At 29.7% G+C, this 126,158-nt stretch overlaps 1 protein-coding gene across 1 annotated transcript; it reads left to right on the forward strand.

Moving 5' to 3' along the window:
• The first annotated feature begins 23,890 nt into the window (after positions 1-23,890).
• LOC129958164 (WASH complex subunit 4-like) lies at positions 23,891-113,211 on the forward strand. Its single transcript, XM_056070404.1, has 29 exons — positions 23,891-24,189; positions 28,241-28,380; positions 30,406-30,571; positions 32,538-32,611; positions 37,157-37,285; positions 38,046-38,270; positions 45,987-46,104; positions 46,187-46,317; positions 49,768-49,928; positions 50,041-50,158; positions 52,380-52,505; positions 53,226-53,333; positions 56,242-56,332; positions 57,481-57,536; positions 59,702-59,781; positions 65,098-65,203; positions 69,641-69,757; positions 76,064-76,232; positions 81,203-81,357; positions 89,182-89,256; positions 90,561-90,665; positions 90,745-90,879; positions 94,227-94,335; positions 94,839-95,056; positions 95,143-95,226; positions 98,331-98,427; positions 99,902-99,996; positions 100,835-100,936; positions 110,881-113,211. The coding sequence occupies exons 1-29, from the start codon at positions 24,135-24,137 to the stop codon at positions 110,980-110,982; spliced, it is 3,447 nt and encodes a 1,148-aa protein (XP_055926379.1). The 5' UTR covers positions 23,891-24,134; the 3' UTR covers positions 110,983-113,211.
• The last annotated feature ends 12,947 nt before the right edge of the window (positions 113,212-126,158 follow it).

Consider the following 126,158-nt stretch of genomic DNA (forward strand, 5'->3'; position numbering starts at 1 on the left):
ATTTGGCAGTTACTGTCAAAAGAAACAGACGGAACACAGCATCAGACTTATCTCGTCAGCTCTCTTCAGCAACTGGTACGGCAGTTTCAAGGCAGACCGTGTACAGACGCTTAGGGCAGATTGGTCTATACGCTCGTAGGCCTATCAGATGTGTTCCACTTACTGCAACTCATTGTCGTCTGCGGTTAGCCTGCAGTAGAGAGCATGAATTGTGGACACCGCAACAGTGGGCTTGTGTGATGTTTTCCGACGAGTCCAGGTTTAGCTTGCAGCTTGATTCTCACCGGACTTTCATATGGAGAGCATCAGGTACCCGTTACCACCAAGAGAATATCATTGAACTGACCTGCATGTTCAAGTTGGAGCCATGACAGGTCAAATCTATCAGGATGTCATTCTAGAACAACATGTACGTTTGTTTCGGGGCGCTATGGACGCAGAATTCGTGTTTATGGATGACAACGCCCGTCCTCACCATGGAAAAATCGTAAATGAATGCCTTCGATCGGAGGATATCACCCATATGGACTGGCCAACATTCTCACCAGACTTGAATCCAGTAGAGCATGTGTGGGACATGCTTGGCCAATGAGTTGCAGCCCGTCAACCATCTCCTACATGTCTGCCGGAGAGCATTGCTTGATGAGTGGTGTAATATTCCCCAAGATCAGATCGATAATTTGATACTCAGCATGCCTAGGCGTTGTACGGACTGTATTGCATCGTCTGGGAGACATACTATGTATTAACCATCATACCAATCATATAATATTGATTTTTTAAATAGGTTTTTTTTTTATAATTTGCTCCAGGAAGCAAAAAATTGCAATTTTTATTAATGATATCAAACACATGGCATCTTTTTTGCTCTTTACTTTTTGTTTAATAAATAGACTTAACAAATAAGTCACATTTGTTTTGCTTCTGACTCTTTCTTTTCCTGAACTTGCAGTATCCTTAATTTATGGACATGAGTATATTAAATAAATACGACTTTGTGCTTATGGATCGTATAAACGAATAAAAAAAATTCCAAAAACATAATTGTGCATGATTTAGCACATACATCGCAAGAACAAACTATTCTTGTGTTAGGAAATAAAGTTCTTGATAAAATTAAAGACGATACAAAAGTAGCCACAGTATCTAAATGGATTCTACTTCTGATATTTCCCATAAGAAACACTATTAGGACTGTAAATTTTAAAGAGAAAAGATTAAGTATAAATGAGTCATTTATAGGTTGAACTCCTTTGACAGTAGGTTCATTTCTGCTTTACGGGCGCAGCAATATTTGCAGACCACTGTCTTCATGCAAGAGAGAGTAATTTTCATGCAAGATGGAGCAATTCTCCACATTGGGAGCCAAATCAAAGAACTGCTTCGTGCTAACTTTGATGAGAATCATGTAGTATCCAGAGCTTTTCTGAGTGCCTGATCTCTTCGTTCGCTCGACTTAAATTCCTGTGATTTCTGGTTGTGAAGATTCTTAAAAGACAGTGTCTATGGAAGAGGAATTTGGACTTTACCTGAGTTGAAAGCCAGCATTACACGTCATGCTGCTTAAATCCTTTGAGAGTTTCTTCGCGCTATTATTGATTATGCTATAATATGCTTTCTACAGCTAATTGATGTCAGTGGAACACATGTTGAGCGCATTCTTTAATATAATAAATTTTAATGATTCTGACAGACTCTTTGCCCTTTCTTTTATGGCGCCACAGTTTTCTCTGGTGGTAAAAATTTCAGCTATTTTTTATTGCAAAAATATTTTCCCCATGGTTATATAACATGTATACCAAGTTTCATCAAAATCTGATTAATAGAACAGGTTCTAGAGGGGTCTGAATAAAGTTACTTTAATTATAACCATCCTGTATTTAAAAAATGGGTGAGATATTTTAAATATTGCTTATAATTTATGATATTTAATACTTTTATTAACAACTAAATTATATTTTTCATAGGCAAACAATTTTTGTATTTATTATAACGTTTAACTAATTTTTAAACAGAAGTAATGACTAAAAATAACCCAAAATTGACTAGTGCGTTTACGACAAAATATTATATACAAAAAATTATTTAAACACTAATTAATATATTGAATTATATTATGAAAATAAATTTTATTTCCTTTCTTTTTAGTTCTTATTTATATATTAAATTTCGCTTCTAAGAGTATATAAGAAATAAGTACAAAAATATATGAATTTTTTGGACAATAGTGAAGATTTTTTTTTATATATATATTTCAGAAATTTGGACTAAAAAATAATCAACAAAAGAGATATGGAGATGTTAGAGGATATGAGAGCAGCAATAACTCAGAAATTCTTAAAACAACTGTAATGGAGCTTAATTCACGCTCATGTCTCTAAACAACCTGTGCACAAGATTTCTGCGTAGCTCTCGATTATCTGTAAGAGATAAATAATGAATTCAGTTTTGCTGAAATGTTAGAGATAGTATCTTGCATTAAATGTCTTGTGCTTCCAGATTTTTTCAAAGCAAAGATTTTGTATATAAATTCTTAGTGGACATATATTTCTTGATTGCAAAATTATAAAATATTTTTTAAAGCAATTAAATTTTTATTTTTGACATTTTAACACAATTCTATTTTTAAAAAATTGTATTCAATGACCACTTTCCCATTCACGTTAGAAAATATTAATTGATTAATATTTAAAAAACGTCTTTAAAATTTGAAACGAATGATATCATAATTAATTTTGTGTAAGTTACCATGAACATATCTTCTGTTCTTCTGTTTCATAAGGTTTTAGAACTAGTGCTCATTTCTAGGTATAATATTCCTTTAGGTAGATAAAAGATAATTCACCATAATGTGTTTAAATAACTATCCCAGTTTGTGTTGACACTCACTTTGTGAGTACTCGTGGTGTGAAAAATGTAATAAAATAAAAATTCGACATCTGAAAGTTTTTTAAAGTAATGGTGTTTTTGAGTGGAAAGTTATTCATGTTTAGTTTGGTCAAATTAACGTCCCGTTTTAAAGCCCCGCTAGGGCTATTTTAGGACGCTCCTCGTAAATTTGAGCCACTGACAGATGGCGAGGACAACGCCTGAGCTGGCACTCTTTATCCAAGTTTCCAAGCCACATCAGACTGGGGGCGTTTAGCCCCACCAAATTTGGTGGGCACCAGTCTACCGCACACGACGCTTTTTCGTAGGAATCGGGTCTCGAACCTGAAGCCCTCCAGTTCCAAAGCCGAGACCTTACCACCAAGCCACCTCAGCCCGGAAACAAGTTCAAAAATACAAACATATAGAGAAAAATGTATTTTTCAGTTCAATTAAGAGTAAAATTATGCAGAGAGTGAGATAGCTTATATTCGGGAAAAAAAGCAGCATTTGTTCCTTTTTCTTTTATTATGATTTATTATCCTTTCTGTTGATCATGAAAATTTTATTCTGCTATGCTTTGCTATGCTATGTCATGATTTTTTGGAATGAATTTATAACATTTGAGATAATACTGAATTTTACTCATGATTTTTTTTTTTTTGAAAATCTTAATTTTTTTTCCAATGATTCTTTCGGAATTTTTGAAAATTTCCTTTTCTTTTAATGATATATTTTTTTGAATACTGGTTATTATTAGAAATTGAATTTTCTCATCAAGTATTGTTGGAAGTATATTGGAGTAAATTTAATTTACCTGTGAGTTCTTCTAATTGTTAAATGATTGATAATATAATTATTTAACAGGTATTAGATTAATTAACCAATTACATTGTTAATTTTGTTTCTTCATAAACTAAACATAAATTACATCACTTGCATTTGCTTCATATGAAATAATTGCCTTTTATCAATCTTCAAAAATTTTTGTTTTTTTTTTAATTTTCTTAATTAATATTTTTTTTTTTATTTTAATACTAGTAAAATCTGTTTTTGTGGGTTGCAAATTAAACTTTTACACTTTTAACAGTTTTCTCTTATGATGTTGAAAAATTTCTTGTTTTTATGTTCCGATTACAGGCTAAATGTTATTCATATTGCGATGTAAGCAAGGATTAGAAGCCTTTTTTTACCACATTCTTTAGTGACTTAGTATCTGGTTATTTTTGGTCGTAGAAATGTAAGAGAAATGCTTTCAATTTTTTTCTCTTTTCTTTATTGCATTTTAATGCCTCATTGCTAAATAATGATAATCTTTGAAGGTTTTATTAACCTGAAATACCATATACACAGTACTCTACATGCATAAAAATTTGTTTCATCCACTGTGCTTAGAAGTGTTAAAATGTCCTTTATTTATGAGCCAGTAAAATTGCTCTTTGTATTTCTTATTATTTTCTTTGACGTTGATGGAGTTAAATATATGATCAAATATTTCTTTTTTAGGTTTTGATTTTATTGGAGAATTTTCAGACATATTTTGAATGTGTTATTACTTTATGGGAAATTATATATGTTATCACTATAGATTTATATAATTTAGATTATTTCATCTTAGTTTTGTTTCATATAAATCTTTTAAACGTGATAAATTTTTTTTACAAATTTATTTTTGTATCCTTCTTTTAAATTTTTTTTAATTATTTATTTTAAGTTTTGTTTGTTTGTAATTACTCTGTAAATTCTTTGAGTTGTTTTGTTCTTTTTACGATGGAATTTGAATTTTTACTGTATATCTGACTTTCATGACAGTTTCTATTTTAGAAAAATACTTCTGATGCCCTTCTGCTGAATATATGTATATAATTTATGAGTCTAATATGTTTTAGGTAAAAGTGTTTGTGTCTCATCTACTTTTTTTTTCTTTCTATAGGCTGTAATCTGAAGAGGAAAAAATTTTAGAAACCAAAGAATACCCTTCTCAAATTTTGTGGAGGCAATTATTTTTTCTCTTCAACTGTAGTGTTCTAAAACGCCTTTAATTTAAATAAAAAGTGTTTCTACCATACTTGACCACTTCCATTTAAATTGTGAAAAAATGTATGCATTTTGAAATTTGCTTTCTTTTAATATTCAATGGTTAAAAAGCAGACATATTAATTTATATATTATTTTTATACAAATATTTAATTTGCAGAATTTCTATTGCAGTCAGTGGTGGATTTACGACTGGGCAACTGCTTGTTAAATTGAAGAAGAGTTGTAGGCAAGAAAATAAGAAAAAATGATTATGTTTGTGGACAAATAATTTATAAAAAATACAAATACTGTTAGGGATTGCAATATCGGACCAAAAGTTCAATACCGGTAATTTTAGATCGGTATTTTTTAGATCTTAATACCGGGATACCGGTTTTAATACCGGTAGTAGAAATTTTAGAAAAAGGAAGAAAACACAGGTGTTCCTTTGTTTTATTTGCCAGTTTTATTAAAGAGTGTAAATATCACAAAAAATAATTTGTAACTTATAAATTATAACAGTATATAAAGAATCACAAAAAAGTAAAGGAACATCTTATTTATTTAAATCACAAAAAAGTTGTAAATATCACTATTCAGTGTGTGGTACTATTACAAATTTTTGAAATGTGATCTTAAAAAACATAATGCATCCATTGTACTGTCATTAAGCCTGGAACGTAATTTTGTGCAAAAATTACCAGCCATCGAAAACGCTCTTTCGGCATCTATGCTAGTTGGTGGTACTGTTAGCAATGCGCGATATACTTTTTCCAAGTATTTGCCTCTAAATCCCTCATCTTCAAATAAATCAATTTTTTGTCGGATGGTTTTGGATATAGCTGATTTCTGTATTGTATTTTGGGTTATTGGAATTTTTTTTATTTATCTCTAATTCTAATTTTTGTTCAAGAGACAATTCCTTTTCACTATCAACATTCATGGCATCATAATCTTCGATAACTGTACCGAATTGTTCTGAATGTGGATAGGTTTGTGGGTAAAAATTTTACGAAAATTTACTTTAAACTTGATTAGATTTGAATTGATTAGTCTCTTTTCTTCTTTTTCATTTTCATTTTTGAAATTATTCTAATTATGTCAATACCGTAAGACATTTTCTATTTCGGCAAGCCTTCTTCTGTACGATTTCTCAATGTAACATATAATTCTTCAGATTGTGATGTGTGCTGTTCTTTCAGTGACTGCAAAATGAAATTTATTGTTGCATTAGCTGTTAATAAATTAGAATCTCTCCGACATAATGCCTCAAGAGCCAGTTTTATTGGAAGTAGAGCTGATACAGTTCTGGATATTAAGTCGAATTCACTATCTGAAAAATTAATTTGCATTTTTAAACCGATTATTGCTTTTTGGATTGGATTTCTCAGTTTCAAAAATCGTTCCATCATTAGGCGTAAAAAAAATTCTAGTAAATACCGAAAAAAACGGTATTTAAACTTGTGAATACCGGTATTACAAAATTGTACAAATGGCTCAAAATACCGGTATTGCAATCCCTAATCATGAGTTTATTTAAAACCCCGCCTTCTACTCCTATAGAGATTTACCATAAATGAATATTAAATGTATCACGTTTCAATTTTTCTAATGTAGATAAGGAACTTCAGAGGGTAGGTACCATCAAAAATCAGAGGAGACGGCAAAGATTTACCGACGGTTGGGCAAGACAAGCACACTATCTCTAATAAGGCTTCAAATAACTCATAATAATTCATTTTGCATTTAATTAAAGAAAATCAAGTATTATTTAGCTTATTTTCTATTCAAATGCTGACCCTTTCTTTCATTGTTAAAACTTTACAAAGGTATTTGTAAAAAATTGTTCTCGGTTTCTTTTACTGACCATCAAAAGATTTATCTCTTTATAAGACTCTTGAGATTTAATTTCTTTGAAATCTAATTTTAGAAAAAATATGGTTATTTTGCATTCTAGATTGTAGTATACATATAGAAACACAGATTGCGCTAGAATGGCGTGTCATGCTAAATGAACAAATGCATGCTCTTACCATTTTAAATCAGAAGCTATATAAAATAAATGCTGAAACAAAAAGTTTTATAAAAGAAACTTTTTTAGAAATTTAGGATAATATAAAAGAATTCGATATTTTGTTTGTCGCATGAATCCGCGATCTTCGACGAAGCGAGTAACAACTCAACTCCCTATTGAAAGAACAACAACTTGGAATCAAAAAACTTGAAAAACGGCACAGAGTTGTTATCAGCAGCTGAAAAGATTCTGAACTATTTACTTTCGGAAATGCAGTCATTTAAATTTAATATGTATATAGAATAATTTGTCTTGTCGTAGAAATAAATGTTATAGTTTATTTTTTCAAGGAGAGTAGTTTTTTCTCAATCACAGTAAAAGAACCAGAGTACCGTAGCGAGTACACGACATCGCTAAAAACTGATTTGTCAGCCTAGTCCCCTGCCTAAAATATTTGTTAAGTAAAGATTGCAACAACGAGCAGGAATTCAAATGTGCTACGAATCAGATGAGAATAAGTGCACGTGCTCTACAAAAATTTATTATAATTCGGATGCGAACAATATAGAAGACGGAAAAGATACAATGTTGTTGTTTCTTAAGAAGGCTGGAGAAAATATTTTGTAAATATATGTACAAATTTACTATTTTATGTAAGATATGAAAAATGGACTGCTTAAACATTAGACCCCATGCATTTAATTTTCAAAATATATTTAGGCTTTAAAACCAGTGCATTTTATTAAGAAACAAATAATTAGATCTTGAATATGAATTCCTCTATCTTCATTTTTAGGCATGCGTTCTTATGGTTAAGTACTTTTTTAATTCGAAGTTATTGCAAGCTAATATTTCTCCCAAAAAGTGAGTTTTATCAACTCAGTTGCATGCATTGGTTTTTCTTAACCCCTTCGTAAACAAAGAAGAGACTGACTCGCGTATCGAGTAATTAAATTTTTCATTTTAGTTCTGTAATTAAATGAAAGTGTTAAGTAATTTAAAATGAAAAAATTACTTGAAAACACATCATTACCCCATATGCCCTTATATTATTTTAGGAATTAAAATAATAATAATTGTCCCAAATAAGATCTGCCATCAAATAAGGAAGTTAAGCAAATTTGTATGTCAAGGGATTAATGTGTATATATATGAATATTCTATGAATAAATTTTTAACACATCCCTTTATCAAGACATCTTTATTAAAAGTCTATTAAAAATTTAGAAGCATCTGAAATTATATAGTTTTTTTTCGGCGAATAATAATTGAAAGAACAAATATAAAAGATACCTTCCCCGATTACATAGTCACAATATTGAATGCAGAGTCAGAAGAATTTAGGTAGTAATTTATTTAACAAATTTATTGCTTACTTGGTTAAACTCTCTTAGTGTAGCTAAAAAGCTAACATATAAATATTTATTTATTTTTTATCGTCAATTGTAGTAATATTTCTTTAGTGTAATAATCGTAGCCTGATAAATTGGATTGCACTAAAAAACCGATATTTTACTGTTAAATAAACTTAATTTAAACCATACAATTTACTTACTCCAGTGATTTATAATGGATTCACATAATTTGGCTACAGCAAAGTAACTCTTCTTAGCATGCATATGCAAAGGAATGTCAAAACAAAAGAGTGTTTTATTAAATTTTTTATTTAACTATTAATTAGATTTTAGTCAGACAGTTCTCAAAGTGAAATGTATAAAATAAATTTACCAATTCGTTACGGAGGAAGTAACAATTAAATGAATAAGATGACGATTAATTTTAGGACTTGAATTTAAATGATGGATTATGGAAAACAATTCTATCGCCCTATTCATGAATAATATAAAAATATCAGTTCTGCAATAATTCCACTTGCAGGTAATCGAAGTGCTCGATGCAAACATTTTTTTTTCTCTACAACCTATAATAAAATCTTAACCAACGGACAAATATTAGTTGGGGAAAATGTGACATCTTATTCACTTGCCAGCTTATTGATTATTCTGTTAAATTGTAGAATAAATCATATGCTGAATGAACATTAAAACATTTAAATCAGATGACTGAGAATTTGGACTTAACGTCGTCAACATCGATCGCATTGAATTCTCAGTCGACCCATTAATTTTTTTTTTTTGGGGGGGGGGGCGACATGTGAATAAGACATCTCCCAACATGCGAGATGTCTTATTCACATGTCGCCTTGTTGGTTATATTGCCAAAAGTAATACACATTATAAGCTGGATGAACGGCATGTGAATCAGATGTCTGAAAATCTGAAATTAACGTCTTCGACATTCATTGCATTCAGTTCTTTGTCGGTCTATCAAAAATTTTCCGCAAAATGTGACATTTTATTGTCCTACCACCCTATCATTATTTTGCCAAATGTAGTCAAAACGCTTGGCTATTTCGACTGTTTACAATATATTCACTTTAAGGCGGTTTTTAAACAATCATATTCGACAATGTGCAGCTCTCTGCAACCATCCTGTAGCGGTGAACGCTTTTGCCGACGAAACATTCAATCTCTCTCCGACGGGGGGTGGGGCAAATGTCCCCCTGGTACCACCGCCTCTCCGTTTACTACTCAAAATTCCCATTCAGTTAAACATGACTAATCAACATGCTAATAGTTTAAAAGATAATAGCCGCCTTCGGTGGTAGCGGTTTACGCACAATACAAATAATAATAATGTAACTATAAGAACTGTATTTTACCATAAAAAATTAAAAATATTTTATGGCATTCCTGCACAATAAACAGACATAATCGGTGGGTGCGTTATAGTTTTATTTTTCGATAACATCGATGATTTATCTATCATGTGAAACTGACGAAATCGAACCAGTAGTTGAGGCTTGGTGACTGGTTAATTTTTTTCCCTTATTATTTTAAATCGATTGTTGATTTAATAATATAGTTTATTTGTCACATTTTATCTTAGAAACATCTTGAATGCGGCTTTCGAAATTATTTATGATCTGATTTTTATTACTTCCATCAGTATTTCCCTCACCCCAACATTTCATTTAATTGTTTTTAAATCACTCATTTCCTTTCTTGCGTACAAGAAAAAGTAAAAGGACAAAATTCTGCTATTCGGATCGAATGAGATACTGTGAACAGTTAAATTTGCCATCGGCTCAGCATTATGATATTCATCGAAATAGATTTTGAGGATCCTATAGATTTTAAGGCACGAGGCGACCGCCTTCACCGTTTGTGCAGAAACTCGTCATGGGTACACATCTGTAGTCATTAAAAAAAAAAAAATGCTTAATTTCAGCCCCTTCTCCCAAATCATATTTATTGAAGTTTTATCCCTTCCATTTCAAATTGAAATGGAAGCTGACAGCAAATTGCAGAGATATATAGTATAATATATCTCTGCAATTTAGTATAATGAACAAATATATCGTATAATATATAGTAATATATTATACGATATTACTATATATCGTTAATATATAGTATAATGAACAAAATATTGACAGCTTCTATAATAATATGTTATGTGACTACTGAAATCTGAAATATTTTGCTGAAGAGACCAAATTACATAAATATTTATTTAAAAATTTTCGAGAGCATTACTTCTGGCGAATCAGCTAGTCGCCAAAAGTGACTAGTGAGAAATAAAAGCAACCCGAAACGAGCAGACGCTGGCGAAACCAAACTAAAAGTGGAAGGAAAACGGCAGGAGTTGGGAAAGGAAATGAGAGAAGCAAACTTTTGAGCTTTAACGATATAGATATGCACAATACCTAGTTAAAATGCAGAAAACTCTTGATTCATTAAATTAAAAATTTCTATAAGATATCCATTAACTATCATTGAGCTATCACCAAGTTCTCAATTCTTAAAAGCTGAAGTTCTACAGATTCACTAGATTATTTAGTATAATTATAATGCATGAACCAAAATATAGTTTGTAACATTTAACCAAATAATGCAGAGTTGTAAGTCATCTGTAGTATTTATGTAAATATCTTTGTTTGTATTATCTAACCCATAAAAAGAACTATAAAAAAAACTCATTTATTATATTACTTTCATAATTTTTTTTTTTTTTTGTAATTTCTATATTTAACTGAAGCCCAAATTAAAATAAATATGTATTAATTTGAAAAGAAAAATTCTTTTGCACAATAAAATTATCATTTCAGTAATTGCAATTAAATTATACTCAATTTTTTTATATAATTGCTAGTACACTAATGCACAAATGTCTTTAAACAATTTGTTAATTTTTCTTGAATAATCATGCAAGAAATTTTTTTAGTCGAACATAATTAAAAACTGAATAATATTCATTAAATCATTATCTATTATTGATGCCTTAATTCTTATATTTACACTATTGTTAAATATCAATTATACAATGCGTTAAATCTTCTGTAATTAATCATGCAAGAATATATTGTTGAAATCAAGAAATTTATTTTATTAATGTGTGAATGAACACATTAAATATCAATGATATTTATGACAGATTTCTCTGATAAATTTCAGCAAGATATAAATTCATTCTATTACAATTAGTTTGGTTTTGTGCTTTTCTTTTTTATAGTGATTTATTTAGTGATATTTTTGTTTACTGGTGATTTGAATGTTTCAGGCAATGCAGTTCGTAAATATGCAGCTCCATAACTAATTGAATAAAATCTGTTCTCTTGATAAGGAATATATATATATATATTTCTCCTATTTATTTTCATGACACTTACAATGAAACCAACCAAGATTTTTCAAACAAATTAATAAATATTGCAATTATTCACAAGAGGAAGAAGACAGCCTTACTTTATTATCAAACACTGCAAATACGATTCTGTGAAACTAAACAACAATCTGAAAGAAATTACCATGAACACATTTATTTACATTTTATAGCTGTATAAAGCTCCCATCTGATGCATTTTATTTTTCATCACTCTAAGCTACCTACTTACGATGTGAATTTTTTAAAATTTAGTCTAAAAATTGTGAAATAATACAGTACTATGCATTTTTTTATTTTATTTGTTGATTCACTTGTTCACCATTTTATTATTTATATTACATTGTTGAACCAATAAGAATTGACACAATATTTGGTTACATTTCTATTTTACCCAAGTGTTATTGCTCCATTCAAAATTCAGCACTAGCTAGTTACTTAACTAAAGATTATCAGGATATCATATTCATATTCCTTAACATGAAAAAAATGACAGCTGCATAATTTAGCTAGTAACATTAATTCTTTCCTAACAATTATTTATTTGCTCCAATTTTTATTTTTCTTGAATTCTTAGAATTCCATTTCACATTTCAAAAAATTGTACAATGAAACTAAAGAATGACCATAAAATAACTTTGCCTATTTGGAGGAATCTACAACTAAAACTAATAAATAGAATGAAACCAAATTCCATTAACACTCTTTGAAGGCAAATAAATAAAAAAATCACACGGATACATATTGGTGGTACTGGAACCAAAACATCAGAATCCCTAGGCTCAGGTGAAACATTTTCAATGTGGCACTCTTTCCTTTATACAAAAATTGAACTGTCAACTTTTTTTTTTTTTTTTTTTTGTGAAATTTAGTTTCCTGTGCCTTTTACAGTCTATGTATACAATTTGATTTCATTCTGTTCATTAGTTCACAGTTGTGTCCAAACAAGGAAATTTACTTTATTTCAATTAATTATCGATAAACTGATATCTCCACAATCTAATAAAGCTTTATTGATCGATTCATGTGAATATGTTCAACAGCCATATTAGGCTATGTTACAAGAAGTATATTATTTAGTTGAAAAATGGCAGTTCTTATGTATATATTGAAACTACGACATGTTGGACAGTCAAACTTTCTATATTGTATAATATATTAGTTCAACATCTGTCACTTCTGTTTAAATTATTAATTGGAAAATGTAGTAATTACATTTTTCTAAAGAAGAGGTTTATTCCTTTCATGTATTCAGAGTGTCGATAACAGGCTTCAATATTATGAATATTCTTAACACTTTTAAATCAACAAGACCATCATTATTAATCTGTTAAGAATTTTTTATATTTTGAAATACACTGAGGAAACTTCAAGTATGGACATAAAATTCTTCATAGTATGACTTAACAGCTAGAAAATCAAACCCTGAATTAAAGAGAAACACTATTAAAAAAACTTATATCCTCTGTTACGCTAGCACGATATTACATTTTAATAATTTTATGTAACTGGATATAACCTTGTATAAGCTGTCATAAGAAAATTGGATTTAAATAATTCTATGTTTAAAAAAAATCACTATAAAATACAATTCTTTGCAACTTTAACTCATTAACAGCTGCAGCTTATTTTCACATAACACTAATTATAATTACAATTATATCATAATTTATGTATGATTAATTTGTTACAAAGAACTTAAATTACAAATAAAACATAAATTGAAATATGGTTTTATTTCATGCATTAAAAAAGTTAACCTTATTTTATAACTCATTTACCAAGAATTATGAGTTAAGTAATAAAACTCTGTTTTATTTGTCTAGATGTGGGAGGAGAACTTATGGTAACAAAAATTTTATTTTATAACTTTAGAAATTTATAATATATTCTATTCCACTATATTGGAATAAATATATTCCACTATATTGGAATATAGTAAAGTAAACTATATGGAATATAGTAATATAATGTTTGATTAAGATTTCTCAAACAAACATTAATTCTGAATTAATTAAAAATAATAAATCTCAAAATACTCTCTATAAAATCAGGATACATACAAGAAAATCGATTCTTGAATACAGGCTTGACTTGATACACAATGAATATTACAACAAGTACTTACTTACTCAGTATGCCATGTCTATTAGACTACTATCATATGATTGATATTGCTTATCTTTTGCGTTTTGTTCAGGCAGCTTCATTTAAGTTAGAAATAAATTGAAGAGTGAATAATTGAAAAAGAAGAAAGAAAAAAAAAAGATGTAAATGTTTTACCTGAGTAGTTAATTGTGATATCATGTTTTTATAGTTAGCATTTAAAAAATTATTTTTCTAAATTTATGTTAATACTGCTTCAAATATTTTTAAAAAATAAAGATGACTTAAATCATTAATTTTTGATTATATATCTTCTACTCATAAAATGTGTTATTTAAATTAAATAAGTTATTTAATTATTACAGATATGATTTCCTGCTAGTTTATCACCTTAAGTTATTTAAAAATTATAAGTTAGTAATTTACAAGAATTTAACATGCATTTGCTTAAAACTACAAAGCACATGAGTAATATATAATGACCAAATAAAAATCAACATGTACGAAATGGATAATGATTTGTTTTATTTTCATATTATATATTATGGAACTGTAGGAACAGGTTGTGAGTAACGCAACTCATCATCGCAAGTTATTGTGGTTCACACGTAACTAAATATTATAAATAATTATTAATGTTTGTATTGTTTAATTGTTATAATTGTTCATGTTTGTTTTTGAAGTAATTGCATCAAAAATATTTTATATATTATTTTTGTGTTAAATGAAACTATTTTTCTGCTGTTGCATCTGGCAACGAGATTCATATTGTAAAAATAAATAGAACGAGTGAGATGCTCGCCGTTGCTTGGATTTGTCGTAGTTTGTGTTTTTATTTTAATTTCTTTAAAATACTTTAAATCGTTGGTCGTAATATCCTAAAATAAGAAATGTTTATTTTATGTATCGAGCGTTTACAATCTGCACATTAAAACGCAGAGTCATACGCCGATAAAGTGGTGACCCGGAAACAGAACTGCAATGGCGACCAGCGAAAAACACGAACCGAAACTAAGTGCAACGGAAACTGCAGCTAATGGTGAAGTAGCCAAGGTTAGTATAAAAATACCTCCATTTTGGACAGAAAAGCCAGAAATTTGGTTTTACCAAGTGGAGGCGCAATTTTCCATTAGTGGTATTAAATCGGAGGAAACAAAATTTCATTATTTAATTGCGCAGATGGAACCAAGATTTGTTGAAAATTTATGGGATATAGTCACTGATGCTAATGAAAATAAATATACCGCTGCGAAGGAGAGATTGCTGAATACCTTTAAAGAAAGCGAAAATAGACGTATTCAGCGTCTCGTGTCAGAAATGGAGTTAGGCGATTTACGGCCAACTCAACTACTTCAAAAAATGCGTAGTTTGGCGACAGATGGGATTTCGGATAATGTGTTGAAAACTCTATTTCTTCAAAAAATGCCGGATTCCATCCGAAATATCCTAATTGTCAGCAATGAAGATATCCGGAAACTTGCCGAAATGGCTGACCGTATTGTAGAAATGCATCCGAATCGGGAAACATATGCTACATCTAGAGGTGATATACAGCAGGATAGTGAAATAAATAGTTTACGTTCACAAATTGTTTCTTTAGAGCGTAAAATCAACCGCTTACAACTTGAACGCAGTCGTTCAAGGAGCAGAGCTGCTAATCAAAACAATCGGGGGCGCAGCGCGTCTCGTAAACGATTTAATCCTGCTGGTAAGTACTGTTTTTATCATTATAAATTTGGAGCAAAGTGTCATCCCGATAAATGCAAGAAACCTTGCGAGTGGAAAAATGCAAATTCGGAAAACTAGCATCAGCAGCAGACTTAACGGCGAGTTCTGCTGCGGAAGTAAATCAAGATTGCCGTAAATATCGTCTATTTGTCTTTGACAAAACAACGGGTTTGCGTTTTCTTGTGGACAGTGGAGCTGATGTTAGCATTTTTCCCAATACCGCAAAACAAATTTCAACTAGTGATTATAAATTATATGCTGCAAATGGAACTGAAATTGAAACATATGGAACGAAAGTATTAACCCTTGATTTGGGATTACGTCGTGAATTCCAATGGCCTTTTGTCATAGCAAATATCAAACAGCCAATTTTAGGAGCAGATTTCCTAAATCGTTTCCATTTGTTAGTTGACGTTAAGAATAAAACATTAATTGATGGAATAACTAACCTCTCTACTGAAGGTAAAGTTGCACCTGCCTTAAACGTCAGTGTAAATACAATGTACAGTGCCTGTAAATATTCAGATTTATTGTATTTGTACCCATCTATTACAAAACCTAATTTTTTTATTTCTGATGTAAAGCATACTATAAAACACCACATAGAAACTAGGGGACCACCAGTGTACTCTAAGGCAAGACGATTAGATCCGAAGAAATTAGAAACTGCCAAACAGGAATTTAAGTTTATGCTGGACAATAATATTATTCGTCCATCTAAATCAGAGTGGGCCAGTCCACTGCATATGGTCTCGAAGAAAGATGGATCTTTCCGACCATGCGGGGACTACAGAAGGTTGAATGACCAAACACTCCCAGATAGATATCCAATTCCTAGACTCGAAGATTTTCAGCACATTTTGCCAAACAAAGTCATATTTTCTAAAATTGATCTTTTTAAGGCCTATTTTCATATTCCTGTTGCAGAGGAGGACAAGAAAAAAACAGCTATTATTACTCCGTTTGGACTTTACGAATTTAACAGAATGAGTTTTGGTTTGCGGAATGCTCCGGCAACATTCCAAAGATTTATTCACGAAGTATTTCGAAATTTAGACTTTGTGTTTCCTTATTTAGATGATGTATTGATTGCCTCTTCTAGTGCAGAAGAACATCGTTCACATCTCAAAATTGTTTTTCAACGCTTACATGATTACGGGCTTCGCATAAATGTCAGCAAATCAGTTTTCGGAGTTGATTCACTAGAATTTTTGGGCTATAAAATTTCGGCTAAAGGATCAAGGCCTCTGCCTGAAAAAGTAAAGGCCATATTAGAGTATCCATTGCCAAATACCCTCCAAAAATTGCGTACATTTTTGGGTATGCTAAACTTCTATCGTCCATACATAAAAAATGCTGCAGAAACTCAAGCCCCTCTTCATGAATTTTTAAAAGGTGCCAAAAAGAAAGATCAGAGAAAAGTGCCTTGGAGTGAGGCCACTGTAAAATTATTTGAAAAATGCAAAATGGATATAGCAGAAGTTGCAATGTTGACATATCCAAATTCCGATTATCCTCTGTCTCTTCACACAGACGCATCGGATTTGGCTATAGGAGCAGTTTTGCAACAACACGAACCTGATGGGTTGAAACCTATCGCATTTTTTTCAAAAAAGTTAAATGAGGCACAAACCAATTATTCGACGTACGATCGTGAACTTTTGGCTATTTATTTGTCCGTAAAACATTTTAAGCATTATTTGGAAGGTAGAGATTTCCAAATCTTCACTGATCATAAACCTTTAGTTTTTGCTTTTAAGCAAAAGAACGACAAAGCGTCGCCAAGACAGTTGAGACATTTACAGTATATTTCTCAATTTACCACAAATATATGTCATGTAAAGGGTCAGGAAAATATTGTCGCAGATACATTATCGAGAATTGCTAATGTTAACCTGCCAACTATAGACTATGATCAAATTGCTGAAGCCCAAACTGATGATGACGAACTGAAACAACTGCGACTTTACAGTAAATCCTTGAAATTTAAGCAGTGTCAACTTCCATCCGGAAAATCTTTATGGTGCGACACATCTACATCAAAGGTTAGACCTTTTATTCCAAAGCCTTTCCGTATGCGGATGTTTCAACAAATCCATTGTTTATCTCACCCTGGAATTCGTACAACAGTTAAAGAAATGTCATCACGATTCATTTGGTCTTCACTGAAACAGGAAGTTCGTAACTGGACACGAGCATGTCTCCATTGCCAAAAAAATAAAATTTCGCGGCATACAAAATCCGAATTTGGAACTTTTAAACCGCCAGATGATCGTTTTAGTGTAATTCATATTGATTTGATTGGGCCGTATTCTCCATCGGATGGATACATCTATTGTTTGACATGCATCGATAGACACACATCTTGGATGGAAGTGGTTCCTTTACGGCAGATCACTGCTGAAGTTGTTGCTCAAGCATTTTACGAATGCTGGATAACACGATTTGGAGTACCTTCTCTCGTGGTTACGGATCGAGGAACTCAGTTTACTTCAGAATTATTCAGAAAATTAGCAATCATTTGTGGTGTAAAATTACGGCATACGACGTCTTATCATCCCCAAAGCAATGGAAAGATAGAACGCCTACATCGCACGCTAAAAGCAGCCATTAGATGCCACAACTGTATTCGATGGACTGAGTCGTTGCCTACGGTTCTCATGGGTTTACGAGCTTCTCTTCGAGACGATTGTAGTTTTACAATAGCCGAAATGGTATTTGGTAAATCTATCAAATTACCTGGTGAGTTTTTTGAAGATTCGAAAACTGTGTCCATTACAGATTCTTTTGTTGATAATCTGCGAAAACAGATGCAGTTAGTAAAACCAAGAATACCCAAGCAAAAATGTAAACAACGCATTTTTGTTCCACAAGATTTAAATACAGCTACTCACGTATTTCTTAGGATTGATCGCGTAAAAAAACCCTTAGAACCGCCATATGAAGGACCATTTTTAGTATTACAACGAACGCAAAAATTTTTCACGTTATTAATCAAAGGTGAACATGTAAATATTTCTATTGATCGAATTAAACCAGCCTATAAGTTAACACATTTTGACACTTCTGATGCTCCATTGCCATCAACTGTTAACAGTCCTGCATCTTGTGAACCCAAAAGAAGTGGCTCAACTGAAAGGATGCAACATAAGAATGCATTAAGTGATTCAATAAAGGACGAGAAACTGCCTGCTTTAACCACACAAACACGTTGTGGAAGGAAAATAAAACGACCTGTGCGTTTTACAGACGATGCATAAAATGTTGTTCTAGTGCATTCTATTCATATTAAATTTAAATGTCATTTTCAATTTTTTTTCTAATTAACGTAACTTCGTTACTGGCAAGGGAGTGATGTAGGAACAGGTTGTGAGTAACGCAACTCATCATCGCAAGTTATTGTGGTTCACACGTAACTAAATATTATAAATAATTATTAATGTTTGTATTGTTTAATTGTTATAATTGTTCATGTTTGTTTTTGAAGTAATTGCATCAAAAATATTTTATATATTATTTTTGTGTTAAATGAAACTATTTTTCTGCTGTTGCATCTGGCAACGAGATTCATATTGTAAAAATAAATAGAACGAGTGAGATGCTCGCCGTTGCTTGGATTTGTCGTAGTTTGTGTTTTTATTTTAATTTCTTTAAAATACTTTAAATCGTTGGTCGTAATATCCTAAAATAAGAAATGTTTATTTTATGTATCGAGCGTTTACAATCTGCACATTAAAACGCAGAGTCATACGCCGATAGAACTTAAATATCAATTTCACATTACGTCTTCATTCAAAATGTAATTTATGCATATTTAAAAATTTTATATGATCTGTTTATGAAATGCATCACAAGAACAAATTTGTAAACTGCAAAAACAACATTTACAAAGATAAGAAATAACGATTTAAAAATAGACATTAATATAAGGAAATTTATTATTACTTTTTCTCACTAGAAAACAAAACTGTTTTTAAAAAAAGACACGAAATCCTACATTCACATACAAAAGCAACTACATTTTACCTCGTGCTCAGCGAAAAACAATTCAACTGAGCAGGGAAAAGTGTTTAGCTACAACTCAACATTTAAACTTACCCCTGGTGTCCCTCCGAAGCGCCTATATCAGAAGCTCGGAATTACAGCATCCTAGCGCTGATTGGACGCTTCAAATGACGTCACTAAATGCTCAGCAACCATAGAAGGTTGGCAAGCTATCCGTACTGGCTTTAAAAAAGCGTAGCCATTAACCATGCCTCTCCTTGTATCAAATGTAAGATGCATTACGCGTGCAACTTATGTGGCGCTGAATTCTATAAAAAAAAATATTTAAATGCCCATTTGTTCCGCGTCCATAAGCAATCTGCCGAAGAACAATCTAAAAACTTTTCGTGTATTTATTGCGAGAATAAATTTTCTTTAAAAACCACCATTGTCCAAACATCTAGTTACTATACTCTGTTTCACCCTAACTTGGCAGTATTGTAAAAGGTAGAAAATGTGACGCTCCGCGTTGGGAAAGAATTTCCCATCAATTCCGACTTTAAAATAGTTAAAATACGCCGAAATTTATCAAATAATATCATAAATTACAGAAATCCTTTTTTTATCAGTATGCATTTAAAATTATTCTCAAGTTAGAAGTGCTTATCTGTTAAGTATTTTGTAAATAAAGCGAACGAATAAAACTTAAAGATTGACATAATGAACTCCACTTTGGCTGGAACCGGTCTTCAAGGTCAAATATTTGGCGCGCTTTTCTTTTACTTCTCCGCCAACGCAGCTTCATTCAGTTCGCAACCGTTATTATCTTTCGCACTTTTTTATTCTCGCTTTTTTACCAGCTGATATTTTTGATACTATTAATCACATTAGTAGTTATTAGTTTTGATTGTTGAATATTTATTCGATTCGTCATTTTTATTCACTTCTAAAATGTCTAAAAAAATAGAAAGTTTTATTACCGACTACGCTGTTCACACCTTCAAGACGAGTGAAACCAACAAAAAGTGCAGCATACAGAAACATATTAAATGTTTATTCTCGACTCCGAGAAAACCCTCAAGATTCTATCAATCATATCGTCGATAAAGTTTCGCACCTTACAGATGTTTCGCAATGAACAGTTTTCCTTTTGAAAAAAGAAATAAAGGCATCCAGTCTTTTAAGTACCCCTGGAAAGAAGCGACCTGGCTCAGTAGGTAAACATTCAGGTCTTGTAAAATATGATGATTTTACATTATCCTATATTTGACAAAAAATCAATGCATTTTTTCGTAGAAATGAAATCCCAACATTAGATAAAGTTTTAAAACATGTGAACGATGATACAGATATCTTTTCGAAGAACATTAGCCGAACTACGCTTTACAGAATATTGAAAAATTTAGGATTTTCTTTTGAGAAACGATGAAACGAAATGAAATAACATTAATGATTTATTAAAATAATGTATCAATAATATTGAAAAAATAATGAAAATAAGGAAACAATTAATTCTCCGAAAAAGTGATAATATAATAAAGTAAGTAAATATTTACTATTTGGCGAAAAATTTGCGAGATAAAGTTTCGCCAGCGATCTGCATTTCTAATAACTTTGTACTTTAAAGTAACCCAGTTCCCCTGACAACGACTGCGATTCGGCTTGCCTAGAATATACTCTACTGCCAAGTTAGGGTGAAACAGAGTATAGTTATAACATTCATAATGACAGGAACTTGCCAGTTCAGTGTCAAAAACAAAATTGCATTGAAAGATATTTCCCACTTAAGACTACATTTGTGGTACCCACCTCTGCGGAAACCGTGTAAAAAAAAAAAAAAATATTCTTTTAAAAGAGAGAGCTTTGTACAAATAAAGGAAATTTTGACTACTCATATTTTTATACTTGTATGCATCTTTAAGGGAATAAATTTAAATGATAATTTTTTAAATGTATAAAAATGAATTGCTTATTATATAAATGAATTTTACGTATTATATTCTCGTTATTTTTTTAAATTTGATATTTTGTAACATTTGCCTTCACAATTTGGTTTTTAAATAAAGAAAACACATCTGTATCCTTTGACTTATTTCCTTTCCATTTTTAAAAGTAAATGTTAAATATTTTTCTTATGCTTGTTCAGTGGAAAACTGAACAAACATAACTACCCTAAACTTGTTGATTGCAAATTTATGAAATTATAAGAGTTAAAATTGTATAGTTAAGAATTCATCTTTTATGTTTTACACTTTCCAGTATTTAAAAAAAAAAAAAAAAAAAAAAAAAAAAAAAAATTGGAACTATATGGGAACACAATTACTCAAAGGATGACTGCGTTATAGAGTTAAGATTTGGTATGTGGTTTCAATACAAAAATTCTAGATTTCTAAGAAAAAAACTTTATTTATTATTTTAGTTTTTATTTAAAGTAATATTTTCAAGGAATCAAATTCTTTAGCTTTAAAAACGACCATAAGAATTGTGGTGAATTGCATATAAGCCAGTAACAGCTCTTCTGTCCGAACAGATGTTTTGGTAAAATCGATCGTTACTGGACTGCTAACCAAAAGGTCCCAGGTTCTATCCTCCCGCGTCTCATACCTCTAAAGAATCTTAACTGGTCTTAAAAAATGTTATTCGTAATGTTTAATCATTAGTGTTTAGAAACTAATTGAAATTTTGTCGTAGTAATGCATTTTGTAAAAAAAAAAAAAAAAAATGCAAAAATAATGAAATTAGCTTAATGTAAAGCTTGTAAAACTAACAGATTTTAACTCATACTTTGTTACAGGAAAAAAATTGTGGATTACAGTAATTTTATCATTAAATAATGCTGCCGCCTTGTGTTAAAAATATTTTTTTTAAATCTTGTATTGGGGAATTTTTGACGAAATACCCACTTTGATCATAATAATAAAACAGGTAGGAGGCACCTAACCAGTCATGTGGGATGGGAAAATACTCAGGGGTATATACCGAAAGCCTAGATATTTTACAAAATAAAATTTAAAAAATTAAAAAGCAGATAGACAATGAAACATCTACACAGTTTTATAAATATCCTTCAAAAAGTATTTTACGGACATAGTGTGTTTATGAATGGTCATTCGAATTTAAATTTTAAGTTATATTTTAATTTAAAATTTAAGATGTAAAAATATAATTAAAGATTTTCCCCTTAAAATTGTAAATGAGTTTTCTTTTATTTAGATTTCAACCATGACATTTACATTAAATTTAAGAGAAAAAAAGTATATTAAAGTTCATCATACATTTCAATCTCGTCTATCAAAGAAACCGCAAGAAAAGGGAGTATGTGTCTACTATAGAGTCAATTACATGCAATAAATTGAGCTACAAAGTAATTTACAATCCTTGCTGTTGAAATCTGTTACAAAAATACTTTTGTTGAAAGTAATATGAATGAATATACTTTCAGAATAATTCACATTTAAAAACTTAGAACTTAACTTATCAGCAATTTTGGTAAAGTGAAGCGAAGTTTTTCTGAAGTTTATGCTCCTGAAACAAAGTTCATAGCTTGTGGTGGGTTAAAAAATTTTTATACTCGATTATTCAAAAATTTCTATTTGAATTTATAAAAACTATCTGGTAATTTGATTTATTAATCCAAAAAGAATTATAAACAATTATATCTCAAATTTTAGTTTCTATTCTCGGCTCTTTGTAATTTTAAACATACACATTTTCTTTTTTAATTTCGTTTCAAAAAGGGTTAATATTTTTAAACTACATATTTTAATGGATCCATGCAATCAAATTGCATTTTTGCTCTTTCTGATTCCTGTTTTTGATTGTTAGAGAATTTTAAAAATTCTCATATTGCTAGCTTTCTTAACTTATTGTAATTCTAAATATGTATTCTTTGCCTATTTATATTATATAGAAATATCATAAATCATCTGCCTGCATTTTAAATGTGCTAAAAATAGATACTAAGGTATTTTACACACACACACATATATATAATCATATTCTATTTAGTGAACAAATAAAGCCTTTGCAGATATAAAAATCGATATAATTTTTTTTCAATTATGAAAATTTTGTTTCAATGATGAATTTCAATGAAGTAGTTTATACATGATACAATTTGTATCAAGTAAAAATATATTAAACCTGAACGTTTGTTACATTATTAATTCACTATGCGTTACGATCATTTAAAAAAAACAAAAACAAAATTCCTGCTACCCACTTATTGTGCTATAATAATAGTATTTTTAAAAAATATATAATAAAGCGAAAAAATTGAGTTCTTCCCTTTTTTTTTTTTCTAAATACATAGCGAGTTTTCTTTGCCAAAAAAGCAGTAATTTGCCAAGATAAGTAAAACCTAGCATTTAGCACACGTGATTTTGGCAGTCAATGAACGTTAAGATGCTTAGATCCGTGCTTGTGGTACACTCGAAAGTTCCTACCTGTGAAAAATACTGTTTGCGATTGCGATGGATTCGTCCATCCCATACGGATAACTGTTGCGATTGAGACGATAGTAAATTTTTCATGCTTGCTCCCGAAAGCAGAGAAATTAGAAGTTGACAGTTGCATCATCAGTTTATGAGGATCGGGTTGATATTAAATTAACAATGATGGTATGCTAGTTAATAGTAAAAATCAAAAATTTTAAGTGTTATACTCCTGCAGAAACATTAATGTTGTTAGAATGATTGTTGATGTGAAAGATTGGGATGTGGATAAAGTGGACGACGGCGTAATTAGTAAGTGTTTTAGGTTGAAATTATTTACTATAATAATTTTTTTATTATAAATATATGCTGCTGTATTGCAGGAATTTAACAGCTTTGAGAGAATTCGGTTTCTATTATTCTATTTATATATATGTTGTTTCCTAGGGGCGTTTCACTAACTTGTTTAAATCACTGAAAAGTTTGATCCTTTTAGACTGCTAATTCTTTGCCTTATCTGAGCATTTTAAAACTCCGAAAAAATATAGTTTGATATAATGCTTTAGAGATCGAGTTTAAATTACACAATTCAAACCGCACGCAATGTACCGTAGGTTTACATTTTTCTAAACGAACATAATTTGGAGAAAATATTTGTTCTTGTTTGATAACGTTTTTGGTTCTGAGACCTGAATTCATTTTTTTTTTTTTTTTTTTTAAATTTCTACTTTCGATATTAGAAAATTTTGCAAGCTTATGAAAAGCAGGTTATGTAACTATAAAATAGTCAGGTTATGTAAATAATTCTTTTCATTATAGTAATAATCAAACGTATATAATAATACTTTTGATTTTCTTCTATAGTAGAAATTAAGAAAAGGTTAATAGTGTAATAAAAATTATAAATATTTTCATTATTTGAAGCATTGTACTTATTTTTGAATTGTCTGTAGATTTGCCATTAATTCTTTAGATGATTTAAAAGTTTTTTAGAGGATTGAAAATTATTTATTTCCTGTACTCTCTCTGTTATGTGAAAATGATATATGTAAATATACATAATCATTCAAATTACTGTTTTTATTTCCTTGGAGAAATCTATTGCAATTTAAGTGAACTGAGAGTAAAATAAGAGTATGCGGAAACTATACAAATTTAATATGCCTTGAATGTGTATGATTTTTTTTATTGAAAATGTATTTATCATTTTCATTGTAAATTGTTATTCTTTTAAACATATCCATTTCGTATCTTTTATGAACTTTTGTTGTTTTATGAAATATTTTGAGCAAATATGTTACTGTTGCAAAACTAGAGATATTAGTTCTTGCAAATGAATTTCATGAAGATAATATATTTTCATCTTTCATGCTTTAAATATACTATATAAAAATAATAATAAAAATATTAAATCTGTATAATTAATAATTCTAGCTAAGTTATATCTTGGAATAATTAACCTGAATAATTTTATAACTTATTCATCTGCTTAGAATAAATTATTTAAAATCTAACTGTAGTAAGATAATTTTATTCCAAGCTTATTGATATGTGGTATTTTGAATATTGGTTAAAAGACAGTTTTTTCAAGGTGACTTTTCCAAAGTAGAATTACTTTTTTTATATTGCTTATAAAATGGCAATATTTTTTATTTTTAGTTATTTTGTTGGCTATATTGTTTTTCACTTGTGACAAATTAAGAGTTATGTTTTTTTCTTCTGGCTGTTATCGAGATGACATATGGCAATAGAGTGAGCATACAGTTTTAAGGCTAATTTACGTATTCTATGATAGAATTATTGTAAAAGGTACCTAAATAAATAAGATTAGAGAAATTTAATATACTCTTTTTATCTTTTATCGCATGTGTATATGTATGCTGTTCTTTCTCTAAGTTGTGACTTATTGTGAAAAGGCTCCTGTGATTATTTCAATACTATGAAGCATAATATGAAACAAATAGAACTTCTATTTTTTGCTTCCAATAAAATTAGTCCAGTTTATTAAATTTTAGTGCATTGCATGCTGTCTCCCCTCTGAGCACTGATGAGTCATGTGATGATTTTTTTTTTTTTTTTTTTTTTTTTTGATATTCAAGTAATACTTTGTTCTATTTTTCATGTAGTGACCTCTTCAGATCCTTTTTGTATGAAATTTTATATATATTTTTTCTCTTTTAAATAGATCCCTGAACTTTTTATAATATTTATTATCTGTTAATTTGTAACAGTTGCCTTTTTGTACTTTTGAAATAAATTTGCATTTCTATTAAAAATTCAAGACTTTTTACAGCTTGCATAAATTAAGACTCTGTATACTTAGTCCATGCTAGCATTTGAATTGCATGCTCTACTGTATCATTTTCTATAATCCAAACACATTGCATTTGTTTCTATATGCAAAAATTATGCAATTCCAGAAGTTATACTCTTTATATTTGTGCTGACAGAAACTCAAAATATTTTTTATTCATTCATGCAGAGTTTCTTTCTGATCTTTAATGATAGTTATATTTCCTTAGAAAATGGATTATAATTTCTACTCAAACACTTATTTCAAAGTGTTTTAAACTCTTAAGAAATATTTATTCATATTTTTTTAAAATAATTATTGAAAAAATATTTCTTTTTTTAAAATCTCACAATTCTCTAATGAGCTGTTAAAAGAAAGTATGTCTCCATAATTAGATTTTCACTTGAAATGCTTAGGGAAAAACCTATATGGAACATATTATTATGTGTAATATATTAAATTAACAAATTCGCAAAAAGGACCTTATTAGGATGTGGCTAGGTTAGATAAACATAATTGGAAAAGCTCTGGACAAAGTTTGTAGCATGCTATACAAAGAAAAATATTTGAGACTGCAAGATTAGTTCTGAATGGCTTCTGGTTAATTTCTTAATCATGAAGCTAAGTAGGAAGATCATAGAAGTAGGATTTACGCATGTACTAACTGTAATTCATTAAAAATTTTACAATCCAAATATATATAAAATTGAATTTATCTTGGTCAAAAGAATATCGTAAAGCTGCCTTCTCAATAATGAGAAACTGAAAAGCAATTAAGCAACATATAAAAGCAGATTAAATTAAGCCAAATAAGTTAAGCAACAGGCATTTAGATAGTGTTCACTTTTAATCTTTCTTCTAAAGAATTCAGTTAATACATCTGTTAATTTTGTTTGCATCTCAATATTTTGAGATCTAATTATTCCCTTTTATTTATGAACTGTCATATTTAATCTATGTGTCTTCCTTATAATTTATATTTTCACTGATATTATGTTGAAAATTTCTAACATTCTACTTATAACTCATAAGCCCAATTTTTTTTCTTTGGGTGTAATTTTTGATATTGAGAGATATTTTTCATTTTATTTTAAATATGAACAATAGTTTGTATAATGAAAGGGGCTAATGGACCGTTTTATTTATGAAAGTAATAGAGCATTTGTGTTTCCAAACTATGCTATATTCTCAAATGTCACTGATAAAAGATACTGGATAAAGTATTAATTATGTGACAACTCATGATCTGCTTACATTGTTGTTCTTATTAAACAATAAAATGCTTGAATGTTTAAACTATTTGGTAAAAAAAAAAAAAAAAAAATCTGAAGCAGATTTTATCATTTTATAAAAATTATATTTTTCAAGAAATTGAAATTTTAAATGTTGCCAAAATATTTACAGTTTTGGAGGGAAATATCATAAAGTTTTTTGGAGATATGAATAGCCTTTCTTAACTTGAATTTTGTTGGCAGTCCAATATGGTCTTGTGTCAGAGTCTTAGTTTTCATGATCAAAATGGGGCAGATTCAAGATTCAATTCCACAGAGGAGGCTCCATGCTTTTGGGCCTAGTGCATGTTAAGTCTGTCAAAGGACAAATGTTCTCCTGCTAGTGTGGAATGTATGTTTGGAGAAATAGTGATGTCTCAGATGTCATTCTGTCATCTCACTCTAGTTCAAAATTATGAGGTGTGTTTTAAAGTAATCCTGGTATAGCTTCAGAATGTTATGCTGATGTATCTAAAATAAAACTTGAAAGACAAGCTTCAGTTATGAATGCCTACATTTAAACATGCTTAAGTAAACAAAATCATACATTAGAACTAAGAGGAAAAAATTTAATATCCTACTGTAAATATCGGTTTATATTTTTAATGCATAAAACTTGAGGGAGGGGGGTAATATTCTGCTTGCTTCTTACTCCAGCATTAATTGATATTACTGATTTGAAATTTGTGTACCAATACTTTAATGAACTTTTTATCACGATGAACTGTGTATTGTATAAAGTGAATATATACACATGGATTTTATTTCTTTTCTTATTTGGACTTTTGAATATTTTTAGAAATAGTTGAAGAGGTCCAGCTTCGAAAATATGGAAAATTTTTAGAAGGATATTGCAATCAACTCAGAGGAATAGAACATGCTTTGGATGAAAATTTGGATGATGTTTGGAAATACCAGCTTGATCCAGTTTCATTAATGGTAAGTTTTATATTAGTTACTTTTTTTTTGTAATTTTTTAAAGGTTTATTTAAAGTTGGATTAATGTAAATTCAAAATGTTTAATACTTAAAATCCTGTATCGGATTTTATAAGCATTACTGCGTATTAATTTATTTGTCAAAACACAACAAAGAAATATTAATTTCAGGAGATATACGAGATGCATGTCTTTAATATTGTTACTTGATAGGAATTATTTCTGTAATTCTGATATTAATTACCATAAGTATTCATAGCCTTCTATCATCTTTAAGAGAACTTCTCTCAGCCTCAGATATTATCCCTGTTTGAAGAGTAAGTTAAAAATTTCTTTTCTTGTTGGTATAGTTACCTAAAATGAAATCTTTTAAATATATGTGGCAAATAAAGGAATTTTATAAAAAAAAAAAAAATAGTAAGCTAAGTAGGCATAATAAAAAAAGAGAAATTAGTGGATGAGAGAAGATGCCTGTTCGCATCTTTACAGATCCTTGGCTATATCGTGTCTCTTGAAGATCTGTTACCTAGTAACAGGAGATAAAGAATTTCAGTTCTTGATTAAAAGGCGGTGCCTTCTGGTGGTGATGGATGTTGGATGCTACGTATATTATAAAATATAATTTTAGCTAAATATTGATTGATCTAAAGATTTTTATAAGATGTGAAAGATCCTAAAAATAGAAAATCACCATAATGATCCCATCTTGGTAATTACAAAGAGAAAATATTTGCTTTTTAATTATTATAATATTTTGTTATTTCCATCTAATGATTTAGTGTTATTGAAAATATATTTCTTTAAACAAGAATTGAACGCCAGTACATCTTTTAAAATTTTATGTTTAAACATAAAAAAAAAAGTTTTATTTTTATTAAAATAAGACATTTTTTGAAATTAATTGTTCATTGTATCATCAAATTTGCACATATAAGTTAAAATCAATTACAGCTTTTTAGAAAAAAAGAGAAAGTTCAAAATCCAACTATTCTATCTAACTTGAAAACTGTTTTGCAAATTGTGTAATGTTTGATGATTACATAACTAGAAACGCTATGAATTAAATGAAATAACATCATGTGATTGTTCAGCATATATTTAAGTATTTCTGAGCTTTTCATTTTCTATTTTTGCAGTAATATTTGCTCAGTGAAATTTTTTGTTATATTAAAAAGTCTAGAAGATTTTTCATTATGTTTTTAATGAAACAGTTGTGGTTTAGTGTTTTTGAGCAATGACATGTTTAACTTGCATACTATTCATAATGAATTGCTAACATACTATTCAGAAGTTATATCTTCTTTAACTATGAATATGTGTGTTAATTTATTTCTGAGTATTGGATATGTCTTCTGGCTCACTACTAATAATTTTGAAATTCTTTACTTTAACTCAAGCAGATTTATTTTTCTTTGAAAAATGCAAAAATATAAATAATGCAAAATATAAATATAAAATTTAAATAATTAAAAAAAATATTACTTAACAAATCATTCAATTCCAGAATTATATCTAAATAATATCATTTATTAAAAACAACATATTTTAACAAAAATAATTATCCTACCTTTATTTAAACCTTTTTATAAGGTTGTATGAAAGAATATTGGATTCCGCTGTTTCATTGTTAGTAAATATTAAGAACTTCCTTATTTACTACTAAATGTGTCTATTTTTTACAGTTGATTTTCATTAGTGATTATGTATAACTTGTAAAGTTAATTAACCTTTACAACATTATTACTCTCATTTAATTTATTTAATAATTTTCATTTCTGGGTTTTAGATGTTTCAATTTTATTGTTGGAACATAATTTAAGAAAACTACGAAAAAACGAAATTTTCTTGTAAAATCTATTCCACTTTTCATTTTTATCAAACAAATAAAATCTGTCATGTTTTCTTTCCTCATAAAATTTATATTGTGAAACTTTTGTGTCTCTAAATCTGTTACTTTTCTTTAATAATTTTTTGACAATATTAGATAATTTAAGAAAATTTACATTAAAAGAAATTTTATTTTGCAGTTGCTTCCGAAAGAAAAGACCACTATTCTTGACTTAATTTCAACAGACAATCGAGTTTTAAATAAAATAATTTCTGTTCTTGCCGTACTATGTTGCGAAATTGAAGATTTATGTTGTGAAGCCAAAAGAAAATATTTCCCGGCCCTGTTATTTTATGGAGAAGGAGGTAAAAGGCTATTTTTATTTTGCTGTATTCCTTCTTTACTGAAAGTGAACCGTTTAAGTATGTTATTTAGTCCATAAAATAGGTTATAATTAAATTTTTAATTTAGTTTTACATAATGTAGCAGGATATTTGTGAATTTTCTATTAACTTGCTTTCATAGGCATAAGAAGTTAAATAGGCCGGGATAGCCTGGTTGGTAGGGCATTGAATTCGCATCCCTTGGGTTGTGAGTTCGAAAGTCGCCGGCCGAAGACTCTCCGTGTATATGGTGGTTGGTGCCCGTATAAATCTGCCGTAACCACAAAGTCCTCCAAGTTGAGAAATACCATTGGGGGTATTTCAGAGGTGATCGTTCTCTGATTCTGGTCTAAATTACGATCTATGGATGAGTAAATGAAATGTATGAATGAAGTGAAAGGGGCTGTGACGCATAAGTACAGGTAGTTATCAAAATAATGGAAAGACTTTAGATTTATAACGAATCCTTTATTAATATGGTGTAGGACCGCCTTTGACATGTAATACAGCTTGGATTCTCTTGGGAGTCGATTCATACAAGTGTTGAATGGTATTTAGAGGAATATTGTACCATTCTTCCTGGAGATATTGTGAAAGTTCTAGGAGAGATGCCGTTGGAGGATATCGATTCCGTATTGAGCGCTGTAAAATACGCCCTAATGGTTCAATTATATTGAGGTTAGGTGACTGTGCGAACCAAGGCAGTTGTTTGACTTCATCCTCATGTTTATCAAACCATTATTGGACAAGTCTCGCTATATGGACAGGTGCATTAACATGCTGGAAAATTTCATCTCTTGCTGGAAACAAAGTTTGCTTCATAGGATGGATCTGATCAGACAAAATTTCTCCATACTTCTCCCCAGTGATCCTTCTTTTCAGGGATACGATTAGTCCAACAGAAAACTACGACATGGCTGCGAATATCATGACAGATCCACCTCCACGGTCGATAGTTGGAAGGAGACAATCTCGATCTTACGCTTGTGCAGATGTCCTCCAAACGTGCACCCGTCCTGTTGTAAGGAAAAGTGTGAAATACTATTCGTTATACCATATTAATATCTTCCACTTACAATCGCCCATGTTTTGGGAGTGTCACAACACTGTAGATGACGTTTAGCATTATGTGACAGTTGGCTTGGGAATTGCTTCTCTGCCATAAATGTTTTGTTTATGAAGTTGCCTTTTAAATGTAATCATTGACACTGGAGAATCCAGATGGGGATTTAGCTCTACGGTCACCTTTGCTGCAGTTGTTCGCTTTTTAAACATTACAATCCTCTTCAATACCCGTCGGTCTCATTCACTGAGCTTCTCTTTCCGTCCACTATTTTGTTTTGCCGAGCTGGTCTTCCCGCGCTGTTTGTATGCTGTCATGACTTTAAACACCGTACCTGTAGAGACGTCTAAAAGTTGGGATGTTTCAATCACGCTTGCCCCAGTTATTTTGATAACCACCTTTAGCTAAGAAATTAATCAAAATTGCAATCATTATGAAATTCAATTATAAGTAAAGATTTTCTGAACCAAAACTAACAAAAGATGCATTGTATTTAGAGAGCACTAATGCTGCTACCACTGAAACACCGATGGACTTAACTAGATTAGAAATTGGTGACCCTTGAGAAAGTCTTCAGGCTGAATTCATCATTTCTTTCTTTGATTCTTTTTGCATTGAGCTGTAGATAAGAGTTACTCTTGACACTTAGATGGCGCTACTGAAAGAAGAGACGCTAAAACTCGGCTTAATATCGTTGAATTGTTCAGCGGGCTTGTCTGTGACAAGTGCCATAAGCAACAACAACAACAGAAGTTAAATAAATTTACTATTCTTATTTCAATTAACCTCTTTAAAGTTAATTTTTTTGTTTGTCATAAGTATTGCAAAATTTTACAATGAATTTATTAATATTGAATGAAATTTAAAATTGTATATTTTTTGTAGAATCTTCTGAAAAAGATGCACTTCAGGATGGTGAAGCTCATATATGTATTGGTCGAATGATACCATTTATGCAGGTTGTATGAATTTATAAAATATTATTTTTATACTATAATCTTAATAGCAAACATGACACATTTCCTCCAAAACAAGGATTTCAACTGTTTCGGAGTCGGATTTTTTCATTCATGAGATTCATTTTCTTTATGTAATAACTTTGCAAGATTTTTAATAACTCGAGCATTTTTTTGTATAATTTTATTCATTTTATTGTTCAGTTAATCATAGTTTACTACTCGGTGCTTAGGTTTCACACAATTCATTATTCTATTAGTTAACCTTTTTTTGTTCCAACCTGTGTCATGTCTGTTCACATTTTTTAAATAAAATTCTGAGAAAAAGACGATTTGTTTTAAATATATGCCCTCGGTTCTGATTTTAACTAATGCATCTGTGTGGATAAAACAGAATGATTGTCCCTAACAATTTAGTACCGATTTTTCTGATTATTTATTTAAACCAAAGTTTTTAAAAACTTTTCCTACTCTTTTCCTTACATGAATCCACTATTCAGAAATCATAATTTAACTCTTAATTTATTTTCTTTATTTTAATTAAGAAATTTATATAGTATAATATGTTTTTAATGTGCAAAAAAAAAAAAAAAAAAATTCCTACATATTTTTTTTATTTAAAAATTATTTTTTTAGAATAATTTTCAGCTTAGTTCCCCCACCTACACAGATGCCTTATTATTTATATCATTTGTTAAAAGTCGAATATGTAAAAAATCCTCAACATTCCTATGTTAAAGAAAAAGAAAAAACAAAAAAGAAACAAAACAAAAAACGTTTTTCTTTTGAAAGACAATGCATACAATCAAAATTGTTTAAATAAAGATTTTAAGCAGTAATATTTACTTTTATATGCATGTATACGTTGCTTCTTAAATATCAGAATGCTAGTGGTGTGGAAAGCTCGAAAGGTAATCTTAAAAAGATTGTGTCCTATTTAATTGACCATGATTCAAAATTATGATGTTCTATACCAAGTCTGCAACTATTTTCGCAAATTTACAACTGTTTTTCGCTTTGAATTAAATAGAAAAGGAGAAATTGTGGCACCTGAAGCTTTACACTTACTAGATATTGTGGTTGAATACTAAGCATTTACAAAATAAATCAGTATTGATAAGAGAAAAATATAAGAAAAATAAGTGCATGTTATTATTCTCCGACTATTCAAATGCAAAGTAAAAATTGGTAATAAAGAAATTCTTCTAATTATAATATATATATATATTTTTTTATTTAAGATAGAGATTATTTTTAATGGGTAAATTTTACTTCTTGTTTATTTCATTTTATGTGATTGGGTTATATGTCGCGCTTTTTTTCAAATTTCCACGCAGTTTAAAAGAGTTTTCTTTTTCCTTTCCTTTTTTTAAATTCATGTTTATTTTCAATTACACAGTAATTTGAATTTATTCAAAAATTCCTGCATCCAATTGAATTAAAAAAAAATTTGAAATTATTTTTCTGCTTTTAATGTAAAGATATTTTTGTGGTGATTTTTCAATCTTTTAACTGTTTTTAATATCCTTTTTTCATTTCCCGCCCTAGTGGAACACCAAGATCAGATGACGTTGAAAAAGGGGCATTACCACTTGAGGCTTCATGATTGTATTGTTAATAATTAACTTTGTGTTTCTTATTTTCCAAGTTTGTTTTATTTTACTCTTATTTTCCTAATATTTCCTTACTTATTTGGCGCATATTTAATATATAATTATAATACCTAAAAAGAGATTCTCCTGAGAAGAATTTCAAGATTCATTGACATTTCTTCATTACTCATTTTCACTTGGATTTGAATAGTTGGAGTGACACCATCTGATTGTTTTCTTATATTTCTCTTATCTATTTTGACTTATTTTGTATGTGTTTAACCATTAATGCTCGTTTACTATTCAAAAGCTAATAAAATGCTTATAATGTTTTATTGATCATATTCATCAACTAAATTCCTTAAAAGACGATGCAGGTAATTTCGTAAGCAACTAAAATTACTAACTGTGATCTCAGTAAAAATTAGTCTATATTTTTTTTTCATTAAAAAAATGAATTATACATTTAAACTAAAGAATGGATGCAACATAATGTTATCTAGTGGCGCCAGTGGAGTGTAAAGTGTTAATATCCAGTTATAATACTTATGGAATGTGAAGTTTTATTTTCTGCAAATTCATATCTTTCCCTTTCTTTTTTTCAAATTAAAGGTTAGATTAACGTTCCATTTAGAAGGTTCATGGAAGCTGTTTATTATGAACTACATCATTTTGACCTATGGTCAATTAAATAGAATACAGTCTTAACTGCAACACCTCTCCAGACTTCCATCATGTAAACAGTTTTTTAGGATTGAATATGTCGTCTTCCAATAATCAAAGAAAAACTAAAAGAATACCTAATTCCACTTTGCTTTTTCTACCTCATAGCTAAAACTCACCTTGCTGGAGAGGGGAATTGGAGTTCTCATACTGGACTCTTATTAAAGTGATAAAACCTTAGCTGTAATTTTTTCCCTATTTAGACTCTCTTCTCACCAGTCTATATCCAGATTACTAAGATGCAGTTTTAACTCTTAACGAAGACACTTACTTTATCAACCTTTAATATATTGACGATTTTTATATTTGTATTTTAAGTTGCATATCCGTCATCCAATTTTCTGTGGATTCAGCTGAAACTACTAATGATTAAAATTTTTGTTACCATGCAAATGAAAAGGCAGTCTCATTCATGTTCGAAACCAAAGTGATTTCTTAAACGTTTTTAATTAATAAATGGACATTGACATTGATTAAAAAGCTACCATAAAATATTCTCAGCTGTGGAAATATTTATCCTTCACTTTCCTTTAGTGTAGAGGTGTAGTTGAAATTTCGCCGATCTTTTTTTTCTCTTTGGTAGAATTATTTTAGTCTTGTTGCTGATATATCAGATTTCTTGACAATTTTGATCCTGTTTTATATTATTCTGATGTTAAATATATTTTTGTCACATTAAATCATCACTTTATCTCCTTATAGCTGCTTATTTTATGTAAAGACATTTTACTAATGAGAATGAAAAGCAAATTACAGATAAGCAATAAACATCTGATTTAATTTTCACGTCTTGGTAATTTAAAGAACTTCATCCTCTGGCGATTTCACCAATAAAGAGGAAAGATTTTATTTTGTCTTGAGTAGTGGTCACTGTGTTTTGTTTGTCCTTGATTATAACTACTCGTCATCTATGAGGCTGTTAAATCTTAAGCACTGCTGGCTGCATAAGTTAGCAGGATTTTCTGAATGAATAAAATACTGATTTTATTCTGTATTTTAATTTTTCTCTGACTGATAGATAGAAAATTATATGTAAAAAACCCGTCTATCGATAGTAATAATTCTATATAAGACTGAAAAGATACCGAATGATCTTATTTAAGGAATTATCCTCATTCTATTTTGAGGGGGAGGGGCAATTTTTATTATGTGCCTGGGAAAAAATATCGATATATTTTAAATTCAGAGTAGGTAATGCACAGTTGAATACCTGTGACACTATAAAGAGTTTTTAAGTATTAGAATGAATAGTAATAAATTAAAACAAAGCAAAAGTATTCACTTATAAATAATAAGTTACAGAGGTTACACTGCATTTTTGTTGCAACTGTTTAAAAAAATCGTTCAATGATTTCAATAGTAATTCTCTTGTTAAACTATGTATGCAGTAAATTTTATTTTAATTTTTTCCCTTGGAATATAATTTATTAATTTGTTTAGTAATGAGAATATTACAGCAAGGATTATGACTTCATTTATGTTAACATCTTGCTATTTATTGTTTAAATGTATCATGTTGTTGCAAAAGTATTTATCTCCAGTTTTCTTCAAAATTCCATTCCAAAAAGTCCATTTGCCTCTCTTTCTACTTTGCTAAAATAAATGACATATTGAAACACATTATCAGAGCGCTTTGAATGCCAAGCAATTTGTTTTATTTTTCTTTCTCGAATCTCATTGTGACTAGATCAGACTGAAAATCCACTTTACCAAAATTTTCCCTTTCAGATAGCTACTTTTGCAGTTACATGGCACAAATTAAATTAATCCTTTTGTATTTTAGTAGAATTAAGCTAATGTAATGATACTAAACTAAGGGGTGATAGGAACAATGGAAACAACTCGTGTATTTTTATTATTTACAAATTTAAAGTCATTACACGAAATCATTTCCATGTAGTGAAAAACATATATAAAAAAGGATTGAAACATGGAAATAAACCTTGGCTCCATTCCGTTAAAGTAGTTTTAAAGGATCTTTTTAGATTTTAAACTAAGAAGATATTTTTGGTGTCTATTATTTTTTCAGTTCAGTTTTAAAATTTATTATTTTTTGTACACATATTAGTCTTCCATTGTCTGTTAATTGTGTAAAGAAGAAATTTGCTTTCTCGGCGTATTAAAATATGCTTTAATCCTATTTACTATAAACAGTTTTAACCTGGTTTGAATTATTTACATTTATTAAACTTTCATTGGGTAAAGTTTTTATAATTCTGTTTGTATTTTTCAGGAACTTTCTTGTTTTGTTAATCACATTTACAATGTTGTTAAAAACGTTGTGCATCAACTTAATGCTTTGTATACCAGTGGCAAAAATGGTGTTCCAGCCATTATTGATGTGACTGATGTGCATTTCAAAGTAAGATTTTTAAGTCTGTTTTTATTCTTCATAAAAGAATAATCTGAAAATAAAAAGATTATTTAAAAGGTAATGGGGATATTTAATGAATATTTTTCTTTAAATGAATAAAATGATTCACTTGCTCTGTTTTTTCGAAACATCAATAAATTTTGAAAAGCTAAGTGTTAGGGATTAAACTGAACATACTCTAAAATCAAGTGAGGGTAATAAATATGATTAGTGTTTGCTGACTATACCAAACTGCTTTGAATTATTTCTTTGTAAGTCATTAATTGGCTTAGTTGCGTCTATTATACAATAACATTTATGTGTGCCATTCGTTGTTTTCTGTTTATTATTAATCGATAAAAATGAGATTTTTAGACATTTAAAAAATTTTTTTGTTATTGAAACATTGAGAATCTAATCTAGATTTTATTGGAACAGCTATTTACCCTTTAGCAACTTCTACCTTGTACACATCTATTGAATGGCTTATTATACTCGAATTTTTTATGATTTGAGTTATATATATTTATTTAATTCGTAATAATTAAAAATAATTCTTGATATGTTTATGTTTATTTCTTGATATGTTTATAAGTAATCAATTGATGAAATATTCTTGTTTATTACATTTAATACGATTAAAAAGTAAAAACAATAGACCTCAGTTTAATAATGAAATTATACTAATTGGTTTCTTAAAATAGTTTAGTTTCCAAAGAATAAGCTTTTTACAAAGATTTTAATAGTACATTTTTTATTTTTATTTTAGACAGTTTACAAGCATTTAGGATCGTTGTTATCGATTTTGGTGACTTTGGATGAGATTATTGATGGTCAGGAGACCTTACGAGAACACTGGACTCAATATAAACGAATGTTAGTTTCTATACATCACAATTCATCAAAATTAGGTTTTGTTCCTGAAAAATTGAGACCATTTGAAAAGTTAATTGGCAAACTTGAAAAACAATTATTAGGAGGAGGGATATTTCAAGTAAGTTCTGTGTTAGCTTTATACAGTGTAAATGTTTATAAAGACTTTTCTGATGCACCTTTAATGTATTTTGATTTTATAAAAATGTATTCACATTTTATATAAATGTACAAATGTAACAGCAGTAAATAATATGGATGGATGAACAATTAAAATAACTGACAAATTCTTCAGCAGAAAAGTCTCAAAAAGAATAGTTGAAAATGGTATATCTGTTCCCATTTCAGTCATTAGTTAAAAAAACATAGACTGTCTCATAACATTTTTTAACGCGCGAAAAACAGAAATAGAATGAAATTAATACTAAAAAAAAAAAATTCATGAATCTTAAAGTAAAATAACATAAAAGGCAATATACAGAAGATATGCATTCAAGACATATATAAGTAGCATAACTGTTAAAAGTCCTATTACCAATATGTGTCTGTTCAATCTCGCAGTGTATCACTGAGCCTAAATGATTCATCAGATATTGCCATAAGCGCAGAAAATATCTTACAATTTCTATAATGTTAAGAAAAGGTATGTACTTATTATTATATCTTATGATAGTAAGAAAAAAGTAGTTTAAAATGCAGCAAATTTCTTATAAAATAACGATTATGAGTAATTCTAAATGTTACAAAATTTCGCTGTATAAAAGTATTTTAAAATGTACCAAATTGTATAAAAGAGTGTGCTTGAAGGTTAGAAAAAACTTTAAAGATTAATCAAGGCTAGAAAAAATTTGTTTGAACCATTGTAAAAGGGCAGTAAAATTGATGGAGATAGATCAGTTTGGTTTGGACCACCCTTCTGTGGTTCGAACATAGCCCTCATCACGAATATCCTACGCAAATTTCAAAGGTAGGAAATAATGGAATGTAAAATGAATAAGGAATTTTGAGCAGAAGTTAAATTCTTCCAGTTGCAGTAGCACCAAATTTTTACCTCTACAAAAGCTTTTAATTCTTATTATTGTATTAATTATTGTTTTCGTAAATTTTATTTGAAATCTCAGAAATTAAATCTATTTACTTTATAATCAAAATCTTTGCTTTTATCATGTTTATCAATGTTAGTTATGCCAAAGGATGCAATATTTAAATCACAACAATTAGACTAAGATTTTTGCAAGCTGATTTGCATATATATATATATATATATATATATATATAGACAGAGAGAGAGAGAGAGAGAGATCAGTATATCTTTATTGTTTATCAGTACACTTTATTATGACCACCTGACAGTTTTATGAAAGTAAGCTATTGCATCACAGTGTTGCCGCTAGAGGACGAGATAGCCATAAAAAGGGAATGCAGGACAGGTGGACCATCAATTGCATTATGTTGCTTGCGAAGGTATGGACGAAACACGTATTTTCACTGAGTTTGAACGCGGGATGATTGTAGACGCTCGGAGCGTCGGAACTAGTAGCAGAAAATGGTGGCACTTGTGAATGTTCGAGAGTAGCAGTTATTAATTTTTAAAAAAGTGGACTACCTAGCATAAAATAGGCTATCAACGTCAGGCTTCTGATCTTCACAGGCCAACGTCTGAATGTCCAAGGGTATTTAATTGCTGCCGCAGATCAAGTACATCCTTTTATGTTAACAGTGTACCTTGCCGGGGGTGGATACTTTCAGCACGGCAGTGCTCCTTGTCATAAAGCTAGCATTGTCGATAGATGGTTTGAAGAGCATGCGGAGCATTTACCTTGCTTTATTGGCCCGCATAATCACCAGATTCCAAAGCAGTTGAGAATTTGTGGGGTGAGATCGAAAGGGACATCGGGCAGCTAGCTCCAGTACAATCGAATCTTATGGAACATGAAAGTGCAGTTCATCGGATATGGTCTCAATTTCTTCCTACTGCCTAACAACATACCATAAAATCTATGCCAAGAAGTATTCTTGCAGTATTAAGGACAAAAGGTGGTCCAACATTGTATTGAGGAGGTGATAATAATTTGGCTGCTCAGTGTATGTTGGTTTAGATTTATGTATTGTATTCTTTTCACAAAAGTGAAGAAATAAATTAGCAATTTGACTTAATGCCTGTGGAATGCTTTTTATTTTCAAAGTATGTTTTCTCCATTAAGTGTAAAATTACTGAAAATGCAAGGTTGTAATAAACGTCGTATAGTATATTATCGATATACAGGTGGTTATCAAAATTATGTAAACACCTGATACTAAAAGTGACATTTTTGAATACGCTTCTTAAGCATTAAAATATAATAATAGCCACCAGTTTTTTATAAATACCAATGTATATATTCTGGTAGTATGTGTTAGCGTTATTGAAGTTCTGTAATTCTTGATTTTTTTTTTCAAAAGCATAAAATGTCGAACTTCTCAGATTTTCAAAGAGGCCAAATTGTAGGAGCCTGTCTAGCTGGAGCAAGTATGACTAAAACATACCAACTTTTAGGCATTTCTAGAGGTACGGTATCTAAAGTTATGACATCATACACACAGCGCGGCAAGACAAGCTCGGCAGAGCAAAATATTGGTTGAACGATAAGGTGAGTGAAAGAAACCGACGGGTATTGAAGAGGATTGTAATGTCTAAAAAGCGAACAACTGCAGCAAAAGTGACCACAAAGCTTAATCCCCATCTGGATTCTCCAGTGTCAGTGATAACAGTTAGAAGGCATCTTCATAAATAGGACATTTATGGCCGAGCAGCAGTTCCCTGTGCACTTGTCACAGATGTTAATGGTAAGCGTCATCTACAGTGTTGTCACACTCACAAAACATGGTGGATTGATAAGCGGAAGAAAGTAATATGGTCTGACGAATAGTGTTTCACAGTTTTCCCTACAACAGGACGGGTGCACTTTTGGAGGACATTTGCACAAGCGTAAGATCGTGATTGTTTCCTTCCAACTGTCAACCGTGGAGGAGGATCTGCCATGATATTCGCAGCCATGTCGTAGTTTTCTGTTGGACTAATCGTATCCCTGAAAAGAAGGATCACTGGGGAGAAGTATGGAGAAATTTTGTCTGATCAGATCCATCCTATGAGGCAAACTTCGTTTCCTGCAAGAGATGGAATTTTCCAGAATGATAATGCACCTGTCCATATAGTCAGATTTGTCCAATAATGGTTTGATAAACACGAGGATGAAGTCAAACATCTGCCTTGGTCCGCACAGTCACCTAACCTCAATATAATTGAACCATTAGGGTGTATTTTACAGCGTTCAATACGGAATCGATATCCTCCAACGGCATCTCTCCCAGAACTTTCACAATATCTCCATGAAGAATGGTACAATATTCCTCTAAATACTATTCAACACTTGTATGAATCGACTCTTAAGCGAATCCAAGCTGTATTACTTGCCAAAGGCGGTCCTACACCATATTAATAAAGGATTCTTTATAAATCTAAGGTGTTTCCATTATTTTGATATCCATCTGTATACCATATGAAAATAGTTGACAAGTTGCAATGCTAAATCAGTGATCCATTATCGATGTATATGGCACTGGCAACAGGTTGAAGATAGTATAGTCAGTAAAGTAAATACGACGACATTGGAAAATGACAGTGGGGGAAAAAAATGTTTTATCCTTCTGATGGCAAATTAAGTTATTTGCTACGATTTATAACACTTCACTGGTGTCTATGCAAACTATTTTTAGAGAAAAAGAAAGTTGATTCAGGATATTATTCACCAAGAACACGTACGTGACTAAAGATTATTTTCGCATTTGCTTTCATCTTTGGAATAGTTCTTTAAAATGTATCGTATGTTTTGCGTATTCCCTTCGAATTGTAGGATTTATATGCACAATGTCAGAAGCTGGTGCAGTGAAAATATCTGTTTGTAATAAATCGAATCTTGCCATTTGGCTTAATATGTGTGAAAGTGCATCTAAATTGACATCTCCACAATCCATTACAGAATCTGTGACTAAATACAGTTTTTTAAATGTGACTAATTAATCCGATGCTATAGATCTTTATAATAATTTGAAAACGAAACTAATGAATAGGTTAGATGAATCTTCGCAGTAGGAAATTCTATCATGAAAAGTTATATAATTGGAAGCTTTCTGAGTTGTTATGATGTGCAGAACCGAAGAAAGTCTCAGAAAAATTAGTTATAATTTTTTTACGGCATTTGCCAACATTAAAGCAGACTATTTTAGTAGTTGTTTTAAACTTAACTTCAGATAAACCAGTTGGTGTTGTTAACAGGGTCTTAAGTTATACCTATTCAATTCTTGCTCTAATTAAAATAAAATGGAATTACTTAAAGGAAGAAATACTTCTCGAGCTAAACAAATATATTGAATGCACGAATTTTCTCTTACCAGCTACTTTTTTTCAAAGAAAAAGAGATAATCTAAAGTTGAGGAAAAATCTTTAAATTCGGAATTTGTCTGTTTGCTAGTATCGTCGTTATTTTCAAACTTTTCGCCGTTCAATTTTCAGAGAAACGAAAATGACGAAGAATAGATTCAGTATGTTATTAGTCGCAAACATCAAGTCGCCTATTCATTCATGATTGCATAACAAATTTGTCATTTCTGTTCACTACTGGTTCTGATATGTTGATAATTCCGGTAGAGAATATCCGAAAAAGAATTTCTTCATATAAAACAATTTTTACTGTTAATTCGCTATTAATTAACGTTTACGGACAAAAAAAAATTACTATGTGTACTAAAATTACTATGTGTGTATGTACTAATTACTTCTATGTGTTTTGGGATTGTTAAACTTTGCCAACAACAAAAAGCAGATTTTTTTTAAAATTAAGCTGCCCAAATCGTAATTGTGACGCCACAGTTTTGAAGCAAAATGAGAAAGTTTTCTGGTGGATTTAAAGACCATTTTTGCAATTAAGTACATAATCTACATATAAAAGCGAAATACTGATTCGATTTAAATAGAAATATGACATTTAAAATTGCACACGGTTGATAATTTTGAGCCAAAACTGATATTCCAATTGATTATTTCAACCATTTTTTCATATTGGTATTTTGACAAAAAGGATACATGAAATAGCTCAATAATTGAAAACAAAATATAAGTTAAAAATTAAACATTTACCTTCTGTCATTATGAAAATTAATCTATGTATATTTATAATTGAATTAAATTTCAATAATTCTTGAATTGTAGCGTAAATTATTTTTTAAATTATTTATAAAGTGAGCATTTTTCCCATTCTCCTAATATGCAATTGTAAAACATTTTTGAGGCTAATATGGTATATTAAATATTTTACATTTATATTATCAGCAAAATTAAATCATGGAAATCAGAGAATATTTTGGTAGATATTCAGTTCCCCAAATGAAATCCAACGTAGAACTTTGACGAGTCCAGATGCGGATTTAGGTAATCTGCAGCCTTAGGCAGTGCACATTATGAAGTCTTTCTTCTAATAAACTAGTCAATTTTATTTTACATTTCAAATCATTTTTTTATGTTTCATTTTAGGTTAATTATTTTTATTAACTTCGTAAAAGTGAATTTTTTTTTATTAACCTACATCTGTACTCAGTATTATTGAAACAAATTTTCGATGTTTAAAAATATTCTAGTAACAAAGTGAACGTAATGAAACTTATAATAACCTGACCAATTATATTTTATTAAATATTAATATTATCCAAATATTTTATAATCCATAAAAATTAATTTTTTACCAACTTATTTATTTGGCAGCTGGGAAAATAAAGTTCATTAATTGACCAGTTATTGTCCCCTCTCAACCAGCTACCTTAGGTATCTGCCTAGTCGGATATTTGCCCCTGAACGAGTCAGTGATGCAATAATAACTCTACTGCGAGATTTCATGTGCATAATAATATCTAAATATATTGAACTCGTTCATAGGAACTACGTGTGTTCCTGCGTACATAATAAAAGTATATATATCTCTAATTGCATAGCTGAATCTTCACAATGTTTCCCACTTTACCTACGTACGCTACATGAAGAGTCGCATCACTCACCAAAGTTTCTTGCCTTCTACTTCTTCCTTACCGTTAGCATTGCATATAAATAAATAAAAATATGTATCAATAGGTTAAAAAATTATAAACTATAACTTTTTTTTTTCATATAATGACTTATTTAAATATATAAAGGTGAACAACTTCTGATAGTTCCATTGAACTTGATAATAATCAAATTAAGGCAATGAGTAATGCTGATAGTCATATTACAACATGTGACCTAATATAGAAGTATTTCCCGTACATACATTAAAAAAATTGATTTATGATTTTTTCCCCGTGAATTGTAAGAGGTTTTATTGAAAAAACGCTTCGGAATCTGTAGTTGCTCAGGAAACCTATTTGAAATTGTCTATTTTTGAAATTCTTAATTATTGGAGATGAAAAGTGTTTACGACAATGTCATTGTGGACTTAAGCAAACCAATGCAATCAAAATTTAACATTGATTTTCATTAAACAATTGGTTATGTTATAACTTGTATAAAATTATAAAAAATTTATTTTTGAAATTTTATCTCGCACCTAAACGGTCATTTCAGATGTATACATCCAACAATTAAACAAATAGAAAAATGCGATTAATGAAAAGCTGGTAGAGATGGTGAACTGAATATTACCAATGTGAGCTCACACACATATTTAGCAAATATTATAGGGGGTTGGTTGAGATATGTTACCATATTCAACATAATTAACTCGGTGAGATTGCCATTCGGTTGTTCTTCGCAAAATTTCTTGAATAGTGAAAATTTCAATGTCAAATCGACCTTTGATAAAACTATTTCGTGTAAAAGTCAATAATTTTATATATATATAATATGTGTGTGTGTAATGATATTTTAATATCTAATTTAATCTAAATTAATTTCCTGAATTTTTTTCCTAATTCGGCCCATGTTGGGGTCATTCTAAAGTGTTCTCTTGTTTCCTGATCCCATTTCACATATCAAGCTGTGTAAAAATTACTGCGCAATCAGTTCTACGTATCAAGTGAAAATGATCCCACCGTTGCCCTTGTCAAAGGTCAACTCGCGTATTCAATCGCCACGTGGCCGGAAATCCCATGTTATATAAGAGTAGTGATCATTTGTTTCGTCCCTTTTCTTACTTCTGCATTTGTTTCGCGCTGTTGTGGACGTGCTTTGTCCGCGCCTGCTCGTAAATAAATTGCTTTCCCGGAATGGATATTAAAATTTTAAAATGTAAATTATTTCTGCAGTGTCTTTGAACTTGCATTCTGCTCCAACCAAAATAAGCTTATATATATATACACACACACATACACATATTCAAGCGAAAAAATCCGCAGTTTCTTGGTAGTGATTTCAATTATTATCTATTGTTATTTAATTTTATTGTTATAATGAATTTTTAGTTTGTAAACGCCAATTTAGAATACTATTTCCCCAAGATTTCTGAAAACTGAATGCAATACTTTTAATACTAATATATGTGGAATAAACTGATACAAATGGTATAAGCATCTTTTTTGAAGATTCTTTGGTTATTTAATGTTTTTTTATTGACCTTTTACTTCATATGGAATGCAATTTCTTTTATAACGTGCATAATGATTTTGTATATTTTCTAATTCGCATTACTTGTGGTACTGAAAACATCTGCATAAAACTTTATAATACTATTGTTTTTATCATTAATGAAAAGTTATTATCAATATATCTTTAAATTCTCATAACGGTATTCATTAAAGCTCAATTATATGTATTAGATGTTTCTTTTTATAGGAATGTGTAGAGCAAAATTTTGATGATGCCAAAAATTTTGTGTCAAAAAACAGTGCTTTTGCTGAAGAATTCGCTCTTAACATCAAGAATCAATTTTTGGTTATTGAATCCAAACTAGGTTTGTATAGCGATATGTTTAAAATACATGTGATGAAAGTTTTCAACTTTTATCTGCATGAAAAATTCTTAAATTTTTTAAGGAGAAGCAAATGAGGAATTTGATGCTCGTTTGAAACTGCCGGATATCTGTTGCTTGTTTGTGCTCCACTTCCATTTATTTCGTACTGCAGATAAGAAATTTTTCAAATCTTTGTGGGATACGCATAAAAAGGTAAGTTTTATGTTTTAATCTTTATTGAATTACAATCCTATTTTATTATTATTATTATTAGCTTATGAATTAAAATATTTCATTAAAAGAATATTATCGATTTTTTTAAAAAGTAGCTATTTAGTCTTGCATATACAAGGTTTATTTAGTCTTGCATATACAAGGTTTATACAAGGTCTTCTTGTGACCCAATAGCTAATTTCTAAACAGCTAGAGATAGACATATAGTTCCAGTTGTAAAAAAGACTTTAATTGACGGCAAGATTTATATGTTGTTTGAGTCAGTAAATATATTTTCAAAAAGTTACGAAATCTTACCTTTTTATACGATTCCCCAATCCTATATCATATTTAGTAAAAAATTGTGGACATTTTGAGATATGCGATAAAAAATCCCATCGTTTTATGATTAAAATTGACCGAATTATAATTGTTTAACTTAAATGGGTGTCATACATAAACAAATTTTAAATAATTTGAGAAAATAAGACAACGATAAATAATTTTAATTGGCAAAAGATCGCTTAAATTCTCTTTCGAGGCCCCAGATTATGTGTAAAATTCATCTAAAATAGCGATTTTCAACTTTTCATAAGTCGTTCAGTTTTAGACGCAGAAGAGCGGATTTTTTAAAAAAAATGTTACTGTGTCAAATATATTTTACTAAATATATTTGATAGGAACTATATGAGCCGTTTATTTTGAAAGTAAGGCAAGTCGATTTTTGAAAAAAAAAAAAAAAAAATGGAGATAATGGCAGTTATAGATAAAACTTGTTATGATCTTTTTATGAGTAAAAAATTTATAGTAAAAAAATATTTAGATTCTAGTATTTTGGAGATGGAAGTTTTAGCTCTTACGAGTATTGAAAATCTGTTTATTTTGAAAGTGGCGCAAGTCCATCTTAGATTGAAATTATATTTGACCGAATATATTACGACAAAATTTAGCTCCGGTTGCTCTGTGGTGAAGGAAATGTGGCCGTTTGACATCATATCTGAAATCTAGGGTGTTTCTATTTATCTATTTTTGATATTGAAAATCGGTGGTTGTACAGTATTTTATAAATAATAAAAAGTATACCTTAATTTTGTGTGTCGATAATAATGTTTACTTCCATCTCCGATTATTCAGTCCAGTGACAACGAAATAAATATCATTGATCACAAATTTAGAGATTGTCTGACAAAATATCTTTAAAATCCTAATTTGCATTTTTCATTTTATTCTCTGCAAAATAATCTTAGTTTCCTACAGTCTTAATATTACCCTACTTGCGATCTTATGCAAATTTTTTTTTAAAGAATGATTATGATTACCAAAAAAGAAATATAAGAAGTCTAAAAAACATTTTTCAGAGATTAAACACATGTTTGTAATTTTCTTTAAACAGGTTTTAAAATTCGAAAATTAAAAAGTGTAATATTAAGGTTAAATAATTTGAAGTAAAATCACAAGTCTATAGTATTGTGTAATCTGAATGTTATGAAATATAGTGTAGAAGTTTCTAAGAAAATATCCCAGGTATTATCATAAGTTACCTTAAGCTCTACTGATTTTCAGAAGTATGAAAGAAACAGCGTTTTTATATTCTTTATATTATAAGCCAATTTCAAAGTGAATTTAACTTATAAATCTTATTTATAACATATAGTTTTTGTTTTGAGATTATAGTATTGACCAGTGGTGACCGATTCTTTTAACCCTGTGCTCAAGGCATTCAGGGATGTGAATCTTCTGCTTATCCGTGGTTTTCCGCTTTTTAATTTTCTCATTTAAAAAAAAAATGTTTTTTCTGCAACTTATCATACACACACAGATCTTCTCACAAAATCTTTGTTTATGGGGGAGGGCTGTCCCCCCCCAATGCGTTGAAAGCATATGCTAAATGTTCTCGAACATTGCAGAAAGTGATGCCTTTGGATAATGTGCTGTTACAATCTGCACTGCATCGGCAATTAATCCTGTTTGTCAGGCGAATTCTCTCTCTTTCTTTGACATTAATGTAAGCTTTTCTGATCTGATGACTGATGTCATTAGTGTTTTGGTAAGAGGTGCTTATGACTTGGAGGTACACAAGTATCCTTCTGCCAGTTTACTGCAACTACTGCAGAAGGATACAATGGATAACTGGTGGATGAAAGTTGAAAATTCCAGACAATTTTCAGTAGTGTCTAAAAAGACATGTGCTATTTTTACTTGTTTTCATGACGCTGAAGTCGAGTCGAGTTTTAGTATCATGACATTCATCGTCACTTCTGAAATAAATAGGCTAAGTGGTGAGTCGTTTGATGCCATTCAAACTATGAAGTATGAACCCTATGTTTCAAAAGAAATCTGCTGTTCAGTTATATAAAATAGGAAGACTATCTTAAAAATAAAGTGGGCATAAATCTCTAAAAATATGAATTCAACAGCAAGGAATTATAGAGCAGAAGTTCTTAGAAAAAGAATATTTGTATAATATAACAATCAAGTCCGAACGAAAAGCTAGTTTTAAAGAAAGCTGAATAATAATAATAATAATAATAATAATTGGCTAAGCTGCCAAATTTCTGAGAAATATTCACCTGAAAAAAAAATTGGAAGTTCCAGATCTTAAATATTTCTTCATCTGAATCTTATACACAAAATGAAGTTGCTTTTTCTATCAACGTGACTGATGCTCAAAAGCAAATTATTCAATGTCAATTAAGCTATTAACGTATCTATGTCACAAAGATTCACTGAGCATTAAAGAAATGTTCACTGAAGTATGCTAGTGATGTACGTTTACAGTGAAGTATTGGTTTCCCTCATATTTGTTGTTCTATATACAATTAAATTTGTCCTAGACAATATACTTCATAATGCGTCTTTGGGGGGAAAACCATGATATTGATTTCTTATAAATAATTTGAAATGAATGTAAAAGCCATTTAGATTGTAGTTTTGATAATTTTTTATGTACATTAATTGTTTAATTCATACTTTTTGCATGTTTTTCCTCCGCGCGTTGTTTCGTGTTGCATTTTTGCATTTCCTATTTTTTCCCATTGGTCAATCACAGTCCTGGACTTAACAGGCGCAAAAAACTTTGGATGAGACTAAATGTAACACTAAAAAAATGATCAATGCTGCATGTTAATTTCAAGTTTTACAAAATTACGTTTAATGGAATTTTGATTAAAATCTTTTTTCTTAATACTCTGATTTCCTTTATTTTTATTTTAAGAACTTACAGTATTTTTGAATGAAAAATAAAATTTAGTTACTTGGCATGGTATTTTTCGGTTTCCGAAATTATTTGGTTATTAATTGAAATTATTTGTTTGTTAAGCATCATAATTAAGTGGAAAATATTTCACTTCCCAGCACAACTTGGTTCTGAAAATAAATTTGTAATTTTTCTGTAATGTTAATCATACATGAATTAATTGTTAATTCAATTTATGTTTTGATTTTTGACAGATTCCTGCTGTGCCATTAATCAGTAACATTCTATGGTTCCCAGATTTATTTTTATTGAGACGTTTACATGTATTGGCTCGGAATATCGAAAGGAAATCTCAAGAAGCTGTAAAACTTTCTAGACAAACATATTTGATGCAACGCAATCAGAATCTCTCCAAGTGAATATCCTTGTTCTATTACTGTGCAAAACTAATTTTATTGAGTGATTGAACATATTTTATATAATACAAATGCCAAAACTATTATCATAAGTGTAATAATTTTTTGCAGAGATGTCCAAAATTACTATGTCCAAACGTTGACCTGGATGATTGAAATGGATTCTTGCCTCAAGGATACAGGAAAATTGCTTGATGACTTGAACAGGAAATGTTCCTTATTATTACAGGTTCTATTATTGCATAATTGGTTTCTAATTAATTAAAATCAAAAGATTCTCACTCTCTTGTTATTCCCCAAGATCTTGTTTGGTATTAAATTTTAGATTTCAGACTAGCGGAAGACTCAAAATCCTCTTACAAGAAAGATACTGATGAAGAAATAGGAAAGTTTCCTTTCTAGTTTCAAGTAATTGGCAGATAATATTTGCGGTTTTCCCAACTGCTTATTTATTTTATTGTTCTTGCTTTCCTTCATTGATTAGCAACCAAACAATCATCATGCATAGTATTGCTGAATAGGACAATAGAATAAAAAATGGAAGCAAATTAATTCAATTGACATTGTGCTATTAATATTCACAGTATTTGTTTATGCTTATATTCTAAAAGATTTGATTTTACTATCAAAGATTTTTAGCTTATTTAAGTTATTAATTGAACTTTGGTTGAAGACTCATTTTTGAAACTGTTACCTGAATAATTCAACTGAATTCAGTTAATTCATTTCAATTCAGTTATATTCCTTATGAAAATGTGAAAGTAAAATTGGAAAAGATATATCTACCTTTATAGCTAATATGTGATGTTAATTTCTGTTGAAAGTAGAAGATAATCAAATTATTTTGTTTATTTCTAAGATTAGTATTGTCAAAAAATATTTAATTTGTATTTTTTTTTAAAAAAAGATTCTTTTGCATATAATTACGGTGTTCAATCTTTTACTTAAGATTTTCCTTTACTTATAATTCTGCCGCTAGAGTTCCCTGAAGTGAATGCTATTAATATATCCAAAATCATCTTATAAAAAAAGGGCATTTAGAGTAAAATTTAAATTTTTAACAGTCTAACATATAACTGAGAATGAGCAAACTCATAGATAATTTCAAAGTGTTTGACTAATCTAAAATATTAACTCCCAGTCGGTTGCATAATAAAATTGTGAATTCTTGTAAAAGCGCAATATACATTGAGTTCATTATGGTATGCAATGAGAAGCAAATTCTAAATGAAAGTATTGTTGCAAACTATGCATAAAAATGTAATCTAAAACTGCATGACAACAAAATTTATGCCATTGTCTGAGAATTCAGACGATGATTTTCTCAGAATTTAAAATTAACTTTATATTATTAATATTTTCCCTAAAGTTATTACTAGAACATAACTAAATTCACTAATTCTACTCGTCCACATCACAGACACACATTTCTATTATTTTTTTAGTAAAGAAAAAATATATAAGCTCATTTGAAATATAATTAATAGAAAAAAAAAATAGAATTTTGAAGAATCTGCAAACTGATAAATTTTAAATTACCGTCATAAACAGATTCAGTTTCACTAAAACCGAAAACATTTATAAGAAGAGAAACAACTGGATACTGCCTCTAATTTTAACGGAAGTAAATACCAAATTTGTAGGAGAACAGGAGTATTTCTCTTGGGAAATCACTCAGAATTCGCTTTGGACACAACACGGAAGGACGAATTTGCCAAGCAACTGTAAATGACTCCGTGAAATAACACAAGATCATATGTCACTTCGGAGGTGTTGAATCCGCTAAAACCTACCCTGTACTAACATAATCTAAGTATACATTTCATTCAAAAAATTTTATATCAGTTACTTAATGTATATAAGATTTGTACACAATTCGTACTGTTTAAAATTATGATGAACAGATTATCTTAGCATGTTTAAAACCAGTCTTTTCTAGTAAACTTAACAGCTGAAAGAAGTTTTGAAGTATCTTGCATTATGCTTTTGTAATTTATTAATCTGCAGTCTAAATTTCAGTTTTCAAGCTGCTTCCTATTTGTTTTTAATTATTCTAAGACTTGTTAAATGTTCAGATCATTTTTCCACATAAACTGCCATATACATCTTGATTTATTTTTCCATCTCACTTTGTTCTGTGACATAATATTGATAGTAACAAATGCAAGATCTGCAAATGTAATTCAAAATTAAATTGGTATAGAGCTTTTCACGTATATTACAGGAGCATGAGTGAACGGCATTGTAAAATCCGTGGAATATAAAGGCAGTGAGTCCATGAATTCCATGCTCGCCCTGTCATTTATTATTGTTGGTATTTATTCAAATGAGTAAAATAAAATTTAATCACCTGTTGGAACTTCCATTTCTAAATTAAACATATTTTAGTATTTATTCTTCGTTTATATGAAGTGTTACATAATCTTTATGATATTGTATTTTAATTTTAGGGCCTCAAGTTAGCATGGAATATTTCTCACACTGTTAAAACAATGATGAGTCTTCATATTGTGTTATCTAAACCAATGACAAAGACTTGTGTTTTGGCTCTTTGTCGAATGATTGAAATGTTAAAGGTTAGTATCAAAGAAAATTCTCTTTTTTCATTATTATATCTAATTTTAGAATAATGTTTTTCAATATGTTTAAGAAGAACCAATTTCATCTCTCTACTGATTATATTATTTATATTTATTGAAAATAAGTGCTTATAAAATATCTCAAATTAAATTCCAATTATAAAGATAATAAAAACATTTTGTGTGTTTAATTTAAAAAAAAAAAAAATTAGGAAATAGAAGGCAGTTAATTATTGTGGTAAAAATGTTCAAATGGCATATTCAAATAAAAACATTTTGTTGCATGAGGTTTAAATGGACTTTTAATCTAACTTATGAGGATTCTGTCTTATTCCTCTTACATTCTGTTTAATTTACTTTTGAATTATTAAAAATGATAAATGTATTTATTTTTCTATTTACCGTTTAAAAAATTCTGATTAGATTTGCATTAATTGCTTTATTGAGTTTCATTTCACAAAATGAATGGATTCTATTAAATAAATGCATTCAGTGTTACATTTTATAATGAATTTTTTGTCAAATTCTTTCATTTGATGCTTAAAAGAAAGAACTAATTAAAAACAATTATTTCAGTCACAATATTAGTTTATAGTTAATTTTTTTTTTTTTTGAAATCTTTGCCATTTTATTTTCAATCAAACCATAAGCAAAATCCAAAACATATGTGCATTATATATGTATAATATTGATAATTAATTTTTTTTTTAATTGTAGGGTATTGAAAGTACTTACCATCGGCATACAGTTATCATTAGTGAATCGCTGACTCATATCATGCAACATCTTGGTTATCTTGCTTTGACAATAATAAACATAGGAAAGGTATTATTCTCTTAAATGTTTCTCTCTCTCTCTTTATATATATATATATATAAAATTTGTTCTGAATGTTTATTATGGTTATTTTTCTTGACTGTGTATATTTTTGAATTAAACTAAAACTTATAGCTTAGAAATGAAATGGGAATTGATCTAATAAGTATTTTGTCTGCAAATAAAATTAATCACACTGCATGAACCAAATTTTTTTATTGCATTGTGGTGTTAATGATCTCAAAAAATATTGATAATTCGTTCTTCTTTTTCGCCCACATTCCCCCACCCGTATTTGTTGTGAACCTTAAATTTAGACCATATGCTATTTCTCCAATAAGACGAAAATTTCGACTATTTTTTGGAAATTGTATTTTTACTAATTGTTTTAATTCTACTTGTCATTTTTGCTTATAAGAATTTTTGTGTTAATATAGCTCACTTGTTATATAACTTATGTTACGGATCATATTTTAGGTAGTTTTGTAGCATTTACAATATCATAAAACATCATTTTTTTTTCTGTTTAAGAATAACATTTCGAAAACTCTTCCCTTTTCAAGCATTTATTCTAAGAATACTTTCCTTTTTTAATATTATTGCTCTAAGAACATTTTTATTCCAAGAATATTTTTTATATGATGTTGCCACTCGCAATCAACAGAAATTTGTCAAAACAAAGATTATATAATTTGTAGAGGTCGCACTACACTCCTTCCAAGCACCATAGTTGCGTTATGAAATGAAAAATAATTGTTGATATCACATGATAATTAAATTGCAATAAAATACATAAATGTTATTCACAAAATATTGGCAATAATCAAATTAAAGATTTATATACGACATTAAATGTTCACATAATCTTGATAACGTAACTAGCAAGTAATTCTTTCCCCACTACGTGCTGTTTTAAATTTTGAATCTTCTGTGTTTCCATTTTCATTCCCATTTAATTGAGGTTTTTTGGGGGGAGGGGGGTCCCTTTATTTATTAGGTTTCGAGAATCATCTTCATCTAACGCTAACAAATAAGCTCGTTTCAGTCTATCGATGGAAACATTGATGTTCTTCAATTTAATTCTCACTGTATAATACTTATCATTTCTAGCAACCATAGAAAAGGTCCTTCATAAGGCGATTCTGTTGTTTTCTTGACACGGTCTATTTTGTTAAATACGTGTGAACACAAATCCAATTCCTTTTGAAAAAATAATTTTTTAGATTGGCTTTACATGGTTGCCACGCCACCACTTTTACATGGAAAAACGGAAAAAACAAGGAATTTAAACATCGACAGAAAAAAACTGGGAAAATGCAGAGAAATTTGAAAATTTCATAAAAACAAGAGAAAATGCAGGGAATTTTAAGTATTATTATTATTATTTTCATTTGAAAAATTCCGATGTCTAAAGATTGCAATTATAATAAATCAGTCATAGCTTCCGGAAACGAAACAATACCTTTCACGATTGTGTAATGCGGGAACTCGACTCGTCCCTTCTGTACTCTCTCCCTATTTTTTCTTTATAGATCATTCCAGTTTCGATTTGCAAGATAATTGTTCTTTTCCCATGAGATTCCCGAATTGCACCTAATGAGCATACGCGAAACTTCTTGAAAAAATAGAATACATTTCTCTGGCGGGAACCCTTAATGTGCCGAAGCACAGTGGTGGTGTTTAGTCTACGATACTTGAATTTATTGAATGGTTTGTTTATTATTTGAGAAACTGTGAGCTTATTCAAAGTAGATTTGAGAATTTTTTTTCAAGCAATGAGCTGTTCAAAATCCATATTTAAAACGAATTGGACGGATTAAAAAAAAAAAAAAAATCAAACCTGATTTTGCTGAATGGGCTCGAGGAATTCCACAAAATCCATAACAAGATTACCTGCCAATTCAAAAGAGTCACCATTGATGTTGAACTTAGTATCTAAAAGGAATACAGAAAGAAATGACAAAATCCGAAAATGTCAAATTTACTATCCGAAAATAAACCGATTTCGAACTTTTTAATGTTGTTGCGTCACATTCCTCATTTAATGCATTCAATGATATATAGAAAATATTTTGACATATATTCACTAAAAGTGAAATAGCTATTGCATTATGACTAGCATATGAGTTGTATTTACGCATTTCCTCGTATCTTGAATATATGTACAGTGAAAACACAGAGAATTTTTTTCCCAATTTTTAGTAGCAACCTTGCAGTTATTATGCTTCAAATAGTATCTATATGTGTAGGTCCCATTTGTGACTCAATGTAATTAGTTATTTTTGGTATCTTCATTAGTTGCACGATTAATTTTAAATGGTTCTTCTATTTGAAAAAACCAAATTTCAAGTTTATTTATCAAGAATGATGGAATTTTTATACTCGCGTTTTCGGTATTCTCCATAATATTACTGTGATCACGTCCGGGTCACCAAAAGAATGTAGCATTTGCAATATCATTATATATCATTTTCCTTTTGTTTAACTTCCCTCTTTTCAACATTATTATTCTAAAATGCTTTCCTTTTTTCAAAATTATTGTGGCAAGAACATTTTTATCCCAAGAATGTTATATATATATATAATGGTGCCATTCGCAGTCTACAGTTATCAAAACAAAGATTATATGGTTTGTAGAAGCCACAATTTTTCAGTTGAAAATTTAACTTTTAAACTTATTGTTTTCTTATTTAAACTTATTCTTAAGCTGAACTAAAAAATATAGTTATGTGCTGAAAATTATTATTTGTTATTCACTGGATCTGCATATTGCATTGAAAATGCTTAGTGGCGCATTAATCGAATCTCTTGAATTTTAAGCTTCTATGAAATTACCTGTTTTTTGTTTTTTAAGTGTAACCAGATATTAGCAGCAACTAGGCATTGTTGAACCTTATTTTGTTTCTCTTCCGTACAGAAAAGATTGGTGTCGGATAAAAAATATAGTGAAAGGCGTCTGGACGTGCTCTCTGCTTTGGTTTTGGCTGAGAAATCATTAAATGGTCCTGGTATGTGAAAATAATTTAAATACGTATAAATAATTAAAACATGTTATTAAAACCTTTGAATGCTTCATTTTCTCTAAGAGTTTAAAAAAAAAATCAATTTCTGTATCTCTACCAATTTGGACATCTGTGTAATCCATAGTAAATAAAAATAATTCTAAATTATCAGTGCACACTGTTTTCTTCTCCCATTTTCAGTCAAAGCTTCTAAACTGAAGTCTTATTGATAAAATGAGATTTTTATGTGCCAAATTACTTCAGTTAGGAGAATGTTAGACTTATGATTTAATAGTTCCAGGTTTTAACAAGTTATCTTAGCGTTTGTAGCAATGTGGTCAATATTTTAGAATTGTTTGGAGAAGCTAATATTTTCATTTTATGTAAAAATAAGTTTGCAGACTCTAAGAAATTTTGTTTTATAATTTGTATTTATGTAAAAGTTTTTTTTTATATTAATTACAAATGAAGATATATACATGTATGTGTTGGTATTCTGTTATATGCTTTAGCGAAGATTGTGACTTTTTAATTGCTTGAATATTTAAAAGCATTAATTTTATTTGCTGGAAAGCAAAAAATTTATTTTATCATTTGAGAAGCATAAAGAAAGCCTATAAAACCCTTTTATTGGTTTCAAGGTAATTAAGATAATTTCAGTTTTCGAAAATGAAATTACCTTAATTACTTTTAAATAGCTCTCAAATACTCTAAATCGGTTAATATATAATTTTATGTTCAGTCTTTTAATAAGATTGTATTGTTTGAATATTTATTCATCTTTTATGACTACTTTTACACTGATTTATTGCAATGGAACAAATTCCTTATAAAGTTTCCTTATCACGTAGATACCAATATTAATTTTGATTTTTAGTTTTAAAAAAAATATCTATTTAAGATTTGTTGAATCTGTATATCGGAAAAGAATAATTTGGATTACGTATTGTTTGAAAAATATAGATTAATTTTTATGATTTCTTAATGTGCCTTGCAGTATTTTGATTATATTTTAATTTTAATATTTTATTTTACTAAGTCATTTTCATTAAATTTTAAAATATTCTTTTTCATCTTTACAATCTTCTGTGATAATTTTAATTTTGAAATATTGTTTCTACTTCATTGTAAATAAATAGAATTTTTCTTTGCAGGTACAAAAGAAAGAAGACTTATATCTTACCTTGCAATGGCATTGGGGGTGCAAATGGTAACTTCATTTAAAAACCTAATGCGAAAGCTTCATTTTAATAATAGACTAAGGAACAAAAAACAATAAAATCCTGTGCCTCCAATTATTTCTTGGAAAGTTAGATCTGTTTTATTCTCTTTATTTACATGTGAAAAGGGTATTTAAAAGTTTGCACTGATTTTTCTGCTTATACTGATGTATACTAAAAAAACCCGGAATTTTTTAAATCTTTTTCCCGGTGTTTCCAATATTTTATTAACGACTCATGTTACCTGTCCCATTTTAAAATACATCCTCTTTTAATAAGTGCCCCATTTTTTTCATCTTTTTAAGTGGTATAAGTACGATGCAGGAGAGAAAAAAAATGGGCAAAAAGTAACAGTATTTTGAGTTTTTGGCCTGATATCTGTAATGTAAAATACACAATATAAATAATACCGCTATTTTAATTATAATATTGCATCAAATCTGGTATAAGGAGTATCATTTTCTTGTATTAAGCTCGCATTTGTGGCACCTGTGTTAAATGTAGTAGTAATGAGATAGTAAAGAATAAATATCTATCTGGCGAATGGTAAATAATGAGTAGTAAATATTTCAAAGGATATACGAATGCTGTGGGAAGCGAAAATTGAGGTACTGTCCTACTTTCTTCAATTGCAGAAGTCCACTGTGCATCAGTGTATCACAACACATTGACCAAATTTGGGTGATTATGTGATCCTATCAAATGATGAAGCTATTAAAGAACGTTTGGATGAAGATCTGATGGCGATATTGATTTAAAACAATTTTTTAAACTCATCATGCCCAAAAAGGTCAGATTATTACAAGAGGTTCCATTTTTTTTCTTACTTTATATCTCACTTCCTATGTTTTTAATAAATAATATAAGCACATGATAATTCGAATTTTTATTTAGAAATAAATTGATTCTCTGAAATTGGTACTTAATTTAGACACAAATTGATAAGAACTTTTTTCGCGTTCTGTCAGGCGAAATTGAATAAATTTACTAAAAGTCATTATATGCCATTTTCAAAAATAGAGTCACATAAACGATTTGATATCCAAAATAGTAATATTTTACATATCAAGTATTTTGCATTTTATTAATGAGGCCAAGAATCCAAAATATACTTTGTTTTGCCAAAAATTGATAAAAATTGCCGGGTTTTTTTAAAAATTCACATTATGCCTGTACCGTTTAAAATAATTTCGAAAATGAGGAACTCATTTGGCGCAGAATTTTGTTTGCTTTAATTAATGTACTGTAAATTTTTCTTAGTTTCAATTAATGCTTGTGAGTTTATTGGCGCAAAAGTTGAAAAAGTCAAAAATTTTTGAGGGTTTTTTTTCTTTTTTTTCTGATACCCTATCTAGACAGGCAAAGTAAGCAGTTGTCCAAGAGCCTCAAGATTTTTTTTTCACCGTATTTTGCAAAAATAATTTTATTTTCTACTTTTATTGAGTTTATGAAAGCTGCAAACTTGATAATTTTTTAAAATCATAGTCAAATATCGTTTATATTGTCATTATTCGAACAACATTCTTAATTAATTACATTTTGTAAGTTTTTATAACAGTTTTCTTTATAATTAAAAAAAAATGTTGCTTTAAAAAATGGCGGATCTAATCATTTGGATTGTGAAGATTTTTTTCGTCATTCTGCATCAAATAAATTTTAATTCTGTACTTTTTTTTAAATGATATGCTGATAGCAACTCTATTGAAACTTATCCACATTTTAATGCTTTGCTCTGTTCTCTGTGCGAAATATAGAGAATCGAGGAACTCTATATTGCAGAGTTAAATAATGATTAAAATGCAAATGCTTTCCTCATCACATTCGAAGTTCTAGGTTGGAAATGTATTGTTTCAAACATAGAAATTTTGCCAATTAAAACTGCTTATACAGATATTAAATTAAAATCAGTAATAAAATATCTGGTGAAGTGAGGCCCTAAAACTTCCATTACCCAAGAGCCCGTAGAGGGCTTAGTGCAGACCTGTACTTAGAACATACACAGAAAATATTTTCTAATTTTAAATAACTCTTTTTACTTGCAGATACAGAGATTAAAGCAGATTTCAGTTTTCCATGTATAATCGGATGCAAAATCTTTTTTCCCTGGTCTAAAAATGGATAGATTAAAAATTATTTATTAATGTTTTTCTTATAGAATTCGTTTAAAGATGAAGAGGTTGCTAATTTTGCTGGCATTATGAAGAAACTTGATTTCATTTGTGACTTAAAAGAAAAGTAAGTTAATGGTGGATGTTTTAGAATATTGAAATTTTTATAGTGTGTGTTGAATTTTCCCTTTCGATTATTTGAAAATTTAAATAAGAAATATTTTTTAAACACTTTAATATTAAAAAGAGATTAAATCTATCGGTTATTTCGAATTTCCTTGACTGTTGCAATAATCGATTGTAAAGCCTGTGCGTTAAGGAATGAATTACATTTTTGTATATTCCTTTTAACAACAACTGCAAGTCAAATACAGAAAAATGTATTTCCTTTTCAGAAATTTGGCACCAATAGTTTAGGTTACAAATTTCGCGTTGCTTAAATTGGTGGTGTCTTGTGTTTGGGAGGATGTGGATAGTTTTTAGAAATCCAAAATATCTTGAACCCTCTAAAGCTCTGTTCAAATTATGTGTTAAGATTTTATTTAGATGTTTATTTGTTTTATTTAGAAGTTAAGATTTTTATGGCCCTTAAATGTTATACAATAGTGTTGATACTTAAAGGGGAGGGGGTCCTCAAAAACGAGAGCTTCCAAATTTTCCAATAAATGTAACTGAAACCTTCGTCAAAAAAAAATTTATTATTTTTTAATTGTTGAATGTATTAAGAAACATTGGAATGAAGGCAGGATACCTATGGAAATAGCTTGAATTAAAAATCCATTTTGAAGCTGCACAAGATCTATTTTAATAGTTTTCGTATTCTAAATAGTGATACATTGGCGAGGAAGATATCATAGCTACCATACTTCTCCAAACTTCTGCACCACACTTGAAAAATGACAGTGGGCCCTGAGGGATATAACCAGCATTTCCTAAATACTGATGTCAACGGTCTCCAAACTATGCTTTTTTTGGGGGGGGGGAGATCAATTTAACGGCAAAAAAAATTTCCTATTTGTGACGTTAGAAATCTGTGGTGATCCTGCTTTCATCAAGATGATGTTGCGGTTTAAACTTCGTGCTCGTGCCAGCAGAACGGAGCCAACTTTATTTTTTTCTGTGGTCACGAGATTTATATATCCCATTAACTAGCAAATCATTATTCTTAACTTTTTCTTTATGTAATAATAAAAATGGTTTTTTTCCGCTTTTGTTGAGTTGAATAAGTGGACAAACATCCATAAATCGATACTATGGCCATCTGTGTTTATGGTGTTGATATAACCTGCTATCGCGAACTTTCATTTCCAAATCTGAGATTCCTACTCGGATTGTTCCAGATACGTTCTTGAATTTTACTTTGCTAGAAAATTACTTTCAGTTAGTCTTATTAAGTATATAATTAAAAGTATTAAATGAGACTTGAATTTATTAGTTATATTCCAGCAAAGTTTTGAAAACACTCGGAATTCGGATGTGAAATTATTTCCGCTGCAAGGAATTGTGTGTATATATATATATATATATATATATATATATATATATATATATATATATATATATATATATATATATATAGTAACCAATCAAAGTAAGAAATATTTCGAAAACAAAACGGAATAGTTTTGGAATCGCAACTAGAAATTATTTCTTATTCAAACAAACCAAAAATGCAACAGGAAAAACATCATAGTATTTAGAGAGCGCAAATGCAGCTACATCTAAAACACAGATGAAATGAGACAAAAGTAATAAAAATCAAGTTAATAGGAAATTCAAATTAAACCAAATAATAATAAAAAAATAAAGAATCCGGCTTGATGACTTTTTCAAGAGTCACCAAAAATTTAATTAATAATGAATTTCCAAGAAACTACTGTAATATCAACTTTTTGATTAAACAAAATATGATTTGGGATTAATCCTTTACCTAAAATAAAAATAGAACTTTCCTTGCATATTAGATCACTCAATAGATGGCGCTGGGACACTACAATTGTTTTTTTACCTTAAATGCGTTAGCTTGGGGGTGTTAAAAAAGCGGAAATCACAATTGATAGCTTAAAATTTCTTTGCCTGCGGCTGGTATGTGCTTTCCTTTCTGGTTTAAGTGTTATTATATGGTATTTTTGTTTTATTGTTATTTTTGTTGTTGTATTTTTGCTTATTAGTGGATGTATTCTTCTAATTTATTGTTTTGTATTTTCCTTTCTGTTAAAATAGTATATCTCTTGGGCCTAATTTCAGGGGATTTTCGGGTCATGAGGAATCATTATTTGACTTTTTAGTCTGCATTCCTTTACAGAAAAAATCGCTTTTTTTTAATCCCTGCCTGAGGGTGACCCTTGAAAAAGTCTTCAGGCCGGATTCTTTTTTTATTTGGTTTAATTTGAATTTCCTATTAACTTGATTTTTATTACTTATATATATTAAAAATCGTAGTACTATTATTCATCTACATAGAAGAAAATTAGAAGATTCTATTAAAGTTTAATTCTAAAATTGAGTACTCACCTGATATTGTATTTGACTCAACAAATGTAGATGAATGCGCTTTATATTAACCCTATCTAGATAGCAAAGATTGTTAAATACAATTTCTCTTTATTATGATGGTTGCACAGAACTCATTTTCATAAATACTCGGATCCATATTGCTAGATTGTCTAGTAGAAAAGAAAGGATGATTAACTGACACCTTTTAAATTAGTTTTTTATTAAACTTGTCTATCAGTCACAGAAGAACTGGCATTATCATCTCCAGAGAGTTAGAAACTCTTCTAGTGCTTCTTTTGATGTTTTTACAACTATTTCGAAAATATTTTGTTTCTTGAAATGGATTTGGATGACAACATGAACAAAACAATTTTTTCCCTATGTAATGTAAGTAGTAGCAGATTTGTTTTACCATTCTCGACATGGTGATCAAAGCTTGTCTCAGACGACGCGCGGCCCGACTGGAAACAACTTTTTATTGCTTCGATCCAGTTCACAATTTTAAAAAAAAATCATAGTGAATAAATAAAGAATAGGGAAATTTAATGAATGAAGTAATAATATTTATAGTTAAAATATTTAATAAACGTTTTATTCAACAATTAATTGGAAATGAATTTGGGGATTTTCGGGAATAATTGAATCTGTAACGATATAAAAAATTATTTTACCATCTCCATTTAGGCTGAGGCCTCTGATGCTACTTTGTCTTTAATACTATATTTTCTGCACTTATTTGTGACATAACTACTAGAGTTAACATGCCCCTTCTGTAGAAAAACTTGCGGCAGTTGATTACTGATCAGTTGATTTTTGTAACTATAACCGAAACATAGAGAAATGAGAAACTCTATGTTGTGAAGTTAAATAATGATTAAAATGCGACTGCTTTCCTCATCACATTGGAAGTTCTATGTTTGAATTGTATTGTCACTTTCTATGGGTAACGTTCCATAGAAAGCATATTCCTAGTGTTTTTAAATTGACAATGTCTCAAGGAAAGTAAAACAAAGTTGCTGATAAATTTAAAAATCACATGAATGCAATAACTTTATTTGCATTTTTTTTTTTTTTTTTTAATATTACTTCTTGATCATCGGTTAAAATGATTTTTAAAATTAAGATTGTTTCAGCATTTAAAAAGAAAACTACTCTAAACTAAATTCCATTGAAAAATATTTTGACCAAGTTTGAACTTATATTTTAAATCCTGTTGACAGGAAACAGATTTATTTTCTACTTTGTAGTTGAACTTTGTTATATATCCATCCTATTTATATGAAAAATTACATCGTTATGAATAGATAAATTAAACTTTAATCTTTTCCTTAAGAAATCGTAAAAATTGAAGTTTATACTCCTTTGAATAGGTAGTATATTTGACCCCAAAATTTGAAGCAATAAAGTTCAATCCATTTTGGAATACTTATTTCTTCTCCCATAAATGCGAAGGCTAATGCTACATTGTATTCGCGAATATGTAACCGAAAATTACGGGTTTCAAGTAAATCGGCGCATGAAAACTCTTTCATCAGTCCGGGACAACTCGATACATCTCCAAACACACCTTACTGTCATGACAGTATTTTGTATACTTATTGGATGTATTTGTTTCATTTACCATACACAAGCCCCCTCCCCCCCCAAAAAAAAAACCTACAAATTTCTGTCATTGTTCCAATAAAGTTATCTTCAACATCAGTGCTGTGACTATCTGTATGCAAAGCATGCTGAACATGTTGAAACACTACTCTTTCTTTCTGAACACCTTTCAAAACTTTCTTCTACTGTTTCATCTGCCCATTGAACTTATCACCTTCCATTGTTTTGATAGTATTTTATATCACGATTGTGATTCATGTTTAAATAATAAAGGTAAACAGTCGAAATAACGCGTAAATCGAAAAAGCAGCAAGTAAGCAAATTGATTGATGCTTGAAATTCATTTAGATGATCAAGATTTTCAGATGAAATGAAAACGAAAAGATATATAAAAATTATAGTTACTTTAGTCATTTATGCTTTTATATTCAAAAATAACTTTACTTTCACTGCCCCCCCCCCCAAAAAAAAACTAGTATACACTACAATACTAACGTTACATTTTTTCATAATACATTTACATTTTTTTAAAAAATCGTTTGTGTTTTGATAGAGAAAAAATGCAAAAGGTTTTGCTCAATCTTATAGACATCTTTATTGTATATTCATTACAAGATCTCATTTTCATGTGAATATCTGAAAAATAAATGTTTTTATCTCTTTTTACACAAATGGTTTAGAGAATTAAGCCCTGACTGTCGCCTAAAAACATAATATTTATAAGATTTTTAATCAGTTTTAACTACCTTTTATCTTTTAATACAAAGACATTTATTTTTTGTGCTGAAATAGCTATAAATAATGAAGTTTGTTTCTTTAGCTATATTTTTTAGACAGAATTTAAAATAAGACAAAATATTATGTAGTAAAAGTTTACAAATTAAGATTAAAGTGCAAAGGATTGTGAATTTGTTATTTCAGACAGTCTTAATGAAACCGTTAAAACGCTTGTATAATCTTCTCGCCTTCATAATATTAATAAGTAGTTATGTTCAATTTTGTATTATGTAACCTGGTTAATTCAAAACTGATAGAATCGCAGTCAAAATTTGATTATTCAAAAACTGTAATTAATAAAATCCAAGTATAAAAATAAGAACAGCCGGAGGAGACTATTTTTATCCTGAAAATGGTAATTTTTATTGTTTAACAGATTTAATGATTTTGCATTAAACCTATCCAGAACACTCAAATGACCGCATTCCCAGCGCAGTACCACTGTATCGCTGAAATGTTAGTTACGTTTTGTATTAAGTAGGTAGTTACTGTGTGCGAGTAACTTAGCTGTGTATTATGTACGATTGTCATGTTTTTTCTTGTTCATCACAATGTTAAAATATTTCAGGATTAAAGAGGCATGTGACTGCAGCTTTATGTATTGGCACCATGTGGTTTTTCCTACTTATGTTGCTGATATTTATGAAAATGGTGTTGACGTTCACAGAATCCAGGTTGGAATATTTTTTTAAAATTCATTTGAAAGGAGAGCCTATTTAATGGCCTTCTTAAATATATGTTTAATAAGAAGTATGTAGGCGTATTTGTTTCGATTGTTGTATTTAAATATGTATATTTGAGAAAGATAATTTTAAGTAGAGCATTAAGCAGATTCCTTGTGAAAAGATTACCTATGGCAAATGATCACGTGACACACTACGGTAAATTTCTTCTGGTATTCGCCGACCATGATCCCTAGAACATAAAAACACCCTCCATTAGGATTATCACGATACCGGGAGAACCGGGAAAATACAGACAATTTTAAGTTTCTGAGTTCCATTTTTTTTTTCTATCTAAGAAATGCCGATCTCTGAACATCTCAAGATGAAAGATCGTAGCCATAACTCCAAAAATGAAACAACTGTGTAATTGCTAAAATTCGCACCTTTTTCATCCCCCCCCATATAAATTATAGATCAGTATAATTTCGATTTCAGAGATAGTTGTTATCTTTCCTTGAAATTCCCTGATTGCAGTTAATGAGGATGCGCGAGATTATGCTATAACTACATGAGAGAATATGCTAAATTTCTCAGGTGGGAATAGCAACGTTCAATCTGCGGAAGCATTACAGTGATGTTTAATCACTCACACGTGGGTTTGCTAAATTCCTGTTTTATTATTATTATTGTAATATGAGAGATTGTGAACTAATTCAGAGTAGTTAAGAGAATTTTTTTAAACAATGAGCTGCTCAAAATCCGTATTTAATACAGATTGGATAGATAAAAATATCAACTAACTTAACTAACTTTGGTGAAAGGGTTAGTAAAGCTCCACAAAATCCGTTTGCTGCTTACTGCTCGCTAAGAAGATAATACGCTTAAGTAGTAAAGCAAAGCAGGCACATATTAGTCGTGCCAAAAGAGGAAAGCATACAATATTGCGTGATTGTTCAAAAAAAAAATCATAGTTGATATTGGACTTTATCTGAAAGGAATACAGGAGAAGAAGATACATGAAATTTGGTATCCAAAAATAAGCCGATTTCGAACTTTTTAACTCAAGAAAGGTAATTTCAAGCTGAACTTCTAAGTGCATTAAAACTTGTTGTGTCACATTCGTAATTTGAGGTATTCACTCATATATCGGAAATAGACAAAAAATGTACTTTTGGTCGTACAAAAATGTCGTATATTATTTGTTACGAATTAGCTCTATTTTTACAGCACTTCTCTTAAGAAATCTTTGAACAATAAGAAATATGTAATATGCTTTCACGAAGCTTTGAACCGCATTTCACAAGAATACTAAATGGTTCTTATTGTAAGATATTGCTGTGAATCAGATAAGTCTCCACTAGATATTGGAATTCAAAATTTTTAAGGCATGTCACTGCTGAAGAACTGTTTGAAAATTTTAAAGAAATTATATCAAGTTTGAACATAGTTTCTTTTACAAATTAGTATGGATGATACAAATTTAAAATTTTAAAAACATGTCAAAGAAGAACTTTCATGCTAAAATGACTGTAAAATTTTAGATCTAGGTCCTTGTAGACTATACATAATCCATGGAGCGTTTCAGTATGGGCATAAATCTACTGAATGGAAAATAGATGTTACTCTTAGAGCAATGTATAGAGTATTTAAAAGACAGTTCAGTTAGACGTACCGATTTTCTGGAAGTTATTGGTTCTGAATTTTCATTGAAGTTTTGTTCTTTCCATTGGGTGGAAAATATCTATGTTTTTGAACGTGCTCTAAAAGTTTTTGACAACGTAAAGAAATGCATAGATTTCATTTTAAAAAAATTTCCTGTATCCGCCACGAGTGACACTATTAGAAATGATTGCTAGGATAAATTGTTTCTATCTAAAATTAACTTCTCTTATATTGCTTATAATCTTCAGACATTTCTTTAAAAAATTCAGACATCTGAGCCAATCTTTTCATTTTTCTTAAACAATTAATAAAAAACATTTGTCAAAAGAAGCATAATCGAAGAAGCAAAAACATTCGATGTTTATTTTTGAAAGAGCTTGATGATCTTAAAAGTCTAAGGCTGAGAAAAAATATTGTTACAGATTTTTTCCGCTCAGGGTTCGTTTAGATAGTGGGTTTATGCTGAAGTGAACACACAATCAGCAGGCCTCAGTAGAAAACGTCGACGACGTTTATTTACACAAAGACGACAAATATTTACTGCACACGACCACATTAACACACGATAGCTGACAGTAGCCCACAAGTAGTAATCGTCCACAGAATCCAGCAGGAGAGGGGTTCCTCGGAACTTCGCTCTACGGTCTCTCCAACGGCTGAACGTCTCTCGCTTTAGCTGCCGACTCACTACTTCTCACAACTGGCTACACACAATTTACGACGCTGCCTCCACAGTAGACAACAGGATTCGGCACACAGCAGTTCAGTACTCGCTCCACACAACGCTGGTAATTCGCCGTTGCTTCGCTATTCTCTAGAAGGCTCATTACTTGTCGGCGACTCCGACTACTCGACACACACACACACAGCTTGATAGTGCCGGTCTTTTATAGTTCCGAGGCGGGGCTAGAATCTTCTAGACCAATCAGCCATATCTCGGTTCCTAATGGACGGATCGACAAAATTCTCGAAGTTTCGAGTATTATCCATTTTGTCGTCAAAGTCGCCAAGTTTGTCGCCAAGCTCTGGGATCACTGGCTCGACATCCGATAGCATTCAATACAGACGGCTGTAAGACGGTCTTTCTTATTATGACACTATTCGCACCGGGAAGCAAAATTACAGGTTTGTAATAATACCAATTTTGGAATAATGTCTTCATGCTATTTTATTATTAATGGAGCTATTGAAACTGAAAAAAAAAAAAAGACTTTTTAGCAAAGTATTTTATATTTGTGAAAAATATTATAAAAAAAAATATTTTAACACATGTCAATAAATTTTAATGTTTTAAAAACTGCATCTTGTTTAAGTCCATGTTTATTGAAGAACCTTGGCCTTTTCCACTCATTAAAATTGGAGTATTCCATTATAACAAACACTTGAGTGCTGCATTTCCTCTCATATTGCATATACGTACAGGAAAAACACGGGGATTTTTTTTCTTCCAGATTTAGTGGCTACCCTGTCCATGCAAGAGTTATATATAATATAATTTTGCAGATGCGTGGCCGAAAAAAAGATACTTTTGGAATAAACTTCAATTTATTTTTCCTTGAGAGGGCTTAATTTCTATACAAGGAGAAGCAATGATACGTATATGCTTACATCTCGACACAAAAGCAAAAATTAGAGAAATTTTTTGCCTGAGTGGCTTTACTAAGGGATTCATTTAGGGATTTCTTTGACTCGGGTCGATTAAGGAAAAGGAATCCTAGGTTTTAGAGCGTGTATTAGAAATAATTAATTAAAAAAGTGGGAAATAAGGGAATTTTATAAAGTAACAGCTGTTTTAGGATTTAAAAGATAAGAAGATTTTGATTAAATTTTAGAGATGGCATTACACACACACACACACATACACATAATATACAATGTAATGTAATGCAATATATAATGTAATGCATGTATAACACTTTGTTCGTGTTAACTTGATGTCACGATAGCTTAAAGTATTTTTGGTTGAATTTTAACCCCACAAGAATGTGTTACAAGGAGAGAAAAAAAATCTTGAATGTGTTCATAGATGGGCCATCTAGCTCAAAAGGGATGGAAATAGTGAGAACTGTAATTTTCATTTCTCCGTAACTTTTTTACGTCTGAGGATAAAAAAATAAATCAAATTAGGCGAATTAGAGTCTTATTAAGATGAATTACTTTGGCACTAAATTTTTTCGATGCCCTCAATTGCTTAGAAGTTATTGGTTGAAAAGTGATTTTTTTTACTATTTTTAACTTGATCTGCATTGCCACATTTAAGTTTTAAAAACACTTTTACGTTTAATTTCTTGTTTGAAATTATTTAAACTTCCTTGGACTAAAATTTAATAGCTTGAATTAAATTGAAAAATAAAGAAGAAAAAATATTTATTGGCAGCTTTTGTCTAAAAATGGGCAACTTTAGAAAATTTCAGATGCTACTTCATTCGTTGGCTCGTTTGAATGTATTAGATTATAAGTATTTATATATTTAAATGTGGCATTAGCGATCATGTTAAAAATTTTGCAATAAACGCTGAGTTTGTGCGGTATCAATAAAGTTATTATCTATGGTCGCTTCAGTAAGCAATATTTTTTTGTTTTGCTTCAGATTGAAGAGAATGTGAAATTGTTAACATAGATTATAAGGAATCTGCCTTTGCCATCTAATTTGCTGAGAGGAATTTCTTATATCTTTTTGAGGAAGCAATTTTGTCGGTAAAGTGCCGAAATGAAACTTCCTTGGTTTACTAATTCTAATTTTTTATATAATCATTTCTTAGATAAATTTTTTTTTCTCCATAGTATATGATATTTGCTCTGCATGATTGCATCGAACCAATTCTTGCATGTCGTCATGAATCATCTTCTGTTGCGTTAGTTCAAGCATTTCAGAAAGAAACATTTTTAACGATAAAAAAGGTATGCAACTTTATTGACTCTAATATCTAATATTAAAAAGTGTAGTTTTTTTTTTTGTCTATTAATTTTGAAAGTTTATTGTGATTTTCGTTAGATATTGCATTTTGAATATATATATATATATAGTACTGTTTCAAGATAAATGAATCGGCTGTATTCAATCTCCAACAACTTATCAAGGGATTTGTGAAAATATCGTGTTCGGTTAGGGTGAATTAAAATAAATGTGTTAAATGCGGGAAAAAGTTGTGCTTGGGATACATGTAGAATTTAATCATACATCAATAAAATATATAAAGATTTGAGTTCTTATCGGAATAACTCGTTTATTTGTTTGAGGCATATGTGTTATTGTTTAGAATGTAATTGTAATGGATACTGCTTAATGTATGTAAAATTTATGAAGGTTATATTGCCCTTATTACTAAATATTTTAGAAATTCTAAGAAACTGATGAAAATTTTAAAAACATTAAGTCATATTTTGAATATGTATTACTGCAAGCTATGCTTAACTAATATAGAGCAATCATTACAAAAGATTTTTTTTTATTTCTAAAGTTAATGTATGCCAGTTTTTTACTCTCTCTTTATTAAATCCGATCATTTTCGAAATAATTTATTACTAGATGGGAAATAGATATATAATTCTGAAAAAATAATTTGAGCCTTTAAAGTAGTGTATAAACCTGTAAGTCTATTCTCATGTGAGAGGGTTGAATTCCTGAAACAGTTAAGATCATTAAGTGCATGTTAAAATTTCAAAATATTTATTCACTGATTACTCTTCAGATTTTATCAGGCCACTGTAATTGACATTTGGGTGACATACTTTTAACCAGACACTAGAATTTTTCATTCACAACTATATCAGTCCCAACGTTGCTTGTATAAATTACATAATGTATTGTAGTAATACTCCTAAATATTGTATTATACACAATCCTTATATAGAGGGTGTTCCAAAAAATTCGACATGAGGTTTTATTTTTTATTGGAGATAAGTAGATGCTTATAGATTGTAAAACTGTTCAAATTAAGGTGAGAAATAAGATTGCAGTTATGAAATAGTCATACGATTAATTTTCAAGAAATTAGTTTATTTAATTTTTTGTTTTCTTTTCCCCCTAACAATTACTTTTTATGTAACTGAATTATTCCAAAAGACTGCTCACATATGTATTTAAAATTTGCTGAGTTTTGTTTTATTAAATTTGAGCATTGCAAATGGGGATAGTATTTGAATTAGCAATTGAAGTTGTTAAGGAAGACGATTATATATAAGAGAAATTTTACATTTTTCACCTAGTAATACATTTACTTATTTTATATACTTTTCACATTTGAGATATTATTTTCTTATAGAAGATAGTATAGACTTGTTTGATTTTTTTTTTTTTTTAATCATCACAATTTTGCTCAGATGAGTTCGTAAATGTTGAATTCATAGAGGAAAATGTCCCTTTCTTTTAAAATATTTATTTAATAAAAATTCATTTTTGAAAAAAGAATATAGGACTACAGGTCTGTTTTACCTATTCATTTCTTGTATTGTGCTTTTCAGTACTACCCCTATTTTTTAAAATAGTGAAGTAAAGAATTTTAAAAATTATTAAATGGATTGCTTGTTTGTGCTGTTATTAGAATACGCGGTTAATATCACTGGCTTTTATTTTTATTTATGGAATCAACATGCTTGACACCTTTGACTTTGTCTGCTGAGTAGCATGTTGCAACTGCCCATTAATCTCTTTCTCTGTCTGTCTGTGAAGCCTACTGCTTGTGGAAGTTTTGTGTATCCATGTGTTTGTAATGCAAAACGCTTTGATCCAATCTTTTGGAAGGCACTGTTACAGCTGGAAAATTAGTATGTCTTATTTTAAGTGGCTCCATTCTGGAGATGGCTATTTGACAATATGCAGTTCTTGCAAGTGATCAACATGGTGGATGCCTGCATTCTAGGATATAAATTTACCAAATAGCTGAATGAGAGTTTCGATACTCGTGGATTAATTTATTTCCACGAGTATCGAAACGAGTTCCACGAGTATTTAGTCTGCCAATTTTACCGCAAATCTCTAAATTTCAACCGACTTCATTTTTATTTAAAGGATAACTCTTAAAACTGTTATACTACCTATCTTATAAATGCCATTGGTCTGAAACCAAAAACAATCGATGCTAACAGGATAATTAATGGCACAGAAATCTGAAGTACACAACTTCTTTATTAGAAGAGTTTAGTTTCGTGCAGTGAGAGTGAATAGACTATTTTAAGATTTATTTATTCAAATTCACTCCCGTTTTCAGGAGTAAACTTGAACCTGATACCGAAACTAAGAAATTGCTTGGGCTTAAGACAGCTAAGATTATTGCTTAAGACAGCTAAAATTATTGCTATTACGTCTTGAGAGGCGTAGGAAACCTCACAATTTAGAAATTGTTTGAGTGAATAGAAGTGTTTTGAAGGTCGAATTCTAAATGGTTAGAAAATCATTTCATGAACGCCTCAATATAAAATAATTACAATTTCCTGCCTCCCAGTCTCATATGATTGCAGAGCTCTTGCCATCATTAAATTCGAAGAAAATGGAACAATTTGCTAAATATGTTTAAAATTTTGAAAAAATTAACTGATTATTGGTCATGATTAGAAATAAATATCTAATATGTTAGAATACGTGAAAATAATTTTAAATGCATAGATTAGTAAAGCAATATGGAGAATAGAATAGAAAAGCCGATAAATCCATATAAAATATTTTATTTCAGTAGTAAGTTTTATAAGATAAAATCACATATAATAATTTTGCAAAATTAATATTATTTGGTGGCAACTGTTTGATGTCAGTGGCCCTTCCGTTTAACCTGCTATGTAACTCGTTCTTTACCGTAATAGCATTTTAAATAGCACGGGAAAATAGTGTAAATCACCCTTCCTTCATTATCAAATCATCATTGCTCCTTCATTCAGATAACTTTAAAAATCCTAGAAATTTGGTTAAAGAACTTTAAGTTTTTGGAAATTTGTAATAATCTAGTTGTAACAAAAGAAAAAAATTATCAAATTTACCGATTTATTGTTGGGGAAGGGGAGCCATATAAAAGTTTAAAAAGTGTAACTTTTGAAAATTATTAGCAGGTTATGCCGTTAACGGTTATTACCTTACCATATTTTGAAACACTTTCGCAATTTACAATGCCTACTTATCTCTAGTGGATGGAAAATTGAGTCGCATTTTAATTTTTCGAAAACTCTTGTATACCCTCAAAGCTATATTTACTTATTACTACTTTTTAAGGCTTCATATAATACATTATTCTCTATATTTCTTATTATGAGTAGGATATGAAAATTAAATAGCAAAAGATTTATTTAACACAAAAGCAATGAAATTTGTAACGTTGAGAGTTACCTACTATTAATTAGACTAACGTAATGATACAATGGCAAAAAATTTATTCTTTATCTTAAAAAAATATCTAAACAAAACTTTTTCGGACTTCATGCAAATACAGTATCATGGTTTCTTATATTTAGAAAAACTTGCAATTATTGTTACCAGAATTGTTGAAGAAGTTATTGTGCAAATACTTCAAGGCACTATTTCTGGAAACAGGCGGCGGTTGAAGTTTATCGATATGTATATATATAGACTTAAAAACCAATGCATTTTGATAAAGAACAATAAAATCTTGAATTTTGACTTCACTGTCTTCATTTTTTACATATTCTTATTATTAAGTACTTTCCCTCTCTTTCCCCAAAACGTTTTTTGCCCTCAGTTGTATGTATTTGGTTTTCTTAATGTGTTATATATGAATATTATATGAATAACTATTTTAACCATCTTTTTATTAAAACATCTTTATTCAAAATTTTAATGCACTTGCAATTCATTATATACTTTTTGTCGTGACGAGTAAATGAAAGAAAAATAAAATCATTCCTCGATTGCATAGTTATAATACTGAATATAGAATCTGAAAAATTTAAGTACTAATTCATTTAACAAATTTAGTGCATGCGTGGAAAAGTTCCTTTAGTGTCGTTAAAAAGCTACTGAATCCCATATATTTATTTTATCTTCAATTGCAGTCGGTAAAATTTCATCAATAAAATAATTACAGCTTAATAAATTAGATTGGGAAAAAAAGATATTTTATTGTTAAGAAAAGAAAACCTAATTCGCAAATACGCGAATTACTTATGTCAGTGATTTATAATGAATTCACTTAATTTCGCAACAGCAAAGCAATTCTTTTTAGGATGCATATTGCAAAAGACTGTCGGCAATAATTGTATATATTTTACAAATTTACTTTAAAACCTTAACCAGGTTTTAATCAGAGAACTATCCTAATGAAATAAGCATAATGGATTAGAAAAACTTGCAAATTCTTTACCGAAGAAGTAACAATTGGATAAATAAAATGGCTACTTTTTTCCGAGCTATTTAATGAATTCTGAATCAGAGAAAATAATCTTATCTCCTCATTCATGATTCAGATTCTACAATTTTTCTACTAATTTCACGAACATGTGATCGAAGTAGTGGATGAAAATAATTTTTTTTTTTTTTTCATAAATCAAGATGGTATCTTAGCCGAACGACAAAAAACAATCGACATTTTTGAAATCGAATGAACGACCTCAATCAGATATCTGAAAATCTGCGAACTTAGTGTCTTCGTCATCAGTCGCTTTAAATATTTCTCGATCGACCAAAAATTTTCATCTGTTCACCTATCATCTTGTCGGTTATATTGCCAAAAGTAGTGCAAATTATGAGCTGAATAAGCGAATTTGAATCAGATGTCGAAATCTCTGTTATGGGCGTGATGTTGTCACAACCGTCGCATTGATTTCTTAAACGACAAACCAAAAAGAATCGGTAAAATGCGACATCGTATTGACTTGTCACTTTGTCAACTGTTTTGACAAATGTAGTCATTTTGCTGCCTTAAACAGTTATTAAGATATTTCCTTTGTTTATAATATATTTCAGATAGTTTTTAAATTACTGTATTCGTTAATGCTCAGTTCTCTGCAACCGCTCCCAAGTGGTGAAGACTTTTACCGATAGAATTCTCATTTTCTTACTGAGGGGGAGGGAGGCAACAGTTAGGGGCTGCCCCCTTCCTCCCCGATTACGCCGCCTCAGTCTGGAAAGTTGCATTTCATTATTTACAAATAATATATAAAGTCCTAAATGTTCTAAAATTATTTTGAATATTTCATGACATATATAAATTCTTTCAAAACTCTCTCCAAGGTTGGGAAGATTTTAATTAAAAAAAAAGCACGATAAATACAGTACAAAATTATGTTTGTATAGAGAAGCAGCTTAAGTTAAATAGTTTCCAGATGTTCATTGTGCTAAAATCTTGGTGACACAGCATACTTGAAATCTGAAATCGAGCCTTAGTTTACTCGTCTTATCATGTCATGATCAGTACTAGCGACTCTTTCCCGCCATCTATCCATTTTCTTACTTAGAAACTTGAAATTTTATATATAGCTGAATTTATACATTGTTACAATTGTTGTTTATTTGTATCTGAAAATGTAATATGAAAACATTTTTACTTGTTGGCTTTAATAAGTCATGTTTGCATTGTGAATTATAATGCAAAAAGTTTTAAATCTTTATTTGAGTGTCTTATATTTAGGTGAAGAGATGTGAAAACCTTCCTTGCAGTAAACATTTGATTCCTCGATTCATGTTATTTTTAATATTTTTATTATTACTAAACAAACATTTGCTACATTTCTAACAATGTCTTCAATTGTCAGAATTTATATAGGAAATAATTTTAACTTCAAATGGAGAATCATTTTAATTTTGGGTACTGAGGGTACATTTGGAAAAAGGAAATTGCACAATTATTGTAGGAATTACATTTTGATTACAAAAATAAAATGGAATAATTTATTTTGTTATGAAAGGGCAAAAATTTTCTAATCTTTTGAATTCATTCGTATAAAAGGATGAATTATAAAATATTTTGAGATTTTGCTATGGGTATTCTCATGAATGTTAAGTGAATTTAAAAAAACAAAAAATCTATAATTTTCAAATTGGTTGTTTTTGTTGGATTTTTAATGTAAAATAAATAGCACTGTTTAGCTTCTCTACTTAGAATTTCCTCTGGTGTTTCTTAAATCAGAGTTTATAGAATAAAATTATAGATTTCCCGCACCATTTTTTCATATTACTAGACAAACAATTTTTATTAGATAAATTCAGTGTTTTTAAAAACTTTTATAATTTTTTTATTTTATTTTTTTACTCTTTTTTTGTAGCATTTGCTGGATCCATTGTGTAAAGATATTGAAACAGAACTTCGCCTTCATTGCCATTACCATTTACAGTTAGATGATAGAAACCCATTTAAAATTGGACGTAAAGATTTTTCACATTTTCTTAATCTCTCATCTATAAGACTCTTTGATCGCATCATTAACGTGAAAGGTAATATTTTATTTCGATTTTTTTTTAAAGTGACATTCAATTTATTTGAAATGCTTATTAATTCCGTTTTAATCTGCGTGTTTTCAAGAAAAACGTAATAATTGTGAAATAATTATCCTAGCTGTTATTTTTAAAACTTGAGGGGTAGATGAATTTATATTCTGGATAATTATTTTGTATAAATAGCAGTTAACAGATTTAATAATAATGAAATTGAAAATATATTTTTACATAGCATGTTTCAGCATTCATACATGAGATAGTTCTTTATTCTTTTTGCAAGCTGTTCTTTGTAAAAATTAGGCTTCTTTGAGATATTTATTCTGTTAATATTTTACACAAAAATTTTGTAATAGATTTCGGAAAATTCTGAAGATTATACTAAGACATTTGAAATATTTTAAGAGTGTGAAAAAATATACATGCTTACCATAATAATGTAAAAATGTTTTTAAAAAATTAGTATCAGAATTGCTTTCTCTTTTGTTTGCAGTGACATGATATAACTTGAATTATATTGCTAGAAATCAAAGTATGATATAGTAATTATGATTTAGATTGGAATTAAGGATTAGGTTTTTTTTTTTTTTTTTTTTTTTTTTTGTAAATCCAACAATATATTGTGCTATTTCGTTCTGGACTAAGAAATTCTTTAAATTTTATGGCTTTGAAAGATGACCTTCATACTATAGATTGCAATTGATTTTATTCAATTAAACCTTGAAATAATAAGCGTTTAAAATTTTAATTTCAAGGATACAATTTTTTAAAAAAAGAGGTCAACTCGTAACTCTTTGCTTTCTCTTCTCAAAATTTCCGCATAATTTTTTTTTCTTTTCCCTTCAACGGTATAAAAAAAGAGAAGATTTATTAAAAAGTGAAACGAATATCAAAAATAGTTTGGACAGTTGTTTTGTTTAATTTTTCTCTACTACCTTCTGTAGCTTTACCCATCTAAATATCTTTGAAGTTCGCCAGGCATCTACTAACATTTAGGACTTTTAATAGTCTGATTGAATAAATGCATTAGAATTCGAGTGACGCAGCTGTCAAGTATGTAATTAAATATGAACAATTTCTCTGGCTGCAATTAACTTTCGATGTGAGGAAACGATGCAAAGTATTAAGGAGATGATCATAACTCTTCTTATTTTGACGTAGTAAAGAATAAACCTTTGACATTACTCATCTCATAATTTTGCCAAGCCTATTCAATTTGTAGCAAATGTGATCTGCATTTCCTTAGTTTGTGGGGAAAGTAAAGGCCGTGGAGTGTATGCAATGTCATAATTTCCATAATAATTCTGAAAGGCTAATTTTCATGATACATTTGGCAGGTATATTTTGGAGCATCTCAACTTTTTGTTTCTGATTTTCAGATTTTGCTTCTCATAGTAAATCTGTCATCTGATTTACTCATTTGCATACTTTTAATTAAGGAGCTTTAAGTTCATCTTCATGATTCTTGTATGATTTTTAAAAAATTATCTATTCTGTTAATTGGTATTATCCACTTCAAGATAATGAAACGTGGCCTCAAAGATAATGCAATGCAACTTGAATCAAACACTGATAAGAACATTCAACTTTGGTTAATAAATAGTGTAATGATAAAAAGGACAGTAGAAATATGCTGTTGTTGTTGCACATCCCCAAGAACAGCAGAGCTATATCAAGTTTGAAATTGTGCACCCTGAAGTCTAATACTTACAGTGGATAGGTAGAAATATCTGTTATCCGAGAGTTACAAACAAATTAGATATCTCAATTTAAAATTTACATTTAAAAGATTCAAACGTAAAAAGATGATTGATTTTTTTATAGGATGTATTGTTATATAATATTTTTCTTCTGTTTCATGTAATATTGATTTCTTTTATGCTAAATTCCTAGGATTTTAATTTAAAAATAATTTATATTTTGATAGGTGGTGTTCGATATCATTTGATTATCTAATTAATATGATTCAGGTTCCAGCTTTGGAAAAGTTATGGTTGTATATATCATTAATATTTGAATCTGATTCTAGCATATAAATTTAAATTTCTTTCATTAATTTTTCTGTGAGGGAAAGTAGTATAAAGAATGCTCTTTTTTATTCTGAAAACACCTGATATGATAATTTGAGTATTTTAATAATGTCCATTAATTTATCAGGATTGTGATGCTATTTTTGAACTTTCTATTTAAAATGTTATTAGAAAAGTCCTCTTTTGAATAGAATATTTCTGGTTGAAAATAGAGTTAAAATATATGAAAAGGTGATAAAGTGGAGTATATTTTGGAATATAATTTTCGAATCTTTAGAATTTTTACATGATCTAAACCAGAGGTTCGCAAGCTATTTTTTCTCGTGGACCACTTTCAAAGTTTTACTATTTTCGGTAGACCCCCTGCTGCTACATTTCTACTGTATTCCCAAAACTCCTAAAAAATATCACCCTAAATTGGGGGTGTTAAAAAGAAAAAAAAGTAGCAATTTTCTTGTGTCCTATTTATAAAAATGATACTTGTGGTTATACAAAATTATAAACATTTATTATTACAAACAATCAACAATTGACAAAAAATCAACAATGAACTCTGAAATGGAAATCAACAATAAAAAATAGCCATACTTTTAATGAGACGAATGTACTTGATCAATTGACAGCAAATTATCAATATTTGGCTTCAGTTTTGTAAGAAGTAATCTCAAATCTCCCCGTTCTGTAATGTTCAATCTGTTCTTTTTTTTTTTTTTTTTTGTTAACAGGTTGGTAACGGCATTAAAACTTCTTTCGACAAGATATGATGAGGGAAACGCTATTCAAAATTTCCTCGCAATTTCCCACAGCCCAGGATATTTTTCGGGGATTTCTGCCTGCAGCCAAAATGTTTGATAGCCTTTTTTAAATTTCACCTTCAGTTCCTCGTTGGTGCTGAGCTCAAGTAGCTCCTCTTGTAATACACATTCGCCTCTTCCGTTTCATCAAATGGGGTTATGATCCATGGTGGTATTTCCATCGTCAGAATATATTCAAATCTATTTTTGAAGTCATCATGCAGGGTATTAAAATGTTGAGCGTATGTCTGAATATCCTCATCAAGACATTCTATCTGTGACAAGTGCGGAAACTGGGAGAATTCGCGCCTACTAATTTTTGCTTCATTAATTTCAATTTACCAAGAAAAGCCGAAATTACACCCTTTGTTTTTATTAAAGTAAGGCTGTCCCCTTGTAACTGCAAGTTAACGTCATTGAATTTTATGAGCAAATCTGTTAAGTACACAATGTCCGCTTTATATTTGATCAGATTTTCTTTTAAATCTGGTGCTTTAGTTTCCAGACACTCTATCACTGATTCGAAAAGTGAGTAAAATCTCGATAAGCATGCTCCTTCCGACAACCAGCGTACTTCAGTATGTAAGAGCAGTCGTTGGAAATCTTCATCATTTTCATCGCACAATAGTGCAAATAAACGGGTATTCAAAGCATTGCTTCTTATTTTATTAACTGCGTTAATCACAAATTGAAGCGATTGGTGCAATCTATCACTCAAATTTTTCGCTACAAGGTGTTGTCGGTGGATGACACAGTGAATTGCAATTAGTCCTGGTATTATTCTTTTAAGATGGCTTATAAACCCACGATATCGCCCGAACATGGCAGGAGCTCCCGTCTGCTGCCACCGAAATAATGTTTGTAAATGGAATAGATTTTTCTGTAAAAAAAAAAAAAATCACTCAGGACATTAAATATATCAGGAAACAAATGAGTAACGTTTTGTTCTTGGCATTCGTATTTATACTAATGTAGATTGCAAGCACAGCGCAAGTCGCATTTCATCCCTTTGCAGGTCTAAACAAGCATCCCGGACGAGCGGGCGCACGGGCGGCACTTTGCAAGTCTCGACATGTGGTGTACACTTGTACTATTATCTATTGTTCTATTCAATTCTTTGTTTGAACTGAGTCTCGAATATTTTTGAGTACCTACCGATGCTACCTGCCTACGTTTATAGGTAAATCCAAGCCAAAATTTTTGTTATTTATTATGAAAACCAGAAAATTTTTCGTGGACCCCCACTTACAACTTGTGAACCTCTGTTTTCTTTTCACGTCTACGTGGACCCCCGTGTGGTCTCCTAGGGACCCCTGGGGGTCCACCTGAACCACTTTTTGAACCTATGATCTAAACAGTATTTTTTAAAGAAAATTTAACATCTGTGCCGTTGTACCGCATCAAGAAAAACCCTCAGCAAGATTGCCGCTAGTAGATGAGTCGAAGAAAGGAGAGAAATGATATTAATCTTTCTTATTAATCTATATTCAGTTGTAGATAAACTAAAAAATTCCTTAAAATGAATTTGAAAGTATTCTCCCTGATACAAAAACCTCCCACAAAAATATATCTTCTACTGCTTTTATATTATTATTTTAAGAACCGTGGCTATGGACGCCGTCAATCTGTTAAGACAATAATTCACAGGCTGCTAATAAAATAATTTGATATTTCCTTCGAGATTCTTGACCACTTTTTAATTGACGACGCTGTAATCCCTGTCACATCGGCAATCTGCTTAGTAACATTTTAAATTGGTGTTTTTAATGAATGTGCGCTGTTTTTCTTTAAGAACTCCGTAACTCCTTGTATTATTGCACCTGTTTGAAAATGCAAAGTCTTTTCACCATGTATTCATTTTATAAAACAAAATCAGCAATATCAACGGCATAAGTAGCACATTCTTCAGAGATTAGAACAGAGATTGAAGAAATAGAACAAAAGATATAATTCTATTAGAAAATCAAAAATGCTATTGTCGAGCATTGATTGAAGTACAAAATAAATGACAGAATAATAATAAATAATTTAATGTGACGTTTTTTGAAAAAAAAAATTAAAAATTTAAGGTATTATATATATATATTTTTCATTGTTCATAGAGGTGTGTGGCAGATAATTAATTGATGTTTTTTCTTCCCTTTAGCATATGTTGAGCATTATTTGGATAAAATATTTTATAACTTGACAACAGTAGCATTACATGATTGGAAAACTTATGGGGAGATGAGAAGCCTGGCTAAACATAAGTATACTCTTACAACTGTAGAAGCTCATTTGCCTAGTCAAACATTAGAGCAGGTTTGTGCAAAGTAGTTTTTATTATGATGATTCTTTTTCATTTGTTCTGATGCTTCAGACATTTTAGTATTTTTTTTTTTTCTTCTACAAAATAGCTCAAAATTCAAGTATTTTGAATTTGCTGCTTTTAACAACCATTTGGCATTGGGTGTGTTTACCTTCAATTAAATCGTTTAAGCCTCACTTAATGAACGTGATTTCCCAAAGAATATATTTTTTTAAGTATCTTGTGACTTCAAAACCTTGTTATTTTAATAGTATTGCATTTGTTCTGTTCATTGGGTATGTAATCCTCATAAGTGAGCCTAGTTCAGTGCCATTTTTATGCCATTAAAAACATATATGAGTAATTTATCTACTCTCTTCTTAGTACTATAACTTCATTTTCTCACTCCTCATGTAAACTACACAAATATTAAATAAAAATCACCTTTCTAAGCTTTCAACGGCGGGAAAAAATCATGCGATTAAACATTTTATGAAACAATAAAAACTTCTTGAGTTTCGATTCCAATGAGCCATCCAAACTTGTTTAAAAAAGATACTCTTTCAGTTAGATATTTTAGATAGATGGAATCGGAACTTTTGCGCTCGGTAAATCATTCCCTACCCCTGTTGCTGTCATAGGTTTTGTAAAGTCTCGATCCAAAAACAGGTAGCGATATGATCAAATTTTTTTATTTACAGCTTTATTACATAAAAACAACTCTTTCTAATCTAGGTTAAATGAATGATGCTATTTACAACACGAAAATTACACAAGAATAGTTCCTCGAACCATTTCGAAGGAAACAACTTTACAAGAACAGCTAACAGGCTGTTGGCGTCTTAGGCTACTCCGGGGGTAGCTCTCGGAATCCACCGAATTTTCTTCGGGTGGAATTCTACGCAGAAGTCCGATTCACACGAAGCTTCTCCTCCTTGGTTCACACGAAGCTCCTCTCCCTGGTACACACGAAGCTTCTCTCCGTCTTCTTCCGAAAAATCTCACCTTTTATTTTCCTCTCAGACTCCCTGTTACCCAATCACCGTTCAGAACAACCTGAATCGTCTCTGGTCGCCCGTGGGAAAATGTCCATTGATGATTCACCCTCCACCATGGGAAAAATGCAGGACATCTGGAGTGTTTGACACTGTCGCCTTTCGAAGACACGATTTATTTTCCTGGGAAACGCACGTGTGGTTCCTTATCTGGATTAGCACTAAATGGCCAGATGACCGTACTTCAAAGGAGGGTCTTCCATTTGGCAATCTGGAGGCACTTAACACTGTGGGAGTTTCGTTGATGAAGAATGGCCCGGAATGTACATTATCGAGTGTGGGAAAAAGGAATGTCACAGTGGTCACCCAGGAAGAAGCTGATTCATTACAGTTTACTGGGATTTGGACCTTTGGCAAGAAAACTTGGCGTGGGTGACGGTTTTTAGTTTTCCATAGCTGCATTTCCGGTCGGGCTTATTGGTAATAATGGAATGGCGATAATTTTTGTAAAAATTTTATTTGATCTTTCATTTATGAGATCTTGTACATACATTTATCTTATCATTTATCTTATTATTATTAATAAGAGCCTTGTTCATTGCTCCGAAAAATTAATATATATGAATTTTCCCAGAAAATTAATTACATATTTTTATCACTCAAAATTTAATAAAATAATTAAATAAAACGCCAAAATGATGCACTGCCTTGAATTGTTCCTGAGAGGAGAGATCTAAGTGCTAAGTGTAAATATATTCATGTCTCAAAACAATTTGTTAAATAAGATTCAAAGGTTAATGTAAAAAGATAAACATGTAAACGGATTACAAAGGGTAATTGAAAGGACCTATGAAAAAATTTAAAATCCTTAATTCATCGGAGCTTTTATTGACTCCAGTAACATAAATTGTAATTGTTTAGTTCATTTAGACCATTTTGTTAGTAGATGCGTGCCCCTGATTAAAATTGACTGGTGGTCGCTGATTACAGTGACTATCCAATAGATATATAAACCCTGTTTACCTTAAATTTAATTGTTTGATTTAATTAATAATATAGATATTGTAAAAGTTCATAGAAATCTTTTCCTCCATTTACTTTTTAGAAAATATATTTCAAATTTGTTCGCTTCATACAGACACTAGCTGAAATTTACACTTTTATATATTTAATTTACAATAATATTTGATTTATGTTTTTAATTTGAACTTCTTTCAATGTGATGGCAACAGGTGGATAACAGCTAATTTTTTCCCATTGATGTGCTCATGCAGATTAAATTTTATTTTTATTTTGTGCGAAGTACATTGTTGAAAAATATGGTTAAAATGTTTCTTTAAAAACACGTTAAAAATCGAAACTTAATTTGTAGATTAAAGCATGGGTATCATTAAAAAGATAATTTTTTTAGCTTTATCTTGATGCAAAAATCAATTTTGTGTTTTAATATTTTCGGAAGTTATAGCGTTGTAATTTTTAGAAAGTGTATCCATTTTTAAATCTTGTTACTCCTTAATGTAACAAATTATTGTATGTATAAGGGTCAATGTCAGTGAAATGAATTAATATTAGATAAGTATATTATCTGTAATGCTCATAAACAATGCTGATTGAGAAAGTTTTCGTATTAGTTGAAATTTAAACACTTTCGTTTTTCAAGTTCCCATTTTTTGTTGAGATTACTGAAAATTAAAAAAGATGCATTGCGCAAAAAGCGGAATAGTATACGGTTTTAAGAACAATAGTAAATGTTACATGTCCAATAGAATTTGAAGTTAAATATGCTCTTGTGAGTAAGCGATCAATGACAAGTTAAGTAAACTTTAGCAACCATAAATCTGAATTATAAAACTAAGTTGGCCATTGCTTTCATAAAAACTTTTTAAAAAATGCTTTTTAATGTGTATTAGCATTTGTGTAACAATATATTTTGCAACTATTTTTCTTCAATTCATGGTTATATAGGAGTAATCATAATTTCTATTTTGAAAAAAGCAACATTACTACCAAGTTATTCAATGAATGTCTCAAAACTTTTTTTTTTTAATTTTAATTACATACAAATGAACAAAAAATGCTGTTAAGCTTTCAGAAATGCGGAACAGTCTTGACTATGCTGAATGTCAGAGAGATAAATGTTTGCAGTTATACTCTGTTTCACCCTAACTTGGCAGTAGTGTATATTCTAGGCATGCCAAATCGCAGTCGTTGTCAGGGGAACTGGGTTACTTTAAAGTATAAAGTTACTAGAAATGCAGATCGCTGGCGAAACTTTATCTCGCAAATTTTTCGCCAAATAGTAAATATTTATTTACTTTATTATATTATCACTTTATAGGAGAATTAATTGTTTCCTCATTTTTATTATTTTTTCAATATTATTGATACATTATTTTAATAAATCATTAATGTTGTTTCATTTCCTTTCATCGTTTCTCAAAAGAAAACTCTAAATCTTTCAATATTCGGTAAAGCGTAGTTCGGCTAATGTTTTTCGAAAAGAAATCTGTATAATCGTTCACATCTTTTAAAACTTTATCAAATGTTGGGATCTGATTTCTACGAAAATATGCATGAATTTTTCGTCAAATACAGGATAATATAAAATCATCATATTTTACAAGACCTGAATGTTTAACTACTGAGCCAGGTCGCTTCTTTCCAGGGGTACTTAAAGGACTGGATGCCTTTACTTGCGTGTAAACCTGTAAGGTGCGAAACTTTATCGACGATTTGATTGATAGAATCTTGAGGGTTTTCTCGGAGTCGAGAATAAACATTTAATATGTTTCTGCATGCTGCACTTTTTGTTGGTTTTACTCGTCTTGAAGGTGTGCACAGCGTAGTCGGTGATAACACTTTCTCTTTTTCAGACATTTAGAAGTGAATAAAAATTACGATTCGAATAAATATTCAACAATCAAAACTAATAACTGCTAATGTGATTAATAGTATCAAAAATATCAGCTGATAAAAAAGCGAGAATAAAAAAGTACGAAAGATTATAACGGTTGCGAACTGAATGAAGCTGAGTTGGCGGAGACGTAAAAGAAAAGCGCGCCAAATATTTGACCTTGAAGACCGGTTCTAGTCAAAGTGGAATTCATTATGTCAATCTTTTAGTTTTATTCGTTCGCTTTATTTACAAAATACATAACAGATAAGCACTTCTAACTTGAGAATAATTTTAAATACATATTGATAAAAAAAGAATTTCTCTAATTTATGATATTATTTGATAAATTTCTGCGCATTTTAACTATTTTAAAGTCGGAATTGATGGGGAACTCTTTAACAACGCGGAGCATTACATTTTCTACCTTTTACTATACTGCCAAGTTAGGGTGAAACAGAGTATAGTTTATTTTTTTTATTTCTTTATTTATTTTTGTTAAATGTAAGTGACCATATTATGCATATTGTGAATGCATATTAAAAAAAGAATTATTTAGAAATTATATTCATTTTTTTTAAATTCACCTTTTTATTATTTTCATATTATTTTTTTATGTATAAGTAAAAATTATAACAATTCCTAGATGAATATTCAGTCTGAAATATTCCAGAACTTTAATACGAAATAACGAAATATACAAAAATTCAATTTAATTTTGTTCGTTTCTTTCTCAATTAAACCTATTTAATATTTTTTGAATAAATAATTTACTTATAAAATTCGAAAAAAAATTAGGGACATTTTATTAAAATTAGCTGTTAGTACTAAAACTATTGAGAGAAAGGATTGAGCCATTCTTTTGGGATGAATCCGAGGTCTTACAATTTCATAAGCACATAGATGTTGGCCGATTCTCCTGGATTGAAAAATTAATAAAAGCAATTATTGATAAAAATAAAATCGTGTCAAACGAAATACTATAAACATTGAATTACTCCTTCTAAATTACAGAATTCGGAAATGTTAATTAACAGAATTATAGAGAGCAAGTAAATGTCCCCAAATCGAAGTGCTTCAATAATTAATCAGTGATGAGTTCTATGTTCTAAGAGCCCTTCTAACATTCACGCGGGCCTCAGTATGATTTTCTGTGCAAGCAGAGAAAATCTAAAATATCCAACTCAAAGAGTATTTTTTCCAAACAAGTTTGGGTGACTCATTAACCCCACCAAACCCCTCTCGTGATGTACAAAGACAGTGACCTCTTCAGAGAGTAAGGGAAAGTTTTATTGGTTAATCGTTTTATTGGGGGTGGTTGATGGGTCAGTTGACCGTACAGTTTGGCGTACATTGTAAAATCGCCAAATCTTACATGCAAAGATAAAGTTTATAATGTGGTAGTCTTTCTTGACACTTGAGCGGAAAGGGGGAAATTTATCGAGCGCAAGTGACATAGAAGCCTCTTTCAAGAGGTCTTTCGAAAACCGACACTTCCTTTAGTTCGAACATCACGAGAGGGGTGGGAGTAATGAGGCGCTTCTATGTCGGTTTTCGAAAGACCTCTTGAAAGAGTAAGGGAAAGTTTTATTGTCGGTTGTTCGACGGGTCGGCTGTCCTTCTGAATGTCACGCTCCCACAGCAATATCTCAAGGGGATTAGGAATTCTTTTCTTGTTGGTTGTTATTCGGCTTGTCATTCAAACCTTCCTTCAATAATTTGGTCAACGCCTTACTCCCCCCCATCACTTGGAGGCGCTTTCGTCGACATCGGGTTTCTTTCTCTGTATATGGCACTCTTAACCCCTTGAGTACCAGCTCCCCATATGCGTGACGCGCCCTTTCTCCACTTATCGTCCCAGCATCGCGTCCTGGCTACACACTCAAGTTAACTCTACAGAGCTAGCGTAACGTATCCTCGACTTCGAAACGGAACGTTTTATTTAAATTTTTAAATACTTTTAGATACGCATGAAAAGCCAGCGGGTTTCGCAATAGTGGAATCATATGGCATGTGGCCTTCACGTAGGGGTATTAATTTCAGTTTTGCGGATTTGGATGTGATAGATTTAATGATATAAACAAACGGCTCTTTATAAGTACTCACGTGATTTAAAGGGACTCCGGCATTCTTATTGATTGCTTTGGTTTTTTCGTTAAGAAAGTGCGTTCAGCTTACTTTTGCGGGGGGCGAAAGTGAAATATTTCTGTGTGTGTTTGTAGATGTCTTGATATTTGTGCTGGGATTATTTAGAGCTTCTTTTTTTAGCCATGGATAAGAGACCGTGTTACCTTCTAAGATTAGTGAAATGATTGGGATTTTTGTAATAACAGCAAATAATAAGGTTCATTTTCATCAAGCACCGTGGAATATAATTATAATATGCCATTAAGTGCTTGCTATGATCCTACAGCGAGTTGGTTTTAAGAAATAAAACAAAACCGAAGATAAACTTCTCAGAACTCCTGTGACTGGGATTATTTAAACTAGAATTTCATTTGCTACAAATTATTATTGCATACTCGGATTTTTAAAAAAATTTCGTATGGATAGTATTTGTTACTTAATTTCAGTGCGTGTAGTATTTGTTCTTGTGCGTTAGTTCAAATTTGAGTATTTTGCTTGTTTTATTTGTTTCTATTAATGTTATATACTTTATATTAACACATATTAAATAGTAGTATATTATATATATATTACTTGTAAAATTGAAGTCATTATATTAAAATACTGATTTCATACGTTTTTTTTTTTTTTTTTTTTTTGTAAAATTAGGCTTAACTGCGAAAAATGCTTGGGCCCGCGGACGGCGCTCCATTTCCGAGAGTTCGGTTCCGTGGCAGCGCTTCGTTTCACGCTCGCTGGTCCTGAAGGGGTTAAACAGTTGATGAAAAATATTGTCAAAAGAAGCTTAACATAACTAAGAAGTAAAATGATTAGACAGCTTATTTTTAATAGAACTTGATGATGCTAAAACTCTGAGACTGAGAAAAAACACCGATATTGGGATAGTAACCACAACTACTTGATTATTAGTGATTATTGAAACTAAATAAAAGGGCCTTTTAGTAGAGTGTTTTATTTTTGTCAAGAATATTATATATAAAAAATAAATATTTGAAAGCATTTCCAAACATGTTGCTGTTTTAAAAACTGCATCTTGTTTAAATCAATTTTCATTGAAGAACAGTGCATTATTATGCGAAAAACGAACGGTTAATTTGCTTCAACTTCTTTATTCCAAAGCACAAATTTCCCCGGCATGTTTAGAACGGGAAAAGATCCAATTTGAAATTTTCTTGAGAAAAAAAACCCTGAGAAGTGTATACAGCTTGATTTATTTAATGAAAAATTTCGTTTAGATGATTTCTATTCTAATATTTTGAAATCCAAAAATTTTCCTGATTTTTTTTTTTTTTTTTTTGGAAATTTGTAAAAATAATACTTGTGTTGTCGCATGACAATGCGGCTACTGAAATGGATTTAATGTCAACAATGAAATACTTGCTGAAAATCTGAAAGAAGATTCGTTAATTGGTCTAGGAATTGCGTATTATGTAAACTTTTATGGAATGTTTTAAATGTGTCGATTTCAAAAGATTTGCTTCAGTGTACTAAATGAACGCTGCTAGATATTATGAAGCTTTAGAAAAGCAGAAGAAAAAGGAGATTAATAAATGTGAAGCATTGCACTTTGATGTCTTACTTCTTATGACACTTTAAAATCAGCAGAAACCGAAGCATTCTGTTTCAGTTGAATAGATTTTTTTTCTGAGCATATTCATTGAATAAATTGCATTATCATTTAGTTAAATATTTCGAGAGTTTCTGTATTACTTTTTTTTTTTTTTTAATTGTGTACATATAACTACAGATGAAACTTTAGAAATTTTTCCTTGCAATGCATAAGATTTTTTTTTCTATAAATTATTTTTCATTTATTTCTTTAGGGCTTAGATGTGCTTGAAATAATGAGGAATATCCACCTGTTTGTTTCCAATTATTTGTATAATTTGAACAATCAAGTAAGTTTTTAAAATTTATTATAATTTAATCTGATAATAAATAATAATCTTCTTAGTTATTAAAGGTTACTTTTGGTTACTTTTTTTCTAGGTTAGACAGCCCTTTTTTAATAGCTTCTGAATATATTGTATAATTTCAGAAGCCATTGTGAATATGTCCACCTTTTATCAATATTTTTTTTACATAAACTTTGAAATAAAAATTAAATTCTTCTTCTTCTTTCGATATTTGTTGGTAACACTGAAAAACAAGAAATTCATAGTAACATAAAACTTATGATAATAAATGTTATTTTATTATTTTTACATAAATTTCTTATCTTTTTCAGCTGCTAAAAGGTATAAGTCCTAAAATTTTTAAGATGCTGTCATTATTTCAATAAATACTTACGTTTTTATTTACACATCCTGTACATATCTTGTTTTTTTGCAAAGTTTACACCTCGAAAAAAGACTTTATACACTTTTCTAATTAAATTAATAAACCAAGGATTTTAAAAACTAATGTATCAAAAAACATTAATTTTCTCTATTTCTGTGTTTTGGACTTAACCGCATTGGCTTCTGTGCGGCTCATATATATATATATATATATATATATATATATATATATATATATATATATATATATATATATATATATATATATATATATATAAGCAGTGATCGTTTAGATTAAATTTCTTACATTATCAAGCCAATCTTTATATATAAAACTTGAAAAAAGTAGTGGTACATTTATCCATATTTATCAATAAATTTCATTGTATTTAAACTTATGTTGAAATATCCTCATAAAAATTTCATGTAAAAGTGAAATTGCCCTTAATTTCGTGAAATTAAAAGTTATAACTTTTCAAAATGCATTCAAATGTTATGATTTTGTGTTTTCGACACAAAGCACTAATTTATTTTCATTTCTTCAGAGTTCCCACGCTCCTTGAATTTTGTTTTATTTTCTTCAGGGCTCAAGAGAAGTACTTGATTCCCATTTACTCCCCTCAAAAATAGGTAAAATATACAGTTTGGGGGAGGGGGAGCCACCTTGCTTTTTTTTCTGTGGATCCTTGTATATGACACCAGTTTTTTTTCTGTATATTTTGGGGAGGGTGGACTAAGCAGGGTTATCGTCTCAACCAAAAAAGAATCAATATATTTGGCAGCTTGGAGATAATTTAAATAATTGACTAAATGAACTATATTTGTCTTATATTGAGAACAAGTGTTTCAAATTATACTTTTAAATTGAAATAATTTATTGTTCTTTCTTTTAAGTTCTTACATTCACTTTTGTATTCTTTCAGATATTTGTGGAGCGCTCAAGCAATAACAAGCATCTTAATACTATAAATATAAGACACATAGCTAATTCGATTAGGACTCATGGGATTGGTGTTATGAACACAACTGTGAGTTATTCATGGTGTATTTTTAAATTTGAAATCATTGATCTATTTAAATAGGGGCTAATGTTTGCATAATTTTCAGGTAAACTTTGTTTATCAGTTTTTGAGGAAGAAATTTCAAATATTTTCTCAGTTTCTGTATGATGAACATATCAAATCGAGATTGATTAAGGATTACAGGTACTTCAAAGAAAATAAAGTTCAAAACGGACAAAAGGTAAATTTATAAACAGTTCATATTTTTTTGTCTTAAGAAAAATTAAATATTATATTTTCTAGCTCTGCTTAAAAATATTACAAATTAAGTTTTCTAATATTTCTCTGAATTGTGATTGATGTTTTGTATATGTATTATAAATCATTTCACCAAGATAATCCACCAAAAGCATTTATATCTATTCCATGTAACTGTTGTGTTCTTCTGACTTTTTTCTGAATGATAGAATGGGTGTCTATTTCGAAATTGGATAACTTATATCATCAATCAAAATCTATCTATATAATATTGAAATTGTAGAGACTGCCTTACTGACGCTTTGCACCTTTGGATTGCAAAACTTAATGTTACTGATTTTCATTTTAGCTTCTATATGGTTGGCATTTATGAAGTTTTAAGGTATCTGTAACCCTGGAATGGTAACATTACCCATGTATCCTTTCATCGATAATCACTTGAAGTTCATTTTATTAAAAGATTAATTCATTTTAAGATGTTGGTTTATCTAATTTAAGAAGTATTTTTTAATTTAAGAAGACATCTAAGAAATGGCATTTTCTGTTAGAAAATGGTAGGTAAGACACATTAAAGATGAACTGGCTCTTACCTTACCTAGTTAAAATAGAGGCAAATATGGGAATATATATTTAAAACAAGATTTAATTATTACGAGATTTAATATCTCAGTTATTAAGTTTACCATAAGTATAATTACCTACTATTATTCTTTAAAAAAAAAAAAAAAAGATTTTTGTAGAAATAACTTTCATAATTATTACCGAAAATGTTAGTAGGTATAGCTGTATAACATTATGGAATACCAGGTATGTGAAAGTACTTATATTATCATGTAAATAAAGTGACGAAATTAAAACCATCATAATATTCTTGATTAAATAAATAAGAGAACTTTTTAAAATTCAGGAAAAAAGGATTTTTTTTCTAAAAAAAAAAGAAGAAGAAGAAAAATGATAAGTTTAAAGTATTGTTTTTTAAGTGCTGGCTTAAAATATGCATGTATAAATTTTGAAAGTATCTATAAAAAGTTATCGATTCAAAAAATTATTGATGAAAATTACTCTAAAAAATAAAACCATCATTAAGATTATTCTATCAATTCATGAATTGTTATCCTATTCAGTCGAAGGATAACAACCCTTCAGGTTACAAAGTCCTCATATTTGGTATTTTCCTCAGACAAAACTTACTGTATTATACATTATACTATTTTGATAATATATATGTAACTAGTAAAATGTGAATTTTTAATAGCAATGTCAACAATCCAAAAGTTATAGAAGGGAGAAAAGGGGTAAAATTGACTATGACCTGTCCTCTGTTGCTAATTTGGAGTTACTTTGACGCTCGATATCTTCTACTACACAGGAGACGCCTGAGAGTACATTCACAATAATTCTGAATTATCTCAAAGTCTGTTAATGCAATAGCTAGAATACGAAGGTACCCTTTTTCTTAGAAACGGCTGGATTATTATCGAATAGAAAGAGGCATCATAATTACTCTGTTACCATTCCAAGGTTAATATAAAGATTTATTTTAATCTTAAATTTTATGAAATTCATGAAGAAAAGATTCATGTAGTAACATAAAATGGGGAATATTCTTTTCTGATGACTTATGGTGGACCCATTGCAGAATTTTCGCATTGTAGCTGATAACTCTAGGTTCGAGACTTAATTCTTTCAAAATGTTTGCTATGTATGCAGATCGAGTGCATATTTAATTCATCAAGTGTGTTCATTTTCTCCTTTTGGCATGGCATGGAAATTTGTAGAGGAGATGCTGACTCAGATGTCATCTGACTAGAGCTCAGAATTGTGTGAACCATCTCAAAATAGCCTTTGCATTTCTTTAAAACTAGACTGTATAATTATACTAACTCTGAAATTCATGTCTAATTTTGGTATTTGTAATTATATAGTGGCTATTCCATATTAAATAAAATAGCCAATTTACCTGCATTTAATTTTTATACTCTGATTAGATGAATTTGATACATTAAAATTTCAACAAAATACTTTATCATTAATATTCAAAAATGAAATTGCTATATTATTCTGATTATTCTTGCATATCTGCAATTTTCATTTTGCATAACTTATTTTTAATTTCATTTCTCAATAAATGTTTCTAATTTACTGTTTAGGTGCAAAGTATATGCAGAAACTATTATGATTTCCACAAAGCATGTCTGGTGCATTAGTAATAAATCATTAATACAATAAAAAGCATTTTTACTTTTATCTACCTTGGTATTACAGTTAGTTTTTCATCTGAAGCTAATAGTGTAGCACAAACACACACAAAATTGCTTTTACATTTAATGTAAAAAGAAGCTGTAGATATCTTCTTTATTTGTTCGATAGATATGTTGAAAGGTTTTTATTTGTTTTTTCAATCTCAAATTGAGAAAGATAACTTTAGAATACTCTGCATCTTGCACTTAAAAGATGTCATGAGATTTCAGGAGTAGTACTCTTCAACTGTATCCTTGATGTCATGGCAGATCTTAAAATCGATTCCTGTCCTAAGTATTCGTACCCTATAGCCTCAGACAAAAATCTAGTTGTTATACTAAGACAGGTAAAAGGAAAAATGCAATTTATTTTATTAATAATTAATGGAGCATGAAAAGCTATAAAAACAATATCAAAGTGATTCGTTTGTTTGCTTTAATGGTACAAAAATATCTTAAATACTTGGAAATTTCAATACCTATTTCATCAGCTTTTCTGCTCTTCTCTCGCTTTAGTATTTTTCCTTTGTTGTTTGTCTTTCTTTTTGTTGCTTGTACCTTTTTTTTGTTTTTCTTTGTGATTGTGTCTATATTGCTTTTGAGTATCTGCGTTTGCTGAAATTGCATATCAGCAATTCTTTACTTTGAGAGTTTATGAAACTTTTGACGATTTAAATTATGGCAAAATATTTTTATTCTTTTTCATTTTTTAAAGATGACTCTGAGATTTGCACTTTGTTTTCTATCTTTAGGATAAGAATAGTGTGTGGTGTGGGAATGGATATAAAAAATATGAATTTGTTAGTATATTTTTAAATGTACAACTTTCAGACTAAAATGTTTTATCAAGACATCAGTTTTTGAACCGTTCCACTAGGTCCTGGAAAAGTATTAATCTAGCGTGACAAGAAAAAAAACATCAGTTGTGATATATTGTATTGTTGAAACTTCTATAAATTCTGTGATTACTTCATCGTGGATATTTTTTCATTTTAGAAGTAATAAATTTCATATTGTGAGTTCATTAAAAGCTTATTTTTTAGTTTATACGTCATTTTATTAATCAAATATTAATTTTCCTTTCCCATAGTATCCATTTGATCGAGCTGAAAAATTTCATCGAGGCATTCGAAAGCTGGGACTAACAAATGATGGTCAAAGTTATTTGGACCAGTTTCGTCTTTTAATTAGTCAGATCGGTTTGTAATTTTTATAATCCAATTTATTTTTTTCCTTAATCTGTTATCTAATATTATATTTCAGATACATCTTTCTTCTTAAAGGTGATATATATTATGGATATTCTTTTCTGAATCACTAACAGGTTTTTTTTTATAAATCATTTTATTATTGGTTAATACTTTATTTTTTAAAAAATATTTTTAAACGTCTAGGTTTATTGAAGAAAAGTTTGAAGAAATTCTGGCATTAATTAACATTTGTTTAAATATAGCAGTTAATTGATTTGATAATGTAATTCATTTGATTCATATTGAAATTCAAGGTCTTTATAAAACCAGGTATTTAAAATATTTGATATTGGACTTTTTAATCACAATTTTTTTAAACTATGCATTGAATCGAATATGAGAATTGTTGCTCTCTAAATTTTCATTCCTTAGTTCTTTTTAACAAACTTTCATTAAACTGTACAATATCTGACTCTTAAAACCTTCCTATTTACTTTGTGTTTTTTTTGTAGGAAATGCAATGGGTTTTGTTCGTATGATCCGTTCCGGTGGAATTCATTGTTGTAGCAACGCTATACGATTCATTCCTGATCTTGACGACATTATTACTTTTACTGATTTGTGCGAAGATGAAAAATTGTCTGCTGAGACAGTATCTGGAGCAAAGAAACTGGATTCTGTAATTAGTAATTTAAGTAAAAATTTCTCAGAAGGTACCGAATATTTTAAGGTATGGACAAAATTTTTGCTTGCATTATTTCGTTTCAGAAAGATTTAGTTTTTTAATTGTAATAATTCTAAATGCTTCTTTTCCAGTTGCTTGTTGATGCCTTTGCTCCTGCATTCCAGGATCCGAAGAATAGTCACATGAAAAATTTTTTTGTTATTGTTCCTGCTCTGGTATTAATTTATTTTCACTTGTTAATTTATGTTTTTGCTTGAAGTTTCTTGTATGCGTATAATTATCTGTACGTAAGTTTTATACAAGGGTACCCATAAAAGTGGACGCAAGCGATTCTTTCCATTACCGTTTGACTGCTGTGGACACATATGCGTCCAGCAAAAACCATCGGTGGGTGTGGCCTATGGGTGCATATGTGTGTCTGAGGGGGGGCTTTGGCTATTTGCTGCTGTCCTAAGTGTATGTTTGGAACTTATTTCTGTCGTTTATGTCCAACGTTCGCAGAAATCTCATTCCTCATTCCTCAGCTACAAAAAATAAATATATCTCATTTATTTGGTCACCTTTGCTATTTAATTTGGTTTCATTCAACCAAACATTTCGTCTGACAAATAGACATTTCCCTTCGAAAATTTTAAATGCATCAGGAAACTTGAGAAAAAGAAAATGAAATGTCTGAAAGAATGAAATGGAGGATGGATAATCTGTACGAGTACAAAAGTGACTTCAGATTATTTGCTGATACTTATTTTGAGATTTAACTTACGCAATTGAAATATTAATTTTCCTATTGTTCCTCTTTCTGAAACGAAAGTTTTTATTTATATATACAGAGAGAGTATTTATGTTACCTATTTGCTATTTATTCAATTTTCAAATACACATTATAATTATCAAATTATGCCATTTTAAAACTTTACTCTTAATAAACAATATCTAATGAAAATTTAAAAAAAAAAATGTTCGAATCCGTTTTGCAGAGGACAAAGTAATAGTAATTGGATTGTATACTATATTATAATGTGTTAATATGCTGTCAACACGATTCATATTGCGCGAAATGTATTTAGACCCCATCGGTCACTACTGTCATCCGCTCACGCGAAGCATGTCGACTTAGAGCACTTAATAGTCAAAGGGTTAAATATTGCATCTACATATATTCTTCCAATTACAAATCTCAGTAATTAATATGGTCGGTTTTATGAATACAATGTGGCTTCTGTGGAGATTGATAGTAAAAAGTTTTAAAAAAAATTTTACATTCTCTCCAGCGTCTCCAGTGTAAAAATTCATTATTAAATTGTAATTATCAATTGATAACAGTAAATATGTTTAGCAAATTTCTTTCTAGTCATGATGATTGAATGATGTACTTGGCAAACGTTTGCGTATGACAGTTTTTCTGTATTAAATAAATTTGCATTTCTAAAATAATATTTCCTTTTAAATTTATAAGTATCTTTAAATTTAAAAATAAACATATATAGATAGGTAACAAAATAATATGAATGCCCATGAAATAAAAGAAAAGCTTTATTAATTGATAGTTGGACCACCCTTTGACTTAATTTCAGATTTTATGCGATATGGGATGGATGCAGGGTGGCCATGAACAATATTCGATGGAATATGAAGCCATTCTTCCTTATGAGCAGTCTAATTCAAAAAGCAAAGATGATGGAGGTAATCGAACACGGTGTTTTGACTCTAAATATGTTCAATAATATTCAAGTCAGGAGACTGAGAAACCCTAGCATAATGCCCTACTTCCTCCTCGTTCTCTTCAAACTATTTTTGGACGATTTTAGCAGTGTGGACAGGAGCGTTGTAAAATGGATATTTGATAAAATGGGCATTTTCTGGGAAATAAAGTATGGAGAAAAGTATGCACCTGATGCCCCATAATATCGACATAATGAACAGCTGTAACCTTCCCATGCAGAAAACAAGCGGCAAACGCTATGATATTGAACCCCATACCGTAAGGGAACCACCTCAGTACTTCACTGTCGGATAAAGGCAGTCAGGAGAAAAGGCTTCGGTGGGTATTCTCCACATATAAACGCATTCGGTATATGGAATAAGATGAAATTTGATTAATCAGACCAGATGACTTGTTGCCACTGTTGTGGAGTCCAGTTTCTGTGTATTTTACACCATTGGCGTTGCTGAAAAGCATGACGTGATGTTACCAATGATTTACGAATTGCAATTCTTCCATAAACATAACATTCGAAGCATGAATTTCCTTTTAGACAGTTTTTGCTGAAATGGTGTTCCAGAGATGACTATTTATCATTAGATTTTATCTGAAATAAAGATTGCTTGCGTCTTTGAGCCACTATGCGCTCTTTTATCCTTCTCAGTAAGCCCCCCCCCCCCGTCCAGATGATTTCCAGATGTCACATTACTGCATTTCGTGTACGCTGTCATAACGGCTGATACAGTACTCCTTGCAAGCCCCAAATAACTGGCCGATTGTGTCACCGATCAACCAGCGCACCGCATTCTAACAATCATGCATTTTTTTTAACTGTGCAGGTCAGTGATTATTGGCTTTTTCAGAGTACGGTAGACGCATAGAACATCTATGACTGATTTTAAGTAACTGATACCTTACCTTTCATAACCATTAGGTGACAAAATTGAGTGTTAAGTGACGTGCGCGTTCTGCTTCGAAATGGGCCATGACTTTTTCATGAGTGTTTATATTATTTTTTCATTCATCAGTATCTGCGAAGTTGGTAAATAGAAGTATGAAATTTCGTCTATGCGTAGATGAATGTAAGAGAAACATTTTATTAATTGACACTTTTACGTTATGGAGGCAAATAAAATTTAATTTTTGAAACTTTTTATTTTCAACCTTCACAGATGCTAAAGTGTTTTCTTATAATTTACAATCTTATTAATTTAAATTTTGTAATTGCTAGTAAATGTCTATGTATAATAAATACGAAAATAAAAGTTTTATTATACTTTTAAGGAGCACTCTATATATATTACTGAAATAAATCGTATTTGTCAACATGAGAAACTGTGTGTCCTTTTCTTTTTAAAAATTTTGAAAATTCAACATTTTTATTTAAATTCTATATTTAACAATTTTTACTAAGAAAGAAGTCGTATATAAGGAAAACATTAATTTTTTAAATATTTTATGGGAAAAAAATTATTAGAAACAAGAATTATCTGGAAATGCCTAATTCTTAATATAGCATTCGCAAAACTGAAGTAGGAATTTTAATGTTGAAAGTAGATATTTGTCATTTTTTATAACTTTATTATTAATAATAATATGAAATTTTGACATTTTCAGACTATTAATTTCGTTGAACAATCAATATCAAGCAAGGAAAAATTATCTCGCAAGAATAAAGTTGGTGCTGCTTTTACCGATGATGGCTTTGCAATGGGTAACATATATGTATATATATATATATATCTGTTGTATAAAATTTGGTATTTGGAATATAAATGTTTTTTTTAATTATTGAATTGCATTTTTTATTTGCATATCTCATACTTTTGGTTCATCGTTGTAAAACTGGAAAACGAATGAAAGTTAGCTGAAATCTGACATTTTTATGCACCTCTTTTACCTTCTTCAATTTTGATATTTGAATATTTTTCCCTCTTTAGTATAAAATAAATGTGTAAAGAGTGTTGTTCCAAATAATATTGGATACCTTAATTATTTCAAAACTTTGCTATTGGTCAGCATTTACTTGCAATAATATGTTCAACTGTCATCTTCAAGTCATTTTAGTTTTGCAGCTCCGTAGTCTTGAAAGGGGTGTTATCCGACATAGTAGATGAACTATGAGAACTGAATATTAATTGTCATTGAAACAATATTTGTACAGATTTTTACCTTTTCTAGGAATATATCACTCCCCAACCAACCTACCGACCATGACTCTTTGTCATTTTTCTTACATATTATATTAACGTGTCTGTTGATCGCAAGTACTTTGAAAAATACGGAAAAAATTAAGAGATTTTTCGAAATGTGTAAATCATGACTGGCATTTTTTATATCATGTTAAATATTTAAAAAAATGGAATAAGAATTACATTTTATTTTTGACTATGCAAATAGTGCGTAAAAGGCATTCTAGCATGATAGAAATTGCAGTTGTCTCGGTTCTAAAGTGTTTCATTCGTTTTATATTTATGTTTGCTTTCTTAATCAAACGTTCATTTCAGTTGGAGCAGCTAATTTTGAGATTTTATATATACAAAAAAAAAAAAAAAAAAAAAAAGGCTAAGTGATAATGGCCCAAAAAATATTTTTATCTGGTTCTGTTATTTGGTTACAAATTTAACTGAATTTAGAAATCGTCACTTGTCAGTAGTGGAAAAAGGATTAAGGTATTAGTGAGTGTTAATAAGTTGTAATTGAGCTATTCCTTGAAAAGACATGTGCTCTTATTTTATAAAGTAAGCCACATTTAAAAAAAGGGGGGGGAGAGAAAGAATAGTTCAATGTCTCAACTGTTTCTAATACTTTATAGGTTATTAGTTAAACGTGAAAGACTATCTTTTCTCGGAATTAAAATCATTTATCAATATTTTTCATATCTTGATATTCATATATCTTCATTAATTATTCATACCTAATTTACTTATAACTTAGAAATGATAAAGATTATATTTCAAACAATGCTTAGCATAGTATTATGATAAAATCTTTTCATAATAGTTTTATAGTATCTTACTTTTTTGGAATTATAAGATGCGTTAATTCACTGATCCCGAATTTTTTTTTTCACTCTTTACTAATCATAATTTTAGTTTTCTGTTAAATTTTTAAAATTTATTTTGATTTATTGTTTATGAAATATCGCATCTTAAGCTTTTACTTAATTTAGGTGTTGTTTCTTTTAGGCGTTGCTTATATATTAAAGCTTCTAAATTTGTATCAAGACTTTGATTCACTTCATTGGTTCCAATCCGTACAAGAAAAATATTCAAAAGATAGGGTAAGTTTTGTTTGTTATCTTATATAAATTTGAGATCAATTCATTATATTTGAAGTTGGTTATTTAGGATTTTTATTTTTAAAAAAAGATTGCGTTATGGAATTATAGTAAATATATTAATACAAATACATGAAAATGTTGTTTAAATATATTAACATTAAATAATTTAAATATATTGTTACAAATCTATAATGCTGCTTCCCATCACAGTTAGTTCCATCGTAGGAAAGACCGTTTTACGATCAACTCTATTGGATGCTGGATCATTGACCCTCGGGCTTGGTGACAAAATGGATGATACTAGAAGCTTCAAGAATTTTGGTGTTAGAGCCAGTAGGGGCTAAGATATGCTTGATTATTCGAGAACTTTCTCTGCCTTGCTCCGGAAACTATAAAAGGCCGGCAGTCCACATCGAAGACAGTCGATTAGTAGTATAAAGTCGCATAGCGAGTCAACGGCGAATTAGTTGTCAATCGAGCAAAGCGCTAGCATTGAGTGGAGCTCAAGTGATTGGTGAATTGAGCTATGTGTTGGATCTTGGAGTTTATTATAGAAGCAGCATCAAGTCGTGTGTGGAGTAACCAGTCGTAAAATAGTGAGACGGCAGTTGGATACAGCTAAAGCGAGGCGACAGTGGAGAATTGTAGGCGTCTGGAGAGACCGTAGAGGATAGCTACGTTAGATTCCCTCACAATGGTTCAAGAATATCTATTTAATTTATAAGTATTGGAACATAAATAAGTAACCTGAAATTTTACTTGCATGATGTGCTGTTAAAATGTTCTATAGAATTTACTGTTTTTTTTTGTTTTTTTTTTCATAATTTTTTTTTTTCAGATTGATGTACATAAACAAAAAACTGCAGCTGTTGGGAAGGAAGATCGAAAATTATTGGAAACAATGAATTTAACGAGTAGAAGATTGGAAATTTATCAACAAGTAGGTTCCGCTATTTATTTTTTGAAGCGTGCACAGGCTTGAAAGCATCTTTTCTATATTAAATAAGTATTAATCACATTGTTTCCACATTCTGCCTGCCATGAATTTATGTCAGCATGTTAATTATTTTTCGATGAGGTATTTTAATTAATTTTTTTATTGCATTTTGAACAAATTTTCTGTTTGTATCATCTTCTAATGTTTTAATGCTGTAGGCATGTATGTGTGCATTTTTCTCATATTTTTGGAAGTAGTATTTTCTGAACTTGAATTTTTGATGCACATGTTACAAAATGAATTTATAATAGTATAAATTTCTAACATTAAAAATCTTAACAGAATATGGAGCAGAAATTTCAAATCGACCATGGCCTAAAAGACAAAATTAAAGAATTTTTTTTTTTCTGGAAAATTTAGAAAAAAAAAAGGATCTAATTTAAAACAGAGCTAGTTTATCAAAACTTGGTTATTAATAGTATGTTTTGTAACCAGAAAAATCTGTTTGCTGCACTCAGTGACACTTTTACTTTCGTCATATAATAATAACTAGGTGAATATAAAGAAATAGTTTTTAAACCTAAACTTTAAAAGTAAATCTTTCACTTTGTTGTGATTTTACTTGGTTATTCACAATAGCCAATGTTTCAAAAGGTATAAGCAAGGACTTTTGGAAAAAAAATTGGATTAATAGTTGGCTTAAAAGGACGTTCTTGATTGGTCCTTTAAGAAATCTAATACCATCATTAAAAATAATGACGTTCTCAAATTTTTTTGAATATCTAACTTGCTTTATGAATTAAAAATTAGGCTTCAAAATTCATTGGATTAAGAGCTCAAACTAAGTTGCATACCATATAAAAAATATAATAACTGGTGGACCTTCTGAAACAATAAAAGTTCGACCACTAGGACCTGACAAGATCAGAATAGCTAGAGCTGAATTTGAATACATATTAGAGATGGGAATTTGCCAACTTACGAGTAATCTTTGGACAATTTCTTTACATTTAGGACTATAAAATCGAAAGGTTTGAAACTGTGTGGGAATTATAGGGCTCTGAATGCTGTTACATGTTTGTGGAATGTTTCGTGATGTGCAGAAAGTCCTTTTCAAAATCACATCATTAATAAACGCGTCTTAGGAATCAAATTATGCATTATTGGTCTCTTACCATCATTTGAAATATTCGACAATGCTTACCAATCATAGAGTGATATAGTTCTGGTCCAAATGGCATTCCAGTTTCTAATATTTGAGCAGAAACAGTAACACACATTTTACTAAAATTCATGATTTCGTAGAATTCATGATTCATGAAAAATTCGTAGATTTCCTGTTCTGGATGTCCACTAGTCATTACTTTTGATTAACTTAGACAATTCGAAACAATTTTTTTTAGGCAATGTCAAAATTAATAGGATTTAAATGAAACAGAAGGAGATTGTATAATTTTATCAGCCCTTCTCTAATATGTATTCAAATTCAACTCTAGCTATTCTGATTTTGCCAGGTGCTAGTCGACGAATTTTTCCTGTTTTAGGAGGCCCACATGTAATGTTATATGGTATGTAACCTAATTTAGGCTCTTAATCCAATGAATTTTGAAACCCATTTTTTTTAAAATTCATAAAGCAAGTAGGATATTAAGGAATTCTACTTTGAAGATCTTATTGTGGTGAGAGAAAGATTTCAGAACGCCATTATTTTTAGTGATAACAGATTTCTTAAAGAATCAATCAAGAACTTTCTTTTCAAGCCAACTGTTAATCCAAATTTTCTCTAAAATCTGCACTTATAATAGCTTTTGAAACATTTGCTATTGTGAATCACCTAGTAAAATGACAAAATCCAATATCTACTTTTAAAGTTTAGGTGCCAAAAGTTAGAATTTCAGAACTATTTGCAGCAAATTGAACAAACTCTGATGGTTTATTATTCTTTTGTTTATTTTAAGGAATTACAGGTATATCAGCTTTTGTATCGATTAAAAATTACATGTCGATTGATTTATATAAATATAGGCTACAACCATGCTCGCCAAAATCGTCTGTCTCAGAGAGCAAGTGACTTATTGGTTTTCCACAGGCATATTATGATTGCATTCATTATTATTTCTTCTAAATTTAAAGTTATACCTACAAAATACGTATGCAGATGAATTTGATCTGGATATAATTTAACGCACCTCCCATTTCTTTTGATCTGCTATTTGGCTTAAATTTTTGACGATTGTTCAAATTTTTTCGTTAATGTGGTTATATCTATCTGCTTGTAACACTTCGTTTATTTCGGTCGATTCATGATAATGTTGCCGATGAAGAAACTTTCGTAATTAGATATATATCTGACATGTTGTAAACCGCAATAATTTTATCAGCCAGTCGTGCAATGTTATCAAGAAAATCTTTTCTTATTGATAGAATAACTTGCGTTTATTGTGGAAGCCGTAGTAGTCACGAAGATTGTATTGTTTCATCAAAAATAGAATTTCTCGCCAAACGTTTCAACTGCCATAAAAAAAACAGATGGCCACTTTTTGCGAAGTTCGAGATCAGATTTTTTTTTTTTTTTTTCCATTTTTTATCTTGACTCTCATGCTAGTGAATCTGTTTAGCAAAGCATTTTTCTAAGTAATATCATACTTGAGGGCAACTTGATATGTCAACAACAAAATCTAAGACATTTTTATCTAAAGCAGCAACGCATTTTTCGTTGTGCCTAGTCTAAAATTGCTATTAGAAAACCGTATTTCAAGTTGCAAAATTCTTAATTTTGGCTTGTCTCGCCAAAAATTTTCGCCACTTAAATATTACTCAATTAACTTATGAATAGAAATTATCAAGGTTAATGGTAGTCGAATTTACTTCCTTTATAGTCATTTTAAATTTTAAATAAAAGTAGTAAATTATTATTTCTTAAGTACAACTCATGAAAATCATGCCCATTGAAGCGATGACTTTAAAAGTATCCAATCAAGCTTTCAAAATCAACTCCCAGGTCGCCAAATACGGAAGCTGCTTATATATATATATAAATAGTTTGATCAGTTAAAAAAATAATAAATTTATTTATAGCAATGATATATAACAATAAAGTATGTACATGCAGAGAGTTAGCACACATAACACCAAGGCAGACAAAAAAGAATAATATTTGAATGGAATTATAAAACGAATATTAAATTAGGTCACGCTTACGTGACAGGTACCAAAGAAATCGCATCTGTTCAATTTTCAACCGTTCTGCGCATGTCGGTGTCTTCCGATAGCGCCGATGAAAGCATTGAAGTGCAAGTTGAATGTTACGCTAGCCGATTAATTATTAAAAACTTGATTTTTTTTAAAATAAATTAATATTTTGAATTTTCTCCAAATTTCCGTAGTAATTTTATTTCTTATATTAAAATTTTAATTAGTATTTTCAATGTAATTATTGTTTTTGCATAATTAATTAATATCGCTTTGTAATTAATTTGGTGCCGTTTTATCCTTTCATTTCCCATATCCTTTTTTAAATCCATATCCCCTTTTTTTTTTTTTTTCAAAAGATACATTTTGACAAATTGCTATGGCAAAGTGTATTTGAAAAATTAGATATATTCTTTTTTACATATTATTTAAATGTTATTGAATGCTGAATTTTATAAATATAGTTTTCTTAAAAGAATTATTACTCTTAGATAGTTTAAGATTTGGAAACTTACTGATAAAATAATTACATTTTTTATGTAATGATTTTCATTAATATTGAGACTTTGATGTTTGCAGTATGCTCAGAGGAAAGAACATGAAACTCACATTTGTATATATTGAATAAATTTTGTTTACAATTTCAAATTATGAAATATAAAAAGTATAGATGCCATTTTTTTTATTATTATCTCTGTAATTAATGAATCGGTATTTCATTTTAATTAATTCATTATTAATTTAATTATTTCATTTAATTAATTTGTAGAAATCATTAAAGAACAAACAAGCAAGATTAAGCCTTAATTTTTATTTACACGTTATAAAAAATTTAGATAAAATACATATGATAATTATTTTAAAAAATATCAGCAAATGGATATTTCAATGTACTCACCTATTGGGAAGGGGGGGGGGGGAACCTTTATCAACATTTATTTTTCTAGACACTTAACATAAATATAGCATGACAAGAATGTCAAAGTATATGGTGAAATCAATTTTATTCAACAGAAACATCCTAGATATTAAAGTTTTTTTTTTTTTTTTTCTATCTTCAAAAAAAAACATATTATAATTTTGAGCAATATGCTTTCAAAGCAGAACATTTCTGAAATGTTTTTTAGAATGCTAAAATTACATTGAATGGATATCATAAAATAAATCAAAAACATACAATATAGTAAATTTAATAAACAATAGTAAGGTAATGATAAATATATTTATAGAAACTAAATAGGATATAAAAAGGAGTTGGAAGTAACACTTTTATGCTTTTACAAAAGTTTATAATGATTCAAAATCGATATGTTAAAGAAATAGAAGAAAGAGTGAAGCATCCATGTAGTAATGAGGTTTGAAATAAAAATATATATAATAAATGCTAGTATAGAAATTGATTTTCAATGAAAATACCTGTATTTTTTAAAACGGAAATTACTGAAGTGCACAATGGTATAGAGTGATATTATACACAAGGAATCAATTAGGAGCGCCGGCGCCCGTAGGGCGCCATCTCCGATCGACTATGACTTGGAGCTTTGCGAAAATGGTCTACACAGAAGTGGGAAAAGGTCTTGAAAGAGGTTGGTGGCAGGGAGCAGCGTCTTAAGTAGTTCTTACTTGGAGCGTCTCTCGTCCAATGGGAGGCTTGCATCTGTCGGCGAGGTCGTCTTGGATCGGCTGGAGGGTTGGGCTGTGGCAGAGGTGCATCCTGGGAAGCTAGTGAGTCGAAAACACACATTGCCGGTAGAGTGGTTGTGAGGGGGATGGGGTGAGAATCTATTTGTGGCTGCCAATAGGAGGGGCGAGATGGAACATGGATTGTGGTTTTATTAAGATTTGATAGGAATTTGAATTATGGGATTAAAGGGTTGGAAAGGGTTGAGAATGATGTTTTAATTGTTTAACTATTGATCTGTTTAAAGTAGAATGAGTCTGGGTCTTCTGGAATTTGGGTTTGGGGTGTAGGATTCGATTTCTTTTATTGCAGGGTTGTCAATATTATTTAGATCTGAGAAGAATTTAGTTGCGATCTTTTTGATAAATTCTTTTATTGATGGTAAATTAAGGGCATGTCTGATATCTTCGTTTTTCATGAACCATCTCGCCATTGTAATTTGTCTGAGAATAATGTTTTGGCACCTGTCTATATGATTGAAATTTTTTGGAGCAGTATAGGCCCAAATTGGGCAAGCATAAGTTAAGACAGGTCTTAGCATCGCAGTATAAATAAGCACTTTATTGTCCCTACACATTTCGGAATTCCGAGCAATTAGGGGCTATAGTTTGCGCGAATTATCTCGGAATTTGTTTCTAATGTAATTAATGTGGGATTTCCAAGTTAAGCTTTTTGTCCATTATGACGCCAAGGTATTTTGCTTCCTGAAACCAGGGGATTATGATGTTTTTAATTTTAATATTGAATTTTGGTTTTTTTGTTTCTCTTGGTGAAAAATACAGCTTCCGTTTTTGAGGTATTTATGGCGATTTTCCACTCGTGGAACCAGCTATCAAGGTCTTGAAGGTTTCAAGGAACCAGCTATCAAGGTCTTGAAGGTTTCAAGGAACCAGCTATCAAGGTTTGTTGAGGGCGTGTGTAATGTATCTTATGTTTCTGTTTTTGGCCAGTATCGCGGTGTCATCTGCAAAAATGCAGAGTTTAGTATTTAAAATTTTGTGGTATGTCATTTATGTAGATGGAATATAGGGTGGGGGACAGTTTTGCCCCTTGTGGGACGCCTGCTTGTATGGAGCGAAGTTTGGAGAGTGTGGCATTTACTCTAACAGTGAATTTTCTATTGAAAAGGAAAGAATTAATGATCTGAATTAGTGGGGGTGGTATGTTGTATTTAATTAATTTGAAAATTAGACCCTCTAGCCACACTCTGTCAAAAGCTTTTTGTATGTCAAGGAAAACAGCACCTGTGTGTTCTCTTTTCTCAAATCCTGAGGAGATAAATTCAACTGCTCTGAGTAGCTGGTGAGTTGTTGAAAGTTTGGGTTTGAAACCAAATTGGGAGGGGATAAGAATATTATTTTCATTTAGGTGGTTGTTTAATTTTTCGAGAATAAAATGTTCAGTAATTTTACTAAAATTTGGAAGGAGAGATATTGGCCTGTAGTTGGAGGGGATAGTTGGATCTTTACCAGGTTTGAGAATTGGAATCACAACTGCTGTTTTCCATGCTGTGGGGAAATATTTAAATTTAAAAATTAATGACAAAATATGGTAGAATTTAATTAACGTGATTAATGGTAGATTTCTGATTATTAGGTTGGAGATACCATCAATTCCTGGTGCTTTTTTAGTATTTAATTTTTTAATGTAGTTTATGAAATCTATGATGTGTGGGGTTCTAATTCTGTTGTGTTTTGTGTTGTGTAGAATTTGTGTAGTGTTGTTTCAACAATGTGTTCTGTGTTTGTGTTGTGCATGTCGTTTAGTGTAAATTGTTGCTCCAAGCTTTGCGCTAAAGTTTCTACTTTGTCTGTGTTGGAAATTGCTTTACCGGCCGGGCCATTAAGGGATGATATTTTAGTGTGTTGTTTTCTCATGTGTTTTGCAGTGTTCCAGAGTGAATTGTCATTTGGTTGAAGGGTTGTGAGTTTATTTTTCCAATCTTCTTGTATAGCTTGTTTTTTGGTTTTGTTGGTCAGTCTATTTAATTTATTATATTCTTTTTTAACTGCTGTGTCCCGAGTGGTTTGCCATTTTTTCCTCGCAGCATTTCTTAATTTATAGAGGTTTTTAACTTTGTTATTAATATATTGGGCTTGTGGGTCTATTGTTTGGGAATTTGCGTTGAAGGTGTTTATTATTGTGTTGGAGAATTCTTCTACCAGTGTGTCGAGCTCATGAGTGTTGTTTGCTGTGGAATTTAGATTAGTGTTGTTTATGGTGTCTTTTTTAAATTTAATCCAGTTTGTTTTAATTTTATTGCTATTTTTAGGGGTTTTAAATTTAAAGTAATAATTTAGTATAACTGGATTGTGATCTGAACTGAGCTCCGGGACTGAGGAGATATCGTAAGGGAATATTATGTTTTTTGTTACGGCAAAATCAATAAATGATGCAGAATATATGCCGTATCTTGTGGGGGTGGGTGGGGCGGTGATTTCGTAGTTGTTTTTTTGAATAAAATCGTGTAGGTTTTTACCTCTTGTAGTATTTTTGTTTGAGCCCCAACTAACGTGATGAGCGTTAAAATCTCCACCTAGAATGCATAGGTTTTCTAAATGCATGATATTTTTTAAGTCTTGTGTGAATGTTTTGTTGTCTGAGGAGGGGGGGATGTAAACAGAAGCTATTAGAATTGGGTTTGAATTGGTAGATTAAGTGAGATAATAGTTGATTCTATTTGATTTAATTGAGGAGGTGGTATTTCGTGATGGGGTAGGTTATTATTAATTATTATTATAACAATCAATTGCAGTTTAAATACCAGAAACTGATGACATTATATTTTTAACAATAGAAACAATTGCTTGACATAAATTCTCCTCCTTGAATACATCATATATCAGCAAATATGTTTAGAAAACCAGTAATAATGCCTTCTGAGGTCACCCCTTTCATTTCTCCATTATATTGTGAAAGTATTGATAACCTAAATTTAGACGAACATAAACAGATACAAAATAAGGAAATTCGATGATCGATTTTGTTATAGAAATACCAATTTGACTGCTCAGCAATGAATAATTAACTACAGTTAGTAAATATTGCTGCAAATGATACAATTAGTTGCAAAAATACACTGAAGATTTTTTATGAATAATGTAATGAAACAAAAATGATAATTTTCCAAAAGAAAACACGAATAAGAATAAACAGGTTGTTCTTTTGTTATTAGGCATGATTATTTAGCTAGAACTAAACAATATAAATTACTAAAAGATAAAGAAGACTTTAAGGTTCATAATACAAAAAACCTCATATTGCATTTTATTGTAATGCTAAAAATCAAATGCAAAAATTATTTAACGTTAATGAATGGTCTTTGAAAGTTACGCAACATGCAAGTAATAAAAAATACAGAATTGACATTATGTAAACATGTATTTGGGAGAGCTCCGGCAAAATATTTGTACATTTTGATTCTTGAAATAGCTCTTTCTACTGTAACCCTTACAATGAATATCTTGCAGTTATCAATTCTTTCAGTTACATTGAACTGAATACAATCCCTTAAACATTTAGGTCATTTCAATTTACTTTCTATTTTTTGTAGTTCTTGTTCAAGTTGGAAAACTTTATTTGCTATCACATTTTCTATTCTAATACATCCATCAAATGGCTTTTAATAAAAACTTGCTTGTCAGATATGCTACCACAGTGTAATGGTAAAATGAAGCTGATGACTCCTGAAAGCCTTATGACTATCATGCCTTTTAAAGTATTTGTATTCTTATAAAAACTGAAAGTCATTTGCTATTCTACTGGATAGCTAGGTTTCTATATAGGAAATTCAGTGCAGTCAATAATGACTCTGGAGTCTTTATTTTCAGAACCGAACTGTTTTGGTATGGCTTTAATAACTAATGACTTTGGAGGAAATATAGGTAACAATTTCAAAATTTAAATTCCTTGAAACAATAGAATCTTAAATTTCAAACAAAACAGATAAAAATTTATTTGAAATTCCTATCCTTTATTTAAGATGGAACAGAAAATATAAATCAACTGGATGCTTCAAGAAGTTCAGTTTTTGAAGATCTGCTTCAAAATTCAAAAAAGAATATATATAGAGAGTAAAACCTTTCTTTAGTGAAACCTGTCAATGTCCTCATTTTAATATCATCAATAATATTTTCTGGAATGAATGTCTTTCTTCCTACATAATCCTGAAGTTCTTGCAGTTCATTCTGAAAATTGCTGATCTTGTCGACTATTTTAGAAAAAGGAATAGTTTGGTATGAAACAGAGTGCATCCCACTGAAATCAGATCTTTTATAATTTTGTTTAGTAATCAATTCTCTTGTATTTATATACCTAACTAAATGACATGTATGTATTTTCAAAATTTATATATATTTCTTATATGCAGCATTCAATTTATCAAATTAAGTACACTTTTAATAAAATATATCAATTATAAATGCTGATAACAATCGATAAGAAAGTTGGATTTTAAGTTGTTAGTGAAGGATTCACTTATTAAATAAATCTTTAAGAAATTTAGTCATTTCCACCCAAGTGTCGAATTTCAAGTTATTAATTTTGAGCTAGCAGTGATATATATTTTTTTTTTTACTTACATCAATTAAATGTAGATAAGATTTTGCAGGAAAAATGTAATGTAATGTTCATGTAAGCATTTTAAAGCCTTCTAAGAATATTCAAAATCATCAGAAATTTCATCAAATGACAATAAAGTAAATTAGAATTGCACTCACGATTTTGTTTGATTGATACTACTACTTTAAAATGGAGCAACAAAAATTTGAGAACCTAAAGACATTCTTATTAAATATGGTTATTATTGTATATCTTATTAAATATCTTATTAATTATTATCTTATTAAATGTCTTATTAATTATTATCTTATTAAATATCTTAAAATATTTTAAAATCGCGTAGTCTTTTGAAATTGACTACATATTTTAAAGAAGAATAATAATTAAGAACTATTTTACCGAATTATGCTACTAACAGCTATTATATATTATCGAATCACTCATCTTTAAAAAAAATTTCTGTTATTAAACTTTTAATTAGGAGTTGATTACTTTTGTTGTTCTTTTTAATTAGGAGTTTGATTTGCTGAATTATTCTTTGAGTAGCGCTCGTATATTTTTCCGTGCTGATTTGAGTGCTGAAGAAGAAAAGAATGAAAAAAATGCAAGTGCTTGAATATCTTCTGTTGGTGAAAAGTTGGTATTCCCATCACATAATTTAGTTTATCATTTATTTAAATCCTGTGAATTTAAGAGCTTCAACATATATATTAAGGATTAATTTATTTCAAAGACTGTTGTAATATGTTTTCAGATAACATTACAAATATTCATACACGATGTTTGTTGATGTATAATTTTTTAATTGTTACTTTTTAAAAATGTTTTCAGATGTATGCATTTTGAAATGCTCTTAATCTTTGCTTTTTTTGTTACTAGGTATTATGATTGTAGCAGTAAATTTTAAATTGCTATTTGTACATTTTTTTAAAAAAAGCTTTAGTAAAAATATGCACCAAAATGTATATGTTTAAATATTTTGTATAATAAATATATTTTCATGAATTTTTGCCTGTGAGAATTTAATGTTAAGAAATCTAAATAGAATGCATTTAGTTAATATTTTTTCCATATTCTTCTTGTTTGGCAATATCTTTAACAAATCTTCTGAAGCATGTCCGAAATTCGTTTTGTCATTATGAATGTAATTTAACATTTTGCGTATGAAATTAGTTACGTTTTCTGTCTGCATTTATCTGCTAAAAAATCTGGGTTTATTGGAAACCATAGATGTAGTATACTACCGATTCAGATCCATTGATTGCTTGGGAAACTTCATTTAAGGATTTACACTCAGAAGTAGAGCGATGGAAAGAAACTCCTTGGGTAAGGGGAATCTGTTTATTCTTTTCTTCTTTAACATTTTTAATATGAGAAAATAAAAATTGGTGGGTATAAAATAATGCAACCACTTATGAAAAAGTATATTTGCAATACAGCCATGTCACCTTGTACAAAAAAACTACCGTTTAATGGTTTTGAAAGGTTTGCTCCTTTCTTTCCAAGATATGTTGCGACATTTCTTTTATTGTAAATTTATCTTGCTTTGTCTACCGGTGCAATTTTGACTCATTTTAATTGTGTGACTAATGCATATGAAGCAAATAAATTTCGGAAACCAATATTTCGACATTAAAATCTTTAATTATACAACTGCTTACATTTTCTACATTTGAATCGAAGCTTGCAATGACTTAAATGGCTAAGCACATAACTTTGATTTTTTTTTTAACTGCTCATGTTGCTGTGTCTATACATTTAATTTTTTCCTTTTCTCTTAACTTCTGATGCGAGGGAGAAGATGCCTTTTTCAGTGTCGTACCGAGGTGGTCATATGCCATGGCAGAACTGCAAAATAGCATCCCCCAATACATTAATTTTTATTACTCATATTTGACAAATTTTGTAAATAAGTTGGTAAAAATTATACTTTCTGAAAATTAATTCTTTAATTATTTATTTCGCTTTTTATACTGTTCGCAATAAATTAAATTTATAACTACAGCAAATGACTCACAATTCTTGAATATTTTCTTGAAAACCGGAAGTAAAACAAAATCTCTTACTGCATGTGACAGTTACCAAAAACTGATATTTGTGGGATATATAATGAAAAACACCTCTTCTATTAACTTACAAATTTTTATAGCTCGGATATTTCAAAAACTGAATGGAGAATTAGAAGCAAAGAACTTGTTTTATTTGTCAACAAAATAATGTAGATCTAGTTGAACTGAGAAATGTTGAATGCATTTGAAATGATCAATTGTAATTTCTGGTTAGTAAAACTGGAAATAGATTACAAAATATAAATGCCTATGAATTTTATTTATTAACAATTTAATGAATAAAATAGAAGTTAATATAATTAATTCTTAATCTAAAATTCTACCACATACATTACAATTTACAGTACACTGTATTATACATACTAACAGGCGAATAAGATATTAATACAAATTTTTAATTAAATTTTAAATAAGATGTTGGTGAGTGTATAATTAGCATAATGCCATTTTGGAATTAAACTTTTTAGATAATTTTTGTAATCCCACTTCAAATAAAATTCTCACATAAGATGCTAAATTGTGTAGCAACCTGAAAAGAATTGGTATAACATTTGTTTTTTAGTTAACAAATTCAAGACAAGATCGTAACTCTTAAGTACGAACATTTTGAATATGTTAACATCCATGTTAAATTGGCGTTTATGAATTGTTATACTGCCCATCATAGCTACTATTTGTATTTTTAATATATATTTAAACATTCGCTTTTGCAAAGTAGCTTGTATGTTGAGAATATTAACTATGTGGTTGTTAAACAAATAGTAAGAAATGAATTTTATCTTTCGTGTTTGATATAACTGAAAAATGTAAATTTAATAAAAATTGAAAATTTATACATTCTTGATTTGCTTTTTTTTTTCTTTGCTTGTGAAATAAGACATTTTAATATTTATTAATTTGAATTAAATGTCTGTTTATCACCAAATTGAACATCAACAAAAAATAATGGTAATAGATGAGAAAGTTGCAATAGATTTACATGTTATATCACTTACTGGATGAAAGTACAATATGACGCTTTGAAAAACTAAACAAAATAATTTAAAATAGAAACTAAATTTCAAAAAACGGTATCAAGAAAAGTGTGAAAATGTTTAAATTGGCTATCTGCCAGAAATTTTCAAATAATAGATTTTGTGAAAGGTAAAATTTCTTCTGAACTTTTCCTTTTCCTTAGATAAGATGTCTAAAATAAAAGCCGAGTTTTGATAGTTGAAAAATTATAATGAAATTCAAAATTTGTGATTAGAAAATGGAATAAAAAGCAAATGCCTGCCTTTTCATTATAGAAAATATCAATTTGAAATTGGTGCATGAATGTATTTCATGGTATAAAATTTATCAAAGGAAATAAAAATCATTTTTTTCAATGAGCTTAAATTGAAAAACACTTTTTAAGAAATGTGTAACATAAATATAAGTAATGAAAATCTGTCTTGGATGCAATGTATATAAATATAATGAAGAAAATAAGTTTTGTTAACTGTAGCTAGAACAATGAAAAAAAAATGTGATTAATCGATTTGATGAAGTAAGGAAATTACATGAATTCAAAAGTGCAATGCTGAAAAGATATTTCTCGTCACCTGAATTAATATCTTTCCACGAAAAATGTTTTGTGAACTATTATTAAAGGAAAAATTTTATGTTCAATGCAAGACATTCAATTTTTTACATTTTTAATAGTATTAAATGAGAAACCTATTATGCCTGTTCAATGTATTTGTTAAATGAAAATTATATTTAAGCAAATTCATTGAAAAATAGACCGTTTGCAGGCATATGTATGAAACAATTTATCTGAATTTTTAAATGATATCAAGTGAAATTAGAGACTTAAATAAACATTAAGTAAGAAATGTAAAAATTTCATTTGAGCAAATATGAAAATAAATTGTAAAATAATAATACCAATAAAGCAAGACAAAACTTCAGTTGATAAGGATAAGGAAGAGAGTCCATTAAAGTTATTGAAATTGCATTTTTTTAAAAATGTACATCTCATTTTGCAAAACAAACTAAGTAATTCTGAACTAAATGGTATTGTGTCTCATGGGTTCCCTAAATTGAATTTTCCAATATGGTGATGATTCTTGGAATAGTTGGAATCTTATCTTGATTGACAAATGATTTTGTCTATATTTTCATAAGATCATTAACTTTCAGTAAGGAAAAGATAACAAGCATTATCAAATAATAGTAAAGACCTTAAAATAATCAAAAAGAGATGCAGCGAATTGCAAAGCAAATTGGTACCTGGAGCAAAATTTGATATTTGTCTCCCTAGTCCTCACCCCCCCCCCCCCCCCCGAGTTCTCATTGGCTTTTAGTAGTGGGGCAGGCCTGAAAAAAAGTGGAGCCTGGTGCAAAGATGACTGGCAGGACATAGAAACAAATTTTATACAATAAAAATATTTTTTACAATACATAAATTGGTCTTGTAAGAATTAAAGAATACATAATTATGGTAAACAAATTTCTGTTATATAAATAAATCAAATAAAAAATAACTACCAAATAAAAATTATTAGATATAATTTGGTATGCAGATTTCTAAAACAAGGTTACAATAGACGATTTTTGTTTCATATATACTTAATGGCAAATTCATTGCTAACATTTTTTTTCTCTATTTCTGAGTTGATGGATAAAATGTGTAAAGAAATGAAGCATAAAATTTAAATTTTCCAATCTTCTAGAAAAATTTTCTGTAAATGCAAAAATTAATTAGTAAATTAGCATTAATAATTTTAATTAAATAATTTAAAATAGCTCAACAGTATGATTTCTGTAATTATCCTCAATCAAGATAATATTGAAGAGTAACAAAACAAAACAAAAAAGTTTCATCACAGTTTAAATCCACCCCCCACCCCCAGAAAAAAAACCTTGGAACAGCAATTATCTAGTCAATAATAACTTGCTGAATATAACTTTTAAGACAAAATTCTATTTTGATATTTAAATAAATAGTTTCATACACAAAACTAAATTCCATATTCCCTGTTTTGCTACATTTTTTAAAAATCTGCAACCCATAAGCAAATTCAATTTAATTTTTGTATTTTGGCAAACCTTAACTTTTAATGGAAAGTAAGAATTGCATTTCTTTCAGATTGAAAAAGTTAAAAACTGCTAAGTAGGAATTTTCTAACAAAAATATATCAAAAACATATTTCTGTTCATTGAGTGATGAATTAAATACACAATGATGCAAATCTCTTTCATAATTATATAAAACAATGACAAAACAATTACCTTTCAGATTAACAGTGGTTTTAATGTATTATAGATTTATTTAAGTAGAAATATCTCTTTAAAGTAGAAATATCTCAAAACTCTTTCTAATACAGTTTTGGATATTAAAATATTTTAATTAATATCAAAAATCAGAATAAAATAGAAAAGAAATTTAGATGAAAATTTCCAATTAATGACATGCAGGACCTGCCTTCTCTGTAAAAGGGCTTGGGTGCAAAAAAAACCCTAAATTTTTGTAAAGTTAAAAAAAAAAAAAAAAAAAAAAAAAATTACATACATGATATATAATATTATTGCGTATTTATTTATTACATTATTTTGTTTTTGCTTTTAATTACTTCATAAAAATTACAATTTTTTTTTTCCGATGCTTAGTATAACAAGTTCTGCACACATCTCTGACCAAGGACAATTCTTTGTTGATTTTAATTTTGTTGATTTAACTTGTTGAAAAAGTCTTAGCATTTTCTATGGTAAATGGCAACATAAAGAACAGTTTTAACAATGTTAATACATTTAGAAATAACATTATTTAGTATGAATTGCAATATGTCATGCGGTTTATTTACATGTCTTTCATTCAAAATCAAATACCGTAACAAAGAAATTTCCTGGATTAGATTTTCATCTACATCCTGTTATAAAACTTTACAATATTTTCCTAACATGTTTTTCTAATTTTTTTTATATCAATGATTAACTGACATACTTTTAAACTATCTTCTATCTGTACAACAACAGTATAAATTACTGCGTTGAAAATAACAACTAAATTTCTTTATCGGGTTTTCTATAGCTTCAACTTCTGTTATTTCAGAATAGAATCTTTCTTTTTCGAATTCGGTTTTTAGGAAAATATTCTGAACTATTCAAATTGCGTCTTATCACTTTTACTTTGTTTAAAAATGTGTTAAATTTTATTCTTAAATTTTTTATTTCAGTATTAATTTTACTGGTTAAATTAAAAGCTGGATCAAGAAGAACTGTTTTTGCTTGAAATAGTTTATTGGTAGTGTTAATTTTGGACAATATTGCAAACCATACTATTAAATATAAAATAAATGTCATTTCTTGTACTGAATCCAGTAGACTTGTAACTTCGAATATCAATGTATTATCTTTATTTGCGTCAATAAATTCTTCTAGGGTATTACAAATTTTTTCAAATTGTGTATACACTGCTTTAAGTGAATTTATTTTGGCTTCTCAAAAAGAGTATCGCGTATTGTTTTAAAAGTAATATTTAAATGCTTTTGTAGAATTTCCCATCTTTTTGTAGGTGCAGAAAATTAGCAATATAAAAGTTGCAATATCCATTTTTTTTACAATATATACTGCTGAAAATGGTATTACAAATCAATACTATACATTGCCTATCATACTCTTTAATAAATTAAAAGAGTATGATAGGTAGGCATATATATTGCATGTGGGTTTAGAGCAATTATTCTAGATTGTACAACTTGATATTTCTGTATCCTGTTGCTACCATTGTCGTAAGCCTATCCTCTACAATTCATAATATCTAAATCCAGCTCACTTAATCTTTTCAACGAAGTTTTAGCTAGTCTTTCTCCAGTCATATTAGTTACTTTAATAAACCCTATAAATGACTTATTTATATTTAATATTTCCTCTTCGAAATTTACATACCTAATAATGGCTGAAGTTTGTTTCTTATGGGAAATATCAAGAGTGTAATTCATTTGGATACTGTTATAAATGGCTACTTTTATATCGTCTTTAATTTTATTAAGGACTTCATTTCATAACGCACGAATAATTTGTTCGTTTGATCTCTGAGAAAAATGATGCACAATTTTCATTTCCGAATTTTTTTAATTCTGTTTATATGATCTATTAGCACAAAGTCATATTTGCTAAATAATTCAATAAAAAAATTTCCATTATTAAGAATTCCTATTATTTTCACGGTTTCCACGAAATGAAAGATTATTACATGATAAAAAATAGAATCACATCTACAGTTCTTTAAAATAGTGATTTAAGTTGTTCCAATTTTTTATTCCTATTAAGTTGATTCATTTTTTTATCAATAATCAAACGTAACTTTAGTCTTTTTAGTACTTCTTCCCAACCAATATAGAAAATAAAGTGACAAATAAAACTCTCATCTTCTTGGATTACAGTTGACAGCTTTCTCCAGCTATAATAGCCACCTATAAATCGTGTAGATTGTTCAATCTCTCTCTCTCTCTTTCTCTCTCTCTCTCTCTCTTTTTTTTTTTTTTTTTTTTTTTTTTTTTGGAAAATAGTATATTTAAAAAAATATCGAGTCTTGTGTTTCTAAATATATTAAATAACTGCGAAGCTGGGTTTCACTATTTGGCATCTTTTTACACAGAGGAAAATGATCTACCTTCAGCATTCTTAGCAAAAACTCCTTTGTGTTGTACGGGTCAGATTTTAACACAAAACATTCTAAACTTATTAATTATAATACTTGGCCATAAACCTGAATCGCTTATATTAATTTGATCATATTTGCTACTGTCATTTCCGTCGTTATTTTCTGTTTCTATCATATTTTTATAAACATACAGTTCTTCGAAGAGTTTCAATTTCTGTTTTCATTGCAAGATTGTGCAGTTTGTGTGAAACTTTCTTCTCCAATTGTAACTTGAATTGTAACTTCTGAAGTCGAAGCAATATCATTGCCAGAATTACTTCATAAACAAGAAAACAGATCTATTTGTGACTTCTTGAAATTCAGCTTTTATTCTTTTACCTTTTCTGCTAATTTTCTTTTTTGACACCCAGAGAGATATTTCCTTGGTATGGACATGATTAAATCTAACAATATTAAGCATTTTATGGTATGAATTATCAAAATACTATATGCAGTCTGACCTAGAAAATGAGGTAAATGACCGTAAATCTACTTACTTTATAATACTACTTACTATATAATATGTTGCACACTTGCACCAAATTGTAATATATCTGTAAAATTCGTATACTTCCAAACAAGTCGATTGTTCCAGTTAAATTTCTTCTTCTCTTCTTTCCACATCGCAACTATTATTCAGATCATTATTTTAGTTCTTCATCATGTTGGGGATCCCTCAATCGCGGGGCCCCGTGCATTGCATCCGCCTGATGGCCGGTCCTGATGACAAGGAACAACATAATATATATATAAAATAAATTTAATGCACAAAATAGTTACATTAGTATAATAGATATCTTTTTTTATCTGCAAACATTGATGTAGAATTAAGTTATACTTTATACACAAGATCATTTATACAGAGACAGTTACAGAGATTAAGAAATTAAAATCCAAGTTTACATTATGTCAGTGAAGTGAAAATTGCATCTTCATACCACACAAATTATACAAAGGGTAATTCATCCAAATGTGAGATCAGAAAATCAATTTCTTAAAAAAAATAATTTTGATACTGTAGAAGCTTAAAACACTGTTGTATTTTGAATGGAATGTTCATTTTTTTCAAAATAAGAATATCTTTATATTGAGAAAAATACCAATATTTTAAAAATCTTTCAAGATATTACATAGAGTAGTTGCATAACCAAGCATTCTTTTAAAACATAATTGTATAAAAAATTTGGGGAAATAAACATTGAAATATCAAATGATGCAACACAATTCAGATTTCACAATTATCAAAAAATATCGCTTGTAATACATTCCATTTCTACCGCATTTTTCTAACAGCTTCTTTTTAATACTATTTTGAACTCTGCCTTCGGTGTTAATTGATGGCACAGTTCATGCAGTGATTACTTTTATAGAAATTTATAGTAGATAAAAAAAATGCAAAACATTATTTTTATATACAGGGTGGTTTAATTAAAGTGACCTTTTTCAAATCCCTCTAAAATACTTTCTGCCTATCGAATTTTAATGTAATTTGGTATATACGTTATATGGATCATGGGGAAAAGACTTCTGCAATAAAAAAAATAATTCAAATTTTGTCCACCAGTGGAAATTAGGGCGTTTAAAGAAAGAAAAAATCCGTCAGAACCATTAAAATTTATTCAATTACAGAATGTACTCAGCGTGTGTTCTATTGACATCAATTACGTGTTAAAAGCGCATTATAGTGTCTTCAATGACAGAGCGAAGAAACCCTCGAGGGATTGCAGCAATATGGCGTGTAATGCTGGCTTTCAACTTAGGTAAAGTTCCAATTCCTCCTCTATAAACTCGGTTTTTTAGTAATCCTCACAACCATAAATCACAGGGATTTAAGTCGAGTGAACGAGGAAACCAGGCGTCCGATAAAGCTCAGGATATTACACGATTTTCGCCACAGTTAGCAAGAAGCAGCTCTTTGTCTTGGTGCCCAAAGTGGGGAGTTGCTCCACCTTGCATGAAGACAGTCGTCTGTAAACACTGCTATTCCTGTAAAGAAGGAATGGCTTGCTGTCGAAGGATTTCATTGTTCCATGCACTCGTCACAGCGCATATTTTAGGACCTTGAGGAGTGAGAGTTTCAAAAAACGGATAAAATCAGCAGTAAATCCACACTATGCAGTCACGTAATCAGTTGTTGTTGTGCCGTGGTTGTTGGTGCATGTCATTAGAAGATGAAGCACCTCATATGCGGCAATTTTGATTATTCACAACTCCATCTAAAGAAAAGTACGCTTCATCTGACTGTAGAATTTGCCAAGGCCACGTGTCATCATCTTCCATTTTCACTAAAAATCGGCAAGCAAATTCATAGCGAGTTTGGTTTTACAGCATTTGGACCACTTGAATCTTATACGAATACCATTTTAAAATGGGTCGCAGAATTTTTCGTATTGTGGACCAAGAAGTTGCCAACTCATGTGATACCGATCGAGCACTTATTGAAGAATAGCTGGAACTGGAGGTTCCTTTAATCAGAGCAGTGCGACTTTTTCCACAGTTTCATTCGCAACCAGATTCTGCTGGGGCCGCGAAGATGGAAATACATCCTATGGGCCTGGAATAGGCGAGAAGGGTGAAAGGCTAAGCAATGGTTGCTTTTCGCTTACCATGTTGTTTACATTCCTTCTCATGCTGTTGTTTTAAAACTATGTGGCATAAATTTCAATTTAGGATTAACAATATTGACTACTTATTTTATAATTTTAATGGTTAAATCATTTTACATAAATTTATTTCAACATAGTAAAAAAATATAATAATAAGTAATTTTTTTTTTCAAAAATCAATCTGAAACATTTACATTTACAGAAAAAGGTGATTCTACAAAATAATTTGTTAAAAACGTTTAACAATATCTTCATTTGGATGTGACAGCTTTCGCTTATAAATATCAAGTAAAGATTTCTTTATCATAAAACTTGTTATTTCTAATATTAATTTTTTGGATGACATATTAATTTTATACACCACTTCACAAATGGAATTTCAATTCATGAAAGGTGTATCCAGAAAGACAAAGTTCATATTGTTTTAAATGCAACTTCAGTCTGTTATTAGGTTTTTTCACCGTCGAATTCTATTCCACAGAAATACAGAAGATGCTACCACAAAATTATCATTATCTTTTAAATCTATAAGATCAGATTGTAATTTTCCCTTGAAAATTTAGCTATCCCATTACGATTGATTAATGAATAGTTAAATATTTTAATTAATAAAAAATTAGTTTCAAAAAGTCTAATTTTTAAAAATTATATGTTTAAATTAACAAAATATTTCTGAAATGTATTTTCTCATGTTATTTATTTATTTTAACCAGGAACTGCATGCCTATTTTTCTATTTATATATCCATTAAATACCCCTCCCCCTCCTAAAAAAGGAAAAACAACATGCCATCAGAAAAGTAATATAAACTGAAATGCCACAAAATATTTTTTAATGTTTAACCCTCTCTCTGCGTAATTCTTTAAAATCATTATTTAGATGCGATGTTTGCAAATAAATTCAATTATTTTTCGAAGAAAGTGAACTGATACTATATGTTACAAGACAATAATATAATATAAAAATCTGTAATTGTAAAAATAAACACTCTAAACTGCAACAGAAAATAAACTGATTGCCAACTTGCGGAAATCGCGGGATACGCAGCTGGAGGGTTAATAATCGTTTTTCATTGGAATTTTAACAATTAATCATTAATAGATATAATATTTAAGAAGTTATTGTATTAAATACAATTGAGTTTTCTTTATTAAATACAAATGGGAATTTTGAAGACACATATGCTAGTCAAAAACAATTTTGTTAATTTTACTGAATAATAGAATCATTCCTTCTTATAATAAGTATCAATCATGTGTATCAAAAATAATGAAATTGTTTTTATACAATTATTTAAAAAATTGATTTAAAAAGACTGAATGCAGTACCATCCTTGACATTCATGTGAATATTTAGGACAATTTATTTCTTCTTATAAGCAAAATTTTCCGAAATATGATACTTAAAATTTTATGCATTCTTTTTAATAAAAACTGATAAACAATTTTAAAATATCACTGGACGAAAACTTCAACAGAAAAATGTTTTTCATAAAAAGTAAAAGAAAATTAGGACAAACAATTTATCCTTAAAATGATAATATAAAATCCGAATTACTTATCATATCATCAAAATGCGTCTGTCTATTCACTCCAGTCGAGAAGTCTAAAGATAATATAATCTTAGACTTAATGTGTAGCTGCAATCAAAAAGTTACAACTCGGAAAATATTGCTAATAAAGAGAAACAAAACGTACTAAGTACTTACGTGAATGTAAGAGATGATACATATTCTGTTCTATTTAATCCATTGGTAAACTAGAAATATTTGCACGAATTTTAAACGGAAAAAGAGTTTTAAGAATCCAAAACATGCGAGAGATCACGCTGGTTTAACATAGGAAATTGACTGACCACAGTAGCAAGCGGTCCAAAGCTTATTTTCAAGGCGTAATGACAGAAAGGGTCAGAATTCCAGGCCCATAAAAAGATTCTATTGCTTTCTCGAAGGCCCCATTTACTCCAGCTTCCTGATAGCACACCCAAGTCTCCAGTCTCTTCAAATTTCAGAATTATCTTCATCAAACCATTCTACGACATGGGCCCTTTTCACAATCACTTCAAACAACGATGTTCATGCAGTGCAGCTATACTATTGTTGCCGTTTTGATAATCCACTTTTACCAGTAAAGCTCGATCTTTCTTCTGTAAGGGCATGATTAACAATGACAAAGACACGCAGAATGATTTTCGGTCTCTGCTTGCAAGTCTCTTTATAGATTTCACTAATTTGTATAAAAAAATTTTATAAAGTCCCCTCTGGTGGTCAAATTTCGAACAACTTTTTTTTATTGCAGAAATCGTTTTCCCTCAGTCGAAATAACGTGCATACCAATTTCCATCAAAATCTGATGTTTAGAACGGATTCTAGAGGGGTCTGAATAGGGCTACTGTAATTATAAACACACTGTATTTTGCAGATGTGACTGGCAGCATGTTTATAATACAGTGCAGTATGATAAAAAGCCAATTTACTTGGAAGAGGTGGTACAGGAGAGAAAAACAATTTTTTCAGGTGACTTAGATGTTGCTGATATGACAGATATAAAGTGAAGCAGCTTGATGAAATCGAATTATTATATATAAAAAAGAATTGTTTTAGAAATATTTGTTTGCCAATACTGTGCACCTGAGCATTTCCTTTCATAATATCCCAAAAAGGCACAAATACTCAGTATTCCTAAGACTAAACCAAGAACTAATGGGAAAGCATCACCTACACCAAAATTTGAAGAATAAACACTTGGTACAAGGAGCATAAAAATAGACATAATAAGCATAAAAAGTCTAAAAGTGGACACTGATTATTGTAAATTTCACTCTATTCTAATTTTTGATAACAGTAAGTGTAAAGCACCATATTATTTAAGACAAAACTAGCTTCTCACTCGCCATTCTTATCTCCATAAGATGTGAGAATCTATTGCTAGCTATGCATTTCAGAGTTAGTAACATTTTGTCACATAACAGACTGTCAGCCAGGATAAGTATTGTCGTTTATTTGTTGAGTTGCAATAACACTTTTCTTGATGTGTTGGACGTTAACTGTCGCGCATTTTTGTCGAAAAGCTGTATTAATAAATCAGCATAAAACTTTATCAATGAACAATATTTCAGTAACCTTACATCTTATATAAAGGATGATTATCTTCTAATATATAAAAAAGAATTTTTGTTTGTTCTTATTTTATGCGCTCCCGTGCCATTCATCCGATTTCGATAAAACTTTGCCAACTTACTGCTTTGAACCTAGAAAATCCACGTTTTTCACATGGCCAGTTATATGTTGGATGCTCACGAGTCGGATACCAAGAAATCTGTTTGTTTTTGCTGAAGAGGGGATATATATATATGTGTAAAATGTTTTGGAATCCTGTCGGCTCTTTAATATGTAAGCATCATTTTATGTGAAGCAGGATGCAGTTTTGAAGACAGTGAAGAGACTTTTTATCTTCGTGACGTCGTTTTATTTCATTTCGAAGAAGCAGGCATATGTACAAGCGATGAGCACACAGAGCGACACACAAAAGGAATGAGGAAAAAAGCTCTTGGACATTTTATCCCTGGTCTTATATAACCTATGATTTTGATAGGGAAAATATTTCTTTACAGTGCTAATATATTACGAGATTTCGATAGGGATTTTCGTTACACGCGCGGAGAAGGTAGGGGAAACACAGGGAGATTTTAAAAAAGAATTTGCCTCATCAGCGGTATTTTACCTCTTCACGCGGAGTGTGGGAAAGTTAAGACTTTTAGCTGATTCTGCAATTTAACAAAGCTTCTCTTGAATTAATTAAGTAGAGACAGTGGAATTGGATCACTAAATAAGAGAAAGAATAAAGTTACTATGGCCTAAATTAAGATAAAATCTTGAAAATTAATTAAATTGAAATTAGAGTTAAAATATCATTACATATATATTGTCTACCCTAAAGTATACTTGAATAATAGAGTTAAAAAAACAGAATAAATATTATTTATATTTCTTTATATATCATTCAATTTCATTCTATGTATTCATTGTCGACAAGAAAATAAATATCATTCTTTCTATCATTCCTAATTAAACAAAATAGCTATTTCAAATTATATTTTTTCTGAGGCAGCAACGAGCCGGGTACCAGGCAGTTTAATATAAATTTCATTGCATCATATTTAATGGATGACAATTTAATATAAATTTCATTGCATCATATTTAATGGATGACAATTTAATATAAGTTTCATTTCATGTTTTATAAGCTTTTCTTTGTTTATTATTTCATTACAGAGAATGCTATAGAAAAATGAGATTGTTAATCTTCAGTAAAAATGGAAAGTTTCAGACTTTATTTCCTTCAAGTGGCTTTTAATTATTTTCTACTGCCTTTTTTTTAATGATTTCTATAGCTGTATTTCCTAATATTAATGAATCCTGGATTGTATTTGAAAGTACTTTTTGCCAAGATGAATGTTTCCATTGATACATCATCTTCAAAACTTTCGATTTACTGATTTGTGTAAGCAAAAAAAGTATAACAGTAAAACCGTAACTTATATTCCTTTAATGAAAAACTTTTAAATAATATGAAAATATGTTTTATAAGTTTTCTTTTGTATATTATTTGATTGCAGTGAATGCTTTGGGAAAAATGAGAGATTGTTAATCTTTCATTACAAATGGAAAGTTTCAGACTTTATTTTCTTCAAGTGGTTTTTAATTATTTTCTACTTCCTTTTTTTAAAAAATGACTTCTATAGCTGTTTTTACAGTTTTTTGTATTTTCTGATATTAATGAATCTTGAACTGTATTTGAAAGTACTTTTTGGAATGACGAATACGTCATTTTCAAAAACTGGTGCTTGACTGATTTATATAAGCAAAAGAATTTAACAGTATTATCTTAATTTATATTTCTTTACAGAACAATGCCTAAATAATATGAAATCATGTTTTTCATTAACATCTAATAGGCACTGTTTCTGCAAAAAGAAAAGATGTACCTCTTACAACTTGTTTATATGATTGTATGAATTCAATATCCTTATTATCAAAGAAAAAATTATTTTGCTAATGATTATATTTGCCTTCACAAACCCAGAACAGCTTATGTCTGTTCTTTATAATTTTTAAACTCAAAATTTCTACTTGCCTTAATATGTTACCATGTAATGATAAAAACAAAATAAATAATATTCTGCTATTGTTAGTTTTAAAATTTAAAGTGGGAACATTTTAATTTTATAATATAATTTTGATTACTGAATGTTGGATTTTTAAATCATAGTTAGGCACACAAAATATATTGATGAGCTTCTTGCTACAATCATTCTGTAGAAGTCTTTTCAAAAATGTGATTTAGAGTTAAAAGTAGATGGTGGTAATTCAGAATCTAAACTCAAACATTTTGGATTCAGAATGTTTTCTAATATTTTGTATTTTCTGCTGTCCTGATTTAAAGAT

This window comes from Argiope bruennichi, chromosome X1, assembly GCF_947563725.1.
Source record: "Argiope bruennichi chromosome X1, qqArgBrue1.1, whole genome shotgun sequence".
NCBI lineage: Eukaryota > Metazoa > Arthropoda > Arachnida > Araneae > Araneidae > Argiope > Argiope bruennichi.

Excerpts from the sequence above, each read along its gene's own strand:
- LOC129958164 (XM_056070404.1), top strand. The coding sequence starts at position 24,135 with ATGATTGTTGATGTGAAAGATTGGGATGTGGATAAAGTGGACGACGGC. Across the intron at positions 81,358-89,181 it reads CTAGTCAAACATTAGAGCAG|GGCTTAGATGTGCTTGAAAT; the intron begins GTTTGTGCAAAG and ends TTATTTCTTTAG. Across the intron at positions 95,227-98,330 it reads TTGTTATTGTTCCTGCTCTG|ACTATTAATTTCGTTGAACA; the intron begins GTATTAATTTAT and ends TGACATTTTCAG.